The sequence below is a fragment of the Schistocerca piceifrons genome, chromosome 2 (assembly GCF_021461385.2).
Source record: "Schistocerca piceifrons isolate TAMUIC-IGC-003096 chromosome 2, iqSchPice1.1, whole genome shotgun sequence".
Classification (NCBI taxonomy): Eukaryota; Metazoa; Arthropoda; class Insecta; order Orthoptera; family Acrididae; genus Schistocerca; species Schistocerca piceifrons.
The window spans coordinates 354,393,253-354,531,883 of NC_060139.1; the positions used below are offsets into that span (position 1 = coordinate 354,393,253).

The following is a 138,631-nucleotide window of genomic DNA, read 5'->3' on the forward strand; positions in this document are numbered from 1 at the left end:
GAGCGACTCCTCTCCAGGACGACAACGCTACAGCAGCGGTCTCTTATGGGAAGAGAACATAAACGCCGCGCCCGAATCGCTGCGGCCCAGTTCTACAGAAGTTTCAAGACCAGCGACCTGAACAGAAGCATCAAAGCTCGTTACTTACTTGTACATTCTATGTAGTTCAATCTTGGAGTGGTTATACTGAAGAACATTGATTATTTTGCATGTCGCCCTTTGCTTGCTACACATCTACATAGTTCCCAAAGTTAAGTATTGTCATTTACTTTCCGTAATAAAACTCATTAATATGATTTGCTTGAATTGTTGTCTGGCAATCCGAAAAAGCAGGGTTCCTAGATACCCCACAATTGGACAACGACTAGGCAGGACTCAACAGAATTGACGTCGAAGGGAGCTTTAAAACGACCTACAATCAAAAACGTGTGTCAGTGGATAAAATAGTCGTGGTCTAGAATTAGAGAAATTATTATTAAATCTATCATGAAGTGCGGCATAAGTAACACTCTCGATGGCAATGAAGACAATCTTATATATAAAGAGCACAACGATGAAGACGAACAGGAAGGAGAAGAAGAAAGAAGTTCAGTGATTTTAAAGGTCAGCTCATTTTTATAAACTAAGAAAATTTTTATTCTGGCTTTGCAATCTAATAATAGAAATGATAAAAATGTTACATGTTTAAAAATTAAGGCGCGTCTTTTAGTCCATAGCGTCTTATAGTCCGTAAAATACGCTAATAAAACATAGTAGGCTAAATGGTAGGCATAATTTCATTTTCAGCATCATATGGAAAAATGTTTAGATCGCGAAAATTAATAACCGAAAAAAGATACAAGCTCACCAAAACCTGCAAAACATACCACTGATCCGCCATAAAATAAAACAATTTTTCATGTCCCCAGGAACTGCATCCAAACTGCCATCCGCTCATCCAAATTTGGTTTTTCCTTGGTCTCCCCAAAACTCGTAAAGTGAATGGCGGATATTTCCTTCGAAAAAGCTGGGCCAGGTTTCTTTCGCCGTCATTTCCAAACGGAACTAGTGCACAAACCAGTGGCTTACAGATGCTGATTTGTAACGGGGTACACTGTCCTGCTGATACAAGCTACCACCGCCCCTGAATAGCGCACAACGCTGTAGAATGTGTTCACACCCTTCCACATTTAGTGTTTTGTTAAGCGCAATGAGGGGGCCATACCCTAATCACAAAAAACATCTCCATACCGCCACACCACCACCTTCGCACTTCACTGTTGGCTCGACACATGATAGGATACCTCAAGCGTCGCTTAGAATTGAGTGCAGAAGCCTGTGGCTTATGGGAACATGCTCGACCGTTGCACCCCATACTTTGTAACCCCCTGCGCACAGTCATTGTGCTAGGTGTGTTGCTGCTTTGGAAATCACGAGTGACTCCTTCTGCTGATTACATGCGATTCTTACAACCATCCTCCACAATGATCTATTGTACCTGTCCGTACATGAAGTTTGCGTAGAGCTGATATAGTTGCACGTTCCTTCGAGTTTCCACTTCACCCTCACATCGCCAAGGTTCGACTTGGTCAGCTTTGGAAGAGTTGAAACGTCCCTGATGTATTTCTTACTCAGGTGATGTCCAAGTGTAGTTCACCTTCGAAGTCAAACGTGTAGTACACCTTCTAAGTCAGTGAACTCTCCTGACCGACCAATTACGGTTTCTCTACTGACAACACAGTCCTCCGTGCCTCCTGTTTTACTGGCGGGTTAGCTTCTCGTAACGTCTGATGGTTAATTCGTCTTTACATAGGGATGTCCGGATAATTGTAATGTATGTTTTTGATCGGTGTTAGCACTAAAAGTGGCTATTTCAGTCTGTGCGTAATGGAAGGTTTGAGCCTGAAATGGTTTCATTTATCAGAACTATCTTACCATCAGAATACGCATTCCCACTGTATGCACTAGTTTTATCCTGCATGAAATAACCTTACATCTTTTCGTTATTTGTTAGTTTCCTGAACAAAAGTTGCAGTATGTTGTTCTCATATCTGTCATAAGTTACAGTTTGGCGGAAACAGATCTGTGAAAACTTTCGTGTTGCGTTAGCTGCACGCATACCCCTGTTTTCAAGCATGTTGAGGCTTTTATGTAACTGATGGTGATTTTCGAAACTCCAACGTCGACTGTTCTACCAGTTCACGTATGCCGATAAATGCAGCCATGCTTAATCACGAAGAAAGATTATCTCACGATCAGTATTTTCCAAATGAACAGACTGCAATAACCAGTTGCAACACCGCCGCCGCGCAACAATATCTTCATAGGCCAGACGATACCATACCGTCACTTTGTAAAAGTTTCAATTTTAGTTTGTGCACAGCCCTGTGACCAGATGCTTGTGACACACGAACCTAAAGCACAAGAAGGAGCGAATATCTTCTCAGACTTGAATACAAAGCAGCTTCAAACACGTCTAGTTCCTTTTCAATACCGATAGCTGCCTGGTACAGCTTCCAAACATGGGCCCTGGACGTCACGCGGTGATCGGTGCCTGCGCACGTGAGTAGTGTCCCAGCCCAGCATGCGAGACAGTGCTTATGTACTACGTGAAATTCCCTGCTCATTGCTACAGTACTTTATTCAGTTTATCAGCACAGATTAGGAAAGGAAAGGAAGAAGATTGCAACGTAATATCTGGTTCACATTGTCACTGAAGACGGAGGACTACCATAGTTGGATGAAGATTGGGAAGTAAATGGACCATGGCCTATACCAGTTTTTCGTAATAATTGGTTAGGAAACCCGTGAGATATCTACAAATTTTCATGTGGCTGTGAAGCCTCACACCTATCAAATACGTCTCCATTGTTTCATTCCTCCGCCACGCAACTTGCAGTAAGGTGCAGTAGGAAACCTGGTTACAGCATAGAATACATTTCCGCAACACAACTTGGAGTAAGGTGGCAAGAGATTGGTGTAGGAAACTGGTTACAGCATACAATACATTTCAGTTTTAAAGCAAAAATTATCTGACTGCAATTAGTTTGATGTCGTCGGCCATCTTTCCCAATTTTTTTCCAACTATTTTCATCTCTGCGAAACCGCTAGAATCAATTCTAACTATGTACTTTTTGCATACTCCGATAATTTTTCACTCTACTGCTACAAATTAAGTATTCCTGGTTGTCGTAGCAGACATTCAATTATCCTACTTTATTCTTGCAAAGAACTTTCATAGATTTCTTCCCTGGTCTGTGTCATATTTCAGCAGCTCTCGTTTTTAGCTCTGATAGTAATGTACCTGTCAGTTTCGACACGTGACACACTCCGTTGCAGCGGTAGACTACTTCCGTAATGCTTCGTAGTTAACAGAGACCAAGGTTACTGTTCGTCTTTTCCATTATCTTCTACATCCAGACAGACACATTCACTTAGCAGTTGTGAACTTTAGCGACGATAGATAGTAAAACTGCATCTACTATTTAATGGACATTCGTCTCTTCTTTCTGTATGTTGCCATTTGAGCTCCATAATCCTTTATGCAAAGAACTTTTAAAATAAAAAAATGTGCTAGTACTCTCAACGTTTTAGAAGTGAGTTTCGCTTCACGAACCGAAAACAAAGCTAAGTGCGTGCTAACGAGTTAATGAAACATGCACTCCCTGCAACAGGGTCAATTTGCTAACGTCTTTTGATGTTCACACACCGTTTGACAACGTTGGCTACTGGCGCTACAAAACTTCAGGAAATCTGTTATACAACTTCTTCCGTTTCCAAAACTCGTAAAGCCGTGAATGCTTCTCGGATTATAAGCCGAGTGGCGTCGTCGTCTGGTTGCAACGTTTCAGTGGATTCCGTATCCACATTTTCGCCTGAAGATGATGAATACGGAATCCATTGAAACGTTGCGACGAGACGACGACGCAACTCGGCTGATAACCCGAGAAGATTTCATATCTGAAATACGCCGAGAAAGCCTGCAATCACATAAGTCGTAAAGCTAACCAAATGGTAACAGTTTAATGTTCATCTGCTCGTCATTTATTACAATAACATACAGGAATTTAGTATTGCTATTTTTTGTGGCTAAAATATTCTCCTCGTTGTTCCATAATAAGATGAAATCAATGGAAACCTTGATCAAGAAATCTCATTTTGACGCACAGCATTTACATCATATTATTAGTGAGGAAATGAACCAACTCGTCCAATTTTAGTTACGCATTTTCTGCAGCGGCGTTGCAGTTTCTCAGACTCGGAGTTACAAAGTGTTGAAATTTCCATCAATATTCAGATAGACAGCTTGATAAAACTCCGATTGTTTAATATACGAGGGTTATTCGGAAAGTAAGGAACGATCGGTCACGAAATAGAAACCACAGTGAAAATCCGATGAAGTTTTGCACAGGCGTGTTGGACAGTGTCTCTCGTATGCCCGTCGATCGCGTTACGTCGTTCTTTTTAGTTCTGAGCACACAGGGAGCACATAAAGATACCTAGAACAATAGTGTCTCCCGCCAAGCAAGACGGCATTGTGAGAAACTTCGCCTGAAGCTATGCAGTCAACATTACATAACTATCGTGCAGTTTTCTTCAAGACAATTCTCAGCCGCACTCTGCAGGGGCAATAAAGATGCTCCTGCATCGTTTTCAATTGAAAAATTGTCTCCCTCTGAGTTTCATCCCTAATCACATGAACCACTGGCTATGAAGACATTTTGGCACAGACAACGAGCTGTAGGCCAGCGTAGAGAGTTGGCGGAAAGCACTGGCGGCTGCCTTCTATAACGAGGGTATTGGAAAATTGGTACAACGCTGCGACAAACGTCTAAGTCGGATCGGCGACTATGGAGGTAAGTAGCTGGAAGTTGTAGCTAACTGTTGCAAATAAAACAGTTTTGATTTTCACTGTGGTTTCCATTTCGTGACCTATCGTTCCTTACATTCCGAATCGCCCTGGTATATTCATTTACAAAGATCAAAAGTGTCTGCTGCGTCCGACAGCGTAAATTTTTGACTGTACCCTGTCATGTGTTTTATTAAAAAATATCGCTAATGGGCTTTCTGAAATATTGTTATAAACGATCTTTTTATAAGACACTACACACTAATTTTAAACTGTTCAAATCTTGATTCTTATCGTAAAATAAAGTACAACTAACAGCTAACCTTTGCTTCATGTGTCTTGCCAATTTTTATGTTATTTTGAAAACAAAGAACGTGAGAACTGGACGTACTCTCCACTTCCGCGGATTTTCCACGCATTCAGTTTAAAAGTCCTCCTATTTTTCCACCAAATGTTATTTTGCGTGCATTAAAAGTTATGCTAATATTTTAACCATTAATTCACTCGTGGTTGAGAAGAACTCTTCTAATTTTGAGAAAGAATCTGTTTTCCTGGTTTCTGCTGTTTTAACGTCGTGTCTACACACACATCCTCTCCTCCTCTCTACCCCTATCTGAAAAGGCAGATTTAGTTTTTATAAGTGATGAGACAATTTAACTACTGAGTAAAATGGGCGCTCAAATTGAAGGATTGTGTACGTACCCTGTCACTAGTTAATTTGTGTTTTTGTTCTGTGGTGCTGATACGGAACGACAGGAACAATGTATGGTCTCCACGGAAAAATTTGTGATTCGTTCTGTTAATATATGCCGTTTAATCTTCCTTAGAAATAATATGACTATGAATACGGCGTACCTGATTCTTACGTTTAACTCTCTTTTCTCGAGTATCAGTAGAAAAATCGTATTGTGGAATTTAATGGCGTTCATGTTTCTCTTTTATTTGTTAGGTACTTGGGAATTGTTGCACATATCAACGTTTACTTCTGTAGTTATACTACAGTTATAATTAAGCACACTGAAGTAACAAACTACAATAACCGGTTATGAGGCTCTGAAATGGTATTGTTGTTGGCTTGGCGGAAGAGGCAACAGTTGTGTTGGCAAAAACTCGCGTGTTGCTTGCCAGTGTAATAGAATTTTGAAGTTACTTATGAAGTAGTGTTTACTGGAAAGGCTGTGATTCATACTGGTGAATGATTGTTATTCTCTCACTCGTGCAAAAGCGCTTTCGTCATATATATCAAAATTCAGAAACATTTTGATAAGACGCAATATGTCAGCAGTCGAAGTATAACAGTAACAAACGTCGTGTGTCGTCACACATAACTATCATCTTGTTCTAGAAGAATTGGAAAGAGAACTTGGCAGAAAGGTATATCGAAGTGGAAACCGTCAACACAATAATTAATTCATCCTCCCCAATCTCCCTGAAAACGCCAGTCTTATAAAAATTACGCCGAAGTCAAGATTTTGACGTTTTGGAAGTTCATGGAGTGGTCACTAGTGATGTAACGTTCAGAAACAGCGAATCTGCTCTGTTCTACAATGCACCTACATCGCTTGCCTCATGTATGGTGCATAGTTTGTCCTATACAGAACTTGCGGTATTGAACAGGCCAAACTGTAGACTTTTTTTATTTTTGACAGCGTAGAGTACGACTAAACCGTTAAAAATATGAGAAATACTTGCGTCTTTTCCGATGACGCTTCCTTTTCTAACATGATAGTTTGTCAATTACTGCTGATGCCCTGGTATGTAGGCCGAGAGCAGATGTTATGATTGACGACACAAGTATTGTTCAGGAAACTTTCACTTGCCGCTAATGGCGTTGTATTCCGCTTCTATGTTGGAATAGCCGTAGTTGTAGCAGAGAAATCCACACCCCAACTGTCCTAGCTTAACTGGACGACCCGCCGTGTTATCTCTTGCAGGGGTTACTTACACTAATGAACAGTTGGATTAGGGGCAGCTCCCTAGCGGCGCACAGTCCTGCGACGATAGCCACAAATCACTCTAAGCAAGAGCTTTGGGGAGCCATAGCGATACGTAACCCCTTTGGACAGGCCAAGAACCTACAGACATTAACTGTAGCATTGTCCAAATTCTTGCGAACAGAATTGAGTGTGAACTCTGTAGGACTCCATTCACGTGATGTTGCAATTTAGACAAGTACTCTCACGTCCGTTAAAGCTTCACCGAATAGAAAGTTCCCTAACATACTGAAAGAGCTAACGTAGATTCGAAAAAAAAATCCAAAATGAGATTAACGTAGAACTTAACATCAAAACTGGGATCATATAGCAGACGAAGTGAAGGAATTACGGTACCTTGGAAGCAAAATAATTTACGGGAGAAGAATGTAGGATATAATAAGCAAACTAGCATAGGCCAAGGTTGCATTTCTCGCTGAAGATAGGCTACCAGTGACAAATATAAGCCTTAATTTGAGAATAAATTCGTGTGAATGCACGTCTGGACCACAGCGGTGAATGGAAGTGAATCATGGACTCTGGGAAAAATGAGAAAGAAGAGAACCTAAATATTTATTTGTTTCAGGAGGATGTTGAAAATTAAGTGCAAACGAGGTGGTCCTCAGCGGAATGAGCGATGAAAGGAAAAGCTCAAAACACTGACTGCAAGAAGGAAGGGGATGAATAGAAACTGGAATACGTTCAACAAATAATCTAGATCGTTGGGTGTAAGTGATTTTTTGATACAGAGAATTTGGCACAGATGAGGAAGTCATCGTGGATCGCATCAAACTAGTTAGACAACTGAGGGAAAAAATACTGTCATACCCTTTTTCGTGTGAGGCAGACTCGTTTTTGTAAATTCCTTCCTGCCAGCCCCTAGGGTGTTTTAGACGTCATGATTTTTTAGACACCAACGTGTCACTGTCTCAACTAATCCGCAAAGTTTATGCATATAACAAACGGTGATACACTGCGAATTTGAAAGGTGACACAGAGGTATTTAACCATCTGCTGTCGTTCCTGACGCTGAAAGTATTCAATCGAAAGTACGCCGAATTTTTTATAAAGAAAATCAGATACAAGTGATCGATTTCCAAGGTACAAAAGGTCTACAGATTGATTGTTATGCATGACAAGTTCAGTTTAGGGTAAACCTCGAACACCGTACATGAACAGAGTATCGGAAATAAATCTGCTGGTTCTCAACTCTGCGTCGTTAACGGTAATTCTGTGAACTTCGATAACGTCGTGGTAATATGTTGTATTTTTAGCCGGCCACTGTGGTCGAGCGGTTCTAGGCGGTTCCGTCCGGAACTGCGCTGCTGCTACGGTCGCAGGTTCAAATCCTGCCTCGGGCATGGATGTATGTGTTGTCCTTAGGCTAGTTAGGTTTAAGTAGTTCTAAGTCTAGGGGACTGATGACCACATATGTTAAGTCCCACAGTGCAGAACTTAGCATTACTGGATGCAATCTTGAAGTCGAAGGGTAAAGTGAGCATTACTGCCGTCAACGCTGTTGTGTAGATAAGTAACTTCAAAAATTCTATTACACTGGCAAGCAACACGCGGGTTTTTGCCAACACAACTGTTGCCTCTTCCGCCAAGCCAACAACAATACCATTTCAGAACCTCATAACCGGTTATTGTAGTTTGTTACTTCAGTGTGCTTAATTATAACTGTAGTATAACCACAGAAGTAAACTTTTCAGTACTACACAGTTACGAAGGTAATTGGGGTAGGAAATCAAACGAAATGCAACAACTCAGAAATGACTTTCAGGTTGATCATATCCGTCTACACCCACATCTACACTTATATGATTACTCTGCAAATTCACAATTCAGTGTATGGCAGAGGGTTCTTGGAACCACCTTCAAGCTAGTTGTCTACGGTTCCACTCTCTAACAGCGCGCGGGCAAAACGTGCACTTACGTCTTTCTGTGCGAGCTCTGATTTCTCTTATTTTATCATGATGGTCATTTCTCGCTATGTAGGTGGGAGCCATCAGAATATTTTCGCTTTCGGAGCAGAAAGTTGGCGATTGAAATTTCACCAGAAGACTCTGCCGCAACGAAAAACGCCTTTGTTGTAATGACTGCCACCCTAATTCAAACGTCATGTCCGTTGCACTCTCTCCCCTATTTCGCGATAATACAAAACATTCTGCCCTTCTTTGAACTCTTTTGATGTCCTCCGACAGTCCCATCTGATGCGCATCCCACACAGTGCAACAATACTCCAGAAGACGGCGGGCAAGCGTAGTGTAGGCAGTCTCTTTAGTCAACCTGTTGCATGCTTCACATCTATGAGAATATAGATTAGGAGAACAGTAATTGCAATAATGTTTTCTTATTCACAATGTAGGAGCATGTAGTACAGTACAGTAGTATTTTCAGACGATATGTAGCACTCCTACCTTCTTCCGTTCTTTGGTGTGCATTGTACTCACACAGGGGGTCTCGAGGAGAGAAAATGGAATACTTGAAAGTCGTCTACTATTCGACACTTTTCGTGCCACGTACTCACTTGCGCATCCATAAGCACTTGTCTGTCTCAAAGAACCTATAGTCGCTTATCCGTCTGCTAGAGTAGCTTGCCTTTGGGTGCAAACTGTGAGACATGTCTTAGCAAGTCGCGTAAACTGCGAGGTTAGTCAGTCAGTAGGGAGACTTAGTGGCATTGTCAGCTTACAAGAGGACACACTATGTTGTTCTTCTTGGTGCTATGACGACGTACCGACCCGTTTAGTGAAGACGCATTGTCTTGTGACAGTGAAATGGGCACAAAAATTCAAAGAGCTCCATGCACTATGGGACAACATCTGAGGTCATCAGTCCCCTAGACTTAGAACTACTTAAACCTAACTAACCTAAGGACATCACACACATCCATGCCCGAGGCAGAATTCGAACCTGGGACCGTAGCAGCAGGGCGGTTCCAGACTGAAGCGCCCAGAACCGCTCGGCCACAGCAAACGGGCACACTTAAGCGACATTGTTCTGGATTGTGTTGGTAAGACGATTTGTCTTGAGATAACGAATGGGGACCTTTATGCGACATGGTTCTGTATTATTGCTTACACTCCATTAGCATAAAGTATATTACGTGCTTCTTACGATTTACTCGAGATACACAATCATATGTAACATGGGCAACATTAGGTCTTGTTCAGGTTCACATCTTGGCTAGAACACGTAGGAATCAGTATTCAATTTCTTTTCAGTCACTCAGGCCCACAAAGTGCCAATCTCAGTAACTTTCCACTCATTAAATAATACGATAGGCGTTAATTCGAATATGGGGTCATTTTCTTCGTCTTGTGCATGTGAATGGCCTTGTAAAGACACATAGTTCGCTGAACATGAATGTGAAACGTGAGATTCAAGATTCAGTTTCTAAACCATGTATTGATTGTTAGTGTAATTTCAAATTCTCACGAACTTATTTTCGACTCCTCTGATCTTTATTCCATACAATGAGTTCACAAAAGTCATGGCATAGCAATATATACACACACAGATGGATGAAATGTCGTGTACACAAGATAGGAAAGTGCAGTACATTGGCGGAGCTGACATTTGTACTCAGGTGATTCATGTGAAAAAATGCGTGATGTGATTATAGCCGCACGACGGGAATTAACAGATTTAGCACGCGGGGTGGTAGTTGGGAGCTAGACACATGGGACATTCCATTTCCGAAGTCGCTAGAGTTCAGCACTACGAGATCCACTGTGTCAAGATTATGCCGATAATACCAAACTTCAGGCATTACCCCTCACAACGGACAATGCAGTGACCGACGCCCTTCACTTAACGACCGAGAGCAGCGGCATTTGCGTAGAGTTGACAGTGTCAGCAGACAAGCACCACTGAGCGAAATAACCACAGAAATCAATGTGCGGCGTATGACGAACATATCCGATAGGACAGTGCGGTGAAATATGGCGTCGGTGGTCTCTGGTAGTAGAAGCACGATGCAAGTGCAGCACGACATCGCCTGCAGCGCTTCCCCTGGACCCTAGACGACTGGAAAACCATTGCCTTGTCAGATGAGTCCCGATTTCAGTTGGTAAGAGCTGAGGGTATGGTTCGAGTGTGACCAAGACTCCACGAAACCACGGACCCAAACTGTCAACTAGGCTCTGTGCAAGCTGGTGGTGACTTCATTATGGTGTGGGCTGTGCTTACATGGAATGGAATAGGTCGTCTGGTCCAACTGAACCGATCATTGACTGGAAATGGTTGTTTTCCACTACATGCAGACCATTTGCAGCATTCATGGACTTCTTCCAAAAAACGATGGAATTTTTGTGAATGACAATGCGCCCTGTTATGGGCCACAATTGTTCGCTATTGGTTTGAAGAACAATCTGGCCAGTTAGAGCGAATGGTTTGGCCACCCACATCGCCCGACATGAATCACATCGAACATTATGAAACATAATCGAGGAGTCAGTTCGTGCACAAAATCTTGCACTGGCAATACTTTCGTACACTACTGGCCATTAAAATTGTTACACCAAAAAGCAATGCAGATGATAAACTGTTATTCATTGGACAAATATATTATACTAGAACTGACATGTGATTACATTTTCACCCAATTTGGGTGCATAGATCCTGAGAAATCAGTACCCGGAACAACCACCTCTGGCCATAATAACGGCCTTGATATGCCTGGGCATTGAGTAAAACAGAGCTTGGATGGCGTGTACAGGTACAGTTGCCCACACAGCTTCAATACGATACCACAGTTCATCAAGAGTAGTGACTGGCGTATTGTGACGAGCCAGTTGCTCGGCCGCCATTGAGCAGACGTTTTCAATTGGTGAGAGATCTGGAGAATGTGCTGACCAGGGCAGCAGTCGAACATTTTCTGTATCCAGAAAGGCCCGTACAGGACCTGTAACATGTGGCTGTTCATTATCCTCCTGAAATGTAGGGTTTCGCAGGGATCGAATGGAGGGTAGAGCCACGGGTCGTAACACATCTGAAATGTAACGTCCACTGTTCAGAGTCCCGTCAATGCGAACAAGAGGTGACCGAGACGTGTAACCAATGGCACCGCATGCCATCACGCCGGATGATAACGCCAGAATGACGACGAGAAATACACACTTCCAATGTGCGTCCAGGGCGATGTCGCCAAACACGGATGCGACCATCATTATGCTGTAAACAGAACCTGGATTCATCCGAAAAAATGACATTTTGCCATTCATGCACCCAGGTTTGTCGTTGAGTACACCATCGCAGGGGCTCCTGCCGTGATGCAGCGTCAAGGCCAACCGTAGCCATGGTCTCCGAACTGCTGCAAACGTCGTCGAATGCAGGTGGTTGTTGTCTTTCAAACGTCCCCATCTGTTGACGCAGGGATCGAGACGTGGCTGCACGATCCGTTACAGCCACACGGATGAGATGTCTGTCATCTCGACTGCTAGTGATACGAGGCCGTTGGAATCCAGCACGGAGTTCCGTATTACCCTCCTGAACCCACCGGTTCCATATTCTGCTAACAGTCATTGGATCTCGACCAACGCGGGCAGTAATGTCGCGATATGATAAACCGCAATCGCGATAGGCTACAATCCGACCTTTATCAAAGTCGGAAACGTGATGGTACACATTTCTCCTCCTTACACGAGGCATCACAACAACGTTTCACCAGGCAACGCCGGTCAACTGCTGTTTGTGTATGAGAAATCGGTTGGAAACTTTCCTCATGTCAGCACGTTGTAGGTGTCGCCACCGGCGCCAACCTTGTGTGAATGCTGTGAAAAGCATTTCGCGTCTATAACACGTCATGTTCGTGGTGTAGCAATTTTAATGGCCAGTAGTGTAATTATGGATGACTATAGACGTAACATATTTCAATATTTCTGCAGGGACTTCCAACGACTTTTTGAGTCTATTCCACGTCGAGCTGCTGATCTACGCCGGACAGAAAGAGGTCCGACGCGATATTAGGAGGCGTCCCATGGCGTTTTGCCACCTAAGTGTACAAATACAGAAAACTGCAGCCACTCACAGTTTCGCCGGCCGCGGTGGTCTAGCGGTTCAGGCGCTCAGTCCGGAACCGCGGGACTACTACGGTTGCAGGTTCGAATCCTGCCTCGGGCGTGGATGTGTGTGATGTCCTTAGGTTAGTTAGGTTTAAGAAGTTCTAAGTTCTAGGGGACTGATGACCACAGATGTTAAGTCCCATAGTGCTCAGAGCCATTTTTTGAACTCACAGTTTTGAATACTTTCATTCCATAAACCGATTGTAGAAGCTATTCAGGCTTATTATGGTTCACGTGGAATTTAAATGACTATTTCATAGCATAATGCTGAGTATCAAGAAGATAGAAAATCATTTAGTGTATCGCTGTGAGTAATGTTTATTTCGCGATTTGTCCCCAAAAATAATTCTGTACTTACTGCGAGAGTATGGATGGCTTTGTAATTGGTATCCACTCAGTAGTTTCAACTGTGATTGTCAATTGGTGGCAGATCACTCACTTTTCACTGGATGTGATTATATCACCGTTTGTCAGAAAACATTGCTAGGATCCAGCATGTAGAGTACACTGATGCTTGTTACAGAGATCTTCATACAAAGCTATAACATACTTATTGACATTATCTGGTGTTTTTTTTTTGTGTACAGTGCAGTTGTTGTATGGGCAAATACTTTCACCGGATCTGACGTTATCATGAGTGCCCAAAATAAAATAAGTTATAACAGTTCCAGAGAACTGCAGAAGTTTGTTTGCACATGAACTTACATTTATAATTTCTTTTTCACGATTATCTGTTGTTTTATTTCTGTTCTTACTCTAACGTGAACTGGAATATTTGTGAAACCATATTGTGTTTATTGCAGATTATTGACATTGTCATGAATGTAATTAAGATCTAAGAACAATGATAGAGAGGGGACATGGGGGGGGGGTGTAAGGGGGACAGGTGTTGACAGACAGATTAGATATTCTGAGCTAGTAAGTCCTTGAAATTCTGAAGGAACAATTTGTTTCTGAATTCGGTGTGGTGATTGAGTAGGCAGTCTTACGCTGTCTTTTTGTTGATAAACATCTACATCTACATCTGTACTCCGCAATTCACCTTGCGGTGCGCGGCGGAGGGTATTTTGTGTACCGATGTGATTTGTCCCTTTTCTTGTTCCAGTCGCGTATGGTTCGTGGGAAGAACGATTGCTGGTTAGCCTCCATCTGGTCTCGAATCTCTCTAACATTATATTCATGGTCTCCAGGAATGTCATAATACACCAGCATAAAACATGTTCCAAAATTCTACAACAGACCGACGTTAGAGATACAGGCCTATAGTTTTGTTCGTTTGTTCGATGACCTTCCTTGAAAATGGATATGCCTGTCCTTTTTTCCTAGAATTAGGAACGCCTCACTCCTCAAGAGACCTACGATTGGCAGTCCTTTCGCCTAGTCTGTGTAGAATGGAATCGATATCCTGTCGGACGAAGAAATCAGTTTCTTCAAGAAGGTCAAGTTTCATGCCTTTGTTATCAAGATGAATTACCTGTCGGCCATGGTCTACGCTGTTTGCAAAATGAGTGTTGGGCAATAAGTGTGACAAAGCTGGATTTGTTCACTTTGTTGAGACGGAGTGCATTCATGCCGCTCTTTGAATTCTTCGTCAAGCTTCTACCGGTTTGTCGAGAGTAGAAGCATGGACACGAGCTGCAAATGAGTTTGCATTAACCTGATTTTTTATATTGTTGAGTAGTGGTTTTGGTACTGTCGATGATTCCAAAATAGTTGCCCGATGAGCTACAGTCTTGCAACTGGATGACAATGCAATACTGTCTCGCTTCCGTGTCTGGTGTGTGAGGTATGGAACTTTTCTTCTCTCTGTCTGTCTGTTCGGTTCAGAATTTGCATTCGATTTGAAACTAACTTCTCGATGGACTAGAGACTTGAAACTTTCAGCGTAGCTCAGACGTGGATGACAATGCATTGTTAACTCGCTTCCTATTCTGGTGCGTGCTGGAGCGAAATTCGTGTACCAGTGCTGTTCCTTCGTTTTCCTCTTGCCGTCGCAAATGTTTCGTGGTTAGCACGATTGCTGGTCCCCGTATGAGCGCGATTCTCTCTAATTCTTACCTTCATGGTCTTTTTCGCGATATATACGGTGGTTGAAGCAATATTTTGACAGACTCAGGCGAAGAGAAACGGAAATAAACCTGAAATTTGTCGCATGTCTTTTTCGGAATCTCATCAAAAATGGTTCAAATGGCTCTAAGCACTATGAAACTTAACATCTGAGGTCATCTGGCCACTAGACTTAGAACAAACCTAACTAACGTAGGGACATCACACACATCCATGCCCGAGGCAGGATTCGAAACTGCGACCGTAGCAGCAGCGCGGTTCCCGACTGAAGCGCCTAGAACCGCTCGGCCACAGCGGCCGGCCGCAGTCTCATCAAAATATTTTAAACCGTTGGAAACGTTTGACGCAGATCAAACTGAAAAGCAGAAAATTATTGTTTTAATAAAAAACCTTTTAATATAACACGTTTTTAAAACGAACTAAAACGTATAAAATAATTTCTCCTAGCACCACACAGATTCCTAACCCCACACGGATAGTCATGCAACTTTGCGCTTGTGGATTTTTAGTAACTATGAAATTACTTCTCAAATTTAAAACGAGAAACGTAGAGCGCATGCAGTAGATAATAGTAAGAAGTGTAGAGATTCGCTGTCGTTTGAATAAACATACAACGGCTTATATCATTCATAGTATAATAAAATTGTTAATGAGTTAGGTGATCTACTCATGCATCAGTTATCTATTGCATGTGTTCCACTTTTTTCATTTTAAATTTTATACGTATTGTAGTAGGTATTAAAATTTCAGGAACACAAATTTTCAGGACAGTCCGTATGGGTTCGGGAATGTTTACGGGACTGTGAGAAATCATTTAATGCTTTCTAGTGCACTTCGAAAACGTTTTACATTAAGAAAGTTAGTACTAAAGTTATTATTATGTCATAGTCTTAAATAGGTTGACAAATTGGCGTGATATCTTTCCTAGGAAAAGGTAAAATTATGAAGGTGGTCTTCCTGTTTGTGTTTCTTCATGAATTGGTTGGTTTCAAAATTCAAATGACTCTAAGCACTATCGGACTTAAGATCTGAAGTCATCAGTCCCATAGACTTAGAACTACTTAAACCTAACTAACCTAAGGACATCACACACATCCATGCGCGAGGCAGGATTCGAACCTGCGACCATAGCACCAGTGTGTTGTGTGGATTATTTTATTATTATAGCAGGATTGCACCGAATGCTGGAGGCCACTGATATTATAATTCTTATTTTTTTATATCTTCCGCTTGTTTGGGCACATTAAAATCTAGAGTCTTTGTCTGTCATGGACTCACAGGTTAAGATAGACACTAAGGCGACTAAAGTCATGGAGTAGCGATATGCTCGTATGCATAAGGCGGTAGTATTGCGTGTACAAGACATAAAAGGACAGTGCATTGGTAAAGCAGTCGTTTGTACTCAGTTGATTCATGTTAAGAGGTTTCCGATGTGATTATGGCCGCACGGCGGGAATTAACAGGCTTTGAACACGGAATTGTAATTCGAGGTCGACGTGTGGGATATTCCACTTCGGAAGTCCTTAGGGAATTCAATTTTCTGAGATCCACCATGTCAAGAGTACGCCGAGAATACCAGATTTCGGGTATTGTCTCTAACTAAGGACAACGCAATGGCAGATACCCTTCACTTAACGACCGAGGGCAGCAACGTGTGCGTAGATGCGTCAGTGCTAACAGGCAAACAACTCTGACCGAAAAAAAACACATAAATTATTGTGGGAAGGCCGGCAGTTGTGACCGAGCGGTTCTAGGCGCTTCAGTCTGGATCCGCGCGACCGCTACGGTCGCAGGTTCGAATCCTGCCTCGGGCATGGATGTGTGTGATGTCCTTAGATTAGTTAGGTTTAAGTAGTTCTAAGTTCTAGGGGACTGATGACCTCAGACGTTAAGTCCCATGGTGCTCAGAGCCATTTGAACCATTTTAATGCGGGACGTACGACAAACTTATCCGTTAGGACAGTGCGGCGAAATCTGACGTCGATGGGCTATGGCAGCAGACATCTGATGCTAGTGCCATCGCTAACAGCAGGACGTCGCTTACAGCGCCTCGGTTTGACCCAAGGCGATTGAAAAACCGTGTTCTGATGGAGCATTTCCATACTGAGTGAAAAATATAAAGTACCGTTTTCTTTTTTTTTAAAAAAAAAAAAGAAAGAAATAGCTTTTGAACGAGCAAATTGGCAAAAAAAGGTTATCATCCCGTTACTGTCTCCCTGGTAACGAACCAACATTTTCTTGGTCCTTTTTTTTATTTCGGTTTCTGGACGAAAAGTTATTTGGGGTGGTGAAGTTGAATTACGCATTCTGTATAAGGTGCTTCGTGAATTAGAGGAGGCGCGCGGCCATATAAGATGTGCGGCGTTCCACGCTGCTTGCCATCTGAGGACACCGGAGGGACCGCTGAGACGTACCGAGGTTGGACAGACGCGTCGCGTCGTAACGGTTCCGTCCGCTGTTTGTCTTGGTCCGTCTGCCTGCGGTCTCTCGCTCTAACCGAATCAGCGGGCCGTGATTCATTGCCACGGCTCCCCAGGCGAGCAAACAGCGCAGCGCGTCTGCGTCAACACTCCAGGATGACAGACTTCAGTCGCCTGCGTTGCTGAATATATTAGCTGCCGTCCATAAAGCAGCGGGCGAGATGGTTGACACTGCTGAGATGACAGAGGCAAATCAGACTGTAACCTATAATAACTAGGTATTGTGGCTGCAACCGAGTTTCCGAGTCAAACAGTTTAAATAAACTCGAGTGTAACCCTAATTGATGATCGCTGTTTAAATAAACCTTAGTGTAGCCCTAATTGATGGTCTATATATAATGTTAGCTCAGTATAATGTTAAATATTAGCTCTCGCGTCGATCAGGCGTTGTTGTTAATATTACACTTAAGTAATAGAGTGACAGAAATGGAGACGCTGGCATCTTAATGCAACTTCTTCAACGCGTCCTACACAACGGAGATGGTAATCGTCACACATCTACACAGTTCAGAGCAGCGGAGTTAATCCATGTGGGAGCAGAGTAGTGAGGTATTATTACATACTTTATGTTAGAAAGCACATTCAAGACAGTCGACAGATACGAAGTTTACTCGTAATTCTTGTATCAAACGCGATATTGAAGCAGGTACGCCGGCCGGAGTGGCCGTGCGGTTCTAGGTGCTACAGTCTGGAACCGCGAGACCGCTACGGCCGCAGGTTCGAATCCTGCCTCGGGCATGGATGTGTGTGATGTCCTTAGGTTAGTTAGGTTTAAGTAGAGGACTAATGACCTCTGAAGTTGAGTCCCATAGTGCTCAGAGCCATTTGAACCATTGAAGCAGGTACGGTTTTTTTTAACTGAACGAATACCTTTCAACGCCAGTCTAAATCTCTTGACTAGACGAGTATACCGGTGTGATGGGCGCTAATGTTGGCGTTTCAAGTTTTCGGAAAAATGTCTGAGAAGTGGAATCCATTTCAGTCGATCGGAATCTGCTATTGAGGAGTAAACTCCGCCGAGTGTGTCTCTCATGCTAGGATCCGTCGTTGTATGCAGCATCACGGTATAAGTGTACATGTGTGGCTGTGTGTGTGTCTGGGTGCACTTTATCATGGGATAAATATATACTTTTATAATTACATATTTTATGATTTTGGTTTGGGGTAGCTTTAAATACTGTGGGCTAGCATGAGACTTTTAATTAACTTATACCGCTACAACACTCGTACGGACATTGGCTGCCCCGAAGTACGTGCGATATAATATTTTTTTAAACACAGCGCGCGACTCACCGCCTTCTAATAAATAGTTTACGTCAGCACTGCTATGTATAAAAGAAAATATGCGTATTCTTACGCAAACTGTAATTATTAATATGGGTCTCAGGGGCTACCGATTATTTATGTACCAAATTACATAAAGATTAACTGAGATATTGCGGAATGTAATGATTTTCAGTATTTCTTGTTCATTATTTGCGAGACAAAACTGGAGAAAATCTCATCTGCCGTTAGGCGGCCAAAATGAAACATACTGAACTCATTGTGCTGTGGATTTTAGTAAATGAAATTTATCACTACCGTCTTTAACTTTGAAATTAATGAAAGATCAAAATTGAGGAGTCTCTCGCATTTACATTTAACATTATGACTTGAAATTTTAATTAAATAATACAGTCAGCGTAATGGCAGACTACATCTTGCTAGGGGAGATGAGCTCCCTGCACTACGAAGTTCTGTAAAAACTTTGTTAATTATAATTAATGGTTGCGATCATGAGAGGTGCCAACTAAGTCAATAATACACACTTTCTAATAACAATTTATATTATATTTTTCAAAAATACAGATAAAACTTCCGTTAATTATCAGACAGCACTACAATGGCGGACTACCGCATTATCTCTGATCTTAATGGCTTATGGTACACAGAGATTATACCAAAAAATACTGTGTCTTGTTAATTACATCGATATTTGTGTTTTGATAATAATAACTTACGTTCTTTACTATTTGCTATACATCGCGCACACGTACACAGTCTTGAAATAATTTATGATTCACATGTCTCATAACAAAAACTTCCATAACAAAAACTTCACCAAATGTCCATTTACGTGACGTACCGTCACAGCAACTTGAAGATAGCCATAACTTACTAAGATTGAATATATTTTCTCTTAGTCGCACTTTGTACGACACACTTGTATCTACGGTTGTTGGTAACGAGAGTATATGCCAACTTCTAGCGTATCAGAGGGGGCTTAGGAAAACTATTTCAAATGTATACATACTCATGTTTAATTCAACAGCTTTTGTGGAAACAAGAAAGCGATGGGAAGTCTTAACGCAACGGCGATGCCTGGCATGAGTACTTGCTGATTTGTACAATACAATAGCCCGGCCTGGTCAGACAGCGTTTCGGTTTCATTATGTTGTTCAGCTATGTTTGAGAAAAATTTTTGGTATAACATTAACGAGAGCTACAGTACTCTACGCCTGTTTTCGAGAGTTTTAGAATACTATTAAAAGCAAGAACATCGTCCTATTAAGAACATTATACCTGCTTCAGTATCCTCCTGCCTAATATCATTTGCCGTAAACCTCATTTAGATATCTTAAACTCTTCATCGAATAAAAGGTGTGCGAGTTTTAGATAATCCACTACACACATATGTACAGACTGTTCAGTTCATCTGAAGACATTGATATATCTCGAAAGCAAGACATCGGATCTAAATAATTTATAATTAATATTTGTTTGTCTCGGAGGGGGACATTCAATGATGCCAAACTCGACCCTTGGCCACCACGTGTGTTGCGGGGCAACTTTTAAACCTTAAATGCGAACCCCCGTTTCTTATTGGAGATTCGTATTCTACGGAAAAAATACACAAAATTTGTCTGAAACTTTTGAATGACGCTTAATCGAAATAATGAAAACGGGTAGAAAATCGTATGTTTCAAAACGCTTGCTATTCAGTTACACTTGAATTAACCCTCACTCCCACCCTTCCATGTCACGAGGGTAGGACAGGCAATTATTTCGTAACTTTTAATGGGAAAACTCATTCTCAACGCTCTTTTCCTCCAACATAACGAAAAGGGGACTACACGACGCGCCATTGTGGCCATATAGCGAACTGCGACTTGTGAGAAAAGGCAGTACAGTGTGATCGGGAAAAGATTCAAGGATTCGATTAACACTAAGCCAAAAACTGTATTTAGGGTTTCCCAATAACATCGTTTGGTAGTTTGTTAGCTTTGGGGTGCTTCATGTAGGTTGATTCTTACAGAGGAGAAGACAGCAACCAGCCACTATTAATACTGCTATTTATTTAAGTAAATAGCGTCGTAACCGGTTTCGAGCTGACAAGTACATCATCAGACGGCTGTTCACGAGATTTGCAAGATACACTTTACATAATCGTCAGTTTTCAATTTTTATAAAGTGTGTCTTGCAAATCTCGTGAACAGCCGTATGATGATGTACTTGTCAGTTCGAAACCGGTAACGGCTCTATTTACATAAATAAATAGCTGTATTAATAGCGCCTGGTTGCTGTCTTCGTCTTTGTAAGAATCAACCTACATTAATTGTACACAGCGACGGTCTCACCATGTCAGTTTTACACAAAAAAAGCATTTGTGGTGCTTTATTAACGTACGTTCCCTTGCCTCTCACATATCAGAGTGTTTTTTTTTTCAATTAGAGTAAATGTTCGAACTTTTGGCTTCAACTTGAATGCACTTATTGATCCTTTCTTCAAATGACTGTGCGTAGGACAGAAGCGTATCTTGGGAATTTCAGCAAAATCAATACTTATACTATCTACCGTGTCTGTTGGCACTTGTTGGTAAACATTATCTTTTAGGTAACCAGACAGAAAGAAATCAGGCGACTAGGCAGACAATTCCCATCCACCGAACATTATAAACATGAACTACTACATGCCATGCTTTAACTGAGTAATGCGCTGGCAGCCGTCGTGTTCAAACCACATACGAGACATGGTACGTAGAAAATCAGCAACTGATAGGCATGATAATTAATTTAGAGGGATCAGCTTCAGTTTTACTAATATTTATTTAAACCACGATCAGTTCGGAGATTTTAAAATTCTATCTTCAGGGCAGGGGCACAGTAGCGGTTGGCTTCCCACCTTCCGGTTGCGCAGTGGCAGGGGTTATCATATACCTGAAGATGAGATTTTAAAATCTAGAAACCGGTCATGTTTTTCAATAAATATTAATACAACTCAAGCGGATCTCTCTACATTAATTATAATGAAACCACATAATTTGCCGAGTGTTCAAAGCAACACCCTCAAGTACTATTGGTAGTTCCTAGTCTAAAAAATTTCGATATCTGATTTTGTTTGAAGCGCCTTCAATACAGTAACGATCAATGAATTTGTTCCCTATGATTCCACACCAACCGTTAACTGACCAAGGACGTTGATGTTCAATTTGATGTAACCAGTAGGCATTTCCTACAAGCCAGTAACGCATATTATGCGGATTAAAGCTACCATGGTTTGTGAATGTAGACTCATCTGATAACAGTACATTAGCAAACAACTTGGGGTTAGTTTGAATTTGTTGTACTACCCATTCACAAAATACTACTCGATTATGAAAACCATCACCATGAAGTTCTTGATACAATGAAATTCGCTTTGGGTTACACTTATAACAATGAAATATGTTGACAATACACGTTGCAAATGCCGAGTGCTCGTCTGTGGGCCATGGTGAACAGCTGCTAGTACAAATATTTCATTACCTTCTCCTGTAACAGACTATCTTCGCTTATTTTTATTGGAGTCTACGTTGCCATCAGAGAAAAAAAAGGTAGGGAGAGAGAGAACTTTCTCTGGAACATTATCCAGATAACGCTCAGCATACACGGCAACATCATCGTCAACATTTCTCCTACATTCGCCATCATTTCAATTTTTTCTTCTGTGGTTGCAAGTCATTGTCCATTATTGGATTCAGGTCCGGTGAACTGGCAGGAGATCTCCTAGAGATCATTCGCCAATATATCGCCCATGAAACGGTGTGGTGGAGGAAACTGTCACACAATCTATACGGCCGGGGTGACCGAGCGGTTCTAGGAGCTAAGTCTGGAACCGCGCGACCGCTACGGCCGCAGTCTCGAATCCTGCCTCGGGCATGGGTGTGTGTGAAGTCCTTAGGTTAGTTAGGTTTAAGTAGCTCTAAGTTGTAGGGGACTGATGACCTCAGAAGTTAAGTCCCATAGTGCTCAGAGCCATCTGAACACAATCTATACAAAATGTAGTTATACTCCAACCTGCACAAATCATAGTCGTTGTCTCTTATCAAGGGCAACGTTCTCCAATAGCGCTGCTAATTCATCCCACAGAAAGCGGTGGTATACAGCAACAGTTAATGTTTCGCAATGTGTACGACCTTATGTATTCCCGCCCATACGATCATCTGTAGGTCATTCTGCAAATCGATACTGTCTTCTGGTGTTACTATTTCGTTGAGGACAACCACATCATCTGCGAACGGTCTTAAAGAGTATCCGACGCTTTCTACTAGATTATGTGTATACATTGTAAACTTTAACGGCCGTATCACACTTTTTGAGGTACTCTGTAAATTACCTTTACAGTTGTCGATTTTGTTCCGTTATACGCTCCTATTTTTTTAACTAACTGGCTGAATAGTACGGTGTTAAAAGCCTTCCTGAAGTCAAGAAACAGCGCTATAGATCTCATGGAAGGACAGAGTAAGCTGAGTTTCGCAACATGTCTGTTTGCGGAATCCAAGTTGATTTTTATAGATTTTCATTCTCCAGAATCCTCATAGTTCTTGAGCATGAAATATGTTAGTAATTCCACAATAGATTAACGCCTGGAGCATAGATCTATAATTGTGTACCATTCTTGAAAACATAATACACTCCTGGAAATGGAAAAAAGAACACATTGACACCGGTGTGTCAGACCCACCATACTTGCTCCGGACACTGCGAGAGGGCTGTACAAGCAATGATCACACGCACGGCACAGCGGACACACCAGGAACCGCGGTGTTGGCCGTCGAATGGCGCTAGCTGCGCAGCATTTGTGCACCGCCGCCGTCAGTGTCAGCCAGTTTGCCGTGGCATACGGAGCTCCATCGCAGTCTTTAACACTGGTAGCATGCCGCGACAGCGTGGACGTGAAACGTATGTGCAGTTGACGGACTTTGAGCGAGGGCGTATAGTGGGCATGCAGGAGGCCGGGTGGACGCACCGCCGAATTGCTCAACACGTGGGGCGTGAGGTCTCCACAGTACATCGATGTTGTCGCCAGTGGTCGGCGGAAGGTGCACGTGCCCGTCGACCCGGGGACCGGACCGCAGCGACGCACGGATGCACGCCAAGACCGTAGGATCCTACACAGTGTCGTAGGGGACCGCACCGCCACTTCCCAGCAAATTAGGGACACTGTTGCTCCTGGGGTATCGGCGAGGACCATTCGCAACCGTCTCCATGAAGCTGGGCTACGGTCCCGCACACCGTTAGGCCGTCTTCCGCTCACGCCCCAACATCGTGCAGCCCGCCTCCAGTGGTGTCGCGACAGGCGTGAATGGAGGGACGAATGGAGACGTGTCGTCTTCAGCGATGAGAGTCGCTTCTGCCTTGGTGCCAATGATGGTCGTATGCATGTTTGGCGCCGTGCAGGTGAGCGCCACAATCAGGACTGCATACGACCGAGGCACACAGGGCCAACACCCGGCATCATGGTGTGGGGAGCGATCTCCTACACTGGCCGTACACCACAGGTGATCGTCGAGGGGACACTGAATAGTGCACGGTACATCCAAACCGTCATCGAACCCATCGTTCTACCATTCCTAGACCGGCAAGGGAACTTGCTGTTCCAACAGGACAATGCACGTCCGCATGTATCCCGTGCCACCCAACGTGCTCTAGAAGGTGTAAGTCAACTACCCTGGCCAGCAAGATCTCCGGATCTGTCCCCCATTGAGCATGTTTGGGACTGGATGAAGCGTCGTCTCACGCGGTCTGCACGTCCAGCACGAACGCTGGTCCAACTGAGGCGCCAGGTGGAAATGGCATGGCAAGCCGTTCCACAGGACTACATCCAGCATCTCTACGATCGTCTCCATGGGAGAATAGCAGCCTGCATTGCTGCGAAAGGTGGATATACACTGTACTAGTGCCGACATTGTGCATGCTCTGTTGCCTGTGTCTACGTGCCTGTGGTTCTGTCAGTGTGACCATGTGATGTATCTGACCCCAGGAATGTGTCAATAAAGTTTCCCCTTCCTGGGACAATGAATTCACGGTGTTCTTATTTCAATTTCCAGGAGTGTATATATTGTAGTGAGCATTTGGTGAAGTTCCGTAGCTACTGCACATTCACTAAGAATTTTTTCTTGTCTGCTAACACTGTTCTATTTCTTAGACTCTTCTCTATTACAAAGTGCCTGATATGAATTGGAGGCCATTACGCGTGTATAAACTCGCGTACCTTTTCTAATGACATCTTTCGATCTTTTAATAATCAACAAGAGCATCTGCGAAGCTCTTGATGTTGTCGCCCATGTGCTGTTAGACGCTATAGCCGCCCCTTCAGCAGCGTTTTTACGTTACCTACTGAAAGTAATTGCTTTTCCACGAGCAACTGGGAAGTTAAAAGTGAACTCCAGCATGGCCGCACATATCTGAGCAAGCTTCATTCAACTCTGTCACTGCAGGTGCCCCAGAAATTCCCCACTAACGACTATTTTTCTCCAGCATTCAAAACATCTCTACCAAGCTCATTTTGTGGTTGTGGAGTGCTTATAGATCTTTGCACCACTTCCGCGATGAGGGCGGTTATGTTCCCTTTCCCTGTGTTTCACTGTAGGGCTAAACTGTGGTTGCTGGACCACGTCTACGTTTGGGAACGCCAGTTTCGCTAAAGCTGTACTAAGTGATTATTGTTCGGATTCTGCTAAGCGCACTGTATTTAAAACATAGCAGGAGGCTCATGGAATGATATGGACACATGAGATCAATTCTCTTACAGTGATCTCGATGCCCTTCCAGATAATTACTGCACATCCATACAGTTATAATGTACCATATGTCTTACCGTGAAGCTGTGTCTCTTACCCTCTCCACAACTGTTAGTTTCTAATACTGACAGAATTCTGTCAGATTCAGTACGTCGAAATCAAATATTTCTCGAGGAAACAGGTCATGCAGGAGGAACACATTTTAATCAAATGGTTCAAATGGCTCTGAGCACTATGGGACTCAACTGCTGTGATCATAAGTCCCCTAGAACTTAGAACTACTTAAACCTAACTAACCTAGGGACATCACACACATCCATGCCCGAGGCAGGATTCGAACCTGCGACCGTAGCGGTCGTGCGGTTCCAGACTGTAGCGCCTTTAACCGCTCGGCCACTCCGGCCGGCTACATTTTAATCTTTCTCGTTTCTGTGCTGTGCTACTATTTTGCTATTTTCTATGTCTGCTGAACATCTTTACGGTCTCCGCGATATAATACAAAAAGAGTAGGCCTTCTTCTAATCGGGAGTTAAATCACACTTCTTGCTCATCTCATCGTACTTGCAGTGGTTTCTGTAGCAATTCTCCGACTCTTATATTCATCAGTGCGCTGCAAGAGACTGTCTTCGCTTTCAGCAGTGAAATCGTTTCCGGAAGACTGAATACAGCGAATATTTCTCTGTAAAGCAGCTGCAAGCCTCTACTATACCCCAGACAGCTGAAGAAGGGCTCAGATAGATTACTCAGAAGTCATCGGCCTGACCTGGAGGGCCACCCTAAATACATCCCCTGACTTTCAGCAAGTGATTTTCATCTTTCTGTTCGATGAAGGAGCGCTCGTGTGAATCCCAGTTTTCATCGAATGACGCGGTCGCGGAGATGGTGCAAGAGGCTGTGCACTGTGCCACAAAATTCCTTTCAGGCTCAGAATTAGGATGTTTGACAAGAAATAGACCAAGCGCCAAGTGCATATAAAGTCAGACATTATGTTACAATGTAGAGGAATGATGTTATCGGTATTTCCAATGTTGATTTCCCAATGAAATTTTGAAAAGCTTCCTTTACTTTTTTACTTACACCCGCATATATTTTTTTTTCCTTTCTTTATTTGGCATTTAATGTTTGTAGTAAACCATACATCTATCCTTGCAAAATAACGTTATTATTCATCCCTTTAATAAAATCTATTCACAATACAAATATAGTATACGTGAAATATATCCGCCGTTGCGAATATGAACAACCATCAGCTGTATAAGGGAATGACGATGATTAAAATTTTATAACGGACTGGAATTCGAACACGGATTTCTCGCTTTACTCGACAGGTCGTCGTAACGGCTTCAGTGATCAGTGCACGACTCATGGCCACTCCCTAACTTCCCCAGGCCGTCCGTCGCTCCTGCGTCACAGCCTGTTCTCGTACACATTTTATGCGATTCACCCACAGTGGATGACACTTTATTTCAGTTGAAAGCCTGATATCGGCGGATAAATACGACGTTGCAGCGCCTGCGTTGTTAAGAATAAGCGCACAGTGTTCCTTTGGACACGAAGTCATGCATTTCCTAAGGAACGTTCCATCGTTCTTCTTAGTAACACAAGCACTGCAGTACCATGTCAATGTATGACATTCATAGAAAATGTGGCCTACTCATCGGACGACTCACGACGTTTGTTCTTTAATGTTATAATCTAATTTTATTTTCTAAGACTGCCACTCTAGGCAGAAACTTTATAACGTTTCTTATAAAAGTCTATTGATACAGATGTGTTGTTCTGCGACGATATTATTATACTTCATAAGTCTCGTTTCCACGTTGTACGTAGGTGTTTGTTGCTAATAATGCCTAATCAGACACATTTTGTGTCTTCTAGATTCATCTGAGGATGATCATTCCTATCTGAAACTACACTACTGGCCATTATATTGCTACACCACAAAGATGACGTGCTAGAAACGCGAAATTTAACCGACAGGAAGAAGATGCTGTGATATGCAAATAATTAGCTTTTCAGAGCATTCACACACGGTTGGCGCCGGTGGCGACACCTACAACGTGCTGACATGAGGAAAGTCTCCAACCGATTTCTCATACACAAACAACAGTTGACCGACGTTGCCTGGTGAAACGTTGTTGTGATGCCTCGTGTAAGAAGGAGAAATGCGTACCATCACGTTTCCGACTTTGATAAAGGTCGGATTATACCCTATCGCGATTGCGGTTTATCGTATCGCGACATTGCTGCTCGCGTTAATCGAGATCCAATTACTGTTAGCAGAATATGGAATCGGTGGGTTCAGGAGGGTAATACGGAACGCCGTGCTGGGCCCAACGGCCTCGTACCACTAGCAGTCGAGATGACAGGCATCTTACCCGCATGGCTGTATCCGATCGTGCAGCCACGTCTCGATCCCTGAGTCAAATGGGGACGGTTGCAAGACAACAACAATCTGCACGAACAGTTCGAAGACCATGGCTGCGGTTACCCTCGACGCTGCATCACAGACAGGAGCGCCTGTTATGGTGTTCTCAACGACAAGCCTGGATGCACGAATGGCAAAACGTCATTTTTTCGGATGAATCTAGGTTCTGTTTACGGCATCATGATGGTCGCATCCGTGTTTGGCGGCATCGCGGTGTACGCACATTGGAAGCGTGTATTCGTCATCGCCATACTGGCGTATCACTCTGCGTGATGGTATGAAGTGCCATTGGTTACTCGTCTCGGTCACCTCTTGTTCGCATTGACGGCACTTTGAACAGTGGACGCTACATTTCAGGTGTGTTACGACCCGTGGCTCTACCCTTCATTCGATCCCTGCGAAACCCTACTTTTCAGCAGGATAATGCACGACCGCATGTTGTAGGTCCTGTGCGGGCCTTCCTGGATACAGAAAATTTTCGACTGGTAGCCTGACCAGCACATTCTCCAGATCTCTCACCAATTGAAAACGTCTGGTCAATGGTGGCCGAGCAACTGGCTCGTCACAATACTCCAGTCACTACTCCTGATGAACTGTGGTATCGTGTTGAAGATGCATGGGCAGCTGTAGGTGTACACGCCATCCAAGCTCTGTATGACTCAATGCCTAGGCGCATTAAGGCCAGAGGTGGTTGTTCTGGGTACTGATGTCTCAGGATCTATGCACCCAAATTGGGTGAAAATGTAATCACATGTCAGTTCTAGTATAATATATTTGTCCAATGAATACCGGTTTATCATCTGCATTTCTTCTTGGAGTAGCAATTTTAATGGCCGGTAGTGTATTTCTCAGATATATTACAACTAAATGCTTCAATTTTAATTATCATGATCGCTCTATGTTCATTGTGACGATGTCACACTTCTACAGCACACAGTCCACATAAATTCTCACAGAATCACATCCAAAGTTCATATTATGTCTTCATATATTTGTAATTTTTGATTAAGTTTGCAATTAACCGAAGGGCATATTGAGAATTTCGAAATAACCACGAGCTAATTTTTTTTTTTGTATGACTCCAACCTGAGGCAATTACTGATTTTTAGTTTATTTTCCTGTTATTGTAAAATTTGGCTTTAGGCTATTTTCAAGTATATTTGTTAGCTGCTTGATCATGAAAAGATCTGCGATTATGAATATTGGCAGTTTAGTGGAAGATCTTGTTGGTAAAATCGATATTGTACTAAAGTACTAAAATAAACCTAAAATTAACAAAAATGGTTCTTTCAAATGGCTCTAAGCACTATGGGACTTAACATCTGAGGTCATCAGTCCCCTAGACTTAGAACTACTTAAAACTAACTTAAGGACATCAGACACATCCATGCCCGAGGCAGGATTCTAACCTGCTACCGCAGCAGCAGCACGGGTCAGGAATGAAGTGTCTATAATCGCTCGACCACAGTCGCCGGCTAAAAATTAACGTCTTTGGTGATTTCTGATTTGTAGCTTTTAGGCCGTGAACCAAGGGCATATTTATCTCAATAACATTTCATCTCTTAATACTAAAGATATCATCAGAGGCTATAAACAGACAGAAGGAGAAACTCGATGGGTTCAAAAAGAAGAAACTGACTATATTACCTTCAGATATTTATTGTATTAATGGGTCTGACGGATTTCTGTGTACGAATGAACTAGATGAACTTGCCAAAGGAGAGAAACTATACAGTTTCACCTTATAGAAAGACAACGGAACCATTATTACACTGCTGGCCAATAAAATTGCTACACCAGGAAGATGACGTGCTACAGACACGAAATTTAACCGACAGGCATAAGATGCTGTGATATGCAAATGATTAGCTTTTCAGAGCATTCACACAAGGTTGGCGCCGGTGGCGACACCTACAACGTGCTGACATGAGGAAAGTTTCCAACCGATTTCTCATACACAAACACCAGTTCACCGGCGTTGCCTGGTGAAACGTTGTTGCGATGCCTCGTGTAAGGAGGAGAAATGCATACCTTCACGTTTCCGACTTTGATAAAGGTCGGATTGTACCCTATCACGATTGTGGTTTATCGTATCGCGACATTGCTGCTCGCGTTGATCGACATCCAATGACTGTTAGCAGAATATGGAATCGGTGGGTTCAGGAGGGTAATACGGAACGCTGTGCTGGATCCCAACGGTCTCGTATCACTAGCAGTCGAGATGACAGGCATCTTATCCGCATGGCTGTAACGGATCGTGCAGCCACGTCTCGATCCCTGAGTCAACAGATGGGGACGCTTGCAAGACAACAACCATCTTCAAGAACCGTTCGACGACATTTGAAGCAGCATGGACTATCAGTTCGGGGACCAGGACTGCGGTTACCCTTGACGCTGCATCACACACAGGAGCGCCTGCGATGGTGTACTCAAAGGTGAACCTGGGTGCACCAATGGCAAAACGTCATTTTTTCGGATGAATCCAGGTTCTGTTTACAGCATCATGATTGGCGTATCCGTGTTTGGCGACATCGCGGTGTACGCACATTGGAAGCGTGTATTCGTCTTCGCCATACTGGCGTATCACCTGGCGTGATGTTATGGGTGCCATTGGTTACACGTCCCGGTCACCTCTTGTTCGCATTTACGGCACTTTGAACAGCGGAAGTTACATTTCATATGTGTTACGACCCGTGGCTCTACCCTTCATTCGATCCCTGCGAAACCCTACACTTCAGCAGGATAAAGCACGACCGCATGTTGCAGGTCCTGTACGGGCCTTTGTGTATACAGAAAATGTTCGACTGCTGCCATGGCCAGCACATTCTTCAGATCTCTCACCAACTGAAGTCATCTGGTCAGTGGTGGCCGAGCAACTGGCTCGTCATAATATGCCACTCACAACTCTTGATGAACTGTGGTGTCGTGTTGAAGCTGCATGGGCAGCTGTAGCTGTGCACGCTATCCAAGCTCTGTTTGACTCAATGCCCAGGTGTATCAAGGCCGTTATTACGGCCAGAGATGATTGTTCTGGGTACTGATGTCTCAGGATCTATGCACCCAAATTACGTGAAAATGTAATCACATGTCAGTTCTAGTATAATATATTTGTCCAATGAATACCCTTTTATCATCTGCATTTCTTCTTGGTGTAGCAATTTTAATGGACAGTAGTGAACGTATATCTAAGTTGGAATCGGTTATTTTTAATCTGATAGAGATATTCTAATCCCCCCAGCAGAGAAGAGACTTGTTAAAGTGGTAATGAGGAAAGAAGACTACCGCAGTAAAGTTCGATACACGTTGGGAGGATAAAAAGCGTAAGGAATCTCTCAAAGCTTCTGTTCTTGAGGCAACGAACACGCTAACAGCACCTGCTTTAGTTTCCCCCATTGACCTGAAGCTTCTCATTCATTCAGTAGCGTTGCCACCAAGATTGTATGATTTAGAAATATTTACATAACTGTCATTGCAAAAAATGGTTCAAATGGCTCTGAGCACTATGGGACTTAACTACTGAGGTCATGAGTCCCCTAGAACTTATAACTGCTTAAACCTAACTAACCTATGGACATCACACACATCCATGCCCGAGGCAGGATTCGAACCTGCTACAGTAGTGGTCGCGCGGTTCCAGACTGTAGCGCCTAGAACCGCTCGGGCACCCGGCCGGCACTTTCACTGCAGTAAACCTATTGTTAGCGTCAGTGACTGCCCAGCCTATGGGACTCCTACACACTGGGCCAATCTTCTACAGCCATTTATAGTAAAAAAAAACTGATACTCATTAACTGTCTGGTCGTTTCATAGAAAAATTAAAATCCTTCAGGTTGAGTCTATGAGAAATTGCGATTTCTGTATTGTATCACTGTTTACTATGTTTTCTCTTAATGACGTGACGTCAAAGTGGAAAAGTATTATCGCAGAAGATATGGTAGATCACTTCAAACATTGTCTCACATAAACTTACTCCCAATGGGACAACAAATTCTATGAGCAAATTAATGGCAGGGCTTTTTGTGAACAAACTTAGTGAAGCTATATCTAATTCTTATTTGGAAGAATTTGGAGAAACTGCCCTTAAGATGGCGAATAAGAAGCCGTCATGTATATTGCGGTACGTTGGTGATATTTTTTGTGTGTGGCGTCATGGATTTCTAAATTTTCTGAAGGCTATTAATTTTAACATAAAATTCACTATGGGGACAGAGAAATAAGCTGAATTTTTATTTTTTGCATGTACAAATACTTAGAAAACTCAATGAAAATTTAGGGCACAAAGCCTATAGAAAGCCTCTTAAATGGATACGTATCCTCAAAAAAAATCCAATGACTATTCTAGGCAGAAAAGAGGAGCGATCAAAACAAAAGCGATGAAAGAATCTGTGAACCACAATACTTGCAGGACGAGCTCAAGTATTAAAAACTATTTTCAAATGAAACTGTTTCATTGACAAAGAGATAAATAGGGTACTACACACTAAAACGTCTGGAGCTCCTAGTGAAAAAGAGTCAACTGTTGAGAGAGTTTTCCTCCCACCGTAAACAACGGTCACAGATCGCATCAGCAGAGTGCCCAAGAAGATTATTCGGACACTGCAAAGTGTTTACACTTGCCGCTTGCCTTGCACACGCGCTCAGGCGCACATATGAACTACAATAAGTAGCATTAACAGCTGACTAAGGAGCTCAAGAGAAATTATCTTCTTGGAAACAAGATTTAGTTAGCAGTAGCAGATGATGTTTCGGTGACAGATAATCACCAAATTCCGATGTATGGTTTTATCACTTTTTACAAAGTACCCATGTACCAATTGTGCGTCAACGGTGGCGCCGTGTTGCAGAAAGTCAATGAGCAGCGGACCCTTGCAGTCAGAGGAAAAGGTCATCATGACTTTCCCGGACCTGGTCTGCCTCTTCTTTCGACTACGCTGCAGAAGTTTACCTCGAAAAGGAGCACACCTGGATGGAATTCATGGTTCCGCATGCAACCGCAAACATTTTTCCATGAGGACATTTACTGTCTTGAGGGATAAAAGTATTAACAGTTACGGCGATTGCTTTTTAATAACAAACAGTGTGCTTCTTCCATCTATCTCGTTTTATTTGACCGCCTCTTATACAAGGCACATAGAAACTCATAAGCATGAAAACAGATTTAATAGCAAAGAAGAAGGATTGTAATTAGGTAAGTTGTGGGCCTTAGTACTGAATAAAGGAAACTGTGCCGACTCTTCCCCATTACAAGCTCCGTTACACACGTCGGTCCTATTCCGCGGTCTCAACCAGCGGTCTGATGATGTCATTAAGCGACCATTGCGTGAATACGTATAAACTATTTGTCCTGTTGAGCTTATTTAGGTTTGATACTGTTATCTAAGTCTTTATAGCCTCTGAAGATGCCTCTAGCACTGAGAAACGAAACGTTAAGCAAAGAAATATGCCTTGGACCACGACCTGAAACTAAATCACCTAGGTTCTTAAGCCTTTCGCTTTATGTAGGCGGCATGGAGTCATTAAAAATTCTTAGTAACTGTGGCCCTATATTCAAGGAAAATCAGCTTTAGGCTAAGTTCCTACGCTCTGATTAATTTGAAAATGTCTTGTACACATCTACATAGAGTCTAAATAATAAACTGAGGCTACTACGTGGGAAATTCAAACAGTAAATTAAATATTAGTATGACAGGGTAAGTCCTTTTATTTAATGCTGCAGTGCTCTCCGTAGTGACACAAGTACGTGACACTACTTTCCAACATGGTCACCAGCTCTCTATGAATAACAGTCGGAACGTTCTACGAATCGTTGAATTGCTCGACGATGGAAAGCGGCCCATTGATCACGGTGCACGGTACCATTCGAGAACCGCTGTGTGAATGTCCTCATCGCTGCAAAATCTCTACCCTCCCCCCCCCCTCCCCCCGCCAGCCATATGTTCTTCCAGCTCGCCGAAAAGATTGCATGTGCAAGATCTGAATTTCTCGATCGGATCGGCATCACCCACGTATGTGGGCCCTTGTTCAGATTTTTGAGTCAATTACAGTACAGCTGAAAGTGGCTTTGCTTTTGGTCCATACATATCGCCAGAATTTCACGGTGGATCTATTCAGACGATAGTCCCATAAGATTCGTAATGTACTTCATCTTTGGAGTACTTTTCCCGTTGTCGAGCCATTTAAGTAGCTGACTGTAATGCACCTGTTCTCTGCACCGCAGCAAAACTGTATCTAAAGGGATTGCGAAACGTGTGTGGTGCATCGTTTCAATTCATACCAAATGTACAGATTACAAATTTACAGGGAGCTCAAATAACTTTTCTATTCCTAACCAAATGAAACACGTCAAAATTCGCGAACGCTGGACCTAGGATCTTACGTTCCAGAATGGGTCCTGACTGATATCGTTTCCCATTGCATGAAGGCGTCTTTTTCGTACACTAATGGCCATTACAATTCCTACACGACGATGATGAGGTGCTACACACGCGAAACTTAACCGACGGGAAGAACATGCTGTGATATACAAATGATTAGCTTTTCAGAGCATTCACACAAGGTTGGCGCCGGTGGCGACTACTACAACATGCTGACATGAGGAAAGTTTCCAACCAGTTTCTCATACACAAACACCAGTTCACCGGCGTTGCCTGGTGAAACGTCGTTGTGATGCCTCGTGTAAGGAGGAGAAATGCGTACCATCACGTATCCAACTTTAATAGAGGTCGGATTTTAGCCTATCGCGATTGCGGTTTATCGTATCGCGACATTGCTGCTCGCGTTGGTCGAGACCCAATGACTGTTAGCAGAATATGGAATCAGTGGGTTGAGGAGGATAATACGGAACGCCGTGCTGGATCCCAACGGCCTCGTATCACTATCAGTCGAGATGACAGGCATCTTATCCGCATGGCTGTAACGGATCGTGCAGCGACGTCTCGATCCCTCAGCCAACAGATGGGGACGTTTGCAAGACAACGACCATCTGCACGAACAATTCGACGACGGTTGCAGCGGCATGGACTATCAGCTCAGAGACCATGGCTGCGGTTACCCTTGACGCTGCATCACAGACAGGAACGCCTGCGATGGTGTACTCAACGACGAACTTGGGTGCACGAATGGATAAACGACATTTTTTCGGATGAATCCAGGTTCTGTTTACAGCATCATGATGGTCGCATCCGTGTTTGGCGACATCGCGGTGAACACACATTTGAAGCGTGTATTCGTCATCGACGTACTGGCGTATCACCCGGCGTGGTAGTATGGTGTGCCATTGGTTACACGTCTCGGTCACCTGTTGTTCACATTGACGGCACTTTGAACAGTGGACGTTACATTTCAGATGTGTTACGACCCGTGGATCTACCCTTCTTTCGATCCCTGCGAAACCCTACATTTCAGCAGGACAACGCACGACCGCATGTTGCAGGTCCTGTACGGGCCTTTCTGGATACAGAAAATGTTCCACTGCTGCCCTGGCCAGTACATTCTCCAGATCTCTCACCAATTGAAAACGTCTGGTCAATGGTGACCGAGCAACTGGCTCGGCGCAATACGCCAGGCACTACTCTTGATGAACTTTGATATCGTGTTGAAGCTGCATGCGCTGCTGTACCTGTACACACCATCCAAGCACTGTTTGACTCAATGTCCAGGCGTATCAAGTCCGTTATTACGGCCAGAGGTGGTTGTTCTGAGTACTGATTTCTCAGGATCTATGCACCCAAATTGCGTGAAAATGTAATCATATGTCAGTTCTAGTATAATATATGTGTCCAATGAATACTCGTTTATCATCTATATTTCTTCTTCTTGTAGCAATTATAAGGCCAGTAGTGTATTTAAACTACACTTAATACGTTTTGAATCAATTCACTTAACAATGTACGTTTTGATCCAATCATGTTTTCAAGTATTGCGATTTGAAACATTCAATTAATTTTACTATCCATTTTATTGTTGGACACAGCCCGTCTCGTAAGAAAATAAAGTCATTAACATGTTGACGGTAGATCGCTGTGTTACAGTCTTGCACTCAATCTTCCTCGTGCAAACAGTCTCAGTCATCGTCCCCATGAGTCAGCCTACTAGTTTCAGTTGATGTCACATCTATGTGTAGTGGCGATACAAAAAAACTGCCAACCTTTTTCCAGTTGTCTGCAAATTTTGTTTTCAACAGTTTACCGACATGGAATTATCAGTGTAATGTCGACCACGCTTTCGTTCATAACGCTTTCCAGTTCTTTGTGGTTTTGGAAATCTAACTTTCATCAAATAACTTGAGTCTGCGATCTTTTTTCACTCTTTGCGGTACGGTGCAAACTTTATTTTTTGCTGCCGCCTGGTAGAATACTGGGATGCTTCCATACCTGATTTTGCCTTCTTTGTAATTACGAGGCGGCTCAAAATTACTTGAATGTGGATCTCGGTTGAATTACATGTGATTAAAAGTATCCGGACACCCCCAAAAACATACGTTTTTCATATTAGGTGCATTGTGCTGCCACCTATTGCCAGGTACTCCATATCAGCGACCTCAGTACTCATTAGACATCGTGTGAGACCAGAAGGAGGCGCTCCGCGGAACTCACGAACTTCGAACGTGGTCAGTTGATTTCGTCACTTGTGTCATACGGCTGTACGTGAGATTTCCCTATCCTAAACATCCCTTGATCCACTGTTTCCGATGTGATAGTGAAGTGGTAACGTGAAGGGACACATACAGCACAAAAGTGTACAGGCCTACCTCGTCTGCTGACTGACAGATACCACCGACATTTTAAGAGGGGCGTATATTTAATAAGCAGAAATCTATCCAGACCATCACATAGGAATTCCAAACTGTATCAGGATCCACTGCAAGTACTATAACAGTTAGGCGGGAGGTGAGAAAACTTGGATTTCGTGGTCGAGCGGCTGTTCATAAGCCATACATCACGCCGGTAAATTCCAAACGACGCCTCACTTGGTGTAAGGAGCGTAAACATTGGACGACAGCGGAAAAACATTGTGTAGAGTGACGAATCGCTGTACACAATGTGGCCATCCGATGGCAGGATGTGGGTACACAATTCCCGGTGAACGTCATCTGCCAGCGTGTGTAGTGCCAACAGTAAAATTCGGAGGCGCTGGTGTTATGGTGTGGTCGTGTTTTTCACGCAGGGGGCTTGCACCCCTTGTTGTTTTGCGTGGCACTATCATAGCACAGCCCTCCATTGACGTTTAGAGCAGCTTGTTACTTCCCATTGCTGAAGAGCAATTCAGGGATGGCGACTGCATCTTTCAACATGATCTAGCACCTGTTCATAATGCACGGCCTGTGGAATAGTGCCTACATGACAATAACGTCCCTGTAGTGGACTGGCCTGCACAGAGACCCGACCTGCACCCTATAGAACACCTTTGGGATGTTTTGGCGCGCCTATTTCGTGCCAGGCCCCACCGGTCCACATCGATACCTCTCCTCAGTGCAGCACTCCGTGAAGAATGGGCTTCCATTCCCGAAGAAACCTTCCACCACCTGATTGAACGTATGCCTGCCGGAGTGGAAGCTGTCATCAGGCCTAAGGGTGGGCCAACACCATACTGAATTCCAGCCTTACTGATGTAGGGTGCCACGAACTTGTAAGCCATTTTCAACCAGGTGTCCGGATACTTTTGATCACATAGTATATGTCTCGTCGCAGCTAAATATAGTGAAGCTGAACCGAAGCATAAAAACATGCTTTTATGGTATCTTTCCCGCACGAATAACACGCCAATACACTGACATTACTACTTTTACTGAACGTGATCACTCGTGAATTACGTCAGGTGTTAATACTTACTGAGCTTTCTTCTCAAGCTGTCTTTTAGTTTTCACAGCTCTAATTCTCACTGCGCTTCCTTTCGATTTCTCTCCCGAGGATAACTAGCCCTACATGGAGGTCGAAGTTGACAGTCATGTAATCAACACCACACTGCTACCTGCAAGATGAAAATAGCGGAAACAGCAAGCAAAGAAGCGGGTGAATAAAGCAGGCTGTGAAACTTGCCATAAATATTATTCGTTTCGAACCGTGGGCTGCGGTGTACATAATACGATTTGCTCCGATTCATGTTTTCAGACGCTAGATCACTTTGGAAAAGTATAGGAAATGAAGCGATCCGACTCAAGAGCCTTAAAGAGCAAACCACAATTTGGTTGGAAATGCATCAAAATGTTTCTTTTTAAAATTCAGTCTTGATCAGAAGGTAGGTGGAGCACTCTTCTCAGCTGCTGTGGTGTCAACTGCTCCACTTACCATCTTCGAAGGATGCCATGGGTCTGAAGATGGTCATGTGATATGATCGAAGCCGGTCACCTATGTTCTTGTGACATACGTGGTGTGATCAAGACTGAATTTTAAAAAGAAAAAATTTAAAAATCTTTGATCACTGTTCCAAAAATGGGCATCAAAATGTATTTTAACTTCAGGTGCATTCAATACGTTTGGAAATGACGGTCCTCGTGTACTCTCTCCTAACAGTGCGCCACTCTTGTTGCGCAGTGGCCTTAGCGTGAGACGACATGTTTAGCTTATTCTCTCAAGTCCCTATGCACAGTTGGACGCCTGATTTCGCCAGTCTAGTCTTGTCTGTGATAGTAATGTCTAGAACATGCGAAGACTGTGTGATTTTTCAGAAGTGCTGCACACTGAGGGCGAGGATGGCTATAGAACACGTGAGGGGATTGGTCGTACCGCGGATGTATTGCGGGGACTTCCTCCCGCGAGAACGTCCTTCCGACAGGTCGCGCGGCTGTTAATTTCGAGCCCGCTGGCGCTCCTAACCATTGTCATCAGGTGCGGCCCACTGGGCGGGAGGCGCGCCGCTGCGCCCTTGCCGCGGCGGAAGTAAAGCCCTCTTTCGCTGCTCGCTTCGTGGTCGCGAGGTCCGTCTGAAGGTCGGAGCGTCTGCTAGCTGTGCTGGCGATGCACGGGGACGCCGACCAGTCGCTAACAAGCAGTACTGAACATCAGCTGAAACTGCTAAAGCTTGACAATCTCGGGGTGCGGTGGATCAATGCCCGTCACGTTCTGTACAGGATTTTCCTGTTAATTAGCTCCACTGGTGACCTAATTAACCAATTTCCCTTCAACAGAGAACTAATTTCTGTGACTGGATTACAGCATAGAGCGCACCTATGCTTAAATTTTTAAAAATGGGGCTATTCCACAGCGTTACGGTCCTACGTCACTCGCCTATCCGTGTAACCGAATTGTAAACGTTAACTTCAAGTAGACCTCACCATAAGAAATGAAGAATAGAGAAAATTTACAAATAGAAACATATTCAAAATTGTAGCCTACTATTGCGGTGCTATTTTTTATTGCGAAACTTTGGGTATAGACACTGTATAACAAATCATACACCTGAAATAAACTTCTAAATTTCTCCGATGTACGTAATTTGATTAAAAGTAAGAGTCGAATCGTGCACCGAGTCCATCTGCAAATTTTGAAATTGGGTAATTTGTGGTAACGTCTTATGGGACCAAACTGCTGAGGTCATCGGTCCTTAAGCTTACGTACTACTTAATCTGACTTAACCTAACTTGGAACACGTGAGACAATACTGACCTTACGGCTTATATTACAAAATAGATTAAAGAAAGGCAAACCTACGTTTCTAGCATTTGTAGACTAAGAGAAAGCTTTTGACAATGTTGACTGGAATACCCTCTTTCAAATTCTAAAGGTGGCAGGGGTAAAATATAGGGAGCTAAAAGCTATTTACAATTTGTACAGAAACCAGATGGCAGTTATAAGAGTTTAGGGGCACGAAAGGGAAGCGGTGGTTGGGAAGGGAGTGAGACAGAGTTGTAGCCTCTCCGCGATGTTATTCAATCTGTACATTGAGCAAGCAGTAAAGAAAACAAAAGAAAAATTCGGAGTCGGTATTAAAATCCATGGAGAAGAAATAAAAACTTTGAGGTTCACCGATGACGTTGTAATTCTGTCAGAGACAGCAAAGGACAAAATCAAAACGAGGATAATGGAATGTAGTCGAATTAAGTCGGGTGATGCTGAGGGAATTAGATTAGTAAATGAGACGTTTAAAGTAGTGAAGGAGTTTTGCTGTGTGGGGAGCAAAATAACTGATGGTGGTCGAAGTAGAGAGGATATAAAATATAGGCTGGCAATGGGAAGGAAAGCGTTTCTGAAGAAGTGAAATTTGTTAATATCGAGTATAGATTTAAGTGTCGGGAAGTCGTTTCTGAAAGCATTTGTACGGAGTGCAACCATGTATGGAAGTGAAACATGGACGATAAATAGTTTTGACAAGAAGGGAATAGATGCTTTCGAAATGTGGTGCTACAGAAAAATGCTGAAGATTAGATGGGCAGATCACATAACTAATGAGGAGGTGTTGAATAGAATTGGGGAGAAGAGGAGTTTGTGGCACAACTTGACAAGAAGAAGGGATCAGTTGGTAGTGCATATTCTGAGGCATCAAGGGATCACAAATTTAGTGCTGGAAGGCAGCGTGGAGGGTAAAAATCGTAGAGGGAGACCAAGAGATGAATACACTAAGCAGATTCAGAAGGATGTATGTTGCAGTAAGTACTGGGAGAGGAAGAAGCTTGCACAGGGTAGAGTAGCATGGAGAGCTGCATCAAACCAGTCTCAGGACTGAAGACCACAACAACAACAACGCTAAGGACAACACAAAGGCACCCATTCCCGAGGGAGGCTCTGAGCACTATAGGACTGAGGTCATCAGTCCCCTAGAACTTAGAACTACTTAAACCTCACTAACCTAAGGACATCACACACATCCATGCCCGAGGCAGGATTCGAACCTGCGACCGCAGCGGTCGCGTGGTTCCGGAATGAAGCGCCTAGAACCGCTCGACCACAGCGGCCGACCCGAGGGAGTGCTCGAACATCCGACGGGGGTAGCCGTGTGGGTCGTGACAAGGCGCCCTAGACCGCGCGGCTACCCCGAGCAGCAGAGCCCATCTGCTGTCAAATTACACCCTCCTTTCTTTATCTTTCAGTTCCTACAAATGCCTCTCACATTCCGTGTCTCTGTCATATACACTCGAGTACACAACTTCCAGAATACGCACCTTCGTTTACACACAGGTTGACATGAGGGAATGGCAATGTGCACTCTTGTCACCTTTGTGACTTTCCTGTAATATCTCCGAATATCGTAGCCTCCCCATCGACGTAAGTGAGACGGCATGCATCTAATGCAATAGTAGCGTGTAGAAATATTAGGATCATAGTCTGAAAGACGGTTTACAGTCACTCGAAGTTCCATGCATTCTAGCAAAGTCGAAACAGTCGTTCCATATTGACAGACATCTATGAACAAAGTACTCTTTCCGAGTTGTGGCTGGAGCTTTAGTTGTTATTGATGTCGTGATCTTCAGAAAGAAGACTGGCTTCATGCAGCTTTCCATGCTACTCTATCCTCTGGTAGCCTCTTCACCTCTCTGTAACTGATAATGTCCACACTGGCTTGAATCTGCTTGGTCAAGTCTTGGTCTCCCAATTAAACACTTCCCCGTTCACAATGAACACACTTCGTTCCATTACCAAACCGACAGTTAATTCCTTAATGGGACGATAAGTGTCCATCAGCCGGTCCCTTCTTTTAGTCAAGTAGCGTCATAAACTGCTTTTTGGCCCGTTACGATTCGGCATCTCCCTGTAAGTTAATTTCTTTACCTATTTAATCTTCAGAATTCCTCCATATCAACACGAAAGCTTCTATTCCCTTCTTGTTTGAACTATTTATCGTCCTCGTTGTCCTTCGGTACCAGCCTACATTGCAGGCAAATCCCGGCAGCGCGGGGTAGGCGAGCGGTCTGGGCGTCTTGTCACGGTCCGCGCCCCCCCCCCCCCCCCCCCCCCCCCCGTTGGAGGTTCGAGTCCTACCTCGGGGATGGGTGTCTGTGTTGTCCATAGCGTAAGTTAGTTTAACTTAGATTAATTAGTGTGTAGCCTTAGGGTCCGATGACCTAAGCAGTTTGGTCCCATACAATCTTTCTACAAATTAACAAAGATTTTCCAGGCAATTATCCCCAGAAAAGACTTCCCAATATTTACGAGGGGCGCTCAATAAGTAATGCAACATATTTTTTTCTCACTTCATTTCGGTTGCAAGACTGTAGAATTTGCTGTGAGACATCGTGAAATATTCCCTCGATAGATGGTGGCACTACACGTATCCTTCGACATGGCGTTTCAAACGTAGGTGCGTTTCAAGCAGAGACCTGTCGTTGAGTTCCTTTTGGAGGAAAATCAGAGCATCGCAGATATTTATAGGCGTTTGCTGAATGTCTACGGAAAACCTGGCAGTGAACAAAAGCAGGATGAGCTGCTGGGGGAGGCGTCTGCCATCATCGCAATAAGGTCGCTCGAACCTGATCTCTTGCTGACCGCCCGTCCACATACAGCTGTGACTCCTGCAGTGTTGGGACATGCGGACACTTTCATTCGAGTTGATCGACGGATCACAATCAAACACCTCGCTGCTCAACTCGGCTTCTTCGTTGGTAGTGCAGACACACTCGTTCACCACTGAAGCATTCAACCCGCTGGGTTCCTCGCTGCCTAACAGAAGACTATAAAGAGCAAAGAAGGACCGTCTGAGCCGAATTGCTTGACCGTTGCGAGACTGATCGTGATCATTTTTTGCCAAACATCGTCACAGGCGATGGAGCATGGGTTCATCACTTACAACCGGAAACAAAACGGCAGTCGATGGAGCGACTTCACACCACCTCTCCTCCGAAGAAAGCCACAGCCTCAACCAGTAAAGTCATTGTGACGGTCTGTCGGAACTTTGAAGATGTAATTCTGATATGATAACGCAAAGCCTCACAAAACTCTGCTCACCCGAGAGGAGCTCGCAGAGAAGTCCAATGGACTGTTCTTGCTCATCTACCCTGCAGCCCAGATCTCGCACCTTCTGACTTCCATCTGTGTGGTCCAATGAAGGATGCACTCTGCGAGAAGCAGTACGTGGATGGAAATGGAAATGAGCGTTTGGCGTCATTGGCCGGGAGGCCCTGTGCGGGACAGGTCCGGCCGCCTTGGTGCGGGTCTTATTACATTCGGCGCCACATTGGGCGACCTGCAGGCCGGATAGGGATGAAATGATGATGAAGACAACACAACACCCAGTCCCTGAGCGGAGAAAATCCCCGACCCAGCGGCGAATCGAACCGAGACCCGTAGGACGGCAATCCGTCACGCTGACCACTCAGCTATCAGGGTGGTCAGCATGTGGATGATGGGGAGGATCTTGATGCAGCAAGACGTTGGATCCAAAGTCGAGATTTTGTTGAAAAACGTGACTGTAGCTAAACGAGTGAGGAATAATATTGTGTATTGGAATCCTGGATAAAAGCAATCTGGTTTCAGAAAAAAATGTGTTACATTACTTATTGAACGCCCCTCGTACATTTTCATTCGATGTTAGTTATTTTCTTTTTTCCAGAATCGCTTGTACTATTATTGAGAATGTCCTCCTTATCTCACGCTGATTTCGCTGCGCAAATAACAAAACATATGTTGATTTTACTGTCGCAGTTCCTTTTGTAATTCTCTCGTTATTGCCTGATTGTATTCGACTACCTTATATTATCCTTGTTTTTCTTTTATTCATTAGACCTCTATTCAAGATAATATCCATTCCGTTCAAATGATCTTCCAAGCCGTCTGCTGTCTGTGATAGAAATGCAGTGTCACTACCAATCCACAAAATTTTTACTTCTTCTATATGAAATTTTATTTTCTTTCCAAACTTCTCCTTAGTTTCCTTTATTTTAGTGCTTGCTCAATGAATAAATTGAATAACATCGAGTGTATGTTACGGAGCACTCTCATTTCCTTTTCGACCAAGAGCTCAATTTCATATCCTTAGACTCATAATTACAGACTTATTTCTGTGTATATTGTAGTTAGTATCTCGCTTTCTGTATTTTATCCCTGCTGCCCTCACAGCTTCATAGTGTATTCCAGTCAATATTGTCAAAATCTTTCTAAAAATATACAAATGCAATGAATGTAGATTTGCATTCCTTCTTGGTCTTCTAAGATACCTCATAGGATCCTTATTACACCACGTGTTCCTACGTTTGTCCGGGGTCCAAAGTGATCTACCACCAGATTAAGTTCTATGAGTTTTTCCATTATTCTGTAAATAATTCGTGTCAGTTCTTTGCAGTCATTATTTTTCTAATTGATGGTTCTATAATATTTTCATCTTTCAGATTCTGCATTGTCTGGAAATGGAGTTATTCTTTTCTTCTTGAATTATAAGGGTATTTCGCATGTCTCATATATTTTGCATATTAGATGCAATAATTTTGTCATTGTAGATTGTCAATAATTTTGTGGGAATGTCGTCGTCTTGTTATTTCTACAATAAACAGTCGTCTACTGCTTGTCCTCTAATGAACGTTGTAACGTATACATAGAAGCAGATAACCACATATCCTAAATTATACCACTCATGCAAGCAACAATTATGAGTACAAAGACGATTGTATTTGTGTCACAGTGCTGCAGTTTATCTCTAATGATACTGAACAAAGCTATTTCTTTGAAAAAGAACTCCGTCTTCAGGCCACAAGTGGCCCATCGGGACCATCCGACCGCCGTGTCATCCTCAGTTGAAGATGTGGATAGGTGCGGCGTGTGATCAGCACACCGTCCTCCCGGTCGTTATGATGGTTTTCTTTGACCGGAGCCGCTACTATTCGGTCGAGTAGCTCCTCAATTGGCATCACGAGGCTGAGTGCACCCCGAAGAATGGTAACAGCGCATGGCAGCTGTATGGCCACCCATCCAAGTGCCGGCCACGCCCGACAGCGCTTAACTTCGGTGATCTCACGGGAACCGGTGTATCCACTGCGGCAAGGCCGATGCCATTTCTTTGAAGCAACTGCCTAAACTTTTGACTATCGCTATCAAAACAGACCGCTCACAACAATGAGCCATGTACTGTCGCAAAAACTGCAATATAAGACTGATTGGAAAAATGGGAGGCTACGGTAATTCCTTCCCACCAGAGACGTTATAGTGTCCACTAGAACATCATAAACTGAGCTAGTCATAAAATATCATAACCACAACCAAAGCCGTCGTTACCCGAAACTGTACACCAACGTGACTTCTTCAATCACAAACAAAGTATATCACTAAGTTTAAAACGTACAATCACATCAACTGTTAGCAGATCTTCTAGGGAGTTTTAAGCGCATCTTCGAGTGTTGCTTTGCAGATGAACTAGTACACGGTCCTGAGAAATGTAATTATCTTGCAATGATTCACTGAAGACCATAGGTTGTACCAAATTATTTGTGAAAATCTTTTTAAAAAACTGTACATTAATGCGATAAGTTCACAACCACGAACTAAAACTGTAATATGCTGCTGGTATCAAGTCAAAGTCAATGGCAATTTGTCCCTATCTCATTGATTAGCAAACAGTTAACAGATAATTCACGAAAAGCTGGAGGTACAGAACGATCTTCTGTTGGTGAGTGGGGAAACCATTAGTCGAAACATCACAGCATGCCTGCTCTCAAATTTCATGTAGCGTAGGCCATGTTTGATTTGCTAATGGCATTTAACAGAATGTGTGAGGAGAGGTTATTTTCTACGTCGGAGGGTTGCTCTCTCGGTTATAAATTGATGAGCACTGTTCATAAAGCTAGCAGGTCCGTCACATACACATTATAACACATTGTGTTGAAATGGTTTTGTTGAAGAGGGCTACACTGAAAGTTTTCACTAGTTTAGTAGCTTCATTGATCCGCCCCGATAGCACAGTGGTCAGCGCGGCGGTCTGTCACGTCAAGCCGCCAGGGTTCGATTCACGGCTAAGTCGAAGATTTTCTCCGCTCAGGGACTGGGTGTTGTGTTGTCCTCATTATCATTTCATCATTATCAGAGGAAGGCAACGGGAAACCATCACTGGAATCACTTACCTAGACGCTCATTCGGTGGACTTCTCTGACGGGGCTTCCCCCATGACCAGACCTGCCGTAAGGCAAAACACAAAGTTTTAAGCTTCATTGACGTGTTGTCTTGCTTCAAGGTTATTCCACTTTGTTTTGCGCAAAATTAACTACTCTGGAAGAAACTTCCTGGCAGATTAAAACTGTGTGCCCGACCGAGACTCGAACTCGGGACCTTTGCCTTTCGCGGGCAAGTGCTCTACCAACTGAGCTACCGGAGCACGACTCACGCCCGGTACTCACAGCTTTACTTCTGCCAGTATCTCGTCTCCTACCTTCCAAACTTTACAGAAGCTCTCCTGCGAACCTTGCAGAACTAGCACTCCTGAAAGAAAGGATATAGCGGAGACATGGCTTAGCCACAGCCTGGGGGATGTTTCCAGAATGAGATTTTCACTCTGCAGCGGAGTGTGCGCTGATATGAAACTTCCTGGCAGATTAAAACTGTGTGCCCGACCGAGACTCGAACTCGGGACCTTTGCCTTTCGCGGGCAAGTGCTCTACCAACTGAGCTACCGAAGCACGACTCACGCCTGGTACTCACAGCTTTACTTCTGCCAGTATCTCGTCTCCTACCTTCCAAACTTTACAGAAGCTCTCCTGCGAACCTTGCAGAACTAGCACTCCTGAAAGAAAGGATATAGCGGAGACATGGCTTAGCCACAGCCTGGGGGATGTTTCCAGAATGAGATTTTCACTCTGCAGCGGAGTGTGCGCTGATATGAAACTTCCTGGCAGATTAAAACAGTGTGCCCGACCGAGACTCGAACTCGGGACCTTTGCCTTTCGCGGGCAAGTGCTCTACCAACTGAGCTACCGGAGCACGACTCACGCCCTGTACTCACAGCTTTACTTCTGCCAGTATCTCGTCTCCTACCTTCCAAACTTTACAGAAGCTCTCCTGCGAACCTTGCAGAACTAGCACTCCTGAAAGAAAGGATATAGCGGAGACATGGCTTAGCCACAGCCTGGGGGATGTTTCCAGAATGAGATTTTCACTCTGCAGCGGAGTGTGCGCTGATATGAAACTTCCTGGCAGATTAAAACTGTGTGCCCGACCGAGACTCGAACTCGGGACCTTTGCCTTTCGCGGGCAAGTGCTCTACAACTGAGCTACCGGAGCACGACTCACGCCCGGTACTCACAGCTTTACTTCTGCCAGTATCTCGTCTCCTACCTTCCAAACTTTACAGAAGCTCTCCTGCGAACCTTGCAGAACTAGCACTCCTGAAAGAAAGGATATAGCGGAGACATGGCTTAGCCACAGCCTGGGGGATGTTTCCAGAATGAGATTTTCACTCTGCAGCGGAGTGTGCGCTGATATGAAACTTCCTGGCAGATTAAAACTGTGTGCCCGACCGAGACTCGAACTCGGGACCTTTGCCTTTCGCGGGCAAGTGCTCTACCAACTGAGCTACCGGAGCACGACTCACGCCCGGTACTCACAGCTTTACTTCTGCCAGTATCTCGTCTCCTACCTTCCAAACTTTACAGAAGCTCTCCTGCGAACCTTGCAGAACTAGCACCCCTGAAAGAAAGGATATAGCGGAGACATGGCTTAGCCACAGCCTGGGGGATGTTTCCAGAATGAGATTTTCACTCTGCAGCGGAGTGTGCGCTGATATGAAACTTCCTGGCAGATTAAAACTGTGTGCCCGACCGAGACTCGAACTCGGGACCTTTGCCTTTCGCGGGCAAGTGCTCTACAACTGAGCTACCGGAGCACGACTCACGCCCGGTACTCACAGCTTTACTTCTGCCAGTATCTCGTCTCCTACCTTCCAAACTTTACAGAAGCTCTCCTGCGAACCTTGCAGAACTAGCACTCCTGAAAGAAAGGATATAGCGGAGACATGGCTTAGCCACAGCCTGGGGGATGTTTCCAGAATGAGATTTTCACTCTGCAGCGGAGTGTGCGCTGATATGAAACTTCCTGGCAGATTAAAACTGTGTGCCCGACCGAGACTCGAACTCGGGACCTTTGCCTTTCGCGGGCAAGTGCTCTACCAACTGAGCTACCGGAGCACGACTCACGCCCGGTACTCACAGCTTTACTTCTGCCAGTATCTCGTCTCCTACCTTCCAAACTTTACAGAAGCTCTCCTGCGAACCTTGCAGAACTAGCACTCCTGAAAGAAAGGATATAGCGGAGACATGGCTTAGCCACAGCCTGGGGGATGTTTCCAGAATGAGATTTTCACTCTGCAGCGGAGTGTGCGCTGATATGAAACTTCCTGGCAGATTAAAACTGTGTGCCCGACCGAGACTCGAACTCGGGACCTTTGCCTTTCGCGGGCAAGTGCTCTACCAACTGAGCTACCGGAGCACGACTCACGCCCGGTACTCACAGCTTTACTTCTGCCAGTATCTCGTCTCCTACCTTCCAAACTTTACAGAAGCTCTCCTGCGAACCTTGCAGAACTAGCACTCCTGAAAGAAAGGATATAGCGGAGACATGGCTTAGCCACAGCCTGGGGGATGTTTCCAGAATGAGATTTTCACTCTGCAGCGGAGTGTGCGCTGATATGAAACTTCCTGGCAGATTAAAACTGTGTGCCCGACCGAGACTCGAACTCGGGACCTTTGCCTTTCGCGGGCAAGTGCTCATATCAGCGCACACTCCGCTGCAGAGTGAAAATCTCATTCTGGAAACATCCCCCAGGCTGTGGCTAAGCCATGTCTCCGCTATATCCTTTCTTTCAGGAGTGCTAGTTCTGCAAGGTTAGCAGGAGAGCTTCTGTAAAGTTTGGAAGGTAGGAGACGAGATACTGGCAGAAGTAAAGCTGTGAGTACCGGGCGTGAGTCGTGCTCCGGTAGCTCAGTTGGTAGAGCACTTGCCCGTGAAAGGCAAAGGTCCCGAGTTCGAGTCTCGGTCGGGCACACAGTTTTAATCTGCCAGGAAGTTTCATATCAGCGCACACTCCGCTGCAGAGTGAAAATCTCATTCTGGAAACATCCCCCAGGCTGTGGCTAAGCCATGTCTCCGCTATATCCTTTCTTTCAGGAGTGCTAGTTCTGCAAGGTTCACAGGAGAGCTTCTGTAAAGTTTGGAAGGTAGGAGACGAGATACTGGCAGAAGTAAAGCTGTGAGTACCGGGCGTGAGTCGTGCTCCGGTAGCTCAGTTGGTAGAGCACTTGCCCGCGAAAGGCAAAGGTCCCGAGTTCGAGTCTCGGTCGGGCACACAGTTTTAATCTGCCAGGAAGTTTCATATCAGCGCACACTCCGCTGCAGAGTGAAAATCTCATTCTGGAAACATCCCCCAGGCTGTGGCTAAGCCATGTCTCCGCTATATCCTTTCTTTCAGGAGTGCTAGTTCTGCAAGGTTCGCAGGAGAGCTTCTGTAAAGTTTGGAAGGTAGGAGACGAGATACTGGCAGAAGTAAAGCTGTGAGTACCGGGCGTGAGTCGTGCTCCGGTAGCTCAGTTGGTAGAGCACTTGCCCGCGAAAGGCAAAGGTCCCGAGTTCGAGTCTCGGTCGGGCACACAGTTTTAATCTGCCAGGAAGTTTCATATCAGCGCACACTCCGCTGCAGAGTGAAAATCTCATTCTGGAAACATCCCCCAGGCTGTGGCTAAGCCATGTCTCCGCTATATCCTTTCTTTCAGGAGTGCTAGTTCTGCAAGGTTCGCAGGAGAGCTTCTGTAAAGTTTGGAAGGTAGGAGACGAGATACTGGCAGAAGTAAAGCTGTGAGTACCGGGCGTGAGTCGTGCTCCGGTAGCTCAGTTGGTAGAGCACTTGCCCGCGAAAGGCAAAGGTCCCGAGTTCGAGTCTCGGTCGGGCACACAGTTTTAATCTGCCAGGAAGTTTCATATCAGCGCACACTCCGCTGCAGAGTGAAAATCTCATTCTACTCTGGAAGATCTTAACTTTTATAAGGGTAGAACACCACACACACTGGACGCATTCGGGAGGACGACGGTTGAATCCCGCGTCCGCCTGGGGAATCTCTCTGGGCCTTGTCGTGGCGCCAGCTCTTCTGTGGGTCGTTCGAAGGCGTGTCGCGATGTCAGGGATGAGCCTGCAGACTGGCGGTGCCATTCGCAACCGTTCAGTGAGAGGTTGCTGTCGGCTGTCATTTACTCGGGGCCTGGCTCTTTCGATAGGCTGTCGAAGGAGTAACATGGTATAAGTGACGGGTAACCCAAGTTTCGAGGGTCGCCTCCATTCACAGCCACCTGGTGAAGGCTGGTTTACAGCATCCGCTGCACGTGGCGTAGCTCCCCCTCCAATTTCGCTGGGCAGTGGAGGCGACAGGTAGACCCCCAGCTATCCCGGCATTCATTCAGCGCTGACAGCAGCCCTCCACTCAGCTGGCAGATCTCCAGGCTGTGCCACCGCACGCATTTTCCTTCAGGCTACTACGTGATCGTTGTTGCCGGCCACAAATTTTTGCCTTGCAGCGTCTCACCGGATGCATCGATTGAGAGTCTAACAGCTCCCAAAATCTGCACAATCCTTGTAGTACTTTTCAGTGCCAATGTTTTACAAAGTTCTATGTGCATAGTTTCTTAGGAACAAAATTAACAACACAAAAATATGTAGCTTGAGTAAATGCATTGAAATAGTATATATAATTCCTTGTGTGATTGTAATAACAAAGAAATGAAAGAGGAAGTATGTGTTATCATACAGACTAAACATGACACCCTTAATATTAATACATGTCTTAAATATATGGTGTGAAGTGTCTCTGGTCTGTGTGTGAGAGTTGTGTTAGTACCATTTCCCGACATGCATTACCCCAATGACAGGCCAGCCTTGCATCCACTCTTCACCCAACATGCTCTTTCCACACAGCACTCAGTATTACCTTATTCGCTTTACCCAGCACCTGTCAACTTTACCTCTAAGTCCTTTCTGCTCTTAGATTGTGACTACGCTACGTACACTCCTCCTGTTCTTGATACTTCTCTCAGCATTGTCACCCAGTGCCAACGTGGTCAGAAACCATGCTCACATTTGTCTGCATAGATGTTCTCTCTCATGACACCCGCACCTGCATTCGCATATCTGAAACTTACAAACGTCGTTAGTTTCCGCTTGCTTGTTACTCTACATGTTACAAAAACGCCTCCAATTTCCCCTTGTTGAATCGCTACTGTAATAAAATACAAAAAGCTAAGTTAGTTTCCCGATGTAGGCCGGTCCTCATCCTCACCAACGATCCCCTTCTTACTGCTGCCCTCCTTTTCCTGAAACTGAGGTACGCCACACCACCATGACTCGCACTGCATGTGCTCATTCCTCATAGTGTGCTTTGCCCATGGCGCTCTCTCTAGGCGCCAGCAAAACACAAAGATCTCGAGAAACACTTCATTACATGACTGGTGATGGCTCAGAATCCCCGTAAACTTAGCGTCTCCATGCGTAGGCAGCTAATGCCACCCATAACACACCTGAATACCGAGACAAATACGCGCAGTGGCATGGCCACAATCTCGTCATCGCTAACAGCGGAAAGCAACGTACACTCGCGTCTTAGGCAGTGCGTAAGATACCGCGGGAAAGGGACAGAAGTACTTTCACAGACCATAGTGATATGGTTGAAGACACTACTACGAGAACTATAAATCTGAATTTGTTATTCATAATGCAGTCGTTTCTTGACTAGAAGAAATAATGACCATTTGTCACAAAGGTAAATGCAGGTTGGACCCTGAGCTTCGTTCAGTCAATATGCGGAAGTTATCATGTCAGAGAGAGGTGTCAGTTAATACGAAGAGTAGTCACTGACGACGAATTTCTTCTCATCCCTGACTTTGATTTTCAAGCAGGCAGTGAACACATTGATATGGTGTTGTAACAACCACACTACCCGTTTTATCATGTTCCTCAAGCAGTCGTACGACAAGCTAATAAATGACATTGATGAATATTTCAGTTTCAGAAAGTCAGTAAAGGAATAACGTGGTCTGTGCTATACAACATGACGTAGAATTTGCTGATCCATTGAAGATCTATGTACAAATTGACTCTAACTCTACTGATATACCATAAAAACCTATTCTATAAATGGTTTCACATGACAGATATAGTGAAGAGATTCCCTCAGTTTCTACTTAGACTTCTGCTACGTTTCCCCTGACACAGGTTGGATGGCCTAATGAGGATATAATGATCTTGTTGGTTTTCTTGCTGTCATCGACTATTGCTCTCCTAGTTGCTTCTTTGCTGCTGTTGTTTTCCAATATCCCGCTGGTACTGGTTTGGATTTCCTTGTTCTCTCCAATTTCCTTTTCGCCTTTCGTTGTAATTATCATTGTAATTACCTGGTCTACCTCTGTTCTCCCACGGTGGCTGGTTACTTTCTCTATAGTTCGAGTTTTGTTGTTCCCTGTGATCGATAATTTCCCTCATTTCCCTCATTTCGTCTGTTGTCGTTCCTTACTGACGATCCTTGTCAGCTGCGGTCATTGTTACTATCTCTTGCGTTTTATTCCTCGTCGACATAGTCAAATTCGCGTAGCGCGCTCTTGAGGGATTCAGTGGACTCGCACCGTCTGATGAGGAGTTGTTGGTGGTGCAGAGGTGATTTGTTATAACAGCGCTTCATAATTTCCTTGAGGCTGTACGGCTCGCCCAAAAACCGATTCTTCTTAAAAAAACTTCACCGGATTACGGAATCCTAACACTTCTAAACCTTTGGCTAACATAATCTCCTGCTTGATTCTTTCCTGGGTGTGTTGCGACCAATACGTGTTAAGGAATGCCTTGCTGAACTACTTTGTACGAGCGACAACTCTCAGCAACCCTGTGCCTATGCTCCACAATCGATCCCTCTAAAAATACACAGATAAATTCCAGCTTTTATTTCGGTGGTGACTGTTCTGGTAGCATTTTAGTGTGCTGGGTTATCCAACGTTTTGAATGAAATGTATTGTTATTCTCTTTATACACTTGGAAATTTTGAATGGATAAGAAATATTTTTGGTCGAATGGTTAGACATTTCCCGCGAACGAAATTTCCCTCGTTTCTGTAGCATGCATCTCCATAAATCGGTGTCCACACGATCTTTTGCACTGTTAAGACCTCCTCTTGTGTTGTCAGATTCACGAAGTAATTGTTCCGTCCGCCGAAGACGTACACAATTGTGTTCTGATTGAGTTTCTGTCATACTCTGCGGCTCCAGCGGCGCGTGTTGTATCGTGCGCCCTATGGCGCCTGGTGTGTTCTCCTGCATCATTCGTCTTTGTGCTGGTGACGCACACCGTAATGTCGTAATCCATGCTCTTCACTCCTTCCCTGATTATGCGGGAGTGTTGCCGTACCAGATTGTGATTATAATTGTGCAACCCGCTGGTGATCTTGCTGGACGTCTTTTGCCAGATCGTTTTGCTCTGAGATGATCAGAGTCTGCTCTTCTTTAATCTCTGACATTTCTGCCTGTTTGTTCTAGATCTGTTCGATGCTCTTCACGTCATAGCTAATTTTTTCTTGCCTTTCCTGGACGATCCTTCTTCCGCGGTTTTGGAGCGTGGCAAGAACCTTTCCGGTTTTGCACATTTCGGTTGAACCTGTTTTACTTGTCCTTTAGCTAAAAAAGGGTCCTTGGGTGCATCCTCGGCTGCTAATCTTGCCGCCCTCGCATTGCGTTTTGCCTCTTTCGCAACCTCTTGTGTCTCTGTCGATGTTTTCTTGACGCATTCTAACCGTTCTATAACACTCGCTACTTACTTCTTAACTTGGTCTATACTTTCAGCAAGCTGTTCAGCTACCATCCATATCTCCTTCGTCTCCTTAGTGACTAATTCCTTCACCTTCTTCATCTCCTTTGAGGTTATCTCCTCGTTCTCCTGCCTCTCTTGTCTCTTTCGCTCCGCTTCCCGCATGAGTAGCATGAGGCCTCAAATTGAGATCCTCCGCTGACACCTCCAGGTCTAAAGGAATGCGATTCCATAGTTCTATGACTTCTTGTTCGTGAGTTTTCTCCGCTACTCTCACTAACTGTACGTCTTGCCATGCCAGCAGATTTTACATGGCTCTCTGTAGCCGTTTCATCTTCGCTCTCGTTGTCTGACTGAATTTCTTCCTCATAATCAGAAAATTCCGTGTTGAAATATCCGCAAGGTCAGCAACTACATTCGACTGAGGGCTCCCCACACCTTCCTCTTGATCAGTGCTACCAGTCTGACGTTAATCAATATGCTATTAAATTCGAATATTCTCACTACTTTGGAGCAAACGTGCCTTGCTTCTAATGAGCATGCATTCTGGTTTCTGCTCCCCAGGGATTTCTGTTGGTTCTCGTCGTAATGTAGTACAATTCTACCCTGAAATTTGCTCCGGCGAGCCACTAATTCTAAATCCATGGAAATGCGCATCAACCCTAGTCTAAGATAAAATGCAATGATCAGAGATTCCACACGTTAACACAGCGCCTTCTCCGACAGGAACAATTAACAAGTGGCACAGAAATCACAACTAGAAATGAATATTAATACAAACAAACAACGCACACAGAATTTACAAATCACCAATGCACTTAGAGCCAGCAATTCTTACGGTTACGCGAAATTGATTTACCTCACTGCACCAGTTGTATTTCAACATGGTAATGCAGAAACCTTGTAACGAAACAGGCTCCCAGGTAGATGCCATTTTCTTTGATTACCGTAAGGCGTTCGATACAGTTCCACACTGTAGCCTGATAAACAAAGTAAGAGCCTACGGAATATCTGACCACCTGTGTGGCTGGATTGAAGAGTTTTTAGCGAACAGAACACAGCATGTTGTTCTCAATGGAGAGACGTCTACAGACGTTAAAGTAACCTCTGTGATGCCACAGTGGAGTGTTATGGGACCATTGCTTTTCACAATATACACTCCTGGAAATGGAAAAAAGAACACATTGACACCGGTGTGTCAGACCCACCATACTTGCTCCGGACACTGCGAGAGGGCTGTACAAGCTATGATCACACGCACAGCTCAGCGGACACACCAGGAACCGCGGTGTTGGCCGTCGAATGGCGCTAGCTGCGCAGCATTTGTGCACCGCCGCCGTCAGTGTCAGCCAGTTTGCCGTGGCATACGGAGCTCCATCGCAGTCTTTAACACTGGTAGCATGCCGCGACAGCGTGGACGTGAACCGTATGTGCAGTTGACGGACTTTGAGCGAGGGCGTATAGTGGGCATGCGGGAGGCCGGGTGGACGTACCGCCGAATTGCTCAACACGTGGGGCGTGAGGTCTCCACAGTACATCGATGTTGTCGCCAGTGGTCGGCGGAAGGTGCACGTGTCCGTCGACCTGGGACCGGACCGCAGCGACGCACGGATGCACGCCAAGACCGTAGGATCCTACGCAGTGCCGTAGGGGACCGCACCGCCACTTCCCAGCAAATTAGGGACACTGTTGCTCCTGGGGTATCGGCGAGGACCATTCGCAACCGTCTCCATGAAGCTGGGCTACGGTCCCGCACACCGTTAGGCCGTCTTCCGCTCACGCCCCAACCTCGTGCAGCCCGCCTCCAGTGGTGTCGCGACAGGCGTGAATGGAGGGACGAATGGAGACGTGTCGTCTTCAGCGATGAGAGTCGCTTCTGCCTTGGTGCCAATGATGGTCGTATGCGTGTTTGGCGCCGTGCAGGTGAGCGCCACAATCAGGACTGCATACGACCGAGGCACACAGGGCCAACATCCGGCATCATTGTGTGGGGAGCGATCTCCTACACTGGCCGTACACCACTGGTGATCGTCGAGGGGACACTGAATAGTGCACGGTACATCCAAACCGTCATCGAACCCATCGTTCTACCATTCCTAGACGGGCAAGGGAACTTGCTCTTCCAACAGGACAATGCACGTCCGCATGTATCCCGTGCCACCCAACGTGCTCTAGAAGGTGTAAGTCAACTACCCTGGCCAGCAAGATCTCCGGATCTGTCCCCCATTGAGCATGTTTGGGAATGGATGAAGCGTCGTCTCACGCTGTCTGCACGTCCAGCACGAACGCTGGTCCAACTGAGGCGCCAGGTGGAAATGGCATGGCAAGCCGTTCCACAGGACTACATCCAGCATCTCTACGATCGTCTCCATAGGAGAATAGCAGCCTGCATTGCTGCGAAAGGTGGATATACACTGTACTAGTGCCGACATTGTGCATGCTCTGTTGCCTGTGTCTATGTGGCTGTGGTTCTGTCAGTGTGATCATGTGATGTATCTGACCCCAGGAATGTGTCAATAAAGTTTCCCCTTCCTGGGACAATGAATTCACGGTGTTCTTATTTCAATTTCCAGGAGTGTATATAAATGACCTAGTAGATAGTGTCGGAAGTTCCATGCGGCTTGTCGGAAGTTCCATGCGGCTTTTCGCGGATGATGCTGTAGTATACAGAGAAGTTGCAGCATTAGAAAATTGCAGCGAAATGCAGAAAGATCTGCAGTGGATAGGCACTTGGTGCAGGGAGTGGCAACTGACCCTTAACATAGACAAACGTAATCTATTGCGAATACATAGAAAGAAGGATCCTTTATTATATGATAGCGGAACAAACACTGGTAGCAGTTACTTCTGTAAAATATCTGTGAGTATGTGTACGGAACGATTTGAAGTGGAATGATCATATAAAATTAACTGTCGGTAAGGCGGGTGCCAGGTTGAGATTCGTTGGGAGAGTCCTTAGAAAATGTAGTCCATCAACAAAGGAGGTGGCTTACAAAACACTTGTTCGATCTATACTTGAGTATTGCTCATCAGTGTGGGATCCGTACCAGGTAGGGTTGACAGAGAAGATCCAAAGGAGAGCGGCACGTTTCGTCACAGTGTTATTCGGTAAGCGTGATAGTGTTACGGAAATGTTTAGCAAACTCAAGTGGCAGACTCTGCAAGAGAGGCGCTCTGCATCGCGGTGTAGCTTACTGTCCAGGTTTCGAGAGGGTACGTTTCTGGATGAGGTATCGAATATATTGCTTCCCCCTACCTATACTTCCCGAGGAGATCACGGAGGCTTTCCGGCAGTCTTTCTTCCAGCGAACCATACACGACTGGAACAGGAAAAGGAGGTAGTGACGGTGGCACGTAAAGTGCCCTCCGCCACACACCGTTGGGCGGATTGCGGAGTATAAATGTAGATATAGATGTAGACGTAAAATTGCATAAGACGGTCACATATGGTGCCATAAATTCAAATCCTAGCAGCGGTCACCAAATTCCAAGACTACACTGGACTTGCGGTATGTTTTGGAGGGCGACAGACGACTATGAGTTATCGCCCTGACACCAATCACTTTAACTAGTAAAACTTCCACTTGTCTACCTACCCCATGCGTCTGCTAAATTTATTTTGCCCTTTGACTGTGTTACTGTTGATAGCCTGCATTAGCGGCTATGGTTATCACATTTGTCAGATTCTAAAAGAATTTGAATGCTGACATAATATTAATGAAATGGCATACCTGTCATTATTTCAGTCAATTGTTGATGGGTGACTAATATAGCAAACATTGAATTGATCTTTTATAGAAGTTGTGGCACAAGTTTACTGATTACAAAATAGGAGCGAAAAATATTTGTTAAGTTTGATGACAAAACAAAACATTAACCGACGGCAGCTGAAATACGCAACATGCAGTTAACACTCCCTGAATGGCGGCTCACTGAATTATTTACTCTGACTCAAAATATCGATAGCGCCATCTGATGTTATCTAAACCTCAATAGAATCTGATAGATTTATTCTACACAGAAGCTATACTACGCTGGTTCAACTGAGAATAAGTGGTGAGATTGTGATCCTGTTTGCCCTTACAAGCCAGAATAGCAATACAATTCCCCTATTGTCAGTGTGTCGCGCTATCTCACGTGACAGTCATGGTCCGAGTGTCTATAGAGCAGCGATGTGCGGTACCTGTAATTCCCTATTGCGGGCTGGAAATATACAGTCGCGGATCGCGATCTTTGATCTGTGGTCTCTCCTTAAGTAATTTTGACGTCTTTGGTCTCTTAAAACAGGCCTTCAAGGGTCGACGATTCCTGTCAGTCGAGGACATTCAGCAGGCAGTTACAGACTTCTGCACTCAGCAGGACACAGTGTTTTACTACATGGGTATCTTCAACTTGGTGAGACAGTGGTATGATTGTCTCAATGCTCATGGTGATTTTGCCTAATTGATGTACCTATTCTGGGCTGTACGGCCTTCAAACAGAAACTTTTTAATTGCTTTTTATATTACTCGAAAAATTATTACTCAATCATATATTAGCGGAGACACTTTATACAGCGTGGTCCATTGATAGTAACCATGCCAAATATCTCGCGAAATAAGCGTCAAACGAAAAGACTACAAAGAACGAAACTGGTGTAGCTTGAAGGGGGAAACCAGATGGCGATGGCGCTATGGTTGGCCCGCTAGATGACGCTGCCATATGTCAAACGGATATCAACTGCGTTTTTTAAATAGGAACCCCAATTTTTGCTACATATTGGTGCAGTACGTAAAGAAATAGGAACGTTTTAGTTGGACCACCTTTTTCGCTTTATGGTAGGTGGCGCTGTAATAGACGCAAACGTATAGGTACGTGGTATCACGCAACAATACGCCAGTGCTGACGGTATTTGTTTCGTGTTACACTGCCCGTGTTAAAATGGACCGTTTACCAATTGCGGAAACGGTCGATATCGTGTTGATGTATGGCTATTGTGATCAAAATCCCCAACGGGCGTGTGCTATGTATGCTGCTCGGTATCCTGGACGACATCATCCAAGTGTCCGGACCGTTCACCGGATGGTTACGTTATTTAAGGAAACAGGAAGTGTTCAGCCACATGTGAAACGTCAACCACGACCTGCAACAAATGAAGATACCCAAGTAGGTGTTTTAGCTGCTGTCGCGGCTAATCCGCACATCAGTGGCAGACAAATTGCGCGAGAACCGAGAATCTCGAAAACGTCGGTGTTGAGAAGGCTACGTCAACATCGATTGCACCCGTACCATATTTCTATGCACCAGGAATTGCATGGCGACGACTTTGAACGTCGTGTACAGTTCTGCCACTGGACACAAAAGAAATTACGGGACGATGACAGATTTTTTGCACACCTTCTATTTAGCGACGAAGCGTCATTCACCAACAGCGGTAACGTAAACCGGCATAATATGCACTATTGGGCAACGGAAAATCCACGACGGCTGCGACAAGTGGAACCTCAGCGACCTTGGCGCGTTAATGTATGGTGCGGCATTATGGGAGGAAGGATAATTGGCCCCCATTTTATCGATGGCACTCTAAATGATGCAATGAATGCTGATTTCCTTCGTAATGTTCTACCGATGTTACTACAAGATGTTGCACTGCATGACGGAATGGCGATGTACTTCCAACATGATGGATGTCCGGCACATAGCTCGCGTGCGGTTGAAGCGGTATTGAATAGCATATTTCATGACAGGTGGATGGGTCGTCGAAACACCATATCATGGCCCGCACGTTCACCGGATCCGACGTCCCCGGATTTCTTTCTGTGGGTAAGGTTGAAGGATATTTGCTATCGTGATCTACCGACAACGCCTGACAACATGTGTCAGCGCATTGTCAATGCATGTGCGAACATTACGGAAGGGCCTCGTGATGACTGAGTGTTGTGTGCTGTCCTTAGGTTAGTTAGGTTTAAGTAGTTCTAAGTACTAGGGGACTGATGACCATAGATGTTAAGTCCCATAGTGCTCAGAGCCATTACGGAAGGCGAACTACTCACTGTTGAGAGGAATGTGGTTACACGTTCTGCCAAATGCATTGAGGTTGACAGACATCATTTTGAGCATTTATTGCATTAATGTGGTATTTACAAGTAATCACGCTATAACAGCATGCGTTCTCAGAAATGATAAGTTCACAAAGGTACATGTATCACATTGGAACAACCGAAATAAAATGTTCAAACGTATCTACGTTCTGTATTTTAATTTAATAAACCTACCTGTTACCAACTGTTCGTCTAAAATTGTGAGCCATATGTTTGTGACTATTACAGCGCCATCTATCACAAAGCGAAAAAAGTGGTCCAACTAAAACATTCATATTTCTTTACGTACTAGACGAATATGTAATAAAAAATGGGTTTCCTATTTTTTAAAAACGCAGTTGATATCTGTTTGACCTATAGCAGCGCCATCTAGCGGGCCAACCATAGTGCCATGTGGTTTCCCCCTTCAAGCTAGACAAGTTTCGTCTTTGTAGTTTATTCGTTTGACGCTTATTTCGTGAGATATTTGGCCCGGTCATGGTCAGTGGACCACCCTGTATAGTCTAATGGCTCTGAGCACTGTGGGACTTAACATCTATGGTCATCAGTCCCCTAGAACTTAGAACTACTGAAACCTAACTAACCTAAGGACATCACACAACATCCAGCCATCACGAGGCAGAGAAAATCCCTGACCCCGCCGGAAATCGAACCCGGGAACCCGGGCGTGGGAAGCGAGAACGCTACCTCACGACCACGAGCTGCGGGCTATAGTCTAATCTCCGTTAGTCATCGACAATGTGGTACGGAATCAAAGAAGTGGCCTACCTGGCCCTGCTCAGCTACCCCTGACAAGTCCCTCCTCTGTACCTGGCGCTGGGCGTCACTGTCACCATGAACTGGCTGTTGAGAACCTGGTTACGCGGTTCACAGGTGGCGTGCCAGGCGCTGCACGTGGCGCTGCAGTACCTGATGCTGGCCAACTACCTGTGGATGTTCTGCGAGGGCCTCCACCTGCACCTGGCGCTGGTCGTCGTCTTTGTCAAGGACGAATCGGCGATGCGCTGGTTCCTGCTCGTGGGCTGGGGACTGCCGCTGCCCATCGCCGCTCTCTACGTGGGGGTCCGTATGTCGCGGCCTGCTGACGTGCTACAGTGAGTAACGGCAATGTGACGCAATACAAAAGCAAAACAGAGCTGTTCGAAGATAAGTAACTTCAGTTCAAACGTGATTAGCCCTTTTCCCGAATGCTAATAGGCAGAGTGATTCCAGACTAGGACACAAGATGGTTGTTCAGATGGAGCCACTGTCCAAGCCTATTCTGCTGTAGCTTTTTGTAGTCCTTACAATCACATACTACTTGGTGAGTGTGGCAGCCATAGCTGTAGAAATGCATTTGAATAAATACATAACTGCGACAGCTGCCTTGAGAAGATTTATTGATCTATTGGTTGGCAATCAGTTTATGACTGTGAAGTCACATCCTCAGGTGTCAAATAAGTGACCTAAAGAAGGCAAAAAACCTTTTGTTAACTTACTTTAGCCGGTTGGAGTGGCCGAGCGGTTCTAGGCGCTACAGTCTGGAACCGCGCAACCGCTACGGTCGCAGGTTCAAATCCTACCCAGGGCATGGATGTGTGTGGTGTCCTTAGGTTAGTTAGGTTTAAGTAGTTCTAAGTTCTAGGGGACTGATGACCGCAGAAGTTAAGTCCCATAGTGGTCAGAGCCATTTGAACCGTTTAACTTACTTTTAAGTACATTATACACTCCTGGAAATGGAAAAAAGAACACATTGACACCGGTGTGTCAGACCCACCATACTTGCTCCTGACACTGCGAGAGGGCGTACAAGCAATGATCACACGCACGGCACAGCGGACACACCAGGAACCGCGGTGTTGGCCGTCGAATGGCGCTAGCTGCGCAGCATTTGTGCACCGCCGCCGTCAGTGTCAGCCAGTTTGCCGTGGCATACGGAGCTCCATCGCAGTTTTTAACACTGGTAGCATGCCGCGACAGCGTGGACGTGAACCGTATGTGCAGTTGACGGACTTTGAGCGAGGGCGTATAGTGGGCATGCGGGAGGCCGGGTGGACGTACCGCCGAATTGCTCAACATGTGGGGCGTGAGGTCTCCACAGTACATCGATGCTGTCGCCAGTGGTCGGCGGAAGGTGCACGTGCCCGTCGACCTGGGACCGGACCGCAGCGACGCACGGATGCACGCCAAGACCGTAGGACCCTACGCAGTGCCGTAGGGGACCGCACCGCCACTTCCCAGCAAATTAGGGACACTGTTGCTCCTGGGGTATCGGCGAGGACCATTCGCAACCGTCTCCATGAAGCTGGGCTACGGTCCCGCACACCGTTAGGCCGTCTTCCGCTCACGCCCCAACATCGTGCAGCCCGCCTCCAGTGGTGTCGCGACAGGCGTGAATGGAGGGACGAATGGAGACGTATCGTCTTCAGCGATGAGAGTCGCTTCTGCCTTGGTGCCAATGATGGTCGTATGCGTGTTTGGCGCCGTGCAGGTGAGCGCCACAATCAGGACTGCATACGACCGAGGCACACAGGGCCAACACCCGGCATCATGGTGTGGGGAGCGATCTCCTACACTGGCCGTACACCACTGGTGATCGTCGAGGGGACACTGAATAGTGCACGGTACATCCAAACCGTCATCGAACCCATCGTTCTACCATTCCTAGACCGGCAAGGGAACTTGCTGTTCCAACAGGACAATGCACGTCCGCATGTATCCCGTGCCACCCAACGTGCTCTAGAAGGTGTAAGTCAGCTACCCTGGCCAGCAAGATCTCCGGATCTGTTCCCCATTGAGCATGTTTGGGACTGGATGAAGCGTCGTCTCACGCGGTCTGCACGTCCAGCACGAACGCTGGTCCAACTGAGGCGCCAGGTGGAAATGGCATGGCAAGCCGTTCCACAGGACTACATCCAGCATCTCTACGATCGTCTCCATGGGAGAATAGCAGCCTGCATTGCTGCGAAAGGTGGATACACACTGTACTAGTGCCGACATTGTGCATGCTCTGTTGCCTGTGTCTATGTGCCTGTGGTTCTGTCAGTGTGATCATGTGATGTATCTGACCCCAGGAATGTGTCAATATAGTTTCCCCTTCCTGGGACAATGAATTCACGGTGTTCTTATTTCAATTTCCAGGAGTGTAAATAACAAAAGAAAGAGCACGGAACTTTTAAGACGTGGAAGCCGTTCCTCAAGAAAACACAGATGTCCCCTATGATCAGGCTGATCACAGCGTAAAAATGAAACCGCCGAGAAAACTTGACAGTGCAAGATGTAATCTAGAGGAAACAGCAATGTTCAGAATCCAGTGAAGTTGTAAAAGAATCCCACTGATACACAATGATACCGAAGGGAAACTGAGAATCCATTATAAGAAGCTCCAGCAATAAATACTGCTTACACTATCAGCTGTGAGGACACACGCAGTTCACTTTATGTAAGAAGTATTTATTTCTGGGGGTTCTTAGAATCGGCTCTCAGTTTCCCTTGGGTATCATTATGCATTATCCGGATTGTTTTATAAATGGATTGATTTCTGAGCATTCCAGTTTCTTCTAAGATTCATCTCGCATGTAATCCATTGTTTTACGCTACGATCATCATGAATGTAGGAGACATCTATGTTTTGTTGAGAGACGGCTTCCACGTCTGGAAAGGTCCGGGACCATTCTTTTGTTATTTATAATGCAATTAAAATTTTGTCTTATAGTTTAGCCGGCGTAGGTTAACAAAAGGTTTTTTTTACATCTTATTTAGCCGACCGCTGTAGCCGAACGGTTCTAGGCGCTTCAGTCCTGACCCGCGCTGCTGCTGCGGTCGCAGGTTCGAATCCTTCCTCGGGCATGGATGTGTGTGATGTCCTTAGGTTAGTTAGGTTTAAGTAGTTCTAAGTCTAGGTGACTGATCACCTCAGATGTTCAGTCCCCTAGTGCTTAGAGCGATTTGAACCATTTTGAACATCTTATTTTGGGCAGTTGTTTGGCACCTAAGCATGTGACTTTATAGTCATGAAACTAATTGGGAACCAACAGGAGATCAATAAATGTAGTCCCTGCAGCTGTTGCGTTTATTTATTTATTTATTTATTTATTCAAATAGCCTTGTATGGCCTACAACTAGGGATGAGCTAAACTATCAGTTACTAGTAATGGCTACAGAATTCCATTTTCAACCAGGAGATAGCTTCCAGAAACCTATTAATTATTTATCAGAATCGAAGTAGGCCATCTTAAATAACGGTACTTGGGGTGACACCACCTTGTTCCCCTACTCTCGCAAGTATGACGCGATTCACACCAGCCACCACCATTGTGTCCTGACCACAACGTCCAGAAGCGATGATTTTCACCTGTTGCAGGTGGGTGGGTTAACACCTATGTCCAAGTGCCATGCAGATGAGAGAAGTCACATGAAGTCTAGTAAGCTTCACCCAGGTGAACCATATACGAGGAGAGACCTTCCGTTATATGGCCGTCAGGTTGTCGCCCTTATTGTTCTCGGATGCATGCCATTCACAGTTCCAATCGCGATAACCAGTTTTCTTGACCACTGAGTTCAAATCCATATAAGGTACTGTTGTTTGGCGCAACTATCCTTCCGTAATGCTCCCCTTAGCAAGGCAGTCGACGTTCCATTATGGAGAATATCTGGACGTCGTTCCTTCCCTTACTTGCAGACATTTCCGTCAGTCTGGTGCATCAGCATGCTCTCCGTTTAACAGTTCCGTAAATTTGGAAATTCGTGGTTAGGTCTTATGGGCCCAAACTGCAGAGGTCATAGGTCCCTAAGCTTACACATTACTTAATCTAACGTAAACAAACTTACGATAAGGACGACACACACACACACACACACACACACACACACACACACACACACACACACACACATGCCCGCGAGAGAGGACTCAGACGGGGTTAGCCGCGCGGACCGTGACAAGACTCCGTAGGCCGCGCGGCTACCCCGCTCGGCTAACAGTTCGGTCTTTACCTATGCCTTCGGTTGACGTCTCCAGTACCTGGACTCACAGCTGCCGACCATATGGCAGCGGGCTTAATCTTATATAGTGAACGTTTGCACATCACAGGTGACACAGTGAACAACTAATGGAATACTCCGTCAAATACAAATTATTTCAGAAAGGCTTGATGCGAGCCTAGAGCTTTTGCTTCTCTCCTGCATCAGCTGAACTTGCTCTGGCCGAGAGCACCTACGATAATGTCAGGATGGGTGTTGCGATACCTCTGTTGTCTTGCAGTTGCTGATCAAGCTTGATGATCAGTATACTCAAAAGAGGTTTTTGTCATGAAGACTCAGTGATGCAATTCTGCAAAACAATAGAGAGCTAGATATTGGTGGGTATGATGTCTCTGTTATTTGTTGTCTATCACTATACAGGGTGTTTCAGAAGTGGTAGTCATTAATTCACAAGTGGAAAGTACAGGAATTAAAAATCTCCAATAAACATGGGTCCACAAATCAAACAGTTGCCGAGGTATCGCATTAATTGGAATTGGGAACCAACTGTAAACGCCGCTGGATACTGCGGTATTTACGTTGGTATCTCAAGGTTTGGAATCGACTGTCTGTCTATTTACGCTTGTGCACCTGCAAAGTACCCACTACTTCAGTTTAACACTATGCGCAACGGATTTATTTGCGGGACCTTTGCATAAATGCCCTAACTGGAAAGCTATGTCAATTCTGCTTGGCCCAATGAATGACTTTCAAACATTTAGTAAAATTATTAAATAAAATTTCTTTTTCAACTGATAATGAAACAAAATAATGAGAGGTTTGTCTATTCTTATAGAAAGAATGTTCCGACTAAAATTTGAATTTTTATAGAACAAATTGGTTTATTCATTAAGCATTTCAGATAATTATAAGAACAAAAAATTCATTTCTTTAAACAAATATTAACGCGGCTGATCTTTACACAGCATGAAATTGCATCAGATTCCACAACGTAATTTAAACGTATCTGACTTTCTCATTAGCAATGTAAAATTTAACGCATCTGACGTTCTACTAAAACTATGGTCTCCTACAGAATGGTATCTCTTATCACCACAAGTCCCCCCTTTTGGATCGGAAGAAAAGGATATTCCATAACTGTATCCATTAATCAATATGCACACACAATTACTGCACCAAGATATGCAAGGGAGAAACGTAAGGATCGAGCTGTTACCGGTTCAGATATTCACCGTACAGTAACTATCTCTACTCAAAATTATTCCACCGAAAACCAAAATTATTACACATAACCTCCGCGCCTATTTGATCATTCACTGTAATAGCCACTATTGTACTGCTGCCTACTCCCGACACAAATTCACCCACTGAATATGAAAACCGTTCCAAACTTACATATATAAAATACACACACTCAAGATGAACTACTTACTTTGTTGCAACCAAAATTCATGGCTACGTTATCAGTTTACTAATCTCTTTCCCCGCTTTGCAATTTTCATTATTCAGAAAATCTCCCCACGTGACTCTACATTCCAATAAACATGAATAAGCAAGCATTATCTTCACTTGGTTTGCTAAAATTTGACACACGCTTTCACACGAGATACCACGTGTCCTTAACAAAGGATCCTCGTTACTAAATCTTTCAAGATTGCAGATATTTAAGAAAATTGAAAATTTATAACAGTACTTGATTTCACACGCATATTTCATGTAATAGCACACTTCCTACATGCATGCTTTAGGTCCCTAGCACTGGTGCGTAAAATTCTTGATCAGCCCCACATGGTATGTGCCAGGTGTAAAACTAAATAAATTGCCACACGCACTTCAATATTTCATTTTTCCTAATAAACTTGCTTGCTCAAACAAATTAGATTAAATTATTCACCGCGAAATTGTTATAAAACCCCAAAGTTGCAAATTACTATCACAAAGGAAAGCAACAATTTTACTTCACCTACTACTGCACAATTCCTACCTAAGTAAATTGCGTTCCCCCAAAATATTAATATTACTTTACGTCTAGCTGCAAAAAAAGGTTGTTCGCCTACTGTGGAACCATTAATCATAAATATAGCACATTTCTCACACTTAAATCGAGCGTGGCTCGACCCATCTTATCAAAGCGTCCTCTCTCGTCCAAGTCTTCAGCAGCAGTCCCGATTCGCACCCACGCTACAGTTCTGCTCGCCTGACAGCTCATCATGGGGGCGGCTCCCAACCAATCATCAGCTGAGAAATTCCCCGGTTTAAAGTTGCCAGTCAAATATCCCTTCTACATAATGGTAAAGATCCCGCACTTCGCTTCCCAAAGACTGAAAAGTGAGTTTTGCACACTATCCAGCCTTCCTACACCTCGCTGTAGCCAAAGGCTGAAGTTTCAGAACTTCCATAATCGTTGCCTATCGACTAGTTGTTCCCTATTGTACACCCGCAATTGCAAAATATCGTTCGATCCTTATTCTCTCCCCAAACTCTCTTCCTGCAGTTATTTTCGTACATTCTTTCTCTCTCTCTCTGCTGGCCAGGGTGTCCTAGCAGTTCTAGGCGCTACAGTCTGGAACCGCGCGACCGCTACGGTCACAGGTTCGAATCCTGGCTCGGGCATGGACGTCTGTGCTGTTTCAGTAGTTCTAAGTTCTAGGGGACTCAAGACCTCAGAAGTTAAGTCCCATGGTGCTCAGTGCCATTTTTTCTCTCTCTCCTGCTGTGGACTCAATAGGATAAGGAAATATAGGAAACAGTGGGCATTCTTAACTTGTTGTTGTTGTTGTTGTTGTGGTCTTCAGTCCTGAGACTGGTTTGATGCAGCTCTCCATGCTACTCTATCCTGTGCAAGCTTCTTCATCTCCCAATACTTACTGCAACCTACATCCTTCTGAATCTGCTTAGTGTATTCATCTCTTGGTCTCCCTCTACGATTTTTGCCCTTCACGCTGCCCTCCAATGCTATATTTGTGATCTCTTGATGCCTCAGAACAAGCCCTACCAACCGATCCCGTCTTCTGGTCAAGTTGTGCCACAAAGTCCTCTTCGCCCCTATTCTATTCAATACCTCCTCATTAGTTACGTGATCTACCCATCTCATCTTCAGCATTCTTCTGTAGCATCACATTTCGAAAGCTTCTATTCTCTTCTTGTCCATCTATTTATCGTCCATGTTTCGCTTCCAGACATGGCTGCACTCCATACAAATACTTTCAGAAACGACTTCCTGACACTTAAATCTATACTCGATGTTAACAAATTTCTCTTCTTCAGAAACTCTTTCCTTGCCATTGCCAGGCCACATTTTATAACCTCTCTGCTTCGACCATCATCAGTTATTTTGCTCCCCAAATAGCAAAACTCCTTTACTACTTTAAGTGTCTCATTTCCTAATCTAATTCCCTCAGCATCACCCGACTTAATTCGACTACATTCCACTACCCACGTTTTGCTTTTGTTGATTTTCGTCTTATACCCTTCTTTCAAGACACTGTTCATTCCGTTCAATTGCTCTTCCAAGTCCTTTGCTGTCTCTGACAGAATTACAATGTCATCGGCGAACCTCAAAGTTTTTATTTCTTCTCCATGGATTTTAATACCTACTCCGAATTTTTCTTTCGTTTTCTTTACTGCTTGCTCAATATACAGATTGAATAACATCAGGGAGAGGCTACAGCCCTGTCTCACTCCGTTCCCAACCACTGCTTCCCTTTCATGCCCCTCGACTCTTATAACTGCCATCTGGTTTCTGTACAGATTGTAAATAGCCTCTCGCTCCCTGTATTTTACCCCTGCCAACTTATAATTTGAAAGAGAGTATTCCAGTCAACATTGTCAAAAGCTTACAAATGCCAGAAACATAGGTTTGCCTTTCCTTAATCTTTCTTCTAACATAAGGCCGTCAGTAGTTCTAATGGAATGTTGTCTACTCCCGGGGCCTCGTTTCGACTCAAGTCTTTCAGCGCTCTTTCAAACTCTTCACGCAGTATCGTATCTCCCATTTCATCTTCATCTATATCCTCTTCCATTTCCATAATATTGTCCTCAAGTACATCGCCCTTGTATAGATCCTCTGTATACTCCTTCCACATTTCTGCTTTCCCTTCTTTGCTTAGAACTGGTTTTCCATCTGAGCTCTTGATATTGTTGGTTCTCTTTTCTCCGAAGGTCTCTTTAATGTTCCTGTAGGCAGTATCTATCTTACCCCTAATGAGATAAGCCTCTACATCCTTACATTTGTCCTCTAGCCATCCCTGCTTAGCAGTTTTGCACTTCCTGTCGATCTCATTTTTGAGACGTTCGTATTCCTTTTTGCCTGCTTCATTTACTGCATTTTTATATTGTCTCCTTTCATCAATTAAATTCAATATTTCTCCTGTTACCCAAGGATTTCTACCAGTCCTCGTCTTTTTGCCTACTTGATCGTCTGCTGCCTTCACTACTTCATCCCTCAAATCTACCCATTCTTCTTATACTGTATTTCTTTACCCCATTCCAGTCAATTGTTCCCTTATGCTCTCCCTGAAACTCTCTACAACCTCTGGTTCTTTCAGTTTATCCAGGTCCCATCTCCTTAAATTCCCACCTTTTTGCTGTTTCTTCAGTTTTAAACTACAGTTCATAACCAATAGATTGTGGCCAGAGGCCACATTTGCCCCTGGAAATGTCTTAGAATTTAAGACCTTTTTCCTAAATCTCTGTCTTACCATTATATAATCTATCTGATACATTCAATCAATAAAAACAGCTAGATTCCTCTGGTCATTCTTTTATAACTTGGTGTTGGTTTGCAGAGACCGACAGTAAGTCTATATTATTACGATCAAAAAATGATGTTATTTGGATCAAACTTGTATTCTCAGAAGAACCCGACTATATGTTGCATTAAGTATTGTTACATTATTAGAAATATATATAAGAGTTGCAATTGCCAAAGACAATGGCCACCTCTCACACCTACTTCCCTTTCCGCTCCGTGCACTGTGCCGTAACGGCCTCACAGTCAGTAACGAGCGTGAAGGCACCATGGAAGAGGTTAGACCAATGAAGAGTAAGCTGCCATGCACTTCATGTATGGCAAAGAGTATGGCAGTGCCCTTGAGGCTACAATACTGTATGAAAAAGCTTTTTCCTCTCCGTACGCATCCCGACGGGCGTACATTTAGCCATTTACATCAGCGCCTTAGAGAAACGGGGAGTTTCGTACGCGAACGTCCGAGTACTTCGAAAAGGAGGAATGCTACCCAAAAAAATGGTTCAAATGGCTCTGAGCACTATGGGACTTTACATCTGAGGTCATTAGTCCCCTAGACTTAAAACTACATAAACCTAACTAACCTAAGGACATCACACACATCCATGCCAGAGACAGGATTCGAACCTGCGACCGTAGCAGCATCGCGGTTCCGGACTGAAGCGCCTAGAACCACTCGGCCACATCAGTCGGCATTGCTACCCAAGAGCGTGTCCTGAGTCATAGCAATGTGTGGCGGATTTTACGTCGGCAAGTACTCTACCCACATCATCTGCAGCGAGTGCAAGCCCTCAATAGCTCAGGTTTTCCTCCTAGAGGGAATTTCTGCCAATAGTTGCAACAAGAGTGTACCCTGAATCTCCTGTTTGGAAGCAGTATTCTGTTAACGGGTGAGACTGGATTTACCCGTGACGGTATTTTTAACTTCCATAACTGTCACATTTAGGCCGAAGTCAGCCCTAATGCAACAAACATACCACGACATCAGCAGCGTTATTCGTTGAACTCTGGGCAGGAGTACTCGGAAACTACATAATTGGCCGCACTTCCTACCACAGAGACTAACCAGATAGCAGTACATGCGGTGTCTGCAGACTGTACTTCCAGATGTACGTGATGATGTCCCACTGAACCAACGTCTGAACATGTGATTCAGGCATGACGTTGCTGCAACACACTTTCCTTTACGAGTGCGCTGGCTTCTACCTCGGACGTATGGTCAACATAGGATAGGTAGAGGAGGGCCTGTGCCATGGCCTACAAGGTCTCCGGATTTAAATCCCACAGATTTCTGTGTCTCTCTTCAGAGACGAGTTCAATGTTGCATTCAGACGCATGGACAACATTTCGAGCACCTACTTTAACGTTTAGAGATGCCATATGCTCATAGAGACTGATGAACCGCAACATAAAATGTGTTGTATCTCGTCAACGGTTGATTTATGGACCCATATTTATAGGAGCTTTTTAGCTACTATTGGCACGTACTTTTCATGTGTGAATTATTGACCATCACTTTTTAAACACCCTGTAGTTACCATTGTGTTACAAGACAGTGTTTCACTTGAAGCTAAGAGAAGTGACTGCCGCATTCTCACTGCGCATGCGCGTGCTTGTCTGTGTGTGTGTGTGTGTGTGTGTGTGTGTGTGTGTGTGTGCGTGTGCGTGTGTACTGACACCATATGGTCTGTGTACGAAGGTGCTAGATGCCTGGGAGTGTCGTGCAGAGGATGCCGAAGGTGTCAGCACACAACCCGCTGAGGGCAATGTGTCGCGCCCGCCGCTCACTGAGGTGTTGTGTGGCCAGGTGCTGGATGCACGACAGCACGGCGCAGTGGGTGCTGACGGTGCCGGTGTGCCTGTCGCTGGTGGCGAGCGCCGTCTTCCTGGTGAACGTGGTGCGCGTGCTGCTCACCAAGCTGCACACGCACTCGGCCAACCCTGCCCCAGTGGGGCTGCGCAAGGCGGCGCGCGCCGCCGCCATCCTGGTGCCGCTGTTCGGCCTGCAGCACGTGCTGCTGCCGTTCCGGCCGGCGCCGCACGAGACGGGCGAGCGCGCCTACCAGCTCATATCAGCCGTGCTCGTCTCGCTACAGGTACGCAGCCCACTGCCTCCACAGGGGCCTAACACTGAAGTACCAGTCTTGTGCTACATAAAATACGAGGGGTGCTCAATAAGTAATACAACACATTTTTGTCTGGAAGCAAGTTGGTTTTATTAAGTATTCCAATATACCACATTATTCATCACATTTTTTTGGCTACAGAACCCTAATTATCAGCACTATCTCGCCTCAATGTGACGTCCTTTTGTCATCTTACTGAGAGGGCCTGTATGTCAGCACGGTACCACTCTACATCTACATTTATACTCCGCATGCCACTCAACGTTCTGTGGAGGAGGGCACTTTACGTGCCACTGTCATTACCTCCCTTTCCTGTTCCAGTCGCGTATGGTTCGCGGGAAGAATGACTGTCTGAAAGCCTCCGTGCGCGCTCGAATCTCTCTGATTTTACATTCGTGATCTCCTCGGGAGGTATAAGTGGGGGGAAGCAATATATTCGATACCTCATCCAGAAACGCACTCTCTCGAAATCTGGACAGCAAGCTACACCGCGATGCAGAGCGCCTTTCTTGCAGAGTCTGCCACTTTGCTAAACATCTCCGTAACGCTATCACGCTTACCAAATAACCCTGTGACGAAACGCGCCGCTCTTCTTTGGATCTTCTCTATCTCCTCTGCCAACCCGACCTGCTACGGATCCCTCACTGATGAACAATACTCAAATGTAGGTCGAACGAGTGTTTTGTAAGCCATCTCCTTTGTTGATGGACTACATTTTCTAAGGATTTTCCCAATGAATCTCAACCTGGCACCCGCGTTACCAACAATTATTTTATATGATCATTCCACTTCAAATCATTCCGTATATTACATTTGTCTATGTTAAGAGTCAGTTGCCACTCCCTGCACCAAGTGCCTATCCACTGCAGATCTTCTTGCATTTCGCTGCAATTTTCTAATGCTGCAACTTCTGTGTATACTACAGCATCATCTGCAAAAAGCTACATGGAACTTCCGAAACTATCTACTAGGTCATTTGTATATATTGTGAAAATCAATGGTCCCATAACACTCCCCTGTGGCACGCCAGAGGTTACTTTAACGTCTGTAGACGTCTCTCCATTCAGAACAACATGCTGTGTTCTGTTTGCTAAAAACTCTTCAATCCAGCCACACAGCTGGTCTGACATTCCGTAGGCTCTTACTTTGTTCATCAGGCGACAGTGCGGAACTGTATCGAACGCCTTCCGGAAGTCAAGAAAAATGGCATCTACCTGGGAGCCTGTATTTAATATTTTCTAGGTCTCATTAACAAATTAAGCGAGTTGGGTCTCACACGATCATTGTTTCCAGAATACATGTTGATTCCTACAGAGTAACTTCTGAGTTTCCAGAAATGACATGATACGCGAGCAAAAAACGTGTTCGAAAATTCTACAACAGATCGATGTCAGAGATATAGGCCTATAGTTTTGCGCATCTGCTCGACGACCCTTCTTGAAAACTGGAACTACCCGTGCTCTTTTCCAATCATTTGGAACCTTTCGTTCCTCTAGGGACTTGCGGTACACGGTTGTTAGAAGGGGGCAAGTTCTTTCGCGTACTCTTTGTAGAATCGAATTGGTATCCCGTCAGGTCCAGTGGACTTTCCTTAGTTGAGTGATTTCAGTTCCTTTACTATTCCTTGGACACTTATTTCGATGTCAGCCATTTATTCGTTCGTGCGAGGATTTAGAGAAGGAACTGCAGTGCTGTCTTCCTCTGTGAAACAGCTTTGGAAAAACGTGTTTAGTATTTCAGCTTTACGCGTGTCATCCTCTGGTCGACTTAGGAATCAACGTCTTGCTGGATCAGTAACCGCCCTATCATCCACGTACGGCTTTCTGCTGAGTGCATCAGCCATTGCGCCAATCAGATGGAAGTCAAGAGGTATGAGATCTAGGCTGTAGGGTGGATGAGGAATAACAGACTAATGAAGATTTGTGAGCTCCTCTCGGGTGAGCAGACTTCTGCGAGGCCTTGCTTTCTCATAACAAAATTACTCTTTCAGAGTCCCAGGAGGTTGCGGCTTTCTTTGGAGGAGAGGTGGGGTGGCGCAGCTCCACATACTGCCGTTTTGTTTCCGGTTAGAAATGATGAACCCATGTTTCATTGCCTGTGACGATGTTTAGCAAAAACGTCTCACAATCAGCCTCGTAAAACAACCAATTAGGCACAGGTGGACCTTCGTTGCCCGTTTCAATCTTCTGTTAGGCGGATTGATACTTCAAGTGGTGGGAGTGTGCCAGAAATACCAATGGAGACGTCCAGTTGAGCAGCGAGGTTTCTGGCTGTAAGCCGTCGATCATCTCGGATGAGAGTCTTTTTTGATGCAATAATTTACCAACAGCCGTATGTACTGTAGAAATTTATTTTATTTTATGATGTGCTACCAGTTTCGGCATTACATTGATGCCATCTTCAGGCCCCACTCGTCATAGTCGAAAAATCGCTATACACGGAAGGAGCCATATAACTGGATCCGTGAATCAAATCGTTATGCAACAGCTCTTGGTGGCCAGGCGAGACAGACTCAATCTGTGTCCCCTGGCCACCAAGAACTGTTGCAGGACGATTATATGGCTCCTTCGATGTATAGCGATTTTGCGTCTATGACGAGTGGGGCCTGAAGATGGCATCAATGTAATGCCGAAACTGGTAGCACACAGAAGTTCATAAAATAAAATAAATTTCTACAGTACATACGGCTGTTGGTAAATTATTGCATCAAGTAGATCATGCCAGCCGTCCTCCCACGATCCATAATGGATCAACGAAGATCAGATGAGAGTGTCCGCACGTTCCAAAATTGCAGGAGTCACAGCTGGGAGTGACCAGCCAGCAGGCAGGTGATCGGAATAGTTTGCATGACCTTGTTGCGATGATGACAGACGCCTTTCCCAACTACTCGCCTGCTTTTGTTCACTGCCAGGTCTCTGTAGGCATTCAGCATGCGCCTCTGAACGTCTGCCATTTTCCGGTTTTCCACCAACGAAACTCAAAGACAGCTCTCAGCCTGGAACGCATCTCCGTTACAGACACCACTTTGAAGGCCACGTATCGCGCCGCCACGTACCGGAATTTCATGAAACTATAGGAGGTGGAGCGGGAATTTTCCCCTATGTCCAAAAACTAATTATGCATTTTTTCAACCGAAATCGCCCGAGAAAAAGGTGTTTCATTAAGTTTTGAACGCTCCTCGTACACTATATGTTCAAAAGTATCCGGACACTTGTCTGTAATGCGGAATTGACCGCTGGATGACAACAGAGGCGGTCTCATCAGTATAAAAGTAAGCAAAGTGTATTGTGTTGTCCGAAGAGACGCAGTAACGGTAAAATTGGTCTCTCAGAAGCGCTCAGTGACCTAGCTGGACGTCATCACAGACATTTCAGACCTTCTAAAATTGCCCAGTTCTACTGCTCGTTATGCGATGGTGAAGTGGAAACCCAAAGGAATAGCTACAGCTAAAACAAGACTAGGTAAATCTCACGTACTAGTGCACAGAGATCATCGAGCATGAGGAGGGTGGATGTACAAAATCCAGTAAAGTGCGAGTACGACTCGTCCACCGTGGATTACACACAAACTTTTTACTTATGTGTACAGATAGTTCACCCACCCTGCAAGTCGAGACTCTCGACGATTTTAGCCTGTTGTCGATAGCTGGCACGATACACGTCTGTCTACCGGTTCCTGGGAAAAAGGGGTGGTAGCGGACGAACAGACAATCGGATAAGAAACGACAAAAATATATCTTTTGTCTAATATAATTACAAATCAACCATTTTCGGATTTTTTCCCTTCTTTACTGTGAAACGTTGCTACTTGACAAATTTCATGATTCTACTAACGCGTCATCTCTGGTAAGTCGTTCAACGCCGTTGCAAAAGCAGCCTTCTGTTTTTGTTGGAGGAGTTTTGAACTATACGTCATGAGAATGATATTGGTTGTGGGTGGATAACAGCCGTAATTGTACATTATGATAATGTTAAGGATAAGCTTGGCCTTTAATCGTTCATCGAGCGGGACTTCATTGCTTATCGCACATTACAGATGTCAGAAGTTTTTAATAGGAACATCAGAACATCTTACTTCAGTTCCAGTATGTCTTGAGATGTAAGCACTCACAATGTCCGTAAGGCTAATGAGACCAAGTCTATTTTTGAGCCGGTCGTAGTGGCCAAGCGGTTCTAGGCGCTACAGTCTGGAACCGCGCGACTGCTACGGTCGCAGGTTCGAATACTGCCTCGGGCATGGATGTGTGTGATGTCCTTAGGTTAGTTAGGTTTAAGTAGTTCTAAGTTCTAGGGGACTGATGACCTCAGAAGTTAAGTCCCATAGTGCTCAGAGCCATTTGAACCATTCTATTTTTGTATAGTTTAAAGGTGATGGTGTATGTGCAAAAGTAAAAATTGTAGCTGATTTTATAATGTATTATAAGAATTGTAATACGGTTTCCTATTCGGTTCGATGAGTCTTTTTGCGACTATCTAAATATGTTGTATAAATGGCCATATCTCTTGATTCCATAACTTAGGATCTTAATTTTTTTACACCGCCATGGTACCGTAGGCCATCTTGTGTGATATAAATCTGAAGCTGATACATGAACTCGTTCCTGAGGAAAGGGATCTTAAGAAACGGATAACAGAAGTGATCTTGTAAAGGTTCCGTTTTTACGGGATGACAGTACACGTTGTCATAAGACAGCATCTGTGAGACAATATCTCGTGAACAATAACATTCCTGAAATGCACTGGCCTTTCCAATGGAAACCTTTTGTATGAGTTAGAAGGTCAGCTTCGTTCCTTATCCCAGCGTCCAAGCACTACTACCTTCTCTCGAATCGGCTTTTGAGGAAGAATGGGATGCCATTCCTCCACAGTGAAACAACCCACAATTAAATTAATAGTGTTATTAGTGTTCTAAAAATGTAACAAACGTCTCTGGGCACTATGGGACTTAACTTCTAAGGTCATCAGTCCCACAGAACTTAGAACTACTTAAACCTAACTAACCTAAGGACATCACACACATCCATGCCCAAGGCAGGATTCGTACCTGCTACCGTAGCGGTCGCGCGGTTCCAGACTGTAGCGCCTAGAACCGCTCGGCCACCTCGGCCGGTTAAAAATTTAAGAGCCTAAACTTTACTGTTAATGATTTTATCCGAATGGATAACTGCTAATCCGTTTGACCGCTTCGCGAGTGGTTTCAATCGTTTGTCGCTGCTCAGTTACGCTGTATTCCAAGGACAGAGATTTTTTATTAAGTAGCGAAACGTTTGTAAGGTAAAAGGTTATATATTCACTTTAAACGCAATTGGAGGCACTCACTTCCACCTTTGTACATTTCTACCCATGTTTAAGCTCAACACAGTTCAAATACGCTCTAACATCGTCACACGTTGTGAAAATCTGCACATGCTATCCTTCCACTGCAATCCATTGGCCGGCGCGGTAGACGTGAACGCTTAATATTGGCGTTCCATATTTATAATCATTTCTTGGTAAACACTTGTCACTAGCCAGTATAATTCGGTTTGTTCGATGTCAACCCAGGGCGACAGGGACACGCTCTCAGCCGCTACAATATGATTCCTCCCGCTGCACCATTACAGACGACACATCTTTACTGGCTCAACTGCGAGTCACTGATTTACAACAATAGCATTCGGTGGACGCACTCGGCATTTGACTATCGGTTCTTCGTTTATCCTCGACCTGTACAAGTAAAATACGCTTATCTTTGAGTAAGGAAGCTTGGATCCCTTACAACAGACAGACACATCACTGAAAATATCTCCAGCAGAATTCAAGGTGTCATTAAGATGAAGGACAGCCACACCTCATATTAATATCCACAATAGGCGATAAAAAGTTCATTTTGTAAAAAGTACGTTTCACTGAATCCATTTCCAAACAGTTGTTCAAGCACCTACTTAAAATGAGAGTGACAAAAACTAATTACAGTGACCGAGAAACTAGCAATTACTTTTGTGAAATCGGAGTGGTGCGTGACGCACGCATACTCGGGTGGTGGGCAACGGGGTAGCTTACACCTTCTCCCCTAGAAAAAAAAATAATAATAATTTTCACAAACCGAAATCTGATAGTGCCCTTCCACACAGATCGAAGTATCAGTTGGGTATCAGTCTGAAGAAAGGCGGCACGTGTATTGCATACTGACTAGTACAGGTAGCAAATGTAGTCAGAATCATTTTTCCTGAAATCTCAAAACTATGTCGCCGTTCACCGCGAAACCTACCCAAGTTACCGCCACCTCCCCGTCCCTCACCATCACAAATCCTGGGCCTGGCTACGCTCTTCGCATGCTCATACCTATCTAAATTGCGCAAGGAGCAAGTAAAACACATCCATCATTCTAGAAAATGAATTTCAGCTCTTATTGCGTTGCATAAGGCAGAATAGGCGTCAAGATGTGGCACAACTCACAGTGAAGATCAGTGTTGGGGTAGGCACATGTGATTCATATCATATACACTGCCCGATAAAAAAGTGTAGCACCCAGAACACATGGTCGGATATGAATGTAACTTCGTACACCTACACACCATCGGCATATATGTAAACCATTAGAACTGTAATTCTTTGTGGCACGTACACGGCCACCGGAATGCATTGGTGTTGTTCGTGTTTGGTGTTGTTATCAGGACTGGTAGTATGTATAACGGGCGTGAACATCGTCAGATGCTGAGTGATTTCTATGAAGGACACGCAAATGCCTCGTAACCGTCTGAAACAGAGCTATAAGCACCTGACAGATCTTGAAAGTGGCCTCATTGTCTGTCTCCATTTGGCCAGTTGGTCGAGCTGTGCATTATCTAGATTCGTGGGGCATTCGGATGTAACAGTGACGCGACTGTGGACAGTAAGGGAAAGTGAGGGCAGCCATACTCATCGTCAAGGATCCGCTCAACCACATATGACCACTACAAGGGGGGATGGCATTATTGTCCATGAAACACATTGTAACCGCTTCACATCTGTTGACAGGGGAATATATAGTCATGTCACATACTGTGCATCCACTAAAATAATGCGAAAGGCCCTGGCTGAAACTGAGAGTTTGGATGTAGTGTCCGTTTGATTTTGGGTCAAAGTGGCTCGGACAAAAATGTTCAGCGTAATGCACCTGTGTGTTACCGTACGCCTGATAAACAGTATTATCACTGACTTACTCAACATGTACCATATCTATGGGCCCCATAAAAAAATAAGTTCAAAAAATGGTTCAAATGGCTCTGAGCACTATGGGACTTAACTTCTGAGGTCATCAGTCACCTAGAACTTAGAACTACTTAAACCTAATTAACCTAAGGACATCAGACACATCCATGCCCGAGGCAGGATTCGAACCTGCGACCGTAGCGGTCGTGCGCTTCTAGACTGAAGCGCCTAGAACCGCTCGGCCACAGCGGTCGGCTGTGTTGTACATTCCACACCTACTGCTATGCAAAGACTCTCCTGCTTCAATGCCTTGAGTATCGCATTTATGTCTTTACAGAAGCCAGAAATCCCGTTTTTGGTGACGCTCCCTACATTCCTTTTCCGGAGAAGGAACCAGTAGAGCTGCATTGTTGAACGTAATCCGAGGAACCTGCACCAGAAAAAAAAACTGCGCAGTTCCGTTCTACGCACGGACTGAGAGTTGCGATCCTAATGGCCTACTGCAACCAGCACTATTCGCTATGTCCAATAGCCGTCGGATAACAGCTGCCTGTGGTATCTTGCAACTGCCTTCGCTCTTCTCTTTCCAACAGCTGCCTAAAGACGTCTGTGGAAAGAAAAGCATTCTGTCTCTTTTCGGCTTCATTGCAGAGATCGTACTGGTATTGGAGTCTTTCTGTTCGCCCTCTATAGTAGAGCATCCTTGTGCAGTTGTTCCTCTCTCCTCCGTGAACACCTTTATTGCTTATTTACCTCTTGATGAATATTCGGACGTCGACGACCGAAACTTTAAAATGTAATCACCTGATTTCATATCAAATATTAATTTGTAGCTTTTCATTTCTTTCATGTTTCTGAAAGTTATGGCGCACCGACTTTTACTATAAATAAATCTCTACGAAGTTTCACTTTTTGTTGGTTAGAGAATAAGAGAAGGACGAAAAGGGTGAAAATGCATAACTGACACTATATCACTTACATTACTGATAAATTTAAATGCCTCCCACAGCTTTTAGAGAATTGGTCTAAAGTGAAATCTATGCTTAATGGCGATGATACTACAATATTTAGTAACTTGTATTCTTTTTTCTATCTTCTCAGTATTTACAACAACGATATAGCCCACCAATGCACGTTACATAGTTGAAATTGTCTGAAATACATAGAATTATCACGCTAAAAGGGAATTTCTAGGACTTGTAGTGATTATTGATTTGACCTGAGCTTAGAGACAAGTGTAACTTTTCGACTGCTGCTTAGTCCCCGGTTTCATTCCCAGAAAATGTTTAGAATGGAATAAAATTCTTCGATAAAGGTGACCGAAGACATCCCATGTAAGAAATAACCCTCAATGCGCCAACGACATTGTGAAGAGAGCCGACGAGCGGATAAAGATGCAGGGCACTCTCTTGCCCTTGGGATGCGAAAACAGCTGATGAGTGCGGAACAGTCAGTAATGATATTCGGCATGAGTATATAAAAGGCAATGGTAACCACTTCATTAAAGACAGATTATGTGTATTCAAGGAAATGTGGCCTGTAACGCAAAAGAAGTGTCGTGATGACCTTTCGATTGGTAAAAGTTTCCGGGATAGTCCTAAATTCAGATATCTGGAGCCCTAGTTCCAAAGAAAGGACAACCACGAGAAACAGACTGAAGAAACAACGAAAGAGTAGCATTCTACGAGATAGAATGCCACACGTCTGAATATGGTGAGGAAACCAGAACATCTGAAAAGGGAAATGCAGAGCATCAGTATAGACGTACTAAGGAACTGTGAAGTAAAATGTAAAGAAATAAAGAAGACACGAATTTATATAATGGGAGTAAGATCAGTTATAAATCGGAAGTTAGGGCATAGCGTGAGTTGCTGTGAACAGTTGAGTGATTGGTTTATTCTTGTCAGAATCGAGAACAAACTAACATCAGTTACACTAGTCTAGGTATAAATGCCGACGTCATAAGCAGGAGATTGTAAGACAGAGTGTACAAGGGCACTGAACGTTAACTCAATATATAGAGGGAGACGTAAATCTAATAATGGCTCTGAGCACTATGGTACTTAACAGCTGTGGTCATCAGTCCCCTAGAACTTAGAACTACTTAAACCTAACTAACCTAAGGACATCACACACATCCATGCCCGAGGCAGGATTCGAACCTGCGACCGTAGCAGTCGCGCGGTTCCGGACTGCGCGCCTAGAACCGCGAGACCACCGCGGCCGGCAAATCTAATAATCGTAGGGGGTTTGGATGATATAACAGGAGAAGAGATATGAGACAGAATTGCTGGAGAATAAGTGTTCGGTGGTAGAAATGAAAGATGAAAAAAGCTACTTAAGTTCTGAAGCAAATTTCAGCACACAGTTTGAGAATAACAAGACAAGGAGATTAAAGAAATGGCAGTTACTTTACATGGGTACGGGCGGATTAAATCTGGTTTACATAATGGTCAGACATAGATTCGAAAATCAGAGTACTGGAGTACTGAGGAATGGTAAAGTGCATTTCAAGCTCTTTAGACTGTCGATAACGCAATACTGTGTACCACAGTTTCAGTTAAATTGAAGAGTAACTGAAATCCGTAAAAAGGGACAATCACAGAAGTTGGAGATACAAATGTAGGTATCATAAATTTAAAGGCGGAAAACCGTGGGTAGCAGAAGAAGTGATAAATTTAAAAATCAGTAAAATAAAGACATACAGCATTACAAGTCACGTAGAACATCAGTATGACGTGCAGGAAAGTTAATGCGAAATAGATGCAGAGAAAACGTGAAGATATCGAAAAGAACTGAGTGTCTAAAGGAGAGACGCAGCTTATAAAAAAGTCAGAATAGCTGCCTGTGAAATTAAAACTAAAGGCGTCAACATTAAAAGTGCGAAAGAAATTCCATTTTTTCATGCTGAGGAGAAATTAGGAGTGCTAGAAAGATACTGACAGAAGTGGAGCTCTGAACACAATTCGTGAGTTTGGCCTGGGTAGCTCAATCAGGAAAAGCATTGCCCATGAAGTCATGGTTCCGGGTTCAAGTCCCCGTCCTGTGCAGAGCTTCAGTTGGTTGACTTGGGGGAGGGGACCAAACAGCGAGGTCATCGGTCCCATTGGGTGAATGCCCTTTCAAAGGAATCATCCCGACATTTGCCTAAAGCGATTTAGGGAAATAACGGAAAACCTAAATTAGGATGGCCGGAAGCGGGTTTGAACTGTCGTCCTCCCGAATGCGAGTCCAGTGTGGTAACCACTGCGCCACCTCGCTCGGTGCACGGTTTCGACCTGCCAGGAAGTTTCGTAATAGCGCATTCTCTGATGCAGACTGAAATATTAATTGTGGAAGTATTATTTTGTTCCTGTGTCTGTTTTCTCCGGTTTGGACACCATGCACCGAACGATTGAGATGCGCCTTGTATTTATTTCGGTGATGCCAAGTTGCGACATAAACACACTGCGTCATTAATATAACTGCTGCTATAGTATTACTGTCTGTGCATAAATGTGTATATTTTTTCACTATTTGTAATGATGATAAATCTTTCTATGTGTACTTTCTATATGATAAATTGCTAATTATATTACTGATTAATGCATAGGAATTGATTGGTAAAAATATATCATTAGGGAAGGATGAGCTGGAGAGAAATCGGTCTGCGTGCATGAGGTGGTTAGCGAGCCAGAGTAAAAGGTCTAACGGCTAGTAGTGAGCGCGCAAACAGAGGGATGGCTACCAAACAGTCGTTAGTCTTTGCACTGTCAACACCGTGGAGTGGGAGCGAGGCCAAATTATCTGCAGGTTCACTGTAAATGAGTTACGAATGGACGCATTACCATCTTATTCAAGCATGGAATGTTTATACAACGCTCTATAACCTTTGAAAGTGGAGATGCTGTATATCTGTATTACAGCAGTTTGTGTGATAACCGACGCTTTCCCCTTACCAACTGATGCAATCACCGCTGCAGCTCAACGCATCGTCGCCTCCACGTAATTAGGCATAGGAAAACTGAAGGGTTAAAACTGATACCCGTATTTCAATTCCGAATAACCGGTATTCTGGTATTTCATTTATGTCGGTTATAACAGGTGGTTTTTTTTTTTATTTTTTGCTAACAACCAAGTAAAAAACCGAAATATCAGTTAACGATAATAGCAGTACTAACATATTTCATTTTTAATTAAACCATATTTTAAAAAATTAGATAATTTTTATTCATAAAACTAGCTTTTGTTTGAAATATTGCGTTATTTTGGAAAATGTGTAGAGCGATCAGTGCCGTTTTAATAATAATGCCAACAGAGACGAGCAACAAACTCGTGACACAAGAATTGGTACTGCATTGCTGAGACAATAACATCCAGGTTGCCGTCTGACACGGCTTGAGGTACGCGTGTACGTTCAGTGTGTGAGACTTACCACCACTGCTCTATACGGTAGTTTCTCGCTGTCGTCGCCAGACATCCATTATACTGCACAATGACATCAACCCCTGTATGGTAATATTTTTATGAAGTGAGTGGTAATGAATCACGGTGCTCCATTTGCTTAACAAATTACAAGTCTGACTACGATTTCTATGAAATAATAAAAAAGAAAGGAAATTATGTTAACAATAATCAATTAAAAACTTAACAATTTATTCATGTTATACAAAAAAATATATATTGTACCGGATCTGCCGCCTGTGTCTACATAATATGCCTTCATCTGCGAGTAGCAGTTGAAAACCGATAAATCAATACGAAAAATAGAGTTCTTCTAATTCAATTTTCACCATTTAGCACTAACTGTTCGTAATGCCCGGATAGTGTATGATCTCTGATTATAACTTTATTTTTAACAGAGTTTCAAAAATTAAAATCAATAGGAGAATACTGTTGGTTTTTTGTAGTGTTCGAACACTTATCAGTTCTCAAGACAAGCAGCGAACTGTGGACAGATTAAATTTTCTATTACACACATCAAAAAAGTTTTGCATCACCTCGGTTCGGAGGGTTCCGGATCCTGTATAGAAAATTGAAATAGAGATCAACATAAACATCATTTCCGCCCTTTTTATTGCTCATGAAAACCACACATTGCATGTTGTACCACCATACAGCGAGACATTCAGAGGTGGTGGTCCAGATTGCTGTACACACCGGTACCCCTAATACCTAGTAGCAAGTCCTCTTGCACTGATGCATCCCTGTATTCGTCGTGGCATACTATCCACAAGTTCATCAAGGCACTGTTGGTCCAGACTGTCCCACTCCTCAACGACGATTCGGCGTAGATCCCCCAGAGTGGTTGTTTGGTCACGTCGTCCGTAAACAGCCCTTTTCATTCTATCCCAGGCATATTCGATAGGGTTCATATCTGGAGAACATGCCGGCCACTCTAGTCAAGCGATGTCGTTGTCCTGAAGGACGTCATTCACAAGATGTGCACGATGGGGGCGCGAACTGTCGTCCATGAAGACGACTGCCTCGCTAATATGCTGCCGATAAGATTGCACTATCGGTCGGAGGATGGCATTCACGTACCGTACAGCCGTTATGGCGCCTTCCACGACCACCAGCGGCGTATGTTGGCCCCACATAATGCCACCCCAAAACAGCAGAGGACCTCCACCTCGCTGCACGGATACCTCCAAACACGTCTCCCACAGTTTTCTGGTTGAAGGCATATGCGACACTAATCGGTGAAAAGAACGTGATGCCAATCCTGAGCGGTCCATTCAGCACGTTGTTGGGCCCATCTGTACCGCGCTGCATGGTGTCGTGGTTGCAAAGGTGGACCACGTCATGGGTGTCGGAAGTGAAGTTGCGCATCATGCAGCTTATTGTGCACAGTTTGAGTCGTAATATAACGTCCTGTGGCTGCACGTAAAGCATTATTCAACATGGTGGCTTTGCTGTGAGGGTTCCTCCGAGCCATAATCCGTTGGTAGCGGTCATCCACTGCAGCAGTAGCCCTTGGGCGGCCTGAGCAAGGCATGTCATCAACAGTTCCTGTCTGATTAAAACTGTGTGCCCGACCGAGACTCGAACTCGGGACTTTTGCCTTTCGCGGGCAAGTGCTCTACCATCTGAGCTACCGAAGCATGACTCACGCCCGGCACTCACAGCTTTACTTCTGCCAGTATCTCGTCTCCTACCTTCCAAACTTTACAGAAGTTCTCCTGCAAACCTTGCAGAACTAGAACTCCTGAAAGAAAGGATACTGCGGAGACATGGCTTAGCCACAGCCTGGGGGATGTTTCCAGAATGAGATTTTCACTCTGCAGTCACTTCTGCCTGTATCCGGGAAAGGCAAAGTTCCCGAGTTCGAGTCTCGGTCGGGCACACAGTTTTAATCTGCCAGGAAGTTTCATATCAGCGCACACACCGCTGCAGAATGAAAATCTCATTCTGGAAACATCCCTCAGGCTGTGGCTAAGCCATGTCTCCGCAGTATCCCTTCTTTCAGGAGTGCTAGTTCTGCAAGGTTCGCAGGAGAGCTTCTGTAAAGTTTGGAAGGTAGAAGACGAGATACTGGCAGAAGTAAAGCTTTGAGTGCCGGGCGTGAGTCGTGCTTCGGTAGCTCAGATGGTAGAGCACTTGCCCGCGAAAGTCAAAGGTCCCGAGTTCGAGTCTCGGTCGGGCACACAGTTTTAATCTGCCACGAAGTTTCATACCAGCGCACACTCCGCTGCAGAGTGAAAATCTCATTCTGGAAACATCCCCCAGGCTGTGGCTAAGCCATGTCTCCGCAGTATCCATTCCTTCAGGAGTGCTAGTTCTGCAAGGTTCGCAGGAGAGCTTCTGTAAAGTTTCGAAGGTAGGAGACGAGATACTGGCAGAAGTAAAGCTGTGAGTGCCGGGCGTGAGTCGTGCTTCGGTAGCTCAGATGGTAGAGCACTTGCCCGCGAAAGGCAAAGGTCCCAAGTTCGAGTCTAGGTCGGGCACACAGTTTCAATCTGCCAGGAAGTTTCATATCAGCGCACACTCCGCTGCAGAGTGAAAATCTCATTCTGGAAGCATCCCCCAGGCTGTGGCTAAGCCATGTCTCCGCAGTATCCTTTTTTTCAGGAGTGCTAGTTCTGCAAGGTTCGCAGGAGAGCTTCTGTAAAGTTTGGAAGGTAGAAGACGAGATACTGGCAGAAGTAAAGCTGTGAGTGCCGGGCGTGAGTCGTGCTTCGATAGCTCAGATGGTAGAGCACTTGCCCTGAAAGGCAAGGATGTCGAGTTCGAGTCTCGGTCGGTCACACAGTTTTAATCTGCCAGGAAGTTTCATATCAGCGCACACTCCGCTGCAGAGTGAAAATCTCATTCTGAAAGTTCCTGTCTCTTTGTATCTCCTCCATGTGCGAACAACTTCGCTATGGTTCACTCCGATATGCCTGGACACTTCCCTTCTTGAGAACCCTTCCTGACACAAAGGAACAATGCGGACGCGATCAAACCGCGTTATTGACCGTCTAGGCATGGTTGCACTACAGACAAAACGAGCCGTGTACCTCCTTCCTGGTAAAATGACTGGAATCGATCGGCTGTTGGCCACCTCCGTCTAATAAGCGCTGCTCATACATGGGTGTTTATATCTTTGGGTGGATTTAGTGACATCTGTGAGCAGTCAAAGGCACTATGTCTGTGATACAATATCCACAGTCAAGGTCTATCTACAGGTTTTTGGGGAACCAGGCTGATGCAAAACTTTTTTTTTATGTGTGTGTTTGCCTACTTAATTTAATATTTTGACATCTATGGGTCCTGAAACTGAGTCGGTCAAAATTTTTCAACCTATGTTTCATTCGTACTTTTATCACAGGAAATAATGGGAATAAAAAACCAAAAACCGGTTATTTCAGAAACTAGTTATTTTGTGCCGTTTTAACTGTCGGGTTAAAATAACGTGGAAAAATCCAATATAACCGAAAACGATTGTTTCAGTGATAAACGCTCCCTACACTTAACCTACTGTTTCTTTACACATGTAAAAAAGCATGAATCAGTATATTCTTTAACGTGGTCTAATAGATTTGTCAAATTTAATCATCGTATGATACGAGAAAGTTATTGACCTTAGTCATATAACCAGCACTAGGATGCTTTTTTTCCTTATCCTTGAAGTTATCTAAGTGTCCATAGTGTCAAATCTAATCACAAAAGGACTATATGATTTTGTTAATAAGAGCAACTTTGGTTCATGATGTGGGTTCCTGTAGTCATGTCCTAGTTCATCAACCACGGGCAACGTATGAGTGGCCAAGTAAGTGGTCCCGACAGTCGGGATACCAGTTACTTTGGAATAAGGCTGGGCATCTCGGACATATTCTGAGTCGTAGTCACCTTTGAGCTCATACGGCAAAGACTACCAAATCCACCGGTTAGTCCCTCAACCGTTAGGGGTAAAACTCAATGGGACTCGGGGCAAGTAAGGCTAGCAACCTGCTTCCCTGGTACTTTAAATATGATGCTGGCAACAATCAGAGAAAAACGCCTCAGACCTTTGGAGGTCACGGAGTCCCACCTCTAACTGACAAACCAGGGACTCCTAAGATACGACTTGGCAAACAAACGGTAATGAGATGGGGAGCTATTAATATCAATGGGGGCTACTCTGGGAAGAAGGTAGAGCTGGAAGAGGCTGCAAGTAAGATGGAGCTGGACGTTTTAGCTGTTAGTGACATTCGGGTAAGGGGTGAGACAGAAAAGGAAGTGGGAGAATACAAAGTCTACCTGTCAGGAGTCAAAGCAGGAATAGCACAATGGGGTGTAGGGCTTTACATCAGGAAAGAAATGGAACGCGAAACAACTCTTGGATTTCTGTGCCAGTATGGGCATAGTAATCACAAACTCCTTTTTTAAACGTAAGGTATGTAAACGAACGACTGATGTGGATAGATTTGACAGTGTCTATCAAGAAAATTAGGATTGTGTCAGTATATTAGCATTGTGAAGGGACAGATCAAGATAAGATGGTTAGTTTTTATGAGGCACTCAGTGATGTAGTTGTTAGAGTAAAGGACAAGGACAGTGTACTGCTCATGGGTGATTTTAATGCCAGGATTGGAAATCGAACAGAAGGGTATGAAAAGGTTATGGGTAAATTTGGAGAGGATATGGAGGCCAACAGGAACGGGAAACAACTCTTGGATTTCTGTGCCAGTATGGGCATAGTAATCACAAACTCCTTTTTTAAACATAAGAACATTCACTGGTAAACTTGGGAAGGCAGGGGAACCAGATCTGTCATTGACTATATAATAACAGATCAGGAATTCAGGAAGGCTGTGAGGGACACACGTGTATTCAGGGGATTTTTTGATGACACTGATCATTATTTAATCTGCAGTGAAATTGGGATTGTGAGGCCGAAAGTGCAGGAGGTCAGGTCCATATGTAGGAGGATAAGAGTGGAGAAACTTCAGGATAAGGAAATCAGGCACAAGTAGATATCAGTGATCTCAGAAAGGTACCAGTTAGTTGAATGTAGTCAATTACAGTCATTAGAAAAGGAATGGACAAGGTACAGGGACACAGTACTAGAAGTGGCTAAAGAATGTCTTGGAACAGTAGTGTGTAAAGCTAGGATGAAGCAAACAGCTTGGTGGAATGACACAGTCAAGGCAGCCTGTAAAAGGAAAAAGAAGGCGTATCAAAAATGGCTACATACTAGAACTCAGGTAGACAGAGAAAGTTATGTTGAAGAAAGAAACAAAGCCAAACAGATAATTGCAGCATCCAAGAAGAAATCATGGGAAGACTTTGGAAACAGGTTGGAGACTTTGGGTCAAGCTGCTGGAAAACCGTTCTGGAGTGTAATTAGCAGTCTTCGAAAGGGAGGTAAGAAGGAAATGACAAATATTTTGGACAGGTCAGGAAAACTGCTGGTGAATCCTGTGGATTCCTTGGGCAGATGGAGGGAATATTTTGAAGAGTTGCTCAATGTATGTGAAAATACGATCAGTAATGTTTTAGATTTCAAGGTACAATGGGATCGGAATGATGGTGGAAATAGGATCACATTTGAGGAAGTGGAGGAAATGGTCAATAGATTGCAGTGCAATAAATCAGCTGGGGTGGGTGAAATTAAGTCGGAACTCATCAAATACAGTGGAATGTCAGGTCCTAAATGGCTACACAGGGTAACTGAAATGGCCTGGGAGTCGGGACAGGTTCCATCAGACTGGACAAAAGCAGTAATCACACCAATCTTTAAACATGGAAACAGAAAAGATTGTAACAACTACAGAGGTATCTCTCTAATCAGCGTTGTGGGTAAAATCTTCACCGGTATTGTTGAAAGGAAAGTGCGAGTATTAGTTGAGGACCAATTGGATGAAAATCAGTGTGGGTTTAGGCCTCTTAGAGATTGTCAGGACCAGATCTTTAGCTTACGGCAAATAATGGAGAAGTGTTATGAGTGGAACAGGGAATTGTATCTGTCCTTTATACACTCCTGGAAATGGAAAAAAGAACACATTGACACCGGTGTGTCAGACCCACCATACTTGCTCCGGACACTGCGAGAGGGCTGTACAAGCAATGATCACACGCATGGCACAGCGGACACACCAGGAACCGCGGTGTTGGCCGTCGAATGGCGCTAGCCGCGCAGCATTTGTGCACCGCCGCCGTCGGTGTCAGCCAGTTTGCCGTGGCATACGGAGCTCCATCGCAGTCTTTAACACTGGTAGCATGCCGCGACAGCGTGGACGTGAACCGTATGTGCAGTTGACGGACTTTGAGCGAGGGCGTATAGTGGGCATGCGGGAGGCCGGGTGGACGTACCGCCGAATTGCTCAACACGTGGGGCGTGAGGTCTCCACAGTACACCGATGTTGTCGCCGGTGGTCGGCGGAAGGTGCACGTCCCCGTCGACCTGGGACCGGACCGCAGCGACGCACGGATGCACGCCAAGACCGTAGGATCCTACGCAGTGCCGTAGGGGACCGCACCGCCACTTCCCAGCAAATTAGGGTCACTGTTGCTCCTGGGGTATCGGCGAGGACCATTCGCAACCGTCTCCATGAAGCTGGGCTACGGTCCCGCACACCGTTAGGCCGTCTTCCACTCACGCCCCAACATCGTGCAGCCCGCCTCCAGTGGTGTCGCGACAGGCGTCAATGGAGGGACGTATGGAGACGTGTCGTCTTCAGCGATGAGAGTCGCTTCTGCCTTGGTGCCAATGATGGTCGTATGCGTGTTTGGCGCCGTGCAGGTGAGCGCCACAATCAGGACTGCATACGACCGAGGCACACAGGGCCAACACCCGGCATCATGGTGTGGGGAGCGATCTCCTACACTGGCCGTATACCACTGGTGATCGTCGAGGGGACACTGAATAGTGCACGGTACATCCAAACCGTCATCGAACCCATCGTTCTACCATTCCTAGACCGGCAAGGGAACTTGCTGTTCCAACAGGACAATGCACGTCCGCATGTATCCCGTGCCACCCAACATGCTCTAGAAGGTGTAAGTCAACTACCCTGGCCAGCAAGATCTCCGGATCTGTCCCCCATTGAGCATGTTTGGGACTGGATGAAGCGTCGTCTCACGCGGTCTGCACGTCCAGCACGAACGCTGGTCCAACTGAGGCGCCAGGTGGAAATGGCATGGCAAGCCGTTCTACAGGACTACATCCAGCATCTCTACGATCGTCTCCATGGGAGAATAGCAGCCTGCATTGCTGCGAAAGGTGGATATACACTGTACTAGTGCCGACATTGTGCATGCTCTGTTGCCTGTGTCTATGTGCCTGTGTTTCTGTCAGTGTGATCATGTGATGTATCTGACCCCAGGAATGTGTCAATAAAGTTCCCCCTTCCTGGGACAATGAATTCACGGTGTTCTTATTTCAATTTCCAGGAGTGTAGATCTAGAAAAGGCATTTGACCGGGTTCCTAGGAGGAAGTTATTGTCTGTTCTACGAGATTATGGAATAGGAGGCAAACTTTTGCAAGCAATTAAAGGTCTTTGTATGGATAGTCAGGCAGCAGTTAGAGTTGACGGTAAATTGAGTTCATGGTTCAGAGTAGTTTCAGGGGTAAGACAAGCCTGCAACCTGTCTCCACTGTTGTTCATATTATTTATGGATCATGTGTTGAAAACAGTAGACTGGCTGGGTGAGATTAAGATATGTGAACACAAAATAAGCAGTCTTGCATATGCGGATGACTTAGTTGTGATGGCAGATTCGATTGAAAGTTTGCAAAGTAATATTTCAGAGCTAGATCAGAAATGTAAGGACTATGGTATGAAGATTAGCATCTCCAAAACGAAAGTAATGTCAGTGGGAAAGAGATATAAACGGATTTAGTGCCAAATAGGAGGAACAAAGTTAGAACAGGTGGACGGTTTCAAGTACTTAGTATGCATATTCTCACAGGATGGCAACATAGTGAAAGAACTGGAAGCGAGGTGTAGCAAAGCTAATGCAGTGAGCGCTCAGCTACGATCTACTATCTTCTGCAAGGAGGAAGTCAGTACCAAGACTAAGTTATCTGTGCACCGTCTAATGTTTCGACCAGCATTGTTGTATGGGAGCGAAAGCTGGGTGGATTCAGGTTACGTTATCAATAAGGTTGAAGTTACGGATATGAAAGTAGCTAGGATGATTGCAGGTACTAGTAGATGGAAACAATGGCAGGAGGGTGTCCACAATGAGGAAATCAAAGAAAAACTGGGAATGAACTCTATAGATGTAGCAGTCAGGGCGAACAGGCTTAGATGGTGGGGTCATGTTACACGCATGGGAGAAGCAAGGTTACCCAAGAGACTCATGGGTTCAGTAGTAGAGGGTAGGAGGAGTCGGGGCAGACCAAGGAGCAGGTACCTGGATTCGGTTAAGAATGATTTTGAAGTAATAGGCTTAACATCAGAAGAGGCATCAATGTTAGCACTGAATAGGGGATCATGGAGGAATTTTATAAGGGGGACTATGCTCCAGACTGAACGCTGAAAGGCATAATCAGTCTTAAATGATGATGATGATGATGATGATAGCAACTGAAGTGATTTAAATATGAGTAAAAGCACTCTTCACGTTAAACAAAGATTTTCTTTCTTAAATTGCGTAATACGAACTGTAAATTTATTAATTGAACAAAATAACTAACTTGCTATTTCATTATGTTCTGAAATCATTCTTGAATGCGCAGTTGATACAAAGGTTGAACTTCGTGAAACGCATTGCTGCTTTAAGACCATTCTAAATCAATGTTATCATGTGTTATCCTATCGACAGGGCCCCCATGTTATAGAAGTAGGTAAACTTCTCTCTTGATTACATATCGTCAGAGAGACATACTTTCAGAGTTAAGCGGTCCAGTAAAACATGTTTTGTGATGGAGAGGTATGCTGGTATGTTAATACCTCATTGTAGTGAGCCATACACAAGCGATTGTTAGTGACTGATTTGGCGAACTGCTCTCAGTCCTAGAAGGTTCCATTTCATCTAATAAATCACCGAAGCCTAACAATTGTTAACTCTTATTTCAAATTTAAATGTCCGAATTGGATTGGTGACGTAATTTTACCTCGTTAGGATTAATTACAACTCCTAAGTAAACCTATTTTCAGTTACTGCCTTCTAATCTATAGGCCTATTCCCCTGTACAAAATAACGTGTTTTGGAAAAGAAAATAATTGGCCGATTGGTTAAAATCGTTTAGTTTCACGGTAAGGGTCACAAATACTGTAAAAGAGAGTCGCCAACTTACTCCTATTATAAGAGATATTATAAAGTGTCGTTCTTACTGTTGCTGTTGTAGCCTTCAGTGCGAAGACAAGTTTGATTCAGTTACTGGAACCTACATCCATTTGAATCTATTTACTGCAGTCACATCGTGGTCTCTTTCCACATTCTCTTCACCCCATACTTTATCAAAATGTACCATGAATCTCATTTCTCCTCAGTTAGATTCAGTACAACCTCATTAGTTATTCGATCTACCACTCTAATCTTCAGCATTCGTGACATCAAATTTCAAACGATTGCGTTTTCTTGTTGTCTACACTGCTTATCATCATTTCACTTCCATACAATGGTACACTCAAAACGAATACCTTCAAGAAAGACTTCCTAACACTTAAATTTACATTCTACGTTAGCAAATTTCTGTTTTTTGTAAACCCTGTTCTTGCTAATGTCAGTCTACTTTTTACGTCCCTTCTGCTTCGGCCATCGTCAGTTATTTTGTAACTCATCTCCTATTCTGCTGCTGTTAGTGTCTCATTTCTGGATTAATTCCCTCAGGATCGCCAAATTTATTAGACTAACTTCCATTACCCATATTTTACTTTTGTTAATGTTCGTCTAATTATCTCTTTTTAACGCAATATCTAGTCCGTTAAACTGATCTTTCAAGTCCCTTGCCGTTTCTGACAGAATTATAGTGTCATCGGCAAACCTCATAGTTTTTATTTCATCCCTTTCTAAATTTCAGCTTTGTGTCCTTTATTGCTCGCTTATTGCACACAATGAGTAACGTTGGGGATGGTCTACATAACTGTCTCATCCCTTCTCAACTATTTCTTCCCTTTCATGCCCTTTTACTGCAGTATCTGCAGTCTGGCTTATATACAACTTGCTCATAATCTTTCGCTTTTTTCATCCTTATACCTTCATAATACCACAGAGTGTACTCCAATCAACAGGGTCAAAAGTTTTGTCTGAATCTACAATTGGTGTAAACAGAGGATTCACTCTCTTCAACTTAGCTTCTAGGATACATTGTAGGATTAGTGTTGGTTAGTGCGTTCTTCCATATCTAGTGGACCCACACAGATCTTCCCCGAGGTCGATTTCTACCGGTCTTTCAATTTTGTGTAAACAGCTCCTGTCAGTATTTTGTAACAGACGGTTACTAAACTGAGGGTTCGGTAATATTCCCATCTGTCAGCACCTGTCTTCTTGAAGTGTAAATATATCGCCCATCATCTACATCCTGCATACCTGGTGGAGTAATTATGTTATTCTCATACTACTACTCCTCCTTCTTCTTCTTTGACTTTCCCCATTAAAGATTAGCAGTTCTCTACTTCCAGCAGTCTCGGCTACTTCATTCAAAAGCTGTCAACTCCTTCTCCTCCATTGCTCTATTAATATTTAATTCCCATGACAAAGATTTAGATTAGATTAGATTAATTATTCATTCCATAGACCCACAAAAGACGGGATCCTCCTGGGTGTGGAAGATGTCAGATAAACACATTACAAAAATGTAATTAGAAAAACTTGAGTTTCATTAATTTTAATGATCCTCAGTCAATGAACAGTAAAATTATGTACATGAATTAAAATTAAACTTCTAATATTTACAGGTTTAATACTTACATCAGCTTTCATTAAATCCATCATTCGTACAGTAGCTAGTTACTTGGCTATTTCAACCAAGTATTGTCAAAAATTAAAGTAAATTATTCATTTCAATGAGCCTCAGTTAAGAACACTCAAACTATGTACAAGATTTAGAAATAAATTTCCCTGTTTACAGACTTAAGACTTACATCTGCTTTCCATGCATCCATCATTCACACAGTAGGTAGTTACTTGGCGGTTACAACCAAGTGTTGTCAAAAATTAAAGTATAATAAATTTTAATTAAAATTGTCTACTGCACTTGTTGAGAAAATCATGGATGGAATAGAAGGAGTTAGCCACCAAAAATTCTTTTAAATTATGTTTAAATTGTGCCTTGTCTGAAACTAAACTCTTAATGGTTGCTGGTAACTTATTGAAAATATGCGTTGATGAATACTGGACTCCTTTCTGGGAAAGAGTAAGTGATTTTAAATCTTATTGTATATTATTCTTATTCCTAGTATTGATACTGAGTACTAAGCAGTTAGCTGGAAAAAGAGATGTATTATTTACGACAAAACTTCATTAAGGAATAAATATGCTGAGAGGCTGTGGTTAGTATGCCCATTTCTCTGAATAGGTTTCGACACGATGTTCTTGGATTTACACTACATATTACTCTTATTATACGCTTCTGTACTCTAAAAAAGGTGGCCGTCTTCATTTAGTTCCTGTCGGAGCCATTATTAACATCCTCTTAGGACACCTGTCACTGCTCAAACCACTGAAGACTGTCATCCTCCAGTCTGTTTGTTGTGGACTGCGTAGCTTCAATTTTCCCCTATATTTTGAATGCTTTACTGTTATCTTCATGGGTGAGCAGCAGGCATTCTTTCACGAAATATAATCCCACTGTCCTGGTCTTTCCGTTCTTTTATTCCTAAATGGCCACATTTCTGCACCATATATTCTCAATAATACTATGGAATATCCTTTTATTGGTCTGATGACTAATGTTATCACTCCAAATGAGTCCACGTAGGGACTGGTCACTCTTTTACCCATCTTTCTCACAGGTGCCGTACCTGGAATTTCATAAATAGGGTGAACAAGAACTCCACAGATAAACTTTCAGGGTTGATAGTACAGACTAAATGTATGTCTAGTGGATATGGATCTGGAATGTTTATATCAAGAGCTATGGACGCTGGTTCATCTTCACCACTGAGAGGGGCGTCTCTCCTAGAGAAAGCTTTTTGCTTTCCATATTTTTAGAGATGCAGTATGGACCAAAAGAAGAAAAAAATGTCAAGTAAACATGGGCTCTAAAGTGCTTACTCTACGATCTATGAGCGCTTGTTTAGTAGAAGTATTTCACACTATCGAAGATGAACAAATGTTCATAGCTCTTAAAGGTATGCATTTTAAAGTTCATATTTGTAGAGGTGACACAGTTGTTAACACACTGGACTCGCATTCTGGAGGGCGACGGTTCAAATACTCGTCCAGCCATAGTGATTTAGGCTTTCCGTTATTTCTCTAAATCGCTTGAGGCAAATGGCAGGATGGTGCCTTTGTGAAGGGCACGGCCGTCTTTCTTCCCGTCCTTTCGCGATCCGAGCTTTTGCTCCGTCTCCAATAAACTCGCCGTCGACGGCACGTAAAACTCAAAATATTCCTTCATTTTCAATGAATATTATAGAACCTAAATATTTAAGATTTGTACGTTTTTTTAAATTTTTTTCATCTTCGTGAACTAAATCCGTTGTTTATTTACCAATACGCAGGTACTCTCTCTATTCGAAATTAAGTTTTAGACACAATATTGAGTATTAATTCTGCAATTTATCCAGAATGTGTTCTATATTCATAACCCTGTTTGTGAAATTACGTGAGCATCTGACGATTGCTTCAGGGATTTATTTATTTATTCTTCACAGTTACAGCCTAGTGTCTGAAAAACTAAAATAAGCCATACGAATATTATTTTCTTGGATAATAATAATTTTATATTTTAACTCTATTTACTTCTGATATTTAATTTTTTGTAATACTGCAACTATTTCTACAACTACATAATTACAATAAAATCCTTAATCAGTGCAAAATGATATAGAAAAGATATCCGATTGGTGTGAAAAGTGGCAGTTGACCCTAAATAACGAAAAGTGTGAGGTCATCCACATGAGTGCTAAAACGAACTCGTTAAACTTCGGTTACACGATAAATCAGTCTAATCTAAAAGTTGTAAGTTCAACTAAATACCTAGGTATTACTATTACGAACAACTTCAATTGGAAGGAACACACAGAAAAAGTTGTGGGGAAGGCTAACCAAAGACTGCGTTTTATTGGCAGGACACTTAGAAAATGTAACAGACCTACTAAGGAGACTGCCTACTCTACGCTTGTCCGTCCTCTTTTAGAATACTGTTGCGTGATGTGGGACCCTTACCAGACAGGACCGACGGAGTACATCGAAAAAGTTCAAAGAAAGGCAGCACGTTTTGTACTATCCCGAAATATGTGAGAGAGTGACACAGAAATGATACAGGATTTGGGCTGAACATCATTAAAACAAAGGCCTTTTTCTTTGTGACGGAATCTTCTGACGAAATTCCAATCACCAACTTCCTCCTCCGAATGCGAAAATATTTTGTTGACACTGACCTACATAGGGAGGAACGATCACCAAGATAAAATAAGGGAAATCAGAGCTCGTACAGAAAGATATAGGTGTTCATTCTTTTCGCGCGCTATACGAGAGAGGAATAATAGAGATTTGTGAAGGTGGTTCTATGAACCCTCTGCCAGGAACTTAAATGTGATTTGCAGAGTATCCATGTAGATGTAGATGTAGATGACCCATCTACTAACACTACTATAAGCACTAGAGAATCTGTTCTGTGATTGTACATTCAACCTGTAGATGGTTGTTTCCTCAACTGGATCCGCTCTCACACTATTTCGGCCTACACTCATTGTCTCCTGGATTCCTTGAGCGTCGGTCAGCACGACAGCAACGTTTCCACTAACAAGCGATTCCACTAATCACTGTTACGTCTTGAAATCCACACTTCCATGACCACTTACACCAACGCAGTGTACATTCTTGAGAAACTATTAAATTCGTTGGTCGCCGACCCCAGCTGTCGTCTCCTCGTCTGCAGAGTATGTGATCTTGCTGGGACCACAACAAGTGGACGTATAGTTGAATGCCTTTCTGGATGCTGCAGCGGCAAAATTGTCGGAGATGCGCCAGCTCAACTCGCTCCTTAGTGCTGCTTTGGGATCCAACATCCTTAATGCCTCACGCCCATTACGCGCCACATCTTCGTAGAACGCCCAGTGTTCTGGTGTACCCATATTGCCGCAGGCGCAGCTATATCAGTCTTTTGATTTTCTATAAATACGTAGCAGTCAGGTAATTTATCGATCCAATCGACAGGCTAAGAAATCTCATTTTTAGTCTTTCCTTGATGTCAGGGGGAAATTAATATGGTCTCCTGCCTGTGCTTGAAGTGTCCCATTAATTTTTGCTACAGTTTTAAGAAGCGATCTTTTATCAACCTTTTCGTATCGGCCTCAGTTCCAAGCATCTTTCGTACTTACATTTGACTGCCTTTCTTTTACCAGTAAAAGTCTTCGCTTTTCCTCATTTCCATGGGTATATTCCTAGAATTAGAATTCGGGGTAACGCATTAGGCGCCCGTCAACCTTAATAGCACTCCTCGTTGAACTTTTCTCACTAATTAAGCGGGCTACACTATCTCAATCTATGAGCCCAAAAGCTCGCACCATATCCTGCGATTGATGGTAATAGAGATTGGTGGTACGTCCTGATTGTTTTCAAGGAAGCCGAAATTACCTATTTGCAATGATTATAATTGATTCATCACGTTCGTGCCTTTCCTGCCTGCTTCCTGTATATGATGTGCAAAGGCACGACATCCAGAAATACTCCTGACTATCTCGTGAATGAGCTTCTCGTAATCGTTACATTATTAAATTTTATTTTAAGGTTTCTTGCTAGGTTTCATTTCAGTAGTAACTTCGTTGTTTTGTGAGGCAGCCCTCAAGTTCATGATGTCTTCTGAAGTCACCACTTAACGACGTACAGCACGTCATCTGCAGATGATATCAGTCTGCTTATGTCCGCGCCGTCTGTAACATCTGTAATATGGACTCCAATAAAGCATTTGAAAACTCTGGTCCACACGTTGATCTCTGCGTACAGCCATTTGTTATTGTCTTCGTTTTTTTCTGTCCCGGGTATATTAAAAAAGAATATCACCCGTGGCAATAATCTCTCAGGCACTTGTACAGCGCTTCTGGACACTCGAACTTCCTAAGACGACCAAAGAAAGACGACCACTATAGGTTATCGAAAGCGCCAGCAATATCCATCATCATCGTTAGAGCGGACGTAGAATGAGTATATGTCGCTAGCGAAATCGCCTATAGTCATTTCCACAAGAAAGTGTACGCCGTTATCTGTATGAAGTAAAAGACACCTTTACAAATATATGTTTATATGTAGATATATGTTATTACTAATTGCACATCTACCTAATAATTAATCCAATCGCCACCATTATAGATTATAGTTGGGCTCTTTTTTGGCATGCTTTTCATGAGATTTTCTGCCTATTCTCTCGGTAACGATCTGCATATCGTCCTAATTTTATATGACAGCTGCTTCAAAGTATATATTGGCTTCCCTTTAAGCTTCATCTTAATATAAGACCAAACATATTCAATCGGATTTGCATTCGGCAAGATCGCAGGACAGTCCATCGTGGACACCTCATTGTCTTGTTTCCGCGGTTTATACAGACGGCTGCGATGTTTCTGATCATTATCCTCTTGAAGCACCAACTTTGCCTCGTTTGAAACAAATATCTGCATAATGGATCTCGGAAGGCATTTTTGATAAATATTGTACATTTTTTCAGCGTTTAAATTGGCTGTAAATGAGTGCAAATAGCCAAAACTCCGTTTAGATAAATATCCCAAAAAAAAGGTTCAAATGGCTCTAAGCATTATGGGACTTACCATCTGAGGTCATCAGTCCCCTAGACTTAGAACTACTTAAACCTAACTAACCTAAGGACACCACGCATCCATTCCCGAGGCAGGATTCGAACCTGCGACCGTAGCACCAGCACGGTTCCGGACTGAAGCGCCTAGAACCGCTCGGCCACAACAGCCGGCAAACATCCCCAAACATGCACTTTTAACGGGTGCTTGACAGTCCGTTGGAGCAAATTTTCACGCTTCGTACGAAAAAGGAGACCAGGCCCAAAAATGGTGAGTTACAAGGAACATTGCTCGTGACGCTTTAGGTATTTTGCACTGATTGTAAAATGCAAGCGACAGAACAAAATATTTAACTCTCACGCTGTTTATCTACACACTGTGCAAAATCACATTGAGTACAGATTCGAGAACATTACCGGAGATGACACTGCGAACGTTACATTTAAAATTATGGCGTACACTTTCTTGTGGAACTGATTGTATTAACTGTGTCTTCAGTTGACTTGGCACTTCTAAACTCCCACTGCTGAAGGCTCATACCGTATAGCAGTCTATGATCTCGTAATCTCTTGCATAAGACATGTCCGAAAGAACAGACACAATATCCATATAAGTATATAGTTCTGGCAATAGCGGCCATGACCTTCCTTTTCTGTGCAGATGCACACATATTCCCCGAACTCTTACGGGACTTGGTAAGAATGTCTTCCACGAGTAATGAGTGTGTTGGGGTGGGACACTACGAAAGCAGTGTGTGGACATACAAGGTGAGAATGTGGGTCTCACGGGAGGCGTGTGCGAGATAGTCCCTGCAGTCGCGCTATCCTCTGTGCCCACGGTGGCTCTGATGGATAGAACGTCTGCCATGTAAGCAGGAGATCCCGGGTTCGAGTCCCGGTCGGGGCAGATATTTTCACCTTTCCCCGTTGATATGTATCAATTAATATAATTCTAATTACTTGCATAATACTTTCTCCGCAAGGGAACTCAGTTATTCGTCGGTAATGCCGTCTGCTGCATGTGTCGTATTGGGTTTAGTTCAGTCGCATTTTCTCGTGTCGTCATTCGATGACGGATCGACAGGTCGCTGGACCGTTCAATACTGTCCTGTTTGTGTCTGTGTGCTGTCGCAGGGCCTGTGCGTGTCGTGCCTGTTCTGCTTCGCGAACGTGGACGTGCACGGCGCGTTGCGTCCGCTGCTGTGCCGGCTGTGGGGGCGGCAGCGAGCAGCCTCGATGCACACGCAGAGCCGCGACGTCTGCGTCTGACGCCGCCGGCCAGCGCGCCGACACCGCATCTGACGCCAGGCCGGGGGCGGCGCCGGCGGCGGGGGCGGCGCCAGCCACGGTCGCAGCCGCAGCCTCCGTTCTCCGGAGCCGCCGCCGCCTCCGCCTCTGCTGCGCCACGCCGTCAGCGTCGTCTGACGCCGAGGCGCCTGCCTGGGACGTAGCAGACAGACATTCTTGTAGCTCGACAGGGGCTTCTGGTGCGCTGGCAAGTGACTGCGTCTTGTGATTCCTTAGGACAGACAGACAATAAACATCTCTGACAGTGCATTGTCATCGTTCCCGCTTATGTAACGTTAGGAATATATAGACAGGTAGCTGATCAAGATGAATTTCGCTACAACTTGAAACTGTTTGTGTTCACAGACTTATGTTCTTCGCTTGTGCTGCTGTTCGGCTAAGACACGTGTGAGCGTCTCAGGAACCATCTCAGAGTTTCAACTTTACAGGCGCTCTGTTTCTTTTGCAAACAACCGAGACGTTATGAAACTGTTGCACTGCTTCCGGATCGCGTCTGAAATGGATCATCTTACGATTTCCGTTCACTCACTGTCAAATCGTATTGCAGTTTCCCACCCAGACCTTAAGACAATTTATGAAAATCTTAGACAGTCTAGCTATTGTGTACGTCCAGTATTCTCAAATCAGGGGCCGCGACCGCAGCGGAATCGCGTCAGTCTTCAGCAATCACTTAATCATTGGAAGAAACTAGTTTTAGGAATGTTTTAGTCTTCCAACGGCTGTAAAAAAGAACGACCTCTGAAACGGTGCTCGGAGTTAAAAAATAATATAATCCTCTTTTTGTATCAGTTAGATTGTGAATATTTCAATTTCTGACACTATCCAATTTGACTTTTCAAATTATGCAATCTGACATTTATACAAGGTGATTCAGCTGCCCCTACCGATGTCGTTTTATGCAACCCGCAATGTTATATCTGGCCTTCAAAACCACACTAAAGATAGTCATACTCTCTCGCTTGCTACACGTAAACTGTTTATTATACAGAAAAATTAACAAAAACTTTTTGTAGGGACTTTTATATAGTTAAATTTTGTACTGGGTCACGTTTTCTCTAGAGGCCGTAGTATTCGAGTTATCCAAGAAAAACCTACAAAAGTAAGCTTCAAACGCATCCCCACTCCCACACTCAGACTTCATCAGTTACGATATCTAGTATGTAGTTCATGGCACTCCCTCCTACCACTGTACAAAATATTGTTGTTTCGCTATCAACTTAGTCGAGTCACTTACAAATTGTAAAACTGACTTCAATTATTATTGGTTCCTCCGTCTTAAGGATGCTGCAATTAAGTAAAGAGAATTTTACACCAGATGCTTTTCGCTTTTGTTTACAAAGCATCTTCTGTGGTAATTGGTGTTTCTGCCTCTTGTTACATATTTACCAAACCATAGCTTCTTCCCTCGTAGTTAGCAGAGGCTGATGACGAAAGAAACTTCGCTACACATATACACTGGGCAGTTTTTGACCTTTTGCACTTTTTCTTACACTGCATTTGGGTTATTTATACTTACCCTTACTTTTGAAAATAGGACTGAAGTTACGTGTGTTCTCACTCCTGGTTTGTCAGGATCTGCCTTTCTGGATTAGGACTCATTACATTCTTCCTGAAGTCTGAGGGTATTTCGGCTGTCTAGTAAGTCCTGCATGCTGTCAAGGCCAGCTCACCGAAAGGACTCAATAACGCGTAGGGAATGTCGTCTACTCCATGGTCCTTGTTTCGGCTTAGATGTTTCAGTGCTCTATCAAATTCTTCTCGTAATTTCTTATCTCCCAACTTCATTTACTGTCTCTTCTCTATGTAATACTGTCTCTGAGTCAACTTTCCTTGTAAAAAGATCGTCTATATATTCCTGCCACTTCAGCATTCCCTTCTTTACTTAGAACAGGATTGCCATCATTTGATGCATAAACAAAACATAACGTAAGCAGTCACTATTTTTTTATTTACTACCTTTTTCGGAGGCTTTGCTCTATCTTCAGACGGCAACTCCAGTATTTACCTCTGCTGTAATACTTCTGCGAAACCAGCAATGTCTGCATATTTGCAATCCAGTGTATCTTCCATGTGTACTTCCTTCAAGTTCGCTGCATTAGAGTTCGTAAACAGCGAATGTGTTAAATTCAAATGCAAAGCTCTCGAGAAAAGCACAGAATGAAGATGCCCTGTACTATAGATATTCGGATATCGCTGGTTCCCGGAAGCAACCCACCCTAAGTGAAGAATTGAACTTCCACCTGATGATGGCGCAAACGCTCCGAAACACGTCGTAAACAAAGAACTTAAAATGTTTTGACTGGTTAGATTGTATTTAAATTTTGACTTTAAAGAGTCACAGGAACAGCCTACCAAACATGTGTGTATAAATATCTTTTGGTTTCTTTGAAAAGTAGTTTTCAGGAGTTTTTCTATCAGAACCAAAAAATAATCAGATTGGTTTCAGAATCCCTTTCTCATTTCAATGGAACACGTAAAATACATGTAACTAAAATCAAAAATTTTATTGATTGGCGACTCCATAGTGTCTATGACCAGATAATGGGTATACATGGAAGGAGAGACAGCATTGGTCGTATATTTTTGTTTATTATCGCAAAATCGATTTTCGGTCACTTAGTGACCATCTTCAGCACTGTAATTATAACTTAAATTAGTAAGCACTGGTGTCAATAAGCTTACGGTGATCACATAGACTATGTGATAATTTGAGATGGACCTGACATTACACCCTTTTATCATCCTTGTCTTCCTTGTTATATTGCCACCTAGACGATTGCCTGCATCAAGGAATGAGGAGGAGCGCAAGGCAAGTTGAAGCTTTGGATTATTCCGCAATGAGATATCGTGTGGTTCGAATTGGATAACGCTGTGCGCGAATTGCAAGCGTCTGGGTTCGAACTTCAGTGGTGAAAACCGTTTTAGGTTATTGTAATTAATTTTCAGCTAGTTCACAAGTTAAGGAATATGATAGTCAAGTTACTAATAATTTTTTGATACCAGAACGACTTTTTAACCTAGACTGTAAGGGTGAATTAATACAGCAAGTTGCATTTCACTTTTTCAGAACCAGATACGTGTCAGTTTCATTATTGCTTTTATATGAAGCAGCAGGTGTTGCCGGGTTCAAAGGGTGGGACAGCTTGATAGAATCCTGGGTTCATTAAAGCCTCGGCCATCTAGCTGCACGTTACAGTCACGATTGTGTCTCCAGCTACAGTGAGATCATTGATTGCTTACTTTTGCTAGGTCGTTCTTCTTCCATAACTGCCGCGCTAGTCTTCCGCTGTGAAAATCTGTGAGCAGCGTTGATGTCATGCACTGACATTGTATACTATAAATACTAATAATGCATCTTCATGCAGTTCACAAAGTTATGTTAGTTGACAAGTAAAGTACATAGTCAACTCTATAAGAATGAACTAACACTGGATACAATAGCTGGACTGAATTATGATCAGTTAATCTTAAATTTGGACAGAGTACAAGATGATGCATTATGTTTCCCATGATTGACAAAAAATATTAAAATTATTGTAGCTACTTTAGTAACTATGATATAATAAAGTACTGTAACTGTGGAGCTCTGGTCTGACCAGATTATGTGAATAAAAAAAATTAAAAAAGGAAGATTCCGTTACGTTTCGCTACTCACGAAGTTGAAGAATGTACACATGTCAGAAACATTTATAGAGAAACTGAGATTAGTTCCGACACTTCTGTACGGGAGGAAATTTTAAAACATGTCATTCCTTAACCAACTCACACTTAAGATCACGTAAGCCACGTATGTTAGTTCTATGATTATATCTTATTAGTTTTCAGTCTAGCGTGTAGTGAAATTAATGACACCACCAGCCGGACTTGCATTTCGCACAAGAATGTCAGAACAGTGGTTGAAAATCCTCGACATCTTGCATTGTTATTAGTATATATAGTGCAAATGTTCTATTTCTATCATTGCAGGATATTGCTACTGTCAAAAAGAATCAGGTGCCCGGCTGTAAAATCGCCAATACAGAAGCCAGTACAGCATTTGTCGTACGCTGAAATATAGTCTGTTTTCCATGTTTACGCTATATAGCCTGCTAAATGTATTCACATCTTTTTGAGTGCTTACTTGTCCACTCTGATGAAGCCGTACTTCACTGTAACAAAGCGAAGTCCAAAGGATCTCAAGAGCTAACTTTTCCATTCTTTGGAAGCTTTACACGTATGGCAGATTTTTTCGTCTCGTACGCAGAATACAACTGGTTTTTTGGGGACATTCAACGCTATCCACTGTGTTGTTTAAGAAGGTTGCCCGTTGACTTTTCAGTCAATTTCTGGGCGTGTTACCTTCGACATGCTGCGTCTTTCATAGACTTTAATTCGAAATGCACCTAATGAGATTTCAATTCAATACAGCTTATCCTGTTATTCGTATGACATTTAATGAACAGTTTCCGAGGTATGGAAGAAGCTAAGCAGTCACTGGAAGGTTCCGCTACATGCTTTTCTACATTGTATCACATCAGTATCAACAGCATTAAGTGAATACCGTAAAGCGTCGTAGTTGTACCTATTGCAGTAGAACTATCTGCATAAATATACTGGAACCAGACGAATACCCAGCTGTAAGATTGCAATTTTATAACACCACATATTATTTAATGCAAAGACATATTTCAATAGCAACATCGAACATAATACGCAAGCAACACGATAGAATTTGTGTTGATTATCTAAATATAGTGTGTTTCTTCCTTTTAACCTATAACAATTTCAGTAAGGTGTCTCTCTGATGACGCAATCCTTGCCTAACTGTTCCGAGCACTTATCCTCCCATTCCCTGTTCTATGACCTCGAATTTCACAGAAGACGGCAAATTACCCAAATAATATCTTTGTTGCTCTTTCTTGCCACCAGAGCAACCATCTAGTTCGCAGGAAATTGGAGAAGGGGAACCAGAGAGGGTGATACCAAAATTTATGTGGATATCTAGAAAATTTTAAAGAACAGATTATTCGTCCCGTTACATTCTTGGTGCCTTTATCTCCCACATTGCTGCATGTGCATACTAGTTGAATTTGACTAAAAGTTTAGCCCCGAAGTTCAATGGTCTAGGAGAGACTAGTTGACTTCTCAACAGTTTCAAAAGATAGAGACAAATAATTCTGAAAATGTTAAATACTCAAGGATAAAAGCAAGAAATTTGGAACCAGGTTCTAAAGCAGAACAGCATACTGAAGTAGATGAGCATCGTTTGATTGTAACTGTTACTAGTCATCTAGAAGCATATTTCCAACAGATGATTCAAAAATCCAGTATACATGTTAAAAGTATTGTAAACATTTAAAAATAGTTTATACTCTTTTTCATTTTGGTACATAATAATTATTGTATCATCCGTCGAAACTACGTAATATTACAATTTATATGATTCTTAGGTGAGGGAGAGAGGCACCAAATTCGTTACCCAGGAAGAACACCAACATGCCTGCACCCACCCTTCTGCATCACATCGCCCTAACGACCCTTCCTCCTCCATGTCTGTGTTGTAGGAAAAGCTACACCCACCTACAACAAGGAGTTGTTATTAACACGTTATTTTGAATTTGACCCAATTTTGAAGTGCCAATGGTAATCCTCAGTTAGTATATTAAACTAATGTGACAAGTCCTTGCAATTAGATATAGTAGGCTTACTTATATATCGCTATCATCGTTTCAGATTCGACGCTTCCGATGAATTTCATAAGGTGACATTCTGTTGCTGTATCTAGAAGTTTCTACTAGTTATCAGTTGGACCAGATGTATCGTGCGCTGATTTTTCATGAAATAGCGAAATTATTACTCCATATGCAGAATAGTAGATGTGTGATCTATTAGTAAATGCAAAAGTATTTAAGAGTGAATGCAGTGAGTGCTGAACTATAATAGAACTCATTAACATCACCCAGATATAATGAGAGGCAAATGTGGATGGATGATGCTTATGTCAGCATCAGGCCTACGTCCTCTCTTTTTTGGTGTACTTTGGAAAGCAGAAAATACGTAGATCCTGAACTGAAAATTAATTCGAGCTGTGAGTGAACTACATAAGCTAAGAAACATTCAAATTTCCTATATTTGAATTGTTCAGGTACTGAGCAAGAAAGACGTTGTGCTAACCTTCTCAAAATATGGCGAAGGTGTAGTATTCTTTTGTAGGAGAGCAAAATTATCCTATATGTTTTCTTCCTTTAATCTTTTCAAAGGGAGAAGACGGATGCCGCAAATGACCTACATGTTTCTCTATTTTCTCTGCTTGTGTTACAGTCATGGTAATAACAGTGACGTATTTTCTACAGTGGGGGTAAATTACGCTTACAGTGTTGGTTTTCATTGTAATAAACGTAAAACTAAATATTTGTCTATTTAAATGAATGTATTTGATTTCAAACAATTCATAATAAAAATCTGTCTGTGTCAGATATTTTGTTTTATCCCTTTCAAGGTCCTTTCCTGTCTTTTCGCTAAGGCATTGATTGGAACTGTTCAGGCTGTACACGTTGCATCCCACACATTTATTCGCCTAGCGTCCTCAGCTGCACAAACACATGCGTTCCTAACGAGAATCCATCGCTGATGACGTACAGTCCAGTACAAGACCATAGTTACACAAGTATAACACATATTGACGCATTGTTTACCGCATGCTGTCCATGACATACAGAATCTGAAGACGGCCAATGTGGTATGAAGAGGGTTGTGGTTGTAATCGTATTCTGTGATTGCGTCTAAAATAAATGTAAATGTATATTACAAACATTTGACGCTTCATCCAAGTAAGTGTTTAAACAATAGGCAGAAAATGAGGTGTAACTCTGTCTTCATGGTAAAAAGTAACATCCATATATCGCTATGCTGACATTTTAGAAAGAATGAAGACAGTGATCTTTTGATCAAATGTAATGACCCCAGTCATTTTCAAGTTGTCACCCTACCGAGAATCGAGCCCTTGCACTTGTCTCTTATTTTAATAATCGAGATACGCCTCAGAGGCTAAATGACAGTTTCTATCTACCACAACTTCCCTTCTTCCAATTTAAGATTCAACGTGTATTTGCCCACACCTTCTGTACTACTGCTTGGTAAAATTTAAATACAGTGGGATTCCTGGTTCAGATATGTTCCTGGCAATGAAAACTATATTTACATGAATTTAAATGAAAGTTACTATAATTTGTCATTTATTTAGCGGTTGTCAACTTGTTCGCCATCATGTCTAATACATTGTAAGCAACTATTAATATTTTTTCAGGATAAATTTCACTCATGAGTTGCAAATCAATTTTATTGTGCTTTTCCGGTTTCTACATATTAATTTGTCATCTTCAGAACCTTAGTTAAGCCAAGGTCAATATCCTCTTCATGGAAGGATAATGCCATGGTACGTTCAGAAACGTACGTATTGTGTGTGATTATTTTAAACACTGTTTTGACAATTTACAATAACTGAATCACATCTATGTATATGCTAAACTAAGCGTCTGAAGATGAATAATTTGTCAAAACCGGTAGAGTGTAATAAAATTTATTTGCAACTGACGACTGAAATTTATCCCGAAAAAATAACCCTACAGCTGCTAAAAGTTACAGCCGTGAATAAAATATTACAACACGTAAAGCATGTACACGAAATTCACGGGGAATGTATAAACTCATTTCCTGTATTTCATTCTTGGGGTCACTGATGTTAATTTTCCTGTTGTACACACGCTTCTTGACCATTCCCCACAAGCAAAAAACACACGGTACAACTCCGGCGATCGTGCGCGTTGGTCCACCACGACCGATCCGTCTACCGAGAAATATTTGCTCACGATATTCACAAACAGTGCACGCGTAATGCGGTGGTGCCCCATCGGTTGGAAGAAACTCACGCGTCGGAGTTGTAGCGAAATTTCATCGGTGGCATACTCTTGCAACATCATGAAGTACACGACTTTGCTCATTGTAGGTGTACCCAAGAAATGATTTCTCCAGTGTCGGTCATAGCACACCCAATATTCGCCATAGGGAAGCCACGTTCATCTTTTCGAATTTAAAGGGAATTTCCACTGCCCGAAAAAATGGTGTAATAACTGTTAACATATCCACTTGTATTAAAATCAGCTTCTTTTGAATCCAGTACCTTCCAAATGTCATTACTGAATATTTGTTAGTTCAGCCAAAGTCTGACAGCATTGAACTCTAAAGCGTTCTTGCTCAGCTGTTGGTGACTGAACAATCTGAAAGTGACAGGGCCACATCTAAAGTCATATTTCAAGATATACCACACGGTTGATTGGGAATTGCAGTTTCAAAACAGCACTGGCTGGCTGACTTCGATGGTCCCTCCACTACACTTTGCTACTCGACATCAGGATCTTGGACGATCTATACTTGTCTGACGCTGAGCCAGTTTCCACAAACCTTTGATGACTGTGCGAACTGTTAAACGGCTTAGTGGATTAAGTGCAAACCCGTCCTGAAACATTCGACTGTCTGCAGTCGGTGAACCATACACTTTCATCAAACACGCTGCAAATGTTCTGTCTTTAATGTCAGTCATACAGACACTATGGAACCTTACCTGTAAGAAAGAAATACATTTACGGTGGTAGCATTTATAGTTTGATATCCTATAAGATAAAGTTTAATTATTGTACTCAATTTGAATATAACACATATTTGGTGCATGCTTAATAGATCCCATTTGAGTGGTAACAACTTTGGATAATCCTGTATTTAGAAGAAATAACTAGAAATGAATTTATCTCAAAGAACAGCTGTTGTCTTATGATGAACAGTGATGATAGTCTGACTATTTAAATTTAAAGTAAATGGCAGCTTTGTCATATCGCCCAACCAATTTTTAGTAAAAGATCAGTGTTGATAAACTATTGAAATAGGAAGGATCATAATTTGCACATACACACACGCACACACACACACACACACACACACACACATACACACACACACACACACACACACACACACACACACAAATCTTACTTAAAATGTTACTGATGGGTTGTAATAAAACGTCAGAACTACATAGATGGTTGATCACTGTGAACCAATGAATGTAAACGACTTAAGCAGAAAGCGAGCAGCCGTGTCCATATCCTTGTTGCTAAATGTGTTCAGTTGTTGTTTAACTTACTCGTTTTTACCATAATGCTTATTTTTAACGTGATAAGTAGCATACATATAATTATTCAACAAGCAGAGAGTCAAGCTGGGATTCAAGATGTAATCCACATCACAGTCGTTCAAAATTATCCAAATCAAGATACAGTAAATGATTACCACAGTTTGATATTCAGTTGCCTCATCACCCACTCTTCAGTTATTGCACAGCACGCTAGATGATCATGGCTGAATGTGTACAATAATATGTACCACTTAAATATCATACCACTTGCTAATTAGCCACTTTCATATTACCATTAAAGGGTATATGCATTTGCCATGCTTGCCAACACTACAGTACCTTTACCAGTATCTTTTTACAGCATTATCAAGTTGAGTCAGTGCTATTTGAGAAAAGTGTATGGCACCAGGTAGGTGAGCAATACTGTTCACATGGTCAGTACATGTGAGGCAGCAAGGAATTTCGCTATCACAGTTTTCAATGGCACGATCAACAGGTAGACGTTAGTGACGACTTCTACTGAATCATCATGCCTGAATCTGTAAGTATGAAATAAAAATAAAAATGAAAAATGTGATCTGGAAGATATATGAAAGCACGCACTGTGAAGAAGTACTTCTCTTTATTTGTTCATTCCTTCACATGTACAATTTCATTAGGACATGAAGTTATCAATAACTGCTTATTAATCAAGTTTATTATCCATAACTTTCATGTCCTTCCACTGCAGTACTCTGACTATTTACATATTTATATTAGAGCCGTTTATATCTGGCTTGCAAAAAATTCAAATTAATAGTATGTATACCAACATTTGTAGCAAACTTAGGGATTAAAAAAAAGGTAAAGTCTGTGGTACAAGCCAGTGTCCAGGCTATTGGCTTGACTGTACATAGAGTACATGATCACCACAGTTTGATATTCAGTTGCCTCATCAACCACTCTTCAGTTATTGCACAGCACGATAGATGATCATGACTGGATGTGTGCAATAATATGTACCACTTAAATATCATACCACTTGCAAATTAACCAGTTTCATATCTCCATTTAAGGGTATATGCATTTTCCATGGTTGCCAACAGTACAGTACCTTTGCTAGTATCTCTTTACGGCATTATCAAGTTGAGTCAGTACTTGTGTTGATGCGTCTTCCGACGACGACGGTTGTAGGTTGCTTGCCTTCAGACGCTTCTAGCCCGATGGAGCATAAAGCGTGATTCATCTGACCGTCGTGAATTCCTTGGTGCTCTCCTACTGGATGTCACAAGTGCTGTAACGTCCCCTTAGAAAAATTAATGAATTACTGTGCTGATAAACCCCTACGTTATTTGATTTTCAAGCAGCTGAGCAAAACTGAACGTACTCAGACATTCACTAAAGTGACACACAATATTTTTAGCGCAATGCAATCTGACTTTCAGTAATCCCTACAAAAGAATGGCCCTGACTAACAGTAACCTATACCTTTCATGAATTCTTACCTCACAAAAATCTTCGTTACTCGAACTACTGCAATACAGCGAGCGCCAATACTGCCAGCTAAATAAAAGATTCTAACTACTGAAGGCACTAGCTACTGATAGGCATAGTTAGCAAATGAAAGATTTTGATAGAGAACAAACAATGTATTTACCTTAATAGTGTTCAAAAGTCATTATATATATATATATATATATATATATATATATATATATATATATATATATATCAGTTAATGACTTCCAGTCTTACAAATTTACTGTCTCTGTCCAGATCATCCGCTCTCAAAACTCCACCATCTCATTCCCCACATCCACCACTGCTGGCGGCTCACCTCCAACTGCTCAACGCTACGCGCTGTTAACATCCAGCTGCCCAACACTACAATAGCAAACAACAATGTAAACCAGACACAGACTGCTCACAGCACAGCCAGTGATTTTCATACAGAGCGCTACGTGGCGTTACCAATAAAGAAACCTAACCAGCCTATTTACAGTGCCTTTGGTTCAGTATGGCACGAGGAACTTTCGTATGAGCTGTAAACACTTGTAATTTCCTCCCCGTACGTGCGTCTCATACACAGCTACCTGCAAGACAGGACATTTCATGTCAGGATCGGTTCAGGCCACTCTACTCGCCGACGAATTAGAGCTGGCGTGCCGTAAGGTTCAGTTTTGGGCCCCTTGTTCTACATTCTCTATACCGCGGACGTGTCAAGTGCTCCAAACGTTCACCTCGCATTATATACTGACGACACATTACTATACGCCAAAAGCCGAAACATCGATTTAGTATTCAACCGCCTACAACGTTCCACTGATGATCTCTCTGACTGGGTCACCAAATTGCGTCTTGCGTCCTACGCTAACAGAACGCAGGCTATCATCCTCACAAGGCAGACCCCATCCAGTGGTCTGACCAGGCTCGGTACCTCGGCGTCAACATCGATCAGCGACTTACTTGGAATCTCTATATCGGTGATATTAGGAAAAAGGCAACGTGGCGCCTCCACAATCCTTACCCAGTGCTCTGGAGATCCTCATTGTCCCCTCACGTCGGCATCGCACTGTACAAATCCCTCATTCGTCCACTTGAATATGCTGCAGTCGTCTGGGGCAATGCCACTGACACCTGCATACGACAATTGCAATGGGTGCGAAACCGTGCATTACGAGCTGCAGTCCGCCACCCCCAAGGGTATGCCACAGGCCTTCTCCATCAATTCTAGGGCGCTCTTCTTCGCCGCGAGCGCTACCGTGAAACAGCGAGGCAATTCTATGAACACTGTGTTGCTTCCAAATATGAACACACCCGTGCCCTTGGTGATAAGCTGCACTGGAGGCGCCGCATGCGATGGCCTCATCTAGTCCGGCTCTAAGTCTACCGTCCCTGCTACCAGTGGTGTCCTTAGTCAGCTGACACGCAACGACACTTGCTCCATATGGGTGTTCCTGTCTTGTTCGCACTCACGGCACCAGCCAAGACACGTTGACTGCAACAGCAATCATGGTTAGTCCGATGAAACCCGAAGTCCGACCGTCAAGAACTCCACAACAGCAGCGCCCTACGCATGTAGAAGAAGCACTCCAGTGTCGGAACTACCCACACCTGTGGATCACGGCATCCTGTTGACGGACGAGTGCAGCAGTAGCGCCCTTGTAACCATAGGAGTCATGCACAGACGTCTCAGCCGCGGTACCCTCTGCAGGAAGTGGAAAGAAGAGGAGTGTCACGACCATGTGCACGTGAACTGTGATCCTGTTCATGGAAAAATCTCAAATGACGAAAGTCCCACATCGCCTCTGATCTGAGAGTGAGCTTCTGAAGTAAGACTGTCGCACCCTATGTTGGGTTACGGCAGTGTCATTCTTTTCCATTCTTTTGCAGCTTGCAGGACGCACCCATGGAACTGCATAGGGGTGCGCTCAAGAACAAAATTTCCAGCGAGCTGCGGGCTGAATACCAGGAATTGGGGGTATAGTGTGACAAACTCAGAGCTCAACTGAAGCAAAGCACTGACATTTTTCCACAGACGTTAGTTCGTAGGAAACGAGGCTGGATGGACGTACGAAAGGAAAATAATAAAAAACGGTGCTTGGAATGGTGGATAACAAGAATATTTAGGAGATGAGTGACACCACTGGGCAAGTGCAACTGATGGCATGCACTACGAAAATCCGGTTCTAGGCACTTCAGTCCGAAACCACACGGCTGCTACGGTCGCAGGCTCGAATCCTGCCTCGGTCATGGATGTGTGTGATGTCCTTAGGTTAGTTAGGTTTAAGTAGTTCTAATTTTAGGGGACTGATGACCTCAGCTGTTAAGTCCCATAGTGCTTAGAGCCATTTCAACCATTTTTGAACAACTAAAATCACAGTAAAGCGAGATACTACACACTTGTCGTATTTATACCGGAGTGTTCTGAATAACTCCAAAATGGTACGTGAGTTAATCACAGAGTTAGCTCAGGACACCCGGGGTACAATGAAAACAGTAAACAGTGATCTGGAGGAATACAGAATCGGCTGAGCTAACTGGACAGTAAAATAGCGGTGGTGAGATTATTACAGGGAATAGGACATAGACTCAACGATTCGAGAATGGCTGTGGAGTGAAAGAAGCAGTTTATCATGCGGTGAATAGGTAACTGAGTTCGATACTATTACCATCGTAACAATTCTTGACAGGGTTGCACTTCGCGGTAAAAAGTTCTTGCGGAATTACAATAAGTGACTGTGGTGTCAGAAAGATCTTAGCGATGTTTTACCACATAGCAGCTGTGGAAGTGAGCACAGACAGATAGAGTTATGCATGATGGTCTGACTGCCAGTGGCAGGAATTAACGTGCAGTATCAGTGTTGTACGGTTCATCCCTACCCATTATGATGAGGAACAAGGGGTAAATGGCTATAAATGGAGTGTCTATGGCTATAAGTGAAGTGTCTGAAGGAAAGCACCACCATGCCTCCAGCTGGAGAAGTGCGGACTGACGCACAGACATGAAATGTGAAATTGTTTCTACGAAAAGCAGAGACAAAGAAATACCGGAAAGAGATGTTGGCACCACAACCTCATTTTCAGATGGTAGGAGCACATTCGATCTACTTAGATTTTTCACTGGACACTGTGACATGAATTGCCACGAGAGTGGAAAACCTCAAGGACGGATAACGTTCTATTTGGGCAATAATGGTATTTTGGGAAACGGCACAACTTATAACACAGCCGGGACGAACATCCACTTCCCAGCTATATTCAAGAACAGGACTGTACTCCAACTAACCCACTTAGCTTTGTGATGGCCAGGGAAACCGTTGGAAGTACTGTCAATGCAAACTCTAACCTACCTTAACAACACCCTGAATCCTGATCCCATACACTCTTTAGATACTCTTACAGCATCTCAGCAAGGGAAAATTTACATGGGACAAATGTTTCAAAACAGTCTGCAATATCACGGGAGTCGGTGCCTAAATCTGGCAACCATAATCATTATGGCGACTAGTCCGGTCATGTTTCTGATTGCAACGTCAGATACCTATCAGGTGGTTAACTACACTACCGGCCATTAAAACTGCTACACCACGAAGATGACCTGCTACAGACGTGAAATTTAACCGACAGGAAGAAGATGCTGTGATATGCAAATGATCAGCTTTTCAGAGCATTCACACAAGGTTGGCGTCGGTGGTGACACCTACAACGTGCTGACATGAGGAAAGTTGAAAGCGATTTCTCATACACAAACAGCAGTTGACCGGCGTTGCCTGGTGAAACGTTGTTGTGATGCCTCGTGTAAAGAGGAGAAACGCGTACCATCACGTTTCCAACTTTGATAGAGGTTGGTTTGTAGCCTATCGCGATTGCGGTTTATCGTATCGCAAATATTGCTGCTCGCGTCGGTCGAAATCCAATGACTGTTAGCAGAATATGGAATCGGTGGGTTCAGGAGGGTAATACCGAACGCCGTGCTGAATCCCAACGGCCTCGCATCACTAGCAGTCGAGATGACAGGCATCTTATCCGCATGGCTGTAAGGGAACGTGCAGCCACGTCTCTATCGCTGAGTCAACAGCTGGGGACGTTTGCAAGATAACAACCATCTGCATGAACAGTTCGACGACATTTACAGCAGCATGGACTATCAGCTCGGAGACCATGGCTGCGGTTACCCTTGACGCTGCATCACAGACAGGAGCGCCTGCGATGGTGTACTCAACGACGAACCTGGGTGCACGAATGGCAAAACGTCATTTTTTCGGATCTATCCAGGTTCTGTTTACAGCATCATGAGGGTCGCATCCGTGTTTGGCACATCGCGGTGAACGCACATTTGAAGCGTGTATTCGTCATCGCCATACTGGCGTATCACCCGGCGTGATGGTATGGGGAGCCATTGGTTACAGGTCTCGGTCACCTCTTGTTCGCACTGACGGCACTCTGAACTGTGGACGTTACATTTCAGATGTGTTACGATCCGTGGCTCCACCCTTCATTAGATCCCTGTGAAACCCTGATTTCAGCATGATAATGCACGACCGCATGTTGCCGATCCTGTACGGGCCTTTCTGGATGCAGAAAATGTTCGACTGCTGCACTGGTCAGCACATTCTCCAGATCTCTCACCAATTGAAAACGTCTGGTCAATGGTGGCCGAGCAACTGGCTCGTCACAATACGCCAGTCACTACTCTTGATGAACTGTGGTATCGTGTTGAAGCTGCATGGGCATCTGTACTTGTACACGTCATCCAATCTCTGTTTGACTCAATGCCCAGGCGTATCAAGCCGTTATTAAGGCCAGAGGTGGTTGTTCTGGGTTCTGATTTCTCAGGATCTATGCACCTAAATTGCGTGAAAATGTAGTCACATGTCAGTTCTAGTATAATATATTTGTCCAATGAATACCCGTTTATCATCTGCATTTCTTCTTAGTGTAGCAATTGTAATGGCCAGTAGTGTATTGTATGCGACTGTTAGACGCAGTAAGAAACGAGCAATTGTAATGGCCAGCAGTGTTATATAACACGAGAAACAACGACTAAGAAGAATTTGAAATTTGCTTTAGTTGTAAAGACGAATTTTTGAATGATAAGCTGGTTCAATCACATTAATGTGACCATCGCCTACGTTCGACATGAGCGTACAATAACGACTCACAGATGGTAGCCGGTAGCGCTAGCACTGGACGTTATACGAGACGTGTCGGAGGGACGCGGATAGCAGTGCAGTCGTTGACCGCCCAGATGAACCAAGGGGCTATCAACAGCGTCCCCTCAACGACCATGCAGCGAACGTTGCTGAAATGAAATGATCATATGGCATTGATGGCTGGGACTCCCCACCTGGGCAAGTTTGGCTGCTGAGTTGCAAGTCTTTTCAATTGGGCTACTTGCGTGTCGATGACTATGAAATAATCATGAGGACAACACAACATCCAGTCTCCGAGCAGCGTAACTCTCTGATCCGGCTGGGAATCGAAGCCGGGCCCGTTGCATGGCATTGAGACGCGCTGACCGCTCATTTAAGTGGGTGGACAGAGTACTTTGCTGCGTATGGGTCTCTGCAGGCTGCCTGGGTCATGCATCCGTGCTGACTGCTCTTCATCGGCGACGAAGACTGTAATTTGCACGCCAGTACCGCAACTGGATGCCACTGAGTGGCGACGTGTGACCTTTTCAGATGAATCACGCAGCTTCTCCCTAGTGCTCAATTTGGCTTTCGTCGAGGACACTAAACTACTCGTCAGCTCCTCAGCTTCGTCGAAGAAACAGTGGAAACCGCCGATCGTCGTGTTCCAGTAGACGACGCTTATAAAGCCTTTCAAACACTTAAGAGATCGCAGGCAGTAGACTTATTGGCCAATAGCTCGAGGGAGACCGAGCTATCGCCCAATAAGTCTACTGGATCCCAGATCTTTACCCGGTCTGGGGATAGCGACAATCTCGGCGTGTTTCGAAGGTGCTGGATAAGTCCCCGTTTCCAGTATGTTGTTAAAGATGTCAGCAATATATGCCGAATCAGCAGGTGGGAGCGGCTTTAGCATGGCGTTAGTAATTAGGTCTGTGCCAGATTACGAGGATAATGGTAGTCCCTAATACATTAACGGAAATGCAGGTTTTCCAATTGGATCTCTCAATCTCTGCTATTCTTTTATTTAATCCTAACATAGTTTTTCGTTCATTCACACAGTATCCTGTCCCTTTTGCTTGCTGCTGCTGCCATGGTTAGGCAAATAGAGATAAACTGACCGCGCGTTGGCCTGTCTCCGAAGACAGATCACAGAGTCTCCATCACAGGCATCCTGTACGTTGATCTCTCTTGAATCAGTTTTGACACATATTTTAGCCTTGTCTTTGACTGAATCTTCTCTATCATCTGTCACGACAAACCTTTCTTTAAAATGCTACTTGGGAAGTTTTTTCCTTGATCACTCGGCAATACTGACGGTATTCCACAATTGCGTATTATTCTCTGCGCTAACACTCGTGCTATTGTCCCAGCATCCTGTCGTGTTACTCGTATAGGCTCTGCTACGACGAATTTCATGAGGACATCCTGAAACGTAAAGATGTATCTTCTCCCTTTCTCCGTTACGTGAAGCTGTTCAACTTCGTCGATATCACAACCAGTGGATATATGGTAAAGTATTTGGGTCAGCACGAATGGCATCTTTACCTAATTCTGCGTAGCCTTGTTCTCCTGACAACTCTCACAACTTTGAATGTCTTTCTTCGTACCTCTCTATGAAGTCCCCGTTGAATATGTCCATATCTTAGGCTGATTCCTTGGTGTTCTCCTGTCGGTGGATTGTGAAATTGCTTCATAATAGCTAGCTCCTCCTCTTCAATAATCAGTGGCTGCTAATCGTCTTGTTCTTCCTCTTCAATATCTTGCACATTCGTAATGACAGTAGCTGAGTTTCCTTGTATCAGTGACAGTCCGTCCTTCTCCTGCTGTCGTTTGCGATCCCTTTTTGTATATTATCTCAGTCGTATTCTACCAGTTTAATCCTGAATGTCTTTAGTCTTGACGATGGTTCACTTATACCTGCCAACCATTTCAAGGGTTTGTGATTAGCACATACAATGAATTTTCTTCCAAACATATAAGGTAGATAGTGATTCGCTGCCAACGCTATAGCTACGAGATCTCACTCGATCGTACTATATTCTTTCTAGGTGCTGTGCAGCGTTCTGGAGCAATGACTACTGGCAAATCCTGTCCCAATCTCCTTGATTCAACAAGGCACCGATCGACTGCTTGCGAGAGTCTGTTGTAATTATGAACTGGTCAGTAAAACTGGGATACTGTAACATCAGGGGACTAACTAGTTACTCTTTCAGTTCCCAGACAGCAGCTTTCTGCTGAGTCAACCAATCGTAGTTTGGGTCTTTCTTCAATAATTCGTGTAACGGTTTCGCTATCAGATTGAAGTTCTGATAAAATGATGATAAATTACACAACCCCTGGAAAACTCTTTAATTGCTTCATGGTAGTGGATCTTGGATGTTCTTTTATCACGCTCACCTTCTGTGGGTCAAGTTTCAATCCTACAGTTGTGTAAGTGTCCTAAGTAAGTTACCTCTTTCTGTCGGAACTCATACTTGTAAACTTGAAATTTCAAGTGGTGTAATCGGAACCCTTCAAACACTTCTCCGAGCCTGGAATTATGCTTTTCTAACGCAACTCCAGACACGACCACATAATCTAAATATACGAGGTGCAGCTAGAAAAAAACAGGACTGATGCTGGAAAAAACATTTATTTACAATTATTTACAATTTCATGTTATCTCCTTCAGTGTACTCTCCTCCTCGGTCTCTACACCGCTCCATACGAATTTTCCACTGTTCATAGCAATGCTGCAGATCATTTTCGGTAAGTCCATACATTACTTCCGTCGCTTTTTCTTTTACTGCTTCAACAGTCTCAAATCTAGTTCCTTTCAAAGCTGACTTGACTTTAGGGAAAAGAAAAAAGTCACAGGGGGCCAAATCAGGTGAGTAGGGTGGGTGATCTAAGATGGGAATGTTGTGTTTTGCCAAAAACGTCTTCACTGACAACGCACTGTGAGCTGGGGCATTGTCTTGGTGAAGGATCCACGACTTTTTTCTCCACATATCGTTCCGTTTTCTCCGTATTCGCTCACGTAGGGTAGCCAGGACGCTAATGTAGTAATGCTGATTCACTGTTTGTCCCTCTGGTACCCAATCAATGTGCACAATCCCTTTGATGTCAAAAAAAAAACAATCATCATTGCCTTGAATTTCGATTTTGACATTCGTGCTTTTTTTTGTCGTGGAGAACCAGGAGTTTTCCAATGCATCGATTGGCGTTTAGTTTCGGGATTGTGAGTAAAAAACCACGATTCATCGCAAGTAATAACATTTTGTAAGAAGGTGGGATCACTTTCAATGTTTTCCAGGATGTCAGAACAAATCATTCTTCGGCGTTCCTTCTGTTCAATTGTGAGACACTTTGGAACCATTTTTGAACACACTTTGTTCATGTTGAAACTTTCATGAAGAATCTGCCTAACACTTTCCTTGTCAACTTCTGTTAACTCAGACACTGCTCTGATTGTTAAACGGCGATCTTGTCGAACAAGTTTACCGATTTTTTCAATGTTTGCATCAGTTTTTTGCTGACAATGGTCTGCCAGTGCGAGTGTCATCACTGGTGTCTTCGCGGCCATCTTTAAATCGTTTAAACCACTCAAACACTTGTGTTCGCGATAAACAATCATCGCCGTACACTTGTTGTAACATTACAAACGTTTCACTTGCAGATTTTCCTAGTTTGAAACAAAATTTGATGTTAACAAGCTGTTCTTTCTGTACACTCAATATTTTCCGACGCACAGACAAAACGTCAACTACTTAAAACAGACGCCACGGGCAGACTGAGTGCAGGAGGCAGATGAAACTCGAGCAGTAGGCGGAGCGAGAGTCACGTGACAGGCCACGTGACTTTCAGCCTTATTGAATTCGTTTTATTGTTTCACCAGTACTAGTCCGGTTTTTTTCTAGCCACACCTCGTACAAATATCTCGTGTCCTAAAGTCCTGTTACTACTGTGTTCATCAGTCTCTGAAGAGTAGCACCATTATCTTTTATTACCATCGGTAATCTTTCGTATTCATAATGCCCCTTTGGAATAGAGAAGGCTGTTTTCTTTCGATAATCCTCATTCAACAGTATCTGGTGGTAACCCTGATGGTAAAGTACTTGACTTTTCCTAATCTATATAAAATCTCATCATTACAAGGTAGCGGAAATACAGTGCTAATACAAATGTCGTTCAATCTCCAGTAGGTTGCAACTATTGTGCTCTTTCACTTCCCTGGGGTGTCTACCTTCTTCGGAATCTTCAGTGACGGAAAATTCCACTCATTTGTGCTCCGCGTATTGATATACTCCCTCAACATCGGACCTAGCTCGTTTCGGAAGGCTTCCTTTTGTGCCTCTAGCAGTCGATACGGTTAGTTATTTGTCACTGCATCTTGCGCCTCTGTTTTCAACTTAATCTCATGCTTCACCATCACAGTGCATGTTAATTTACCTCCAGGCTGATGAAACAGGTGATATTCAATACACAGTTCAATAAACGGAGTCCTTTCTTCTTTGTTTAAGTGATCCACTCGCATCATTTCCTTCAAACAGCTGAAACCCAACATTGTTTCTTGGTCTACTGCAACTATATTACGTATGCGTCGTTCCTCGCCTTCTCCCACGTCAGGTACTGCTTCTATCTTCAATTTGGGACATTCCACTATAACTTCTTCTTCTGTGGTATTCAGAATACCCTGCGCGTTCACCAAGGCTGTAGGCAAATGCTTTCAATTTTTCAACTGCTGTTTCTCCACTATTCCTTCGGTGAGTTCTGTGTTCTGCACTTTAATCCTTAAAATCTTTTCTTCTCCTGGGCTTTTTCGTACAACACGTCATAGGCTCCCTTTCCTTTCCGTCTGCTGGTCATCTTTGATCCCACTTTCTTTACGTCCGGCGCCCTATCGCTTTCTATCTCTTCTGGTTCTACACTTTGGAGGCCTCTCTTCTCTCTCGGCTCCGGCTCCGATCCTGCGTAAATTCCTACTGATACCTCTGGTGTCGCATTTGCCATCGCAAGCCATTTCTTTCAGCACGGTTGTTTCTAGTCCTCAAGATTTGTTCCTTCGGCTCCAGTTCCGTACGTAACCGCACCTGTCTGCCACGGACCCATTGTTTTTGCTGCGTAATCTTTGATTAATCTTAAACTCTCGCAGAAGTCTCTGACTAAAATTCCTTCATACGGGACATCTAATTCGTCCTCCACTGCACGAAACTTCCATTTAACGCACACATCGTCGTCTGTACTCAGCGTTAATATCGCGGCTCCACGCGGCTCTGTTACTTCTTTTATGATACTTCTAAGTTTCATTCTTTCATCGACGTTACTGTCCACCGTATCCTTCAATGCTGATTCCTTTACTAAGCTGAGCGAAACTATCTACCAGGAAACTTCTGCCTTCCACGCTTCCCTGAGAGTATCTTACATTCACAAAATCACTGCTGCTCTCGAAGTCTACTGAGAATAACTTTTCGGCGTTACTCGACTGCATACTCATGCCGTTTTTTCATTTCCCGTTTTCTTAATCTTCGTATCTGTTAACCTAACATTGGCATTACGCTCTCGGGGCAAAGTGTCCTGGTTCTTTACAAACGTAATATATCACGGGTCTCGCATCAAACGGTCCTGGATGCCCTTGAAGATAGCATCGACAACACCCCTTCGGTCGCAGGATTCCAGTATCCCTGTAACAATCACGGCATAGAGTTTCCTCTATCTTTCCCGGCGGTGGTGGCCGATTGTGCGCCAGTTTCTCTACTTCACTATAATTCGGCTGAATGGCGTCTATTTTCATGATGTGTTTCTCAATAGTGCAGTTCCTCATATGATGACCTCCTCTCTTACACCTAAAACAATAATCTCTCGGATAACTGGTTTAAGCGAAATTTTCTTTACGAGATATGATGGATGTTTCTTCTGCTAATGCTAGATCTACTGTTTGGGCTAACTTTAAATCTCTCCTCTTGCTCTCAAGACTGTTATTATCCTCTCATCTTCAACTACGTGTGAGGACACTGTTCGTGTCAGCTTCCCAATTAGTGCAAGGCTACACGGAACACCTCTTTCGCTCATCACTCCCTGGACAGCTTCTCGAAATTGATGCTGCAATGCGTCAATGCGACTGACCCATTCGGCCATACTTTCCACCCTATTTTCTTTCTACTAGAAAATAATAACTATGCATGGTAATCCACAGTCAGTTTGGCTCATAGCTCTCCAATAAAATTCCTTTCACATCTGCCCAAGTTGTTGTCAAACCGATTACAGGTAGTTTACTTCAAGCTGCACCCACAATCCCAGTTTTAACACTTCAGTCTGGAACCGCGCGACCGCTGCGGTCGCAGGTTCGAAGGCTGCCTCGGGCATATACACTCCTGGAAATTGAAATAAGAACACCGTGAATTCATTGTCCCAGGAAGGGGAAACTTTATTGACACATTCCTGGGGTCAGATACATCACATGATCACACTGACAGAACCACAGGCACATAGACACAGGCAACAGAGCATGCACAATGTCGGCACTAGTACAGTGTATATCCACCTTTCGCAGCAATGCAGGCTGCTATTCTCCCATGGAGACGATCGTAGAGATGCTGGATGTAGTCCTGTGGAACGGCTTGCCATGCCATTTCCACCTGGCGCCTCAGTTGGACCAGCGTTCGTGCTGGACGTGCAGACCGCGTGAGACGACGCTTCATCCAGTCCCAAACATGCTCAATGGGAGACAGATCCGGAGATCTTGCTGGCCAGGGTAGTTGACTTACACCTTCTAGAGCACGTTGGGTGGCACGGGATACATGCAGACGTGCATTGTCCTGTTGGAACAGCAAGTTCCCTTGCCGGTCTAGGAATGGTAGAACGATGGGTTCGATGACGGTTTGGATGTACCGTGCACTATTCAGTGTCCCCTCGACGATCACCAGTGGTGTACGGCCAGTGTAGGAGATCGCTCCCCACACCATGATGCCGGGTGTTGGCCCTGTGTGCCTCGGTCGTATGCAGTCCTGATTGTGGCGCTCACCTGCACGGCGCCAAACACGCATACGACCATCATTGGCACCAAGGCAGAAGCGACTCTCATCGCTGAAGACGACACGTCTCCATTCGTCCCTCCATTCACGCCTGTCGCGACACCACTGGAGGCGGGCTGCACGATGTTGGGGCGTGAGCGGAAGCCGGCCTAACGGTGTGCGGGACCGTAGCCCAGCTTCATGGAGACGGTTGCGAATGGTCCTCGCCGATACCCCAGGAGCAACAGTGTCCCTAATTTACTGGGAAGTGGCGGTGTGGTCCCCTACGGCACTGCGTAGGATCCTACAGTCTTGGCGTGCATCCGTGCGTCGCTGCGGTCCGGTCCCAGGTCGACGGGCACGTGCACCTTCCGCCGACCACTGGCGACAACATCGATGTACTGTGGAGACCTCACGCCCCACGTGTTGAGCAATTCGGCGGTACGTCCACCCGGCCTCCTGCATGCCCACTATATGCCCTCGCTCAAAGTCCGTCAACTGCACATACGGTTCACGTCCACGCTGTCGCGGCATGCTACCAGTGTTAAAGACTGCGATGGAGCTCCGTTTGCCATGGCAAACTGGCTGACATTGACGGCGGCGGTGCACAAATGCTGCGCAGCTAGCGCCATTCGACGGCCAACACCGCGGTTCCTGGTGTGTCCGCTGTGCCGTGCGTGTGATCATTGCTTGTACAGCCCTCTCGCAGTGTCCGGAGCAAGTATGGTGGGTCTGACACACCGGTGTCAAGGTGTTCTTTTTTCCATTTCCAGGAGTGTATGTGTGTGATGTCCTTAGGTTAGTTAGGTTTAAGTAGTTCTAAGTTCTAGGGGACTGATGACCTCAGATGTTAAGCCCCATAGTGCTCAGAGCCATTTTGAACCAGTTTTAACAAATAGTAAAAGCACACTGTGACTATGGCTTGGCGTTAGTTCAAATGCGAGGACATAGTTGTCCGCGAATTCCGTAAGTTCATCCTTATTTCAGTCAAAAGCTATCGGGATTAACTTAAATGCATCAGAAAAGACGATACGCTGAGTAGGGACCTCACCACCTTCCAGATAAATATTAGGCGTTTTTAGCCCTTTTTCCCATCTGTAGACCTCGTTTCCATTCTGTGCTGTGACCCACTCACTGCGTTTGTGGCTCAGGTGGCGCCGATGTGTTGACGATTCGATAAGGTGTAAGGTTGGAATTCGGTGCGATCAGTACACACGTGCCGTTGATTCGAGTGCTGGTGTTCCCGACCTTGTTTGTCTTAACTACTACGAGGGCATCCCGTTTTGTCTACTGCTGCGGGCTGCTTATTGTGGTCTCGTAATTTTTCGATACGGAACGGTGACTTCTTCTGTACTTCTTCTTCTTGTCTCGCTCCTGCTGTACACTAAAAGAGACGGCTCTTCCTGTTCGCTGCAATTGATCTACCTCGAAAGCACAAGCCGATTCGTCCTAAAACGGGCTTGCTAGTTCTCCTAAGAAAAAATTTTATCTTCCATACTCAAGGTACCTTACTTCTTAGTAACGGTACTCAATCAGGATTCGAATTCAGTATTCCACATCCGACACCACTTTTACGAGTGTGGTTTGATAAGTATGGTAAAAATGTAAGAAAAATGTTTCTTTCATGAACAACTCTTCTCACTTCTAGACATAATCCCGTTTGAGAGATATATCTTACTCCAGCGATCCACTTTTTCATCCCATCGGAAAAATAGTGTCAAAGTTTGCAAAATACTCGTTGACTGCCACTATCACTTTCTCATTAGATGAAAATGTCTTCCCAGTAAGCCAATGTTTCAAGCTAAGTAACAAGGAGAAGCCACTTGGGGCTGCGTCTGGTGAATAGGGTTGATGAGGAGCCAATTCAGAGCCCAGTTTATACACTTTCGCCATTGTCATCGCTGATGTGTGAGGTGGTCGATTATTCTGGTGAAACAGCACTTTTTTACATGCCAACCTCGGTCTTTTTTCAGCCAACACAAGTTTCAAACGATCCAACAATGGTTCAAATGGCTCTCAGCACTATGCCACTTAACTTCTGAGGTCATCAGTCACCTAGAACTTAGAACTAATTAAACCTAACTAACCTAAGGACATCACACACATCCATGCCCGAGGCAGGATTCGAACCTGCGACCGAAGCGGTCCCTCGGTTCCATACTGTAGCGCCTAGAACCGCACGGCCACTCCGGCCGGCAATGATCCAACACTGAAGCATAGTAGAGTCCAGTTATAGTTTTGCCTTTTTCCAATTAATCTATTACGGTTATTCCTTGAGAATCGCAATATACAGTGGCTATCACCTTACCATCTGACAAAATGGTCTTTCCCTTCTTTGGTGCACTTTCACTAAGCTTTGTCCATTGTTTTGACTGCTCTTTTGACTCTGTTTACGATATCTGGATACATCATTGGACACCAGTCACAAATCGGCACAAAATGTCTTGCGGACTACAATTAAACATCGTCAGACATTGTGTTGAAATGTGCCGAATGCGCTTTTGGGCGACTGTGAGCAATCGCGACATCCACCTCGCACACCGCTTCTTCATAGCCCATTATCCGTGTAGGATATTGTGCAATAGCTTAGTTGACATGCCCACAGTCTCAGCAGTCTCACGAATTTTTATTCTGCGATCTTGCTTGGCCACATCATAGATTTTGTCACTGGTTTACTTCGTGGTGCCATCAATTGGACGGCTGGAGCGCGCTTCGTCTTCGGCGCTTGTTCGACCACGTTTGAATTCATTAGTCCAAAAATAAGTGGCCTACAATGATGGTACAGAGTCCACGCGAAATTCATCCAGATCTATTTTGATCTGTGTGTCAGTCCAACCCTTCAAATGAAAATATTTAATAACAGCACGAAACTCGATTTTCTGCGTTTTCAATTGCAGTCGAAACACTGACCAATTCAGACAGCTGTCAACAACGAACTGCAGGCTGTACACTGTTGAAATTATTTATGCTATCCTTGTAATAATAAAGTTTACCAACCGTGAAAGCACAAAAATGTTCTGTTCTTTCATGAAAGTTTACCCGACTTATAAACCACCTTAGTATAGGTTGTAACCCCACATGGGTCGCGACATGCTTACTTGGAAAACTCACTTTCGGATCAGAGATGATGCAGGATTTTTGCTCATCCGTTTCTTGGTGCACCAGCGCCTGTGTACAGGAGCGAAACAGTGTTTGGGTCAAGCTCAGATTTTTTAGGTCTCTGTGGTTGGAGACAGTACAGGAAGACTTGGATAGCAGGCTAGTCTGCTTTTTATTGCTTCTTCACGTGTTAGCAAATAACTTGCAGGAGAGAACATACAGTGCTACTGCCTCTAATTTGCAGTAAAAATTGAGTTTAACTATGAAATCTAATAATAAGAAAACTTGAAGTTACGTAAATGAGTTATTGAAAATCCTATCTTCGCCGGCAGCGTTATAAGAAGGCTGGGGCCAAGCAATGGAATTATGCCGTTTTGATCTATCATAATTAATGTGCATGACAGCCAAGAATAATTGCCACATTATGACTTTCTTGAGTGGATTTCTGAAATGACCCACAGTTTGATTGGAGAAAAATTTGTTTCGCAACTTAATGTTTATTTGACCGCGAACAGAGATCATGTTTTCCCTTCGGAAACGTTTTAACGATGCAACTGTAAATGGTTATCACTCACAAAATGGCGCATACAAGGACCGTGAACCAAACGATAAGTCTCCGTATATAAATATTTCACTTTCTCTGACTGGTATGCTTTTACCACACTTTTCACTGAAATGTACATTAAATAACGTAGTCTATACGCAGTGGATTTTTTTTTAAATGTTAACATCTACATCTACATTTATACTCCGCAAGCCACCCAACGGTGTGTGGCGGAGGGCACTTTACGTGCCACTGTCATTACCTACCTTTCCTGTTCCAGTCGCGTGTGGTTCGCGGGAAGAACGACTGTCTGAAAGCCTCCGTGCGCGCTCTAATTTCTCTAATTTTACATTCGTGATCTCCTCGGGAGGTATAAGTAGGGGGAAGCAATATATTCGATACCTAATCCAGAAACACACCCTCTCGAAACCTGGCGAGCAAGCTACACCGCGATGCAGAGCGCCTCTCTTGCAGAGTCTGCCACTTGAGTTTGTTAAACATCTCCGTAACGCTATCACGGTTACCAAATAACCCTGTTACGAAACGCGCCGCTCTTCTTTGGATCTTCTCTATCTCCTCCGTTAACCCGATCTGGTACGGAACCCACACTGATGAACAATACTCAAGTATAGGTCGAACGAGTGTTTTGTAAGCCACCTCCTTTGTTGATGGACTACATTTTCTAAGGACTCTCTCAATGAATCTCAACCTGGTACCCGCCTTACCAACAATTAATTTTATATGATCATTCCACTTCAAATCGTTCCGTACGCATACTCCAAGATATTTCACAGAAGTAACTGCTACCAGTGTTTGTTCCGCTATCCTATAATCATACAATAAAGGGTCCTTCTTTCTATGTATTCGCAATACATTACATTTGTCTATGTTAAGGGTCAGTTGACACTCCCTGTACCAAGTGCCTATCCGCTGTAGATCTTCCTGCATTTCGCTACAATTTTCTAATGCTGCAACTTCTCTGTATACTACAGCATCACCTGCGAAAAGCCGCATGGAACTTCCGACACTATCTACTAGGTCATTTATATATATTGTGAAAAGCAGTGATCCTATAACATTCCCAGAGGTTACTTTAACGTCTGTAGACGTCTCTCCATTGATAACAACATGCTGTGTTCTGTTTGCTAAAAACTCTTCAATCCAGCCACACAGCTGGTCTGATATTCCGTAGGCTCTTACTTTGTTTATCAGGCGACAGTGCGGAACTGTATCGAACGCCTTCCGGAAGTCAAGAAAAATAGCATCTATCTGGGAGCCTGTATCTAATATTTTCTGGGTCTCATGAACAAATAAAGCGAGTTGGGTCTCACACGATCGCTGTTTCCGGAATCCATGTTGATTCCTACATAGTAGATTCTGGGTTTCCAAAAACGACATGATACTCGAGCAAAAAACATGTTCTAAAATTCTACAACAGATCGACGTCAGAGATATAGGTCTATAGTTTTGCGCATCTGCTCGACGACCCTTCTTGAAAACTGGAACTACCTGTGCTCTTTTCCAATCATTTGGAACCTTCCGTTCCTCTAGAGACTTGCGGTACACGGCTGTTAGAAGGGGAGCAAGTTCTTTCGCGTACTCTGTGTAGAATCGAATTGGTATCTCGTCAGGTCCAGTGGACTTTCCTCTGTTGAGTGATTCCAGTTGCTTTTCTATTCCTTGGACACTTATTTCGATGTCAGCCATTTTTTCGTTTGTGCGAGGATTTAGAGAAGGAACTGCAGTGCGGTCTTCCTCTGTGAAACAGCTTTGGAAAAAGGTGTTTAGTATTTCAGCTTTACGCGTGTCATCCTCTGTTTCAATGCCATCATCATCCCGGAGTGTCTGGATATGCTGTTTCGAGCCACTTACTGATTTAACGTAAGACCAGAACTTCCTAGGATTTTCTGTCAAGTCGGTACATAGAATTTTACTTTCGAATTCACTGAACGCTTCACGCATAGCCCTCCTTACGCTAACTTTGGCATCGTTTAGCTTCTGTTTGTCTGAGAGGTTTTGGCTGCGTTTACACTTGGAGTGACGCTCTCTTTGCTTTCCCAGTAGTTTCCGAACTTTGTTGTTGTACCACGGTGGGTTTTTCCCGTCCCTCACAGTTTTACTCGGCACGTACCTGTCTAAAACGCATTTCACGGTTGCCTTGAACTTATTCCATAAACACTCAACATTGTCAGTGTCGGAACAGAAATTTTCGTTTTGATCTGTTAGGTAGTCTGAAATCTGCCTTCTATTACTCTTGCTAAACAGATAAACCTTCCTCCCTTTTTTTATATTCCTACTAACTTCCATATTCATGGATGCTGCAATGGCCTTATGATCACTGATTCCCTGTTCTGTACATACAGAGTCGAAAAGTTCGGGTCTGTTTGTTATCAGTAGGTCCAAGATGTTATCTCCACGAGTCGGTTCTCTGTTTAATTGCTCGAGGTAATTTTCGGATAAATAGCTTTTACGAGACTTACATGAACTGATACAGCACAGCAATAATCTCGTGTCGGTAATGATAACAGAGACAATAGCGTAAGTAAGATAAGAAAAGCGAGTAAGCTAGCAAGAGCGCAAGAGCAAGAGCGACCAGAACCCAAGAGCATGAATCTTCACACTACTACACGTCTTTATACAGTACTTTAATATTACTATCTTTGCGTATATTTTCATCTTGGTAATAGTTACAAGTTTCATGCACCGCTGCATTACATTTGTCAGAATAAAATCAGATGTTATTTCACTTAAGTGTAATAGATGCTCTCACTTAATAATGTCCACCCATGGTAGCTGAGTGGTCAACGCGACGGAATGTCATACCTAACAGCCCAGGTTCGATTCTCGGCTGCGCCGGTGATTTTCTCCGCTCAGGGAGTGGGTGTTGTGTTGTTCTTATCATTGTCATTTCATCCCCATCGACACACAAGTCGCCGCAGTTGCGTAAACTTGAAAGACTTACACCAGGCAAACGGTCTACCCGACGGGAAGCCCTAGCCACAAGGCATTTCCATTTACTTAATAATTATTTCTCTTGATATGGGAAAAATTCTTTAAGACTGGCTGTGACACCACACACCGACACTAGTTTACAAAAACATATATGAGGCTTGCTAGAATACGATTTGTTAAGATGCCAAATTCTCTTGTTGTTGTAACCCAACACTTAGTCACATGTACTCGTCACAACGAAAGTGACGCTGAGTCATAGGTACATATAGACAAATGTACGATGGAAATTAGCAATCACAATACACGGATACGTAGAGACAAGCTTCTGCAAGTCCTTCTAAGTGTACAAGATTAACTGAAGACATTGCTCATTCACGTTGTATCTGCTGTAGGCTCGTCCATCCGAGGCTGCTGTCGCTGGCTCACCTCTGTTCGCTAGGACTCTCGAACACTGCCGCGCTAAGCGTTTGTGAGCCTCTATATACGGCGTTTGGGGCTGTCTGCGTATTGATGATACACGTGACTACATGGATTTTTACCTACAATTCACAATCAGTGAGTGTGGTTCAAATGGCTCTGAGCACTATGGGACTTGACTTCTGAGGTCATCAGTACCCTATAACTCAGACCTACTCAAACCTAACCAACCGAAGGACATCACACACATCCATGCCCGAGGCAGGATTCGAACCTGCGACAGTAGCGCAGTGAGTGTAAAATCAGTGGTTTCCCAATGACTGTGACCTCTTGATGGACTCACAAAACTGGTTTGCACTGTACGTCCCTACCTAATTTACGAGTCTTGGAGCTAAAATTAACACTTACAAGGGAACCTCCCCATCGCACCCCCCTCAGATTTAGTTATATGTTGGCACAGTGGATAGGCCTTGAAAAACTGAACACAGATCAATCGAGAAAACAGGAAGAAGTTGTGTGGAACTATGAAAAAAATAAGCAAAATATACAAACTGAGTAGTCCATGCGCATCATAAGCAACTTCATGGAGACTGTAGGCTCAGCAGCGCCGTGGTCCCGTGGTTAGCGTGAGCAGCTGCGGAGTGAGTGGTCCTAGGTTCAAGTCAAGTCTGCCTTCGGCAGGGCAACAGAGCGGACACGTACGTGTTGACTTCGTGCGGCGCGCGAGCTCGCCTTGTTTACTTTCTGACGGCCGTTGCTTCAGTGCCGGCTTACCTTGTACGATCCATGGCGAACCGTTACCGTAAATCAACACTCCGATTTACTTTCCGCAACGATTATGCCCGACCCAAAGCACTCGAGGTGGAGCGTTTTCTGCGAGAGGAAATGAAGATCCCGGCGACCGATATTATCGGCATACATTTGTCCATCGTGAGCAGCACGGTCTATGTGAAAATCATTAACGACGCGAACTACGTGAGACCAAACAGGGGCTCCGCTTCTATCACGCTGATGGCAATGTGGGGGAGGTAACCGTCGACCACGCAGGCTTAGGTATGCGAACGATACGCATTTTCGATTTGCCATTCGAACTTCCAGCTGAGGAAGTCGTCGCGGCACTACGCCCATACGGCATAGTCCATGGCCACACTGCGGAGAAGTGGACACAGTTTCGGACGTATCCTGTCCTAAACGGGGTCCGACAGGTCACCATAGATCTCCGCAGCCACGTCCCGTCCTACTTACAGATTGGCGGATGCCGTGCAATAATTATATACGACGGCCAGCCTCGGAGCTGTTCCGGGTGCGGCAAAGAAGGCCACCTTAGATCCGAATGCCTACAACGGCGTATTACGCAACTTCCAGCTGCCGAGGAACCACCCACGTCGCAACCTACGGTGCTACCGGTGACCTATGCCGCTGCTCTAGCTTCTCCTACCGCTTTGCAACGTCGCCCGGTCACCGCAAACAACGCCACCAACGAGCCCGACCTGACACCGACGGAGAGCGCCTCGGACGACCCGCCGTCTCGGCCGGCCATCGGCGCCGCTCCGAAGATGCCGGCGCAACCAGACGCTGACCCTGGCCTCGAAAACACGATGGAGATCGACTCACTCATCGTTCCTACAGCGGCCTTTCTGCCAGAACGACGCGACTCCCTTGCGTCGTCTGACACGGAGGGTCGCACAAGGAAACAATGTTCCCCGAAACGTCGCAAGCGAAGACGTAGCACCGTTTCCGGCCAAGAGGAGACGTTGCAAGTCGAGGAGGACGTAACCATCGACCAGCACGAGGCCTCAAAACCCGCTACTGCTGACGAAGACGTCATGAGCGCGGAGACATCTATCGGTGTGCCTGCGCCCCGTGCTGACGCTGAACTAAATCATGAACGTGACACAGGCGACACTACACCACGCACAATTACAACATCCTCTGCAGACAAAATGGACGATACACCAGTTTCCGCTTCCACGGCGTGGCACGAGGAGGAGGTCCAGGAGCCGGACCCGTTACGGGACCCTGCGCCGTCACGGCCGCACCACTAATCATACTCTCCCCAGACTCCCCTGCGGGCCAGCGGGATAATGTTCCGCTGCGACGCCCACACCCTTGCGCGGACAGCGGAGTGGACCAGCCTCCAGCAATCCGACACCAGGCCTACCGCATAGCAACCATCAACACCAACAACATCCGTTCCAGGGTGAAAATCCGCCTTATGCAGGAGATGTTCTGGGCTTCGGATATTGATTTCGCCCTTCTGCAGGAAGTTCACTTGGCTAGTCTCCCGGATATCAATGGCTATACCGCCCACGCCTCCGCGAGTGATCCTATGGGCCGCGGGGTGGCCATCTACGTCCGCCACGGGATTTCTGTGACCGATGTCGCTTTCCTTCCATCAGCTCGGGGCATGGCACTGACTGCCATGGGGACACGCATCATTAATGTCTACGCTCCCTCAGGCACCGACCGACGGCATGAAAGAGCCCAGTTTTATTCCGAGGAAATCGCTCCCCTGTTTTTAGGGCGCTATGACCATTGCCTACTAGGAGGTGATTTTAACTGCGTTCTGCATCCTAAATATCAGATTCCCCACTATACTACATGCCAGGAGCTACGTATAGTGGTGCGAGACCTCCTGCTTCACGATACCTGGGAAGTTCAACACGGCGACCTTTCTGGCCATACCTCTCTTACAAGTCATTCCGCAAGCCGACTAGACAGGATATATGTCTCACAAACTCTTAGATCTGCGATACGGGGCGCCGAACGATGGCCGCTGGCGTTTTCCGACGATTGCGCTTACATCTGTACGGTCCTCCTTCCGCCACAATCAGTATGGCGCAGCCGTGCGCCATGGAAACTCAATACCTCACACTTGCATGACCTGGCGTGTCGCCAACAAGTCACTGAAACGTGGACAGCCTGCGAACGACGCCTTCCCCGCTACCACTCGACATTGACATGGTGGTTGGACCGTGCCAAGCCGGCGATCCGGAGGACACTGATGAGATACGGGAAGGACATGGCCGACTGGCATCGCACCACTGTTTAATTCTATTACGCGATTCTCCGAGATCTGGATGCTCAACCGCCAACCCCGGACAACCAGTTGGAACGGCAAAGAACTAAGGCGAAGATAATTGCGCTGGCACGCCGGAAACTGCAAGGAGTCGTGGTACGGACGCTGCGCCACGATCACGCGGATTTAGAAATTCCATCCATGCATGATATAGTGCCCGACAAACGAAGGCGTCGTCGGCAGATCATCAGCACTCTGACCACGCCTCATGGAACGCAGGTGACCACTCAGAATGACATCGTCCACGCATTCGTCGAGCACTACCGTCGTACTTATAGTGATTAAGACGCTGAAACTGCAGCAGACGACTCCCTTTTGCATTACGTCACGCGCACCCTCCCCCACACGGAGGCGGATGCTTTGACAGTGCCGGTCGCGCTAGACGAAGTCAACCACGCCATCGCCAAGGGTGCAGTCAACAGGTCGTCCGGCTTTGACGGCTTACCGATTGAGTTTTACCGTACCTTTCGGGACCTCATGGCACCACGGTGGACGACTATGTATCAAGAACTGATGACATCTGACCAAGCAGTCCCACCTGCCTTTGCTGAGGGCATCATTATACCGGTCCACAAACCAGCCCGAGGTTCGATGGTCACGAGTTACAGACCGCTCACCCTATTCAATGCCGATTACAAGATTTTCGCGCGCTTACTGGCAATGCGGCTCCGAACTACACTCCCTCATATCCTCTCGCCAGAGCAAACGACGCCTGGCGGACAGGTTAACATACAGACTGCCACAGGGGAATGCCGCGACTTAATTGCGATAGCGGCGGCCTGCAGACTCCGGGCAGCGGTCGTCGCTATAGACTTCGACAGCGCCTTCGATAAAGTGCGTCATCGTTTCTTGTTTTCGGTGGCAGCCCGAATGGGCATCCCCCCTCCGTTTCTCGACGTCATCCGGCGTCTTTACGACAGTGCCAGTTCACGTGTCCAAGTCAATGGACGTTTAGCAGGGCCGGTACCTATCTGCCGTTCGATACGGCAGGGGTGCCCCCTCTCTACCCTCCTGTATGCCATTGCCCTTGAGCCCCTTGTTGGTGGCTTGACGACCAAGCTCTCTGGCCTCACCCTACGCCGACACACTTTTCGCTGTCGGGCATATGCTGATGACCTCCTCCTCCTCATTCGCTCCGGCTCTGAGATTCGGGAAGTCCTCGAATTGATTACCCGTTATGGGGCTGTCGCTGGCAGTGCCATGAATGTCGCCAAATCTTCTGTAATGCACATTGGACGAGGCCTCCAGGAGGGTGAAGTTGCACCCCTGCCGCTTGTGCAGACTTTCCGGTACCTGGGCATTACCTTTACCCCCACGGTAACACGCACAGCAGCAACGAATTTCCGTCGCCTGTTACACGTCATCTGCAACGACGTCCGCCAGAACCTCTTGCGCCGCCAGGACACACTTCAACGGGTTGAGTTTATTAATCTTTATGTGGCATCAAAATTGGTTCACATCGCGCAAGTTCTCCCTCTGCCAACTGCAATTGGGCGCAACCTTCAGGCGGCTTTTGGCTATTATCTCACGGCTGGTTCAATGTTTAAAGTCCGTTATGAGACACTCACCCTGCCCTCACGGTATGGTGGCGTCGGGCTCGTCAATGTCCGTATGCGAGCTGCAGCCTTGTACATGAGTACCATGAGAAAACAGTGGATGGGCCAGGGTACATCTCTAACACGCAGCCTGCTTGAAGTGCTCCTACCTGCTTCCACCCCACCACCGGTGTCTGTCGGCCATATCGTGCCTTATTTGTCCCATATTTCGACCTTCTTCGTCGACTACAGTTACGTACATACCAGTCTCCCAGATACACGCCCACCTAGGACTAAGGATTTTTACAGCCTGTTGCTGCGCTGTGTTCCCCGGAATGTGATGGAGACCAAACATCCCTCCATCCAGTGGCCCATAGTGTGGACTACCGTCCACCAGCCCTTCTTCCCTACGAACGTCCGGGCACTGTGGTATCACATAGTCAACAGGAAATTTGCCACGAAGCAGCGCCTGCGCGACATTGGCTTGTCAGAATCCCCTCTTTGTCTCCTTTGCCAGCAACTGGACACTGATGAACACCGTCTGACATGCGCCTCGTCGCAAGATGTATGGCGCTTCGTGCAGCAAATCATTGCCTGCTATCTCCGGGTGCCACCAGACACAATCGAACCTCGAATGTTTCTATACCCGGAGGACCGACATTTTCCCGCCGCCAAATGTCATGCTATTACGTGGGTCAATGGATGGGCGGTCGCTTATCTCTTTCATGAGGGACCTAAATCCCGCCTCGACTTTTGGACCTATTTACGAACAGCCCATGCAGCTCTCGAAAACTCGCCACGTTACCGAACATTATTTGCTAACTATCTTCGAGCGGTCTTTGTTAGACCTCCACTGAGTTGGGGGGTGCCTGGCTCTGGGGGCACCCCCCCTCCTCCCCCGGCGGTGTCTGAGTTTCAACCGCCTACGATCTATTCTACTTCTGACCTCCGCGGATGGGAGAGCGCATCGCAGATTGCGCGGACTTTATTTCTTTTTGCTTTTCTTTTTTCCTTTCTTTTTCTTTAACCAGAATTTATATTTCTTTTCTCTTTTCGCCGATGTGTTTCCATAATTTCATGATATTAGTGAATCTTACAAAAACACATGCAAATAAATAAATAACAACGCCTTCCACTACTGTTGATTCCTGTGTCTCCTATTTCCCTAAGCACCACAGGCTCGGTGGTGGTGAGGGGGCCACTGTGGCCAGGCCTCGGGTTTCGACCCCTGCCCACTTTGCCCCCACCGTCGCCTCTAAAAAAAAAAAAAAAAAAAATTGGATAGAGCGTCTGCCATGTAAGCAGGAGATCCCGGGTTCGAGTAAAAAAAAAAAAGCCTTCCCTCAAATGAAAAATTTACTTCTTTTTTTCGCAAAGTTATGATCTGTCCGTTCGTTCATTGACGTCTCTGTTCACTGTAATAAGTTTAGTGTTTCTGTTTTGCGTCCGCACCGCAAAACCGTGCGATTAGTAGACGAAAGGACGTGCCTCTCCAATGGGAACCGATAACATTTGATAGGAAGGTCATAAGTCAACCGATTCCTCCACAGGAAAACACGTCTGATATATTCTATACGACACTGGTGACGGCGTGTGCGTCACATAATTGTCTGAAAATAAAAAATTAAAATTTTCACTCGAGGGAAGATTTGAAGCAAGGACCTTCCGATCTGCAGCTGCTCACGCTAACCACGGGACCACGGCGCTTCTGAAATGAGGTTGTCCTTGATGTTGCCTATGTTGCACATGGACTACTCAGTTTGTATATTTTGCCGGCCGCGGTGGTCTAGCGGTTCTGGCGCTGCAGTCCGGAACCGCGGGACTGCTACGGTCGCAGGTTCGAATCCTGCCTCGGGCATGGGTGTGTGTGATGTCCTTAGGTTAGTTAGGTTTAAGTAGTTCTAAGTTCTAGGGGACTTATGACCTAAGATGTTGAGTCCCATAGTGCTCAGAGCCATTTGAACAATTTTTTTGTATATTTTCCTTATTTTTTTCGTAGTTCCACACAACTTCTTCCTGTTTTCTCGATTGATCTGTATTCAGTTTTTCAAGGCCTATCCACTGTGCCAACTTATAACTAAATCTGACGGGGGTGCGATGGGGAGGTTCCCTTGTTAGATGATTTTTTTCCAGGTAACCCCTCATGATTTGGTCATTACAACACATGCATTAAACAAGTCTTGCCAATAACACAACAAAACCCAAATATTACACCTTATCATTCGACCGGGGATGCATTTTGTGCATCAAGCTTATTCCCTGCCATACGCTTTGCGATTTTTTACTCGTTTTCATGAGCCGTGACTCCATTGTCGGGGCTTGTGGCAATGCTTCCACCAATCCTTTAAAAGGTTTTACCCTACGTACATGGACAATAAATGTTTTACATTGTGAACGAAACACACACAACACTACTGTATTATTATAGAATATTACACCAGTGTTGTGTGTTTTTCATGGTATCAAAGTGGAAGAGACGTTTTGATGATTAATATCACCTCTTCGTGCACAGGGTACACAGTCTTTACATACTGCTTGACATCACGCTTTCCTGTTCTCCACCAGAACTTTTCCGCTACTCGTCTGTCCATTATTCAACATCCTCCGTGACCTGGCAACACCTGATCATGCTCTTGTCACAATACTTCGTCAAGCGACGCCAGAACCAGTACGTGTTGTCTGTATTTCGTCGGTCTGGCGAGTAAGCCCTCATGTGTCACAAACTGTAGTTGTGACCTGAATGCCTGACAGTATTTGTCGGCTGTTTCTACTCTCTTCCACTCTGTTACACTTTTCCTAGCGCCTTCAGCATTACAAACTTCTTACTCAATGTATCTGCATTTATGTATTTCTTACCCGGTTTATGGATCACCTCACATTCAAGCTCACTGCATTTGAGTGCCCATCACATTAACCTACACGAAGGGTCTTTCAGTCCCAACAGACATTTTTATTATGTCTCGTCTGTTGCAGCCTTAAACTTCTGGCCATATAAATGACAATGATATCATGCTATCCCATGCACAGGTTGTAACAGATATTTTTATATATGGTACCTTAATACGTACAAAAATCAGTGTGTTGGTTGTTTCTACTCTGTGTCAATCTACCCGCAACACGCTGTAAACTTTATGACTGATGCTTTTGAATGGTTGTAACTGTATCTCTAAGTGGACTATGCCTGTTGGTATAAACGAACCATTTGTGTCTATATGTTCACACTTCAACACCTGACATGCTGCCCAGGGGAAAATAAGCATTAAGCTTGCCACACACACTTGGAGCACGAGCCAACCTTAAAAGCATAATGCTTGTAGTAGCTATAATTTTTAGCCTGCAAGTGATGTAAATTTACGGATGTAATGTTGTTCTGCACACAGTCCTTAGTCAGCAATAGTAATATCTACACTTACATCGTTACACCCTGTATAACTGCCAACATATCCTAAGTGGAGTAGTTACAGTCCACTCTTTTCAGCTGCCTTGGCGCATGTGCTACTTAGTGCTTCTGCCTATCGATATACTGGCTCAAAATACAACCAACCGCCTCATTGCTGGCGTCACATGAAAGGTTAAATTCTCTCTCAAAGTCAGGAAAGACCAGTACACGATCAGAAACTAATGTTGCCTTCAACGTTTCAAACATGGTTTGATATTCCACTAAACGCTGGAATATCTTATCCTTTCATAATAACCGATTTAATGGTTTGTGATCTGATGCAAAATTCTTTAGAGGTTTGTGAGAATAATTGCATAAACCCAGGACTTACTGTTGTTTTTTTGCGATCTGTGGCACTGTGAATTTCCAGATTGCCTCTGTTAGGTGTGCATCAGTTTGAACATCTTTTCTGCTAATCACAAGGTAGTTTGCTCAAGTTTGCACAAAATGGTAATTGTCTACACAAAACACCAGTTTCGCTGATCGTAGCCTGCTGAATACATCTTCCAAGCACTTCATATGCTCTGG

General features: G+C 44.3%; 1 protein-coding gene and 9 non-coding genes across 10 annotated transcripts; 5 read left to right on the top strand and 5 right to left on the bottom strand.

Moving 5' to 3' along the window:
* Positions 1-46,039: 46,039 nt before the first annotated feature.
* Trnas-cga lies at positions 46,040-46,114 on the bottom strand. Its single transcript has one exon. It is a non-coding gene; the product is annotated as a tRNA-Ser (tRNA).
* A 527-nt stretch (positions 46,115-46,641) lies between these two features.
* Trnas-cga lies at positions 46,642-46,716 on the bottom strand. The gene has a single exon. It is a non-coding gene; the product is annotated as a tRNA-Ser (tRNA).
* Positions 46,717-47,242: 526 nt separating this feature from the next.
* On the bottom strand, positions 47,243-47,317 carry Trnas-cga. The gene has a single exon. It is a non-coding gene; the product is annotated as a tRNA-Ser (tRNA).
* Positions 47,318-47,843: 526 nt separating this feature from the next.
* Positions 47,844-47,918, bottom strand: Trnas-cga. The gene has a single exon. It is a non-coding gene; the product is annotated as a tRNA-Ser (tRNA).
* A 226-nt stretch (positions 47,919-48,144) lies between these two features.
* On the bottom strand, positions 48,145-48,219 carry Trnas-cga. The gene has a single exon. It is a non-coding gene; the product is annotated as a tRNA-Ser (tRNA).
* Positions 48,220-48,698: 479 nt separating this feature from the next.
* Positions 48,699-48,773, top strand: Trnas-uga. The gene has a single exon. It is a non-coding gene; the product is annotated as a tRNA-Ser (tRNA).
* Positions 48,774-48,999: 226 nt separating this feature from the next.
* Trnas-cga lies at positions 49,000-49,074 on the top strand. Its single transcript has one exon. It is a non-coding gene; the product is annotated as a tRNA-Ser (tRNA).
* Positions 49,075-49,300: 226 nt separating this feature from the next.
* Trnas-cga lies at positions 49,301-49,375 on the top strand. Its single transcript has one exon. It is a non-coding gene; the product is annotated as a tRNA-Ser (tRNA).
* Positions 49,376-49,601: 226 nt separating this feature from the next.
* Trnas-cga lies at positions 49,602-49,676 on the top strand. The gene has a single exon. It is a non-coding gene; the product is annotated as a tRNA-Ser (tRNA).
* A 10,797-nt stretch (positions 49,677-60,473) lies between these two features.
* Positions 60,474-100,380, top strand: LOC124775376 (calcitonin gene-related peptide type 1 receptor-like). Its single transcript, XM_047250210.1, has 4 exons — positions 60,474-60,733; positions 71,156-71,444; positions 100,090-100,218; positions 100,264-100,380. Exons 1-4 carry the CDS (start codon positions 60,474-60,476, stop codon positions 100,378-100,380), a joined length of 795 nt encoding a protein of 264 aa, XP_047106166.1.
* The last annotated feature ends 38,251 nt before the right edge of the window (positions 100,381-138,631 follow it).

What these genes read in the sequence shown, in the direction of transcription:
- LOC124775376 (XM_047250210.1), top strand. Translation starts at nt 60,474, where the DNA reads ATGAACTGGCTGTTGAGAACCTGGTTACGCGGTTCACAGGTGGCGTGC. An exon ending in CCGTGCTCGTCTCGCTACAG is followed by an intron (nt 71,445 to 100,089) that starts GTACGCAGCCCA and finishes GTGCTGTCGCAG; the next exon opens with GGCCTGTGCGTGTCGTGCCT. An exon ending in CGCAGAGCCGCGACGTCTGC is followed by an intron (nt 100,219 to 100,263) that starts GTCTGACGCCGC and finishes ATCTGACGCCAG; the next exon opens with GCCGGGGGCGGCGCCGGCGG.